This window comes from Sphaerodactylus townsendi, linkage group LG06 (genome assembly GCF_021028975.2).
Source record: "Sphaerodactylus townsendi isolate TG3544 linkage group LG06, MPM_Stown_v2.3, whole genome shotgun sequence".
Lineage (NCBI taxonomy): Eukaryota > Metazoa > Chordata > Lepidosauria > Squamata > Sphaerodactylidae > Sphaerodactylus > Sphaerodactylus townsendi.
In genome coordinates this window covers 133,414,619-133,555,759 of record NC_059430.1, presented here as the reverse complement: position 1 = coordinate 133,555,759, position 141,141 = coordinate 133,414,619, and the positions used below count along the sequence as shown (strand labels likewise).

Genomic DNA, 141,141 nt, shown 5'->3' with positions numbered 1-141,141 from the left:
CCCTCTGTTTACTAGGAATAGGCACTCTGCTGGGAAGTAGTGAGAATAGACAACTAAGCCAAATATTTGATTTAAGCTTAAATGTGTTTGTGTCACAACACGAGGCATGATCCAATTTTTAAAAAGGCAATTTATTATCAAACATTAATGGATACAAAAACAAAATGCCAGCCAGCAAACGTTTGATGCAAAAGTTAAAATATGGCTTTAAAAGATATATCCTGCAAACTTTCCAGAAGCTGAATGAAGTTGCCAGCCTAAGTGGTATGGAAGTTCAGCTAGATCTGAGTCCATCAGTACCTTGGATACCAACCTAGTTGGGGGGGCAGGAAGAGCTTTCTAGAGTCAAAGCTCCTTACACCAGATATGGACATGGATTCCCTAAATAAGGTCTTTGTGACATTTCATATCTGATCTGATGCCAGGAAACCACCCATACAGATTGTGGAGCATATTGTGAAAGGCGGAAGGGCAGGTTTAGACTCCAACATTCTTAAGCTGAACCCCAGAGCCAGGGTAGCTGTGGTAATTTAGGCTAAATATGAACCTCGTATTCTGACCCACATAGGACAGCATTTGAAACTCCCATCCTCAAGGAGAACCCCGTGTAGAGCTCATTGCAGTAGTCAAGTCAGGAAGTTACTGCTTTGCATCAGCATGGCATGGTCAGCTACATTAAGGAAAAGAGCTTTAAGAAGAATACTCTCATATTGAAATGCTGTTAAGGTAGCACAATTCCAGCTAGCAGCTGACATGCATTCAGCTCCATTGCTGCCTTTCCGGCATCCCCCCTGCCCTCTTCTTTCTTCCCTAGTCCTCTACTTTCAACATCCTCTTCGTCCTCCATGGCTTGACCCAGAGTTTGTTTACTTACCTAAACTGATCTGTCTTTTTCCTTACAAAAGCTGTTCTGTCAATGTATTATCATAGAGTTGGAAGAGACCTCAAGGACCATCAAGTCCAACCCCCACCCAGGCAGGAACACATAATCAAAGCACTCCTGACAGATGGCCATCCAGCCTCTCTTTAAAAACCTCCACAAAAGGAGACTCTGCCACACTCCAAGGTACTGCATTCCACTGTCAAACAGTCCTTACTGTCAGGAAGTTCTTCCTAATGTTTAGGTGGAATCTTTTTTCATGCACCTTGAACCCATTACTCTGTGTCCTAGTCTCTGAGACAGCAGAAAACAAGCTTGCTCCCTCTTCAAGACAACATCCCTTCAAATATTTAAACATAGCTATTATGTCCACCCTCAATCTTCGCTTCTCCAGACTAAGCATCCCCAGCTTCCCAAGTCTCTCCTCGTAGGGCATGGATTCCAGTCCTTTTACCATTTTGGTTGCCCTCTTCTGGACCTGTTCCAGCTTGTCAATATCCTTCTTAAATTTCGGTCCCCAGAACTGAACACAGTACTCTAGGTGATGTCTGAACAATGCAGAATAGAGTAGTACAATTACTTCCCTTGATCAAACGCCTTCACGGCCAGAATCAACTGGCTGTTATGGGTTTTCTGAGCTGTGTGCCTGGGGTCTGGTAGTTTTAACTCCTAATGTTTCACGTGCTTGTGGGCAAAATGTTAGGAGCTAAATCTACCAGACCATGGCCCAGAAAATCCACAACAGCCGGTTTGCTGTCAATGTTTTATTATTTGCAGTTTCTCCTTTGAGTAAACAGTGTGTTCCTAAGCGTAGTCTGATGTCAGCTGTTGTGATTTCCTTTTGACAGATAAGAAACATCTTGAGACAGGTTGAGACAAGCATGCAGTTCTGGTGGTTGAGGAAAGTGCCACCTAGTTGTAGCCCATTTAGGGCAATCATGCAGGGTTTTCAAGGCAAGAGATGTTCAGAGGTGGTTTGCCATTCCTAGCTTGCTCATGTACAGTCTGCCCCACCCCCAAAACAGAAAGTATCTGGACACGACAGGGTCATAGTCAGAAGATGCCAGTAGGTTCCAGCCCTAGTGTCTTCCAGTTAAAGTACAGCAGCTTTTTGACAAACACATTTCCCTGCCTAAGACCCTACAGAGCCATTCCTAGTCAGAACAGACAGTCCTGAGCTAGAGGAACTGAGGGTCCAACTCAAAGTAAGGTAACTTTATATGGCTGGCACAGAGTCACATGCAGTTATCCCACAGCTGTGGGGAGCAAGATGTTCTGAGACATTTCTTCTTGGCAATTTCCAGGAGCTGTAGAGATGGAGCCCCTGGCAGCTGGGACCACCTCTGGAGGGAGGAAGAAGTTCACTGTGAAGACCCAGGATGAAGATGACAATGTGGCCCTGGTATAAGGGGCAGGGGGAGTTGGGATGATGTCAGTCTGGGGTCCTTTGCTCTGAGCTCTTACTGGTGCAGCCAACATGGCAGGACTCTGCATTCAAACACCCTTCACATTCTGTTCTCCCATTTCCAGGCACAGCTGCTTTTCAAGCCCTCCTGCACTTCAAGCCCCTCCCCAGCTCCCGAGCCTCCTGCAGGGCCAGAAGGGGCCACCTATGCTGACTACATTGTGGGGCAAGCTACTGACTCCTTGGTTCCCCTTGCAAAGCCAGCAGCAGCTGTGACTGTGGCAGTAACCAGACTTCAGAGCTCCCAGGCTATGCAGACCAACTCCAAAGACAAAGAACTGCCCTTGAACCTTGCACCCAAACCAGGAGCCAAGCACAACTCCATCATTGTTAGTCCTCGCCAGGTGAGAGAAGACAGGGCAGAACAGGAGTGCCCGGCCAGCCTCCTGGTGAGCCAAGTGGTCACTAGTGCTGAGAGGTGTCAAAGTTGAAATCTAGTGGGTGCTGAACTGCACGAGTTCATGACAGGGCTGAGCTTTGACTCCTGGGGTTACAGTTGCTTGGAAATCATTCCTCCTTTCACATGGCTATATTTGAGTCTGGTAGCCCCTAAGAGACCAACAAGATTTTTTTGTTGGGGGGGGGGGCAAGCTTTTGCGAGTCAAAGCCGTTTTTGCCTCATGAAGATACTGTTGCAAGGTAACAGGTACGTCATGACTCTTGAAAGCTCATACCCCAAGAATCTTGTTAGCCTCTTGGACTTGAATTTGGCTGTTCTACTGCAGACCAACATGGCTGCCTCTGAAACTCTCCCTAAGCATTTATGCCTTTTGGCTTCTTGACAATGAGTGGAAAGCATGCTGTATGTGATCAGAGGCCATCTTAATGCTCCATTTGGGCCAGGCGAAGGTTGGGGGTTTCAAGGTCTCCTGATTGTGGAGGGACTATTGAAACTATTCCAGCAGGTCCTGATGAAAGTGTCACCAGGCCAAGCACCAATCATGAGGCTATGCTTTGGCTTCCTCTCCTGTGGGTGGGGGTCTCCTTGCGTGATGCCAGTCCGGTGGCCATGTGTGTTCGTGCTAGGTGGTCTCCCCCATCTTCCTTGTTCCCTGTCAGACCCTGCCGGCCCTTCCTTTCTATCCTCAGAGGGGGAACCCCATCCTGAAGTTTATCTGCAACGTGCCATGGGAGTTTGGTGAGATCGTCCCAGATTACGTCCTGGGCCAGAGCACCTGTGCCCTTTTCCTCAGGTGAGAATCCACACTTAAGTCTCTCTCACACACAGCAGCTGTCCCTGTTCCAGAGTTATTTGGCTGCCTCTCTAGATTAAGGCTGTGTGCTTTCCATTCAAATAATGTGAAATCCAACTCTGCTGCTTGCCTCTGTGGCCAACAACCTTCACCACTCTTTCTTGATGCCTCCCAACGAGTTAGGATCACAGTGGTTTTCCCCTGGCTGGTAGAATTTACAGCTGGGCAAGTGACAATTGCATCTTGGGCCCACCATCAACATAACATAGATTCCCAGTTCTAAGAAATCGGAGTTTAAACCATTAGCTCTTAAAGCCCTAATAGATACACTCAGGTTGAAGAGTTTTTCTGAGGCGGGGGATCACTATTCTGATGACTTTTCATGTGGGGCACGCTGAAGGTCCTTCTCGTGAAGGAGCTGGGTCTTTGGCTTGAACCATCAGCCTGCCCCCGCCCCCCGTGGCTGCTGTATTGGGGGGGCAGGGCATGGGTCCCCAGTCTGATTCAGCAGCTGGCATCGTCGCATGGCATTTCAGGGGGTGGGGGTGCTTGAGCAATGGGAAGCCCCATTAGGAAGATTGATTGACAATCTGTTGAGAAGAACAAAGCCATTCCCTAAAACCTAGGCTCATTCCGCACATGCAGAATAATGCACTTTCAAACTGCTTTCAGTGCTCTTTGAAGCTGTGTGGAACAGCAAAATCCACTTGCAAGCAGTTGTGAAAGTGGTTTGAAAACGCATTATTTTGCGTGTGCGGAAGGGGCCCTAGTCAGTTTGCTTTGGCAAAAGCCCCAAACAAAACCAGACTCTTGTGGCACCTTAACAGGTGCCCTGTTCACCTGAAAGGAAGACTAGGACTCCCCCTGCCCCCAAAAATAAGGGACAGTCGTTCATTTGCATAGTAATAAAAACATCTCCTGTATAACTTTTTTTTGAGGGGGGTGGTCAAAATGGAATTATGCTTGTAGAATCTTTTGGGGCCTAGAGACCCATGGAGCTGGTCCTCATTGGGCAGAAGCGCTATTCTGACACACCCACGCGTTTTTTTCCTGCTTATGCTCTGACTGGTATCCATCTCGCTCTGCCTCCCATAGCCTCCGCTACCACCACCTGAAGCCCAACTACATCCACGAACGCCTCCAGTCGCTGGGCAAAACCTACATGCTGCAGGTGCTACTGATTCAGGTTGATGTGGTGAGAGACGGGGAGCCTCTAACTGCTCACTCCTGCCCTGTGCAGATGTCCTCAGTCCTGGGGGGCTTCTGCATTCTTGGTGCTGCTGCTGGAATCTCTTCTCCCCTCCCCTGCTTGCTCCTCCAGACCTGGCTGGCTCAGTTTGCCCCCTTGCTTTCTTTAGAAAGACCCACACCAGGCACTGAAGGAACTGGCAAAGATCTGCATCCTGGCAGACTGCACCCTGGTCCTGGCATGGAGGTGAGGGCAAAAACTCTGGCAGGAGCTGGTGATGGGAGACATTCGCTGCACAACCAATAGAAGACCTACACTGACCAGTGGGTGGGAGAGGGGCAGAACTGTACCGTAACCATCTCATCCTGCTTGCTGGGCCCCCGAGAACTGCCATTCAGGGCGTAGCAACACAGGATGCTGTCCTCACATCCTTCCAGGTTTGTGCAGTCAGGCTCACTTGATGAGTTCTGTGCTTAATTAATCAACTCACTTTCCTGGCAAGCACAAGCCCTGCTCCGATTGGGACTATGGGGTATAGGGAGAGGGATCTAATCCCTCGCATACACTTTCCCCTGCCTGGAAGGGCTCCGGGGAGCTGTGCTTTCCCTCACAAGGGAATCCTTTACTTTGAAGAGTGACGCAGCCGACAGCAGCACATCCTTGGCTTTTTCTTTTCTCTTTTTCTACCATCTGCAGCGCAGAGGAAGCTGGTCGCTACCTTGAAACATACAAGGCTTACGAACAGAAGCCAGCAGATCTGCTGAAGGAGAAAGTGGACCAGAATTACTTGTCTCGAGTAAGAACCCCCTTAGATCCTTTGGCTTTCCTCATGGCTCAAAGCAGCTTACAAGGATAGTTAAAAACATTTCCAACTCAACAGACCCCAGATCTTTGTGGCGAGACAGCTGGGGGCCCAGGCCCAGGGTCATTGGGACCTTAGAATCATGGAGACCAGAAGGGCTATCCAGTCCAACCTCCTGCCATGCAGGAAGACACAATCAAAGCACTCCTGACAGAAAGGCACCCGGCCTCTTTAAACATCTCCAAAGACTTCAGTTGTACCTTGTCTGGCATCTGACTCCATTTCCCACAAGATGGGCCTACATGGCTTCTCCTGACTGGACAGAGGAAGGACAGTCATTGATGGGCCCAGTGCTCCCTGCACCCCCTGGCCCCGACACCTGTTCCCTAGTTCTGCTCCTTTGTGGTGTCACTGGCCCACAAAATCCAGTGTAGCTTTTCTGCCTCTCTGAGGCCTCAGAGTTCTTGCCAGGGATTTGGCAGGGAGATAAAGCTTTGCCAGAGGTCAGGTGCTGAGGCAGTTCTGCTCTCTTTCCAGGTGACTGACTGCCTGACCAGTGTGAAGTCAGTGAACAAAACAGACACACTGACCCTCCTCTCCACTTTTGCAGTAAGCAGCTTCTCTTTCTTCTGGGGGGCCACGCAGAGGGGAGACCCACGAATTGCCTTGCAGAAAAGGACAGATTCACATCGCACTCCTTTCAGACTCATCCCTTCTCCTCCCTGCTACTTCATTCCCAAAGAAATTTCTGGATCCCATCCCCGCCACCCTCTGAAGCCCAGAATGGAACAGGGGAGTGCACCAAGTCAACTCAGAGGATTAAGTTGTCACCCTTGAAATAGGTTCTGGAGCTGAGCCTTGTCTGTGGTGGGAAGGGCCATCAAGGCGCGGCTGACTCACGCGATCCCTCGTGGGGTTTTCAAGGCAAGTGACACACTCAGGGTGTTTGCCTTGTGTGCCTCTGTATCGCAACCCTGGTCTCTCACTAAGCACTAACCATAGCTAACTGTGCTTAGCTTACCAGATCTGACAAGATCAAGCCAGCCTGAACAGTCGTCAAAAGATGAGCAGAGGTGGCTGACCATCGCCTGCCTCTGCAAAGCAACCCCAGACTCTCTTGGTGGTCTCCAGTCTAAATAGTAACCAAGGCTGGCCTGACTTGACCTCTAAGAGTTTACACAATCAGGTAGTCTGGGCCATCCAGATCAGGACTAGGCCCTGGGGTACACTCAATCCTGGCTTAGCCCTCTACCCCACCTCTCAGTATCCACATTCCTTTTACCATCCAGAACCCTTGACCTGTGCTAGGTTCTGTCCTCCTTGCCCTGTTTAATTTCAAAGTCTTCTCTTGCCTTGCAGTCCCTGGCCAGTTTAGGTGATGCCTCCAGGGAAGAGCTGTCCCTCTGCCCAGGGATTGGACCCCTGAAGGTAATGTGGGAATCTGGGCCCCACCCCCAAATGCATCTCCCTGTCTTCTCAGGGGCTTTTCAGAGCTTCCTAGGAATTGGGGTCCTCCCGCTCCCATGACTCAGCAATAGGCCGGAGTATTTGTGAGTGGAATGAGGGGGCTCCAGAGCAGCAGCATCATTGGAGGCCCCTGTTCAGCCCATGCAGCCCAGTAGGGTTCTCCCCTTGGAGCCAAGGGAATTTGGGGGTAAAAAAAACCTGGACAGAATATGGTAGAATGTTGAGGGGGAGGGCTTCTCTGTGGGTGGAAAACAAGCTGGGGAGTGGGTAGGAGGTACCCCCCACTCCAGGCCAAATGCAGTGACACCCCTCCCCTACCCCCAAAAAAGATCCACTGCTGGATTTCCAGTCCACTTTCTCTGTGTAGAATCAGCTGTTCTTTGCACCCACACTCCTACCCAAGCTGGGGGAAACGCAAAGGCCTCCCCTCTTGAGTCTGCAGGTTGTCACCATGGAGGCAGAGATCAGCTGGGGGATCCCTGAGAAGCAGAGAAGGGCATGAAGGAATTTAAACACCACCCTTGTGCACACACATTCGTGTGTGCAGGTGTGTGTGTCTCTTGCAGCTTCTACAAACGGGGGGGAGGGGGGTCGCAAAGATGCAGTCCTGCCTGCGAAGGCGGCCTGCAGGAACGCTGCTCCTTCCATCCTTCCTTTTCTCTGCTGCTTCTACTTTCCTTCCAGGCCAAGAGGCTCTTTGATATCCTTCACGAACCGTTTCTCAAAGTCCCCAAATGAGCAGAGGACTCCCTGACCAGGCAAGTGGCAAACGAAAGGCACATGCGCTTTGGGGCAGGTCTGGTTCCCCCTCCCTGCCCAAGCAGCCCCTCACCAGCAAAGTCTTCTGGAAAGCGAACAGGCTGGGCTGAAGCCAGTTCCTGAAGGGGAAGCCATCTTCTGCCTGTGGCCAGCAGGAATTAAATGAGCACATCACACCATGCAATAAAAGGACTACAATTGGCAAAATCTCTGAAACAGCTGGTTGTGGTTGTTGTTGGGGGGTGGCGTGGGGGGCAAAGCAAGTACAGCCTGTCAGGGGAAGGCACTTACCCCTAAGAGGCAGAGTGGCTCCCAGCCCTGAACCCTTCAGCTGCAAACTGCAGAAGTAACTCACCTTCCCTCTCTGCCATGCAGGCCTGCAGATAAATTTCCAACCAAGTGCCAAAGTGCTTCATGCAAATCCCAGCAGCGCCCCCAACAAATAAGCAGCTGTTCTTGAATGGAGACAGGAAGCAGTTTAGAGCAGGTGGCAGGGAGTGGGCTCACAGTGCCACAGACTGGCCTGGGGTCCCCTGAAAACTCCAGCGAGACACAACCGACCAGGCGGCTTTAGAAATTGATGTTTTATGGGCAAGAACTTCAGTATAGTCAGTAGTAATAGTCAGCGTCCAGCACAAGCCAGCTCTGAGCAATCTGCTTGATGGCACCACAGAAACCAGCAGGATTAGCCCCCTTCTCCCCCACTCAAAACTCCCCCTAAAAAAACAGGCAAGTTGGCCAGACAGTTCTCCCAGGAAGGGCTTTTGTTCTCTTTTAAAATACAAGGGCCATTCCATTAGCAGCAATGCAGTCTATGAAGAGTCTCTTACTAGCACCAGAGGACAGGCCCTGTTCAGCAGAACAGCTGCATGAGATCAAAGGCCAGACGGGGGGGGGGGATGTCTGCCCCTCAGCAAGGGGGCTGGCTCCAGTCACGCTCTGGCAAGTGGCACCCCACCCCCTCAGCCCTACTCAACAGCCTCTTGCCTGGGACGCTTTTTCTTCTTGGGCTTGCGGCTCAGCAGCTCCATAGCTGGCTTAGTCGCCTGCCCTCCTCCTCCCCCCCAGAGGGGGGTGCCCAGCTGAGCCCAGCTCTCTACCTCCAGCAGGGCAGGCTGCTCTCCCAGCTCCAGGGCACCCTCCTCTGGGTTCTCCTTTTTCTTGGCTTTATGATCTGAGCTACCCACTCCAGGTTCCTCCTGGACCAACACCAGGCAGCCCTCATGGGAGGCCCCCAGGCCGCTGAGGTCCCACTGCGCCCCAGCAGCTTCTTCCTTGTTGGAGGCGGGCTCAATTGGCACTGCCTTCTCATTCCTTTTCCCCTTGTTTGTGAGCTGAGTCATTTCTTCCATCCCTAGGAGACTGCCCGCTCCTGCCTGGGGCTCAAAATCCCCTCCCACACAGGGGCTTACATCTAGCAGTCCCCCTTCCACTTCCCCCATTTTGTCCTTCACTTCTCGGTCCCTTTTCTTCTTCTTGCTTCTGGGATCCAGATTTTCTGGCTCACTAGAGAGGAAACTGTGCAGGGCAGCAGGGCCAGAACTTGGCTGGGAGCTGACTGCCCAAGGGATTGTCACGTTCTGGAGTGGGTGTGCGGCCTCTGCCTCTTCCCTGCTCTTGTCCTTCAGTTCTCCGGCCTTCTTCCTTTTCTTCCTTCTTCTGGGACCTGCAGCCTCCACCTTACTGGAGAGGAGGCCGTCCTGGGCAAAGGCTGCAGAGTTTGGCTGAGCCTCTGGGAAGGAGGTGGCTGCCCCCTCCTGCTCGTGCCAGTGCCATTGCCTGGCCTCTGCCTCCATCTCCTTCAGTTCTCCCTCCTTCCTTTTCTTCTTCTTCTTCTTCTTTCTGGGACCAGCAACTTCCACCTCACCAGAGAGGAGGCCGTTCTGGGCAAAGGCTGCAGAACTTGGCTGTGAGCCATTTGCCAGTGGGGCTGCCACATGCTGCTGACGGGCCTCTGCCTTGCCAGCCCCTGAGGCTACCTCCAAAGGCATCCCGAAGAGAGCCAGATCTTCCTCATAGTCCTCCTTTCCAAGCCGGTGCTTCTTTTTCGTCTTCTTCTTCTTCCTGGGTGGTTCCTCCGCTGCTCTGGCCAGCAAAGATCCCTCTGTGCGGTTCCCAAAAGGCAGGAAACGCTGCCGGAGCCCTCCTGGGATCTGCGGGGCTGGTCTGGCCACCACCGGGAAAAGGGACTGGCTGTTGCTGGAACCCCCATATTTCTCACAGATGCTCAGTGAGCTGCTGAAAGGGATGGAGCAGGTGAGGTGGTCCCCATGGCCCAAAGGAAGCAGCAACTGGGCACCGCCAAGATGCTCCAGAGTTGTTTGAATATGGAAGGTCTTCTTTGCGCTGTCCGGCTGCGATGCCTTCAGAGTTTGGAAGCCCAGCAAAGGCACAGAGTGACCACTGAGGCTGGGGAGAAACAGTTTAAAGTTACCAACACCGCGTGAAGCAACAGCTGCTGCCCCTTCCTCCAGGCCACTGGATTGGCTCCGCCTTACAATCCCCAAGCATGTCACGTACACCCCCCACCCCACTGCCTATTACAAGTAGCAGCACACTGTCCCACTTGGAGTCCTGCCCTTCTACAGAACACCCCCCATTGCCCCCATCCCCTGCCCCTCCCCAGTCAAAGGTCCAGTGCACACCAAAACCCACCTTTCCGGACTGAAGCTGGCAGGGGCTCGGATCAGCCACAATTCTTTGGAAGAGCCCTCCAGCATCTCTTGGGCAAGAGGCAGCCCAGAGCAGAACGGACTGGCTGAGAAATCTGCGGGGCGCTTAAAGCGTGGAGGACCTGTGGACAGAGGAAATGGGAGGAATAGGAGACACGCACACACCCGCAAGAGAACCGAGTCCCCCCCTCCCCCGATCCCTAGTGAGGAAGCAGAGAGCCACAGACATGCAATTTCACTCGTTGCCGGCTAGTCGTGCCGTGTTGGAGCAACAACAAACGCCCCTCCCAACCCCATCACTGAACCCCAGCAACGAGTGTTGGGGACTCCTCTCTAATGGGGTCTCTGCCTCCTCCCACCACCAGATCGAAACATGGCTTTGCCTACCGACTGCAGACCCACTTCAAGCTGGGGCGGACGAGAGAGCTGAGCTAGGCCAGCTCTCGGTTTCGCCGGCAACAGTAGTGGCCTTGCGGGGCTGTGGGGCGCGTCTCTCAGAAATGGCCTCATTCCAAGCCTCCCGCCTCGAGGGAGCAAAGGGACACCTTACCCAACCCCCCTCCGGAGCCGCTTCAGTAGCTGGCTGTCCAAGGCGAGAGCATGTCTGCCTCCCCTCCTCCCTCTTCCGCAACCCCCCACAGCAGCGGTCTGCTGCAAATGTTTGTACCCAGAGGTACACTGCCTCCGCAGCTGGAGGCTCCATAAAGCCAGCAGCCTGGGGAAGCGCGACCTCCCCGGTGCCTCCTCGTCGCACAGGCCCGGCACGCTCACCTTTCGAAACCTCCATGCTCACGTGCGCCGCCGTTTCCGGCTTCTCCTGGGCGCGCCCATTCCACACACGGGAAGGGGGGCGCCGCCGCCTCGTGCTCACGCTGGGAGATCTTGCGTGGTGACGTCATCGGCTCCCCCCGCACTGCTGGAGTGGGCCAGGCTCGCTTCTTAAAGAGGAAGCGGGCCCTTTCTATGCCGTCCACGCCCCTTGGGCTGCCCGTGACTCTGAGCAGTTGGAGGGAGGCGGGGGTGGAACCCTTGACCCCACGGCCCTCGTGGTGCTCCTCCGGAGGACCTGTGGCTGGCCATTGGGCGAAGCCGGACACTGTCCGTGGTGGATGCCCAGCCCAGGGACGTCCGGCTCAGATGTGGGTTGTGGGAGTTTTTGTTGTTTTAAACCGTCTATTTCAGACGGCAAAACAATCATCCTGGTTATACTACAAAAATGCCCCACTAGAACATACCAAACTGCAAGACATTCTAATGGAAAACCTAAAATGGGTGGATTCCACTCAACACATGCAAATCCCGCAAATTGCACTCTGAACACTTCACCAGTGCAAATGGTTCTTTCTCCCACCATGGACATTCCACAGGTATACTCCACTTGCTTTACTGCCATCAGATCCTCTGAAGATGCCGGCCACAGATGCAGGCGCAACGTCAGGAGAAAATGCTACTGGAACACGGCCAGACAGCCCGGAAACCACACAGCACCCTGGGAAACCTACATCATTTACCAAATAACCAGTTGGTGAAATTAAACTTCAGGCTTCTCAGGCTGTAAATATTGATGAGGTCTGCCACTGCAAAGGACCCTCTTCCCCACTGCAGTGCAGTCCTCCAAGGAACTCTCCATCTCCCCCCCCCCCCAAGTTCCTAGTATCACAGGGGGAGTCAAGAAAAAAGGGGGAGGGAAGGAAAAGAAAGGAAGGGTGGGTAAGGTTTCTCTGTTCATCCAGCTACCATTTGGGGGAAAGGTCCATAATTTGTTCACTAGGGCACTTGATTGTGTTTCACTCCCCAAGGGGACTCAAAGCAGCAGGCCAAATGGTCTGAAGTGCAAAACAACCCATTTTGGCCACGTGAGTGGTGGGCCATTGAGCCATAGCTGTGACCCCCTGATAGGGTTTCCAGGCAAGCCAGGTACAGAGGTAGTTTGCCATTGTCTGCCTTTGCATAGGCTGAGGGGGTTCAGAATGAGCTGTGACTCACTCAGAGACATCCAGTGGGAGACTGGGAAATCGAACCCAGTTCTCCAGACTAGAATCTGCCACTCTTAACCACTATACCAGGCTGGTTGTATTTAAAAAACACATTTTTTAAAAAATTTATCAACAATACTGTTAAAATAAATGCAAAAATGTTCTAGGCAGGCCCAGGTCACTGGCTGTAAGTCACTGGCTAACAGCTGGCCAGATCTTCCCAACTTCCACCGCTCCCAGAAATGCCTCTGGCCACGGGAAAGGTGGAAAGATGTGGAGGGGCGGGGGAGGATGTCATGGGACCATGCTTTGGGTACAAGGGGCAGCACAGGAGACTTGGCTCGGGTTTAAGGGAATAGGAAGCTTTTTGCCACTGCAAAGGAGGGAACTGCAGGGCCAGGGTAGCATTGGGGGAGAAGATGTGCAAATGAGAGCCAACATGGTGTAGTGGTTGGGAGACCCAGGTCCAAATTCCCTTCTGCTGAAGATGTGTGATTTTGGGACACTCACACATTCTCAGCCTAATCTACCTTGTAAGGTTGTTGTGAGGATAAACGAGAGAACAATGTCAGCTTGACACTTTGAGGACTGAGGAGGGCTGCTGTCTTTCCTTAGCCTGGAGAAAGCCTCTCCTTAGCCTGGAGAAAGCCTGGAGAAAGCCTGTCTTTCCTTAGCCTGGAGAAAGCCTCTTCGGCTAGAAACAGGCCACGGTGCTGTGTGGTTTCTGAGTTGTATGGCTGTGTTCCTGTAGCATTTTCTTCTGATGTTTCGCCTGCATCTGTGGGTGGCATCTTCAGAGGATCTGATGGCAGTAAAGCAAGTGGAGTACATATACCTGTGGAATGTCCAGGGTTGGAGAAAGAACCATTTGCCTACTACTTACTGCCTGGAGATATCCTTTATCAGGGTGGTGTTCATTAGTCACTGTCTTGAGTAGTCGGCCATTGTGCTTCCCAGGGCGATGCTGATCAAAGGGTAGCTGACCCCAGCTGGAGTGGACCACCAGGTAAGGCGGTCATGCCTTGTATCTTCGCTAGTAGCCACTGGGTGTCGCTGATGTGTCGGCTGGCTCTCTACCCCCGGCCCCTTTCTGGTCGATTTGGCATGAAGCAGGGCTTGTTTGTAGGTGTTTTGTCGCTTTGGTGGAGCCAGACCAGTCAGGAAAAAACCCACGATGAAGATGTAGGCAGCTGCTCCTCCCCCAAAACTGCAACCCCTGGCCATGGGGGCTGATTGACTTTTCCTCCTCTGCTGTGCATTTGCCTAAATCTCCTTTCTAAATCTCCTAAATCTTGGGATTTCACAAATATCTATAGCCAGTGTGGACTTCTTTCTTCAGTCTCTGACTTTTTCAACAACTGCCAATACTCTTCTTTGCTCAACCTTGTGTGCTGCTAGAAAAGTTTTCTCTGCCAGTTTGCTGGGAGATGAGAGAGAGAGAGTGTGTGTGTGTGTGCGTGAGAGAGAGAGAGAGAGAGAGAGAGAGAGAGACTCGTGGGATGTCTGCAGTTCTTTCATATTCCAGTCACTGGATCTATTTATTTACGCTTTAGTTGAAGTGAATTCTTTGCCAAGCAGCTTTTTATAAAGACCATTGTTACTGCATTCAGACACAGACAATATCACTTTTTCTGGCAGTATCTGTGAGCTTTCCTGTCATCTTCTCCCACAAAAATATTTGTCCTGGCACTCCTTGCTAGTTTTAGGAGGGCAGTGAGTGCCTCCCAAATGACCTGTCTTCTTGGAGAGGGGGCTGGCAGGCCACCACATTTGCTTTGGCACCATGTCCCTCTGACCCTTCCCTGGAATTCTATCCTGGGTCTTTGGGACTTCTACGGCGTCTGGAGACAGCCAGCCCTCCCAGCCAAGGAGAGGGCCATTTATGGGGCTGGAGAGATTTGCAGCAAAAGGCTTCGTTTCTGTCCTGTGCGTTTCTTTCTCGTCATACTGACTATAGCACCATCCACCAAAAGCCTTGGAGTGACTCTTGATGCCTCCTTGATGCTGGAGGCTCAACTCACGCAGGTGTCTCACCTGGCCTCTTACCATCTTTGCCCGGCAAGACAATTGGCACCTTACCTGTCCCAAACCAACCTTGCCACAGCGATCCATACAATGGTCACCCCCAGACTGGACTATCGCAACTCACTCTACTCAGGGCTCCCCTTGGGTCTGCTCTGGAAACTTCAGCTGGTGCAAAAAGCAGTAGTGCAAGTCCTCACCGGGACCCCATGGCAACCAGACATCCAACCAGTGCTCCACAAGCTGCATTGGCTCCAGGTGGACTACTGGATTAGGTTCAAAGCCCTAAACACCCCCTGAAGAGCACACTGATCTGCGAATAGCAACTTACTGGTAATCCCTGGTCTGAAAGTGGCCTGCCTGCCTAGCCTCAATTGGGGCCAGCACATTTTGGGCTCTGGCCCCAGCCTGGTGGAACACCCTGCCAGAGGAGACTTGATATGGGATTTGATGCAATTCTGCAGGGCCTACCAGATGGAGCTATTCTACCAGGGCTACGGTTGAGGCAGGGTAGGGCCCAGAAGGGACCCCTGAAATATTTTGGATTCCCTCTGCTCTCCGCCCCTCCCGCCACACAATTAACATCTCTTTTTAAGACATTTTATCACCATTTTCTTGAAATTTCAATTGCTGTTTTAAACTATGTTGAATTTTATTTTTCTAGTATACTGTAAAATGTTTGTGTATTTATTGGATGGAAGTCACCCTGAGCCCAGAAGGGGAAGGGCGACCTAGAAATACAGCCATCATCACCACCACCATCACCATCCCCATCCCCAAGCTGCTTGAGCCTCTGGGCACTTCCTCACCCCCAAAAGTGCACATGGGAAAGGAAATGGAAACGCACGGATTCTGACCCTCTTGCCACATAACCCAGTAGATTAGTTTGCCTGTTGGGTTTGCTTTCAAACTCATCAGTAGATTCCACACAAGCCAAGTATAACATATGCAGGATGTTACACAGAAGCAGAGCTGGGGAAAACCACGCTCGGGGCGTGCGCACACCCTGCGCCCCTGCCACAGCTTTCCCCGCCCCTGGAACGCCATGCCATGCCCCCTTGACCACACCTCCGCCGCTGCTCCACCCGGGGCGTCATGCCCCCCCCCCCCGCCCCGTGAGTGCTATGCCACTGATGTTATAAAAGCTGGGCTTCACACAGGTCCCGTTCCTTATGATTCTTGCACACAATCCTGGGTTGGAGGCACTTCTGTGTGAACAGGCTGGAGAAGCTTTATTTCCTTCACTTCCATTTGTTCACTTTAGGTTTTGTGCCACCCACTGTCAGGAAGAATCCACCCGCCTGCCATTCTGTGCAGGTCGTCTGGCAGGTTGTGGGCAGATTCTCTGAGTGCTCCACAGTGTACAAAGTCCCCAAGCATGTTTTCTCCCTGCAGCCGTGTGACCTGCTGTATAGATCTGCAGCAACACCTCCATTTTTGCCCAGCCATTGCAAGGAGGTCCCTTTTTCTTTTTCTTTTCTTCTCTGTGTTGCAGCTGATCGGATTGGGGGCCAATCGGCAGGGCTGCAGGGGTTCATTTCTGTATACCTGCACAGCTACACTTATGTTGCAGGAAATTAAAAAAAGAGAAGCATCTCCATTCAAAGGCGCGAAATGCAACCTGGATTATTTCCACGGACTCCAATCACTGCCTGAACAGGTGAAGAAGGGCACACGTGCGAACGAGAAATGGGGAAACGTATTCCTTTATAATGACAGGACCCCTGTGATGCGTGTGCAGTGTGGAATCCACCATACACTCGTGGGTGAGATTAAACAAACAGGATGAAGAGTGGGAAGATTTCTGGGCACAGTCTCTCTGGATGCTGGTTGTATCAACTTCTGGGGGATTGGGGCAGATCTTAGTATTAGGGCCTTGTTGGAGCATGGAAGGAAGTGTGCAAACCAGCAGTTGATCAGCCAGAAATCTCTTGTGTGGCTTGAAGGAGGAGCTGTCTAGAAATGCTCCTTTTGGTTCCCTCTGAAGACCCACAAACTCCCACCAATTTTTTCCCCCTGGATCAATACAGGAGCTCATGATTGAGAGATCACAGCCCTGCTAATAACTCCACAACTAATCCCAACACAGATGCATTATGTCTCCTCTCCCCACTCCACCTGTCCAACTAATATGGTTCAGCTTCAGGACTGACCCCCTGGCTGTTACTTTCCTCCTCCAAAGAGCTATTGTGTGTCCCCCCCACCCACCCCACCACAGAGCAGCCTGTCCATCTGAAAGCTGTTTTGCCGCAAACCTCTGCAGGTCATGGCTGCACTTAGGAACCAGAGACAACAAAACAAGGAAACAGGAACAGCCCCGCACTATTTTGAGACACATCCCCAGCGTGAGAAGCCTGTTCTGGCGGAAGCTCCGTGCGTCCCTGTGGCTGTGAGGTGAGCCAAGGACAGAGTAGCCCAAATGCCATTTTTAAACATGACCCTTCAAAATCCTCTTCCCCAGTTCCCAGGTCCGCTCCCAGCTCACTGGTGACTGTTCCCTTCCGCTAGGCCAGACGAGCCAGGGGAGGGGAAGTGGGCGAGGGGGTTTTTTGGAGAAGGAAGAGGGTAAAGCAAGGGGGGCTTCTTTGGCCTCTCTCCCACTTGCCCAGTTCAGATGGAAATGTTGTCAAATGTTGCTGCAAAGGAGCTGCAAAGGCCAAACGACAGCCCAGGACTGGGTTGGCAAGTCCAGCTCCTCCTCATGAGCCTGCCCGTTCCACCCAAGTGCCTGCTAGTGGCTCCCATGTGTTTGCTTGTTTGGTGCCATTTTTTACATAAAATCATAGAGTTGGAAGAAACGCATCAAGTCCAACCCCTTGCCATGCAGGAACACACAGTCAAAGCACTCCCAACAGATGGCCATCCAGTCTCTGGTTAAAAACCTCCAAAAAAGGAGACTCCACCACATTCCAAGGGAGCACATTCCGCTGTCGAACAGCCCTGATGGTCAGGAAGTTCTTCCTGATGTTTAGGTGGAACCTCTTTTCCTTCACCTTGAACCCATGACTCTTGGTCCTTGTCTCTGGAGCAGCAGAAAACAAGCTTGCTCCCTCTTCAACATTCAGAGGCGTATTTGCCTAGGGACAAGGGCGCCACTCTTCTGGCCATGTGGGGGGCGCAAAATCGGCCCTCCACATGACCAGGAAATCCTGCTGTCTCCTCGTTTTTGACGAGGCAGCAGGACTTTTTGCTGCCTCCAAGTGCCCTCAACCCCGCCCTGGACTCCCCCCCCCTCCCTTCCGGCTGGGCTCCCAGTCAGCAGCCTGCAGTCTCTTTTGACCTCCCCTCTGGGCAGGCCAGAAGAGACTGCAGTCCCGGCCTCGGAGACTTGCTTTTATAAGCATTGACGCCGGGGGTGGGGCTTGGGGAGCATGAAGTCCCACCCCTTCTTTCTCCCCAAGCCCCACCCCCTGGCCTTAGTGCTTATAAAAGAAGGTCTCAGAGGCCAGGACTGCAGTCTCTTCTGGCCTGCCCAGAGGGGAGGTCAAAAGAGACTGCAGGCTGCCGACTGGGAGTCCAACCGGCAGGGGGAGTCTGGGGGGGAGGTGGGCTCCCTCGACCTTGCCCATGACCATAATGACATGGGCAGGGTTGAGGGCAGTGAGGGGTGGAGCCTGGGGGCATCAGGGGGCCGAGTCTGGGTGGTGGGGGGCAGAGCCTGGGGGCAGGGCAGGGGGGCAGAGCCTGGGGGGTGTCATTTACCCCTGGTACGCCTCTGTCGACATGACATCCCTTCAAATATCTAAACATGGCTATCATGTCACCTCTTAACCTTCTCTTCTCCACACTAAACATCCCCATCTCCCTAAGTCTCTCCTGGTAGGGCATGGACTCCAGACCTTTGACCATTTTGGTTGCCCTCCTCTGGACCTGCTCCAGCTTGTCAATATTTTTCTTGAATTGCAGTGCCCAGAACTATACACAATATTCCAGGTGAGGTGCAACCAATGCAGAATAGAGAGGTACAATTACATCCCTCGATCTAGACACTATAATCCTATTGATACAGCCCAAAATTGCATTTGCTTTCTTGGCCGCCACATCACGCTGCTGACTTGTGTTCAGTTTGTGGTCTACTAAGACTCCCAGATCCTTTTTGCATGTAGTGTTGTCAAGCCAGGTGTCACCCATCCCATATCTGTGCATTTCACTTTTTCTGCCTAAGTGTAGTATCTTAAGTGTAGTATTGATGCCAGACCAAATATTTTGCCCCAGATGTAATTAATATGACCGGAGGCAGAGGAGGCCAGCGCAGCTTCCTCCTGACCAGCCAAGGGAAGTGTCTCCCAGCCGGGACTGTTGCATGGTGTGTTCACAGCACCCAGCAGAAGTGTCCCCAGGGAAGAGCTTTCCATCAGAGGCACAGAATGCTGGAAGGGGGCTGCTTCACTAGCATTTATGGGTGGCGGCTATTGTTCCCCTTTCCCACACAAGAGCTGACAGAAGCAGTAGGCAGGGAAAGCACAGACTGCCTGTTTGGCCTGCTGTTCTTTGCGGTGGAGGGGGGCTTTAAGAACTGCTGCTTTAAGAACTGACTTGGGTGGCGGCGGGGGGTTGTGTTTTTTTCTGTGCTCAGTCTCCAATGTTTGCTTTGTACAAGGAAATGAGCCCTCTCAAAAACTACCTCTGGAACTTCCTGACACTTGATAAAATACAGAGCCAGTAGGATGACCCCCCCACACACACACGCACACGCACTTCTAACCTGCGCCATCATCTGCCACGCCTGGCTGTCCCATCAGTTCCCAACATCAGCAGCACCCGCATTCCGATGAAGCATTTCCTGCCTCCTTGTCAGACTGCCTTTCCCTGTTTGGCCAGAAAACTGTATTTCTTTCCCCCAGGTTGCGCTCTGGGGTTGGAGATGTGTCACCCCAACTCTTTTGGAAGGGGAGCCCTGGGGCAGGCTGCTTAAAATAGCCCTTTCTCAATGAGATGTGCAGGAAAGGGGGCTGGAGCTGCCGCCTGTGCCACAGACTCCCTGTGGGGTGCTAGTCAAGACCCTCGTGCTTTCTCATCCGATGATCACCCAAACATTGCCCTGTATTCAGCTTAATTACTCTACCTTTAAACAGAGATTCCTCCATGAAACAAGGTCAGATAGGAGGAGCACCCCCCACTGCCCCGCCCCCACTGCTGCCTGTATGTTGGTCTATCTCTGCCTGGCATCATTTTTACCCAGCCCTTCCTACAAAGAATTAAGGGTGACTGGTGTGGGTCTCCTCCCCTCCTTGGCAGTTTTTGGCAACCATCTTCCTTTTGCAGAGATGTCAACAGAATTTGCTATCCCCTAAACAATTTCTGCTGGCCACTCTGTTGATGCATATTTGGGCTAGTTGGGCGCATTAGAAGAGGGGACCATATGGAGCTCTTTCTGGCACTGCTTCCCCCAAGTCAAGCCCATAGTCTCTCTGCCTCAATATTGCTCCCTCTGTCTGGCAGCTGCTCTTCAGAGATCTTCACAACATTCAGCTCCCTGAGATATCCTTTAGCAGGAAAACCTGGGCTCTGAAGCAGCTGTCCTATGAAGCATATTCTCAGGATTTCAGATTAACCTTCTTGTAAGCCTGACACCAGGCCTGTAAAGTAGGCCAGTTTTATTTGTCCTGTATCACAGAGGGAGTGTCTGTCCCAAGAGAGTCTGTGTGGATGACCTAAAATAGGAATCGGTCACATTCTGGGTCACTGTATTGCTGAAGACTTTCACGGCTGCAATCACTAGGATGTTGTGGGTTTTCCATGTTCCAAGAGTATTGTCTCCTGCATCTGAAGGTGAAACAGTCAGGCCTGTGCCATTCTCGGCCTGGCATCTCACACGTCCACACCAAGGTCACAGATGGCTTTTTCTATTATCACTGCCCAAGGCTAAGGAGGCCTCCCCCTGCTTGCATGTAACTAGTGAAGAGAGCTTGATCCTTCATTCTTATCTGCCTTTCTCTGAGTGAACTGTCTGAGGGAACTGTCTGTCCTAAACAATGACTCTGTTCCCACCGTCCTTTCAAATGCTGATATTATGGGAATGCAAGGGTGGGGGGATTATGGGTTGAACCTTTCTGCGATTAACAGGTATATACCGAGGCCAGAGAGCCAAACTTCAGTTGCGGCTATCTGAGCCTTGGGCTGGCACGGTTCCAATAAAGCTCTTGAAATCTTCTTGAGTCTCGTTTGATGACCAGACCCTTACAGGAACACAGCCATACAACCCGGAAAATCCACAACACTTCTGAATCACCGCTCATGCTCAGCCATTAGGGGAGATTCCCCACTTAAAAAAAAAAAAAGCTGAGGCAAACCGGTCTTGTTGGAATCACTGTTTTTGAGCGCGAGGTCATACTCCCCACTGCAGCTTCTGCCCCTCAGATGACCCTCAGGCCGCAGCCACCGGGATTCCCCACTCTGAAGCTGTGGAATGTGCGTTGAGCTCAGGGGCTATCCTGATTGGCTGCTGCTGCTGATGGGCGGGACTTTTAAAAACTTCTCCCCTGTCGTATCCACGTCTGTGCGAGCATGTGCACAACCATACCCAGAAACAGGGAAACAGGCGATTAAGGGCAACCTGCATGCCTTCGTGTTTTCATATCTATCCCACCTGAAGCATTCACATGAAACACTCTCCCATTACTAGCACTTCCTGCTGGGGTGAAAGTACATAGCACTGGAATTGGCCCTTCTGTTAGATGTTCTTCTCCATGCCACCAGCTGCTTAGTTCTGTGAAATAAAAAAAAAACATCCCTGGGTGGGCTCAAACTGGCAAGTTCTTACACACCAACACAAACATTTAACCAATTCAACCACAGCTCCCCTTCTGGATGAAGGTGGGGAAAAAGGCATGTCAAGGCAGAACTGACTAACACAGTGAAACGGCGAAATGAAGCTCCGTTTTAAAATGAAGCCACGTTTCCACGTCCTGTTGTGTTTAATGCTGCCTCAGTAATGCATTCTGCTGCCTCTTCATTCACAAATTCATTCCCTGCTGCGAGTAGCGCGCTTCAAAAAGTGAGTGGGGAAATGGCCTAAGTCTTATACTGACCCTGGAACTGGCTCAGGTTCATACAACACTAGCATTTTGTTTCCCAGAGTGGCCAACAGGGTTCCTGTGAAGAAGGGATGGAAATGCTGGAGGTTAGTTTTTGCACCTGTTATTTTGTCTTATCTTTGCTTGACGTTTTTCCCAGACTGGCCTGGCTAGTGTGTGAACTAGGCTGTATAGGCTGGGCAAAAGTTCTCCTGATATCTGTCTGTACTTTTCAACTCAGTTCTCGCAAGGACTCTGATGAAGCTTGCCATCTTATATGTATAAAAATGGAACCATGCGTTTGTTGCTTCGAGAATAACCCTGCACCTGCTGGCCCAAACGCTCTGAAAATTTCGCAGACACTTACTCATTCCACTGACTGTGTTCTTACGTACCTCCCACTGTCAGACGACACACCTAAGCCAGGTAAAACACATACACACATTGCCGTGTGAGACGTCAGGTGGGGTTGAGTGAGCTCTGATTTTCTTTTCAGAGGGCTTTTCTCAAAGCCACATCTTTTAAACAGTGTATTTTTAACAGAGGTTTTCTCTTTTTTTCTCCTTGTCCTGGGGCTGCTGATTGGTGGGGGCTGCTGAGGCTGCTGATTGGTGGGGCTGCTGAGAAGTGGGGCTTTTCAAATTTTTAAATCTTTTCAGTTAGTCTCTGGAACCAGCGGCACGCGCCTAATGACGGGCGCAGGTGTTTTACTAAATAAGAACATATTTTAAGGGATAGTAGAATGTATAGAAACCTTAAGAGGGAGGCACTAATTAAAATCAGTATTTGAATATCTAAACAAAATTAGATATGAAGGCAGGAAGCCAGCAGGGTTGGTGGGAGCTTTCCAGTGTTTTGCACTGAGTGTCACATGTATGACTATCTGCCACTAGGACAGAAGTCGTGGGTGTGCCCTCGCTGCAATGAGCTCCTGGCACTCAGGAAATGTGTCCGTTCTCTTGAAGCCAAGGTGGCAGACCTGGAGAAGCTGAGAGAGCCAGAGAGGGCGACAGACGTGGATTTCAGGGACCTAACAGATGGGTCCCACTCCCAAGGTGACATCTCTTCAGATGTCATGGAGAATGAGAGTCTGTGGGATGGAGGGTGCCAGTCTGAGGTGGTGGAAGATGCTCCCTTAGATGGGACCCCTTCCTTAGCTGGTGATCAGATATCCTTTCGCACTGAGGATATCCCTCGGCGAGGTGGGGGGCTCCTTGTAGTAGGTGATTCGATCATTAGGAATATAGAGAGTTGGGTTTGTGAGAGGTGTGATGACCGCTTGATGACTTGCCTGCCTGGTGCAAAGGTTGCGGATGTCACGCTTCGTCTAGATAGACTGTTAGACGGTGCTGGGGTGGAATCAGCAGTTGTGGTCCACATTGGCATCAATAACATTGGGAAATGTAGCCGGGAGGTTCTGGAAGCTAAATTTAGGCTGCTAGGAAACAGGTTAAAATCCAGGACCCCCGAGGTGGTATTGTCCAAAATGCGACCTGTTCCATACGCAGGGTGAGCTTGGCAAGCGGAGATACAGGGTCTCAATGCGTGGATGAGAAGGTGGCGTAAGGCAGAGGGTTTCAGATTTGTCAGGAACTGGGGAACCTTTTGGGATAAGGCAGGCCCGTACAAAAGGGACGGGCTTCATCTTAACCAAAGAGGAACCAGGCTGCTGGTGCTCAACGTTAAAAAGGTGGCAGAACAGCTTTTAAACTGATCCATGGGGGAAAGCCGACAGGAGCTGAGGTGACTTCGGTTCGGAATACAGTGTCCATGGGGATGCAGACAGAGAGGGAGGTTTTTCTAAATCAACCACATACAAGTGAGGAGCATAGCAATGTGATAAGTGATAGTGTCTACAAAAGGCTAGAGGGCAAAACACATAAATCCTAGGTTAGGGACAGAGACAGAGTCTATGCTAATAGTAGAAGCCTTCGACCTAAAATGGGGGAGCTGGAGTACAGAGTTTTGAAGGAGGACATTGATATAGTGGACATCACAGAGACATGGTGGAATGAGGAGAACCAGTGGGATGTTGTTAACCCAGGTTACAGGCTCTACAGGAAGGATAGGATAGGGCATATTGGGGATGGGCTGGCCCTCTACATCAAAGAGAGCATAGTGTCACATAAAATGGACAATGCAGGGGGAGCTGATCCCTTTACAGAAGCACTGTGGATATCAGTACCAGGGGTGAAGCATAGTTTAACCTTAGGACTATATTATCGTCCCCCTGACCAAAGTGCACAAGAGGATTCTGAGATGGAAAAAGAAATTAGAGAGGCCAACAAAAGCAAAAATGTAGTGGTAATAGGTAAAAGCAAAAATGTAGTGGTAATTTTAACTATCCCCATATAAGCTGGAAAAATGCATGTTCAGGTCATAGGAAGGAGAGAGCTTTCCTGGATATGCTAAATAACTGCGACTTAGAGCAGATGGTTGTAGAACCAACCAGGGGAGAGGTGATCCTAGATCTAATTCTACGTGGGACCCAGGACCTGGGGCATGAAGTCAGTGTTGTTGAGCCGATAGGGAACAGCGACCACAATTCTGTCAGATTCAGTATCTCTGCATGTGAACAAATGACAACTACTAATGTAGTTACATTTGCCTTCAGAAAGGGAAATTTCTCAAAGATGAGGGGGATAGTGTGCAGGAAGCTGAAAGGGAAAATCAAGAGAGACCAAACTGTCCAAGATGCTTGGAGATTATTTAAAAACACAGTTATAAAAGCTCAGCTGGAATGTGTTCCGCAGGTTAGGAAAGGCAGCACCCAGTCCAAAAGAAAGCCACCATGGCTAAAAAGAGAGGTTGAGGAAATTATTAGGAAAAAAAGATGTCTTTTAGAAAATGGAAGTCCAACTTAACTGATGAAAAATACCAAAGAGAACACAAATGGTGGCAAAAGAGAAGCAAGTTAGCTGTAAGGGAGGCAAAAAAGGATTATGAGGAACGCATGGCTGTGAACATCAAGACCAGCAACAAACAGTTCTTCAAGAACATCAAAAGCAGGAAGCCAGCTAGGGAAGCGGTAGGCCCATTAGATGACGTAAGGAACAAAAAAGGTGTGATAAAATATGATAGGGAGATAACAGAAAAGCTAAATGAATTCTTTTCATCTGTCATCACCCAAGCGAGGAGTGAAGGAAAATTCCTGTGCCTGGAACCAAGCTTCTTAGGAGGCTTAATCTGAGGAACTAGCTTGAAGATAGCGTGGTAGACAAAGAGAAGAAGTTCCTTGGCAGCCATTGATAAACTAAATGCTACCAAACTCCCCGGGCCCACGGATTGTATTCACACCAAGAGAGTTCTTAAAGAGCTCAAGCATGAAATTGCTGATGTTCTCACTTTACTATGCAACTTATCCCTGAAATCTGCCTCCATCCCTGAAGACTGGAAGATGGCTAATGTCACACCAATCTTTAAGAAAGGATCTAGGGGGGACCCAGGAAATTACAGGCCAGTCAGTTTGACATCTGTTCCTGGTAAATTAGTAGAATCTATCATTAAAGATAAAATTATAAAACATGTAGAAAAGCAAGACCTGCTGAGGAAAAGTCAGCATGGCTTTTGCAGAGGCAAGTCCTGTCTTACAAACTTACTAGAGATCTTTGAGGGTGTAAACAGGCATGTGGATAAGGGGACATTGGACATTGTCTACTTGAATTTCCAAAAGGCTTTTGACAAAGTTTTTCACCAGAGACTATTCCACTCCCACAACAAAGTTATTCTGGAAAACTCAGCAATGAAGGAATAAGAGGGGAAGTCCTCCTATGGATTAAAAACTGGTTGAGAAACAGGAAACAAAGAGTGGGTGTAAATGGGAAGTTCTCACAATGGAGAGATGTAGGGAGTGTTGTCCCCCAAGGATCCGTTTTGGGACCAATGCTCTTTAACCTATTCATAAATGACCTGGAAGTAGGGGTGAGTAGCGTGGTGGCTAAGTTTGCAGATGATACCAAATTATGTAGGGTGGTGAGAACCACAAAGGATTGCGAAGAGCTCCAAGCAGACCTTGATAAATTAGGTGAGTGGGCTAAGAAATGACAAATGCAGTTCAGTGTAGCAAAATGCAAAGCGATGCACATAGGGGCAAAAAAATCCAAACTTCAGCATAACATCGCTACAGTGGGTCCAGTAAAGCTATCAGTCAAAGCAGACCAGGAAAGGGATTTGGGCGTCTTAGTTGATAGTTCCATGGGAAATTGTCAACTCAATGCATGGCAGCTGTGAAAAAAGGCAAACTCTATGCTGGGGATAATTAGGAAAGGAGTTGGATAATAAAACTGCAAGGATATGTCATGCCCTTTTTATAAAGCCGTGGTCAGCGACTTGCACTTGAGTACTGTGTTCAGTTCTGGTCGCCACATCTCAAAAAGGATATCGAAGAGATAGAAAAAGTGCAGAGAAGGGCAACAAGGATGATTGAGGGATTGGAGCGCCTTCCTTATGATGAGAGGCTGCAGCGTTTGGGACTCTTTAGTTTGGAGAGGAGACGTCTGAGGGGGGATATGATTGAAGTCTACAAAATTATGCATGGGGTAGAAAATGTTGACAGAGAGAAATTTTCTCTCTTTCTCACAGTACTAGAACCAGGGGGGATTAATTGAAAATGCTGGGGGAAAGAATTAGAACTAATAAAAGGAAACACTTCTTCACACAACGTGTGATTGGTGTTTGGAATATGCTGCCACAGGAGGTGGTGATGGCCACTAACCTGGATAGCTTTAAAAAGAGCTTGGACAGATTTATGGAGGAGAAGCTACCAATCTTGATCCTCCTTGATCTGAGGTACAAATGCCTTAGCAGACCAGGTGCTCAGGAGCTGCAGCAGCAGAAGGCCATTGCTTTCACATCCTGCATATGAGCTCCCAAAGGCACCTGGTGGGCCACTGCGAGTAGCAGAGTGCTGGACTAGATGGACTCTGGTCTGATCCAGCAGGCTAGTTCTTATGTTCTTATGCTCTTAAGTGAGGGAGGGGACAGAGAGTGAGGGGTGGCTTGCAAGGGAGGGGTGGGAGTGGGCCCAGCATCTGGATATCACCCACCCACCCTAGCAGAGGGAGACGGAAGGGAGGGGGTAGGGTGGGAGAGGGAAGGAACGGAGGGTGTGGCATGCAAGTGAAGAGAAGTTAGGGAGGGAAGAGAGTGAGGGTGTGGCATGCAAGGGAGGGGAAGCAGGGGTCCCAGCATCTGGATATGACCCACCCACTCTAGCAAAGGGAAAGGGGAGGGAGGTAGGGGGACGGGTGCCATACAAGGGAAGAGAAGTAAGGGAGGGGAGAGAGTGAGGGGTGGCATGCAAGGGAGGGGAGGGAGGGCCCAGCCAGCCTTGATTCCCTGAATACTGAGGTTACAGTTCGGACTTCCGGTGAGCATACAGAGGGGTCAGAAGCAGCTGCCACAATGGGCAGAAACCTCATCTAAATTTATTTGTCTAGAGCATATCCGAGACAGAAACCCTTTCCAAAAAAGGGGATATAGCTCTAAAGACGCAAGACTGGGGCACGGATCCATTACCCTGAGCACCAGTGCGGTGTGGATGGGACTGGATACCGGCACGGCCTCCATTGATTTGATGACTCGAAAATCTCACCGTGGCTCTAACTACTCCAGGCTCTAAAGATCAGAACCTGGAGACAAGACCTTAAGATATAGAGCCAACTTTCATTAGAAGAACGATCTGGTATTAAACCTGGAGAATTTTTAAGACACGCAAAGAACTACCTCGCCTGCTTGGTGAAGAACCGGAGAAGGAGAGTTCTGGACGAAAGCGACCGTCACAAGGTAAGGTCCTGCGGACTCATTTCCGGTTGTTTACAAGTGCAAATTGATGAAAACAAATAAAACTATATAAGTAAGAAATAGACTTAGTGTAAAAATAACACTTGAGGTGAAGAAACAGTGGGACGACGAGCCCTTTAAGAACCCCAGCCTTTCGACTGCAATAGGGAACAAAAACACAACCCAGAAGGGAAGCAAGTGAATACTTCCGGTTTCTGAATACAAGAGAGTTTTGATTCCTAGCAAAGGAGGAAGTGCTGGGATAAAATGAGATAGAAACCTAAACAGAACACACTGATGACATATATTTTACTGGCGGGGATAAAAGTGGAACGACCTTGACAACACAAAGAGACTTTGATTAATAGATTAAACGACAAAATATATGGCAACTGTAAGGAATTCCATAGAAGCAGAAATAAAAGGCTTTTTGGGTGTAAAAGACCGTTTATTCAGACATCCTAGAAAGCTCACGTACACGCAGTGGCAGGAATAAGATCTCCCGCCAGAAGCACAGGTTATAACACTGTCCATCCCATCCCCCCTCCCGGATTCCCATGGGAACGGAGGTCTCATCTCCCTCGCAGAGATAAGGTCTCCGCCGGAGAAGCTGGCCCATCCGCCCGGGCTGTGGAATGTAGTCAAGGCTGTATACAGCGCTGACCCGTTCATCAACACCATTGAATCCTTTACACTCTTGCCTCCTTAAAAGACCTCTCCCCCCCAGGTTTATGCGCGGAAAGAGTCGCGAGGGTGGAAAGCAGAAATGAGGGCGGAGCGCGTCAATATTTTCGAGATAAACCCATTGATTATACCCAGAGGAATAATTCCCACCCAAGAGACTGGGCCAGACTAAATATTGTAAGCGCTATGCGATTAAAAGCTTGAAGTCCAGGATGAAGCGTCAATTTCGTAATGCTTGTGGCCATCAATAATAGTCGGTTAGGGGAGTCTCTCCGGCCGAGTGCGTACCAGGCATCGGAAACGGGAGCCTCCTTGAGTAAACTGGAATGGAAGACAGGGATGGATATATTACTAAGAGAGTTAAAGGGCAAAATCCAATCGGGCAGTGACATCATTAATCACTCTTAGTAATCTGAAAAGGTCCTACCTAATCTTTTGCCTAGTTTTGAAAATTTATGCACGTCTCTGAGATTTTTGGTAGACAAATACACCCAGCCCACACGCAGAGGGAACTGAAGCGGTGCTTATCCGCTTGCAGCTTTTGGGAGTCTTTAGCCTGTTGTAAGGCAGTCTGGACCATTTTCCACCCCTCGGCCAGAGATGAAATCCACTGCTGAAACCCGGAGGATCCAAAGCATCCGCAGTGTAGTTGCGGCAACGGCGGGAAGGAGCGACGGACACAATTTCGAAGGGGTTTTGTACTGCTGTGAACCGTGATTATTATAGGCGTATTCTGCAAACGGAATTAGCTCGCACCAATTGTCTTGGTGGTAGTTGGTGTAACAACGTAAATACTGCTCTAGGGTTCTGTTCGCTCTCTGTCTCAATCGGGCCACTTTGAACGTGGTAGGGCGGCAACCGCCGGGGCGCCCCCTAACAACCCTAGAAAAGCTTTCCAGAACTTTGAAATGAATTGGGGGCAGCGATTGGAGACCACCTTAACGGGGGCGGAGTGTAGACGGTAAACATGCTGAATGAACAGACGCAGCTAACTTAGGAGCGGAGGGATGGAAGCATGGGATGAAATGGGCTTGTTTAGAAAATAAGTCCACCACCACCCACAAGACTGTGTTGCCATGACTTTCTGGTAAATCTGTAATAAAATCCATGGAGATGACTTCCCAGGGCTGAGGAGGCCACCGGGAGAGGTTTCAACAGACCATGGGGTTTTCCCGGAACGGTCTTGGCTTCTGCACAAACAGAGCAACCTTTAATACACGTCTCAATGTCCTTGCGCGATCGTGCGCCACCAGAACTGACGGCGGGCCAAATGCAGAGTTTTTAGAAAGCCAAAATGTCCAGCCGAAGCGGGCATCATGACAGGCCTCGAGGAACCTGCTTCACGGAGGGGGGAGGCACGTACCAACAATCCCCGCCAAACGCCATTCTCCAAAGCGCAATTGGGAGTCACCTTCCTCCGCCCGGGAGGCTCGCGCAGCCCCGCCTCCTCGAGTTCCAGTAGGAAAGGAGAGACCAGGCTGGGAATGGGCGGAGGAAGGAGGAGCGGATGTCTGAGATCGGGTGACAGCCAGCCCCAATTGGGAGGGGAGAGAACAGTGCGCGGAATGTCCCGTAAGGCAGCTCCACCCCCCTCCCCGGGTAGGCGCAAAAGCGCATCAGCCAGTTTATTGGTTTTTCCGGGGGAAAAATGGACCGTGAAAGAGAAACGAGAAAAGAAATCGGCCCAACGAAGTTGCTTCGCGGACATCTTGAGGGGGGTGGAGAGGGCGGCTAAGTTTTTGTGATCCGACCAAACTTGAAAGGGGTGTTTAGCCCCCTCCAGCCAGTGGCGCCAAGTGGAGAGTGCTACTTTGATGGCCGCAGTTTCTTTATCCCCTACAGTCCAGTTAAGTTCAGCACCGGAGAATTTCTTTGATAAATAAGCACACGGAACCAGCCTACCATCTTTATTTCTCTGCAACAGGGCTGCCCCAAGCGCTTTGTCCGAGGCATCCACGTGAACCACAAACGGGAGATCTGGGTCAGGGTGCTTCAGGATAGGTTCGGTAGTAAAAGCAGATTTTAAAAGCTGAAAGGCTGTCTGACATTCTTCAGACCAGGAAAGGGGGGCCCCGGGCTTGGCAGTCAGTGGATCTTTACCCTTAGTGCGTAAGAGGTCTGTGAGGGGGAGAGTCAGTTCAGCGAATTGGGGTATAAAGTCACGATAGAAATTAGCAAAACCTAGAAAAGATTGGAGTTCTTTTCGGCTGGTAGGGCAGGCCATTGGAGGACTGCATCAATTTTAGCGGATCCATTTTGAGGCCCTCGAGTGAGATCTGGTAACCCAAAGCGTCAATAGAGGTTTGGTGGAAACAGCATTTGGAAAGTTTGGCAAAGAGGGAGTTGTTGAGCAAACGTTTCAATACTTCCCGAACCAATGCTTCATGCTCCTCCATGGTTTGTGAATAAATTAAAACGTCATCTAAGTACACCACTACTCCCTTGTACAATAAATCATGGAGAACTTCGTTGATAAGGGCCATAAAAGCTCCGGGGGCCCCACTTAACCCGAATGGCATTATTAAGTATTCAAACTGTCCAAACTTTGTGTTAAATGCAGTCAAGTGTTCATAGCCTTCAGCAATTCTGACCCTGTAGTAAGCTTCTCTCAAGTCCAACTTAGTAAAGATGCGTCCCTTGCCCAATGCGTCTAAAAGATCCTTGATTAATGGCAAAGGGTATTTATTGGACAGGGAGACTGCATTGAGTCCTCGGTAATCTGTGCAGAGCCGTAAGGACCCATCTTTTTTTTTACAAACAATACAGGAGCAGCATGCGTGTGTTTGGTAGCCCGCCGTATGAACCCGCGGGCGAGGTTCTTGTCTAAGAAGGCACGAAGTTCCTTCTCCTCATTGGGACTCATGCGGTAGATTCTCCCTTTGGGCAGTTGCGCCCCTGGCTGTATTACAATTTTGCAGTCAGTGTCTCTATGGGGTGGCAACTGATCGCATTCTTGCTCCTGAAATACTCTGGCTAAATCTTGGTAAGCCGGTGGAATGCCGGTAGAATCGGGAGCAATCGCTGATGAAGCCGGGGGGGGGGTGTGTGTGTGTCAGGAGAAGCCGAGTTTTCCCCCCAATTCATGTGTTCACCGCAGGGAGGGTCAGTGAATTCTAAGATCCTTTCTTTCCAAATGAATTTTGGTTCATGTAACAACAACCATGGCATGCCCAGAACTATGGAGTGTTTAGCCACTGGCGCCAGAATAAAACTAATTTTCTCCCAATGGTCGGGCGAGCGAGAGGAGAACCGGTTGCGTTTTGAACTGGGCCGGTCCTTCGCTCCCGAGAGGACTGCCGTCCATTTGGGTGAATGGTATGGGCTTAGCCAGGGGAACTTGGTCTAGACCTAGCTCCTCCGCCACCTGGGGCCGCATTAAGCAATGGGAGCAGCCCGAATCCACAAGGGCTGAGGCTATAATACGAGTATGCTTAGCGGGGTTGGCCAGAAACGCTTGGATTGTAATGGGAGCGCTGCCTTCACTCACCGCTGCCTGGAGTCGAACCCATGTCCATGGGGCTGAAGAAAGGCAAACAGCTGCTTCCCCTCCTCTGGGTCAGCTTTCGACAACTGCCTTAGACGAGCCTGTTGGGGCGGCCCGGATTCTGCGTGGTGGCTTGGCAGATGGGGTGCTGCGGCCGGAGCGGTTGGCTTCTGTTTTTTCGGCAGTTGGCTGCCAGATGACCTGGTCCTCCGCAGTAAAGACACAATCCCAGTCGGCTACGGCGCTCGGAGGTGGTCTCGGTAGCGGGCGGCTGGGCTTGGCTTGGTGGTCGCAGTGGTGGTCGTAGTGGCGGGTTTTGGCGTATGCGGCCTCCGGCACGAAGCGTACTCCAAACGAGACGCCACCTGGGATCCCAATGTGATCCAATCAGCAATAGTCGCGGGGATCCGAATTAAAACACTGTTTCACGCAGCTTGCCGTCAACAGCATCCGAGAAGTATTCACATTTCATGCGCTCAGGCCACTCAGGAGGGAGTCGGGCAGCCGCCGCGACGAAATTCACGGGCAAATTCTGCAAATGAGCGGTTGCCTTGCTGAATAGATTTGATGGTGCGGGATAGCTTCATTTTCAGCACTTGGATCTTGGAAGCGAAGCTCTTAAGGCTTGGAGGAATGCGGGCACTGTCGCGAGTATCTTCATCTCTTTGCAGGTTCAAAAGAGTCACAAACCAGTCGGCTGCTGCCCCACCCCGGACTGAGCCGAGGTCCCGTGGTTTTTCGGGCTCAGACCGGTATAGATCGTCATAGTCCTCCATGTGGGCATCGAGTTGCAAGATGAAGTAGGGAAGTTTGGAAGCGGTCCCATCGAAACGGGCAGGTATTGGAGGTCTGTAATATCCCCTCTCCACGGCCCTCGGCGCCAGGGGCGGCTCCTGCGCAGGTTAGCAGGTTGAGGCAGCGAGTTGCGCAGGGGCCGGAATCGGTGGAGGTGGAGGTACCAACGCTGGTGCCGCTGGCGTTCTGGTGGGATCTGGTCCTTGGAAGGTGGCAGGACCCAGCAGCGCCGCCTCTGGCGCCCGGCTGTACCAGTGACAGCGTAGACTCCAACTTGGGTTGTCCTGTTCTGCTGCTTCTTCAGTTCCCTCTCCAAGGCAGCCAGCTCTCTCTCCTTGCGTGTCAGCGCATCCTGGTGCGCATGCAAAGCTGCTTTCTCCCGTTCCAATTTGTCCAGGTCATCTCGTTTAACAGCGGCAGTTGGTTCGCTTTGGCGCACGTAAGGCCTGAACGGCTTTGGCGTTTACGCTGTAAGTCCAGTTTGGAGTGTTCCAGGACTTTATCATGGACTGATAGGTTCTGCACATATTGCCGTTGCAGCGCGTCTTTGCACGGTCCACTTCGAGTTGGATTTCTTTTGGCGCTGCTGTTCCCGGTGTCATTGCAGGTTTTCACGCTCTTGCTGCAGCTGTTCCCGTTCCTCTTCCCATAGCTGGCGTTCACGGGCCCATGCTTCTTGGGCATCTCGCAGTCGGCCCACTTCCTCATCCCAGCTCTCTTCGATGGGAGAGGGAATAGATCCGCTGGGAGTGCAGGCTTTCTCCGACTCCTCTTCATTTGAACGCAGGGACGTCGTGCTCCACCGGTGGCTCCACGGGGCATCTCAGGTGCAGCCGCTGGTCCGGGATCTGGGGGGTCCGATCGGAAGATGGTACGGATACCCCTCCCCATCCCTGGTATAGTCCCAGTTTCACGGTGGTCTTCGGACGGGCCCCAGTGCTATGCCACGGTGGATCTTTGGGAGCATCACCAAAATACGAGTCCAGGAATCGTTCAATGGACTCCTGTGTTGCCGCATGAAAGGTGGTCAGGCCCGTCTCCTCCGTGACAGGTTGCATCTGAGGTTTGTAATCCATACGAAAACGGGTAGATACCCGATCCACAGGAGCTCGATCCATAGACAGCGCCCCAAACGACTCATGTAAGTCCCCATGGTCGTCCTCTCGTTCCTCGTTCCAACGGAGTAAGGGAAGACTCGTGCTGATACGAGGACGGGAAAGAGTCACCAGCGAGACCCGCTCTCCCGCCGGTTCCTCTAAATCCAGAAGGGAGAGCTCGGAGCCCTCTTTGGGGGCTACCGAACCTTCCACAGGAACATTCAACCTCTCCATGCCGAGACACCAGAGGTCCACTGCACTAAGAAAATAGATGAACGATAGATTCCTGCCACAATGTAAGGAATTCCATAGAAGCAGAAATAAAAGGCTTTTTGGGTGTAAAAGACCGTTTATTCAGACATCCTAGAAAGCTCACGTACACGCAGTGGCAGGAATAAGATCTCCCGCCAGAAGCACAGGTTATAACACTGTCCATCCCATCCCCCCTCCCGGATTCCCATGGGAACGGAGGTCTCATCTCCCTCGCAGAGATAAGGTCTCCGCCGGAGAAGTTGGCCCATCGCCCGGGCTGTGGAATGTAGTCAAGGCCAGGCGGCTGACCCGTTCATCAACACCATTGAATCCTTTACAGCAACAGCTACCAGAAAAACAAAGCAGAACGGTAACGGAAACGGAAACGGAGGAGGAGACATCAAAACTCCAGAGAAAATGTCAATAGAAATGAATCAAAGATTTGAACAATTGATTGCAATGACCACTACATTTCAAACTGATACTACAGAAACTGATACTACAGAAAAGCTGAACAGATTGGATTACAATTCGAAAGAAGGATTCAACAAGTTAGACAAAGATCTACAAGATATGAAGAAAGAAATTAATCAAATTAAGAAAACGGAAAATTCAATACTCCAAATAAAAGAAACAATTAAAACAACTAAAAACCAATTAGAATCCTTGGAGGTTAAATATGAGGTGTTACAAAAACAATGTGAACTTCAGCAAGACAACATGGCACTAATGGAACTTAAGCAAAAAGAAACTATGGTTCAGATTAGAGGAGTGAAGGAGGAAAAAAATGAAAATCTTAAACAGAAAATAGCCCCAGTTCTTGCAGAAATCTGGGACATTAAAGAAGAAGAAACATACGCGGAATATGACAAAATTTATAGAACCAATACAAGGTTCACGAAAGATCAAAAGGTTCCACGGGACATTGTTATAAACTGTCTGAAAAAGACCAGAAGAGACGAGATCCTTTATTTCCACTCCCACAACAAAGTTATTCTGGATAACGACAAACTAATCATCTTGAAAGAAATTCCAAGACGAATTTTGGGGAAAAGGAAAGAGTACTACCCACTAACGGACATATTGAGGAAAAATAACATCTCCTTTAGGTGGGGACTCTTAGAGGGAGTATCATTCATTTATAAGGACAGAAAGTATAATTTAAACAATGTGGAAAAGCTTCAGGATTTCATGACCCACATCAAAAAAGAAATGAGTTAATTAAATGGAGTCAGTGGTCTGGGTAAGAATACCATATTAACTGAATTAAGATCATATTGTTAAGGGGAGTATATTGGAGGGGGGGGGGAAGTAAATCATGACTTGTACAATTTTTACCAATAACATCAATGGTTTAAACAACCCGAGGAAGCGAAAGGAGATTTTCCACCATCTCAGAAAATCAAATTATGATATAATATGTCTACAAGAATCTCATATAAAAGAAAAAGATCAACACCTGATTCAAAATAACAGATTAGGGATGGTATTCCATACTTCTTGTAAAAAAAGAGGGGTGTTTTAATGTATATAAAGGAGAAATTAAACCCGAGAGGGATGGAAGAACACTAGGTGTGGAAATAAAAGTACAAGGAGAAAAAATTATCTTGATAAGAATATATGCTCCAAATGAAGTAAAGAAAAAAGCAAATTACTAAAGTATGTTATTAAACAAAATGTTAGACTACCCAGAGGAAAATGTTATTTTGTTAGGAGACTTAATAATAATAATAATAAATGCAGAGTTAGATTGAAAAGAGACTAAAAGTAACAAAATATACTCAAGAAAAAATTTAATAGACTACCACAAATGTTCTTTCAATTGACAGAAAAATTAAAATTAAGAGATTCATGGAGATACAAATAGGGGGATGCTGTTGATTTCACCTTTTTCTCCCATAGGCATAGACTCCACACTAGGATAGATATGATATGGATGACAAAAAGACTGAACCAATTTATCAAAGACATTAACATTTTACCAAAGTTTTTGTCAGACCATAATGCCATTCAACTTAAATTAGAAATTACTAAACATCTAAGGATATGGAAGGTAAAAGACTGGCTAATTAAAAAAAAGATTCCCTTCAATTAATAAAATATGAGATTAAGAAATTTTGGGAGTTAAATAAAAATACAGCGGACAATTTATGTACAAAATGGGATGCCAGTAAGGCAACAATGAGGGGATTCCTAGTGGGACAAGAAATAGTATATAATAAACAGAAGAAAAAAAGGAACAGTTATTATTAAAAGAATTAAGAGATCTAGAAATTAAATTACAAAAAAACCCACAAAGTAAAAAATTAATCAAGAAAATCAAATTATTAAGAGCTCAATCTGAACAAAAAAACAGGAAAGAATTAAAACAAAGACTAAATTATTTAAAACAAAGAGAATATACAGAGGCGAATAAACCAGGTAAATGGCTATCAGCTAAAATAAAAGAGTTTAAAGATAACAGATACATAAATGCAATAGAAAAAGATGGGAAACATATAGTTGACCCAGAGGAGATAGCCAGTGAATTATTCAAACCTCTATGGGAGAAAAAATAGTTTATCAAAAGAGATAGATGAATACTTAAAAAACCAAGAATTTATCCAGATAACAGAAAAGGAATTAATGAAACTAAATGAACCTTTTACTATTGACGAAGTAAAAAATGCAATAAATAATTCGAAACCAAACAAGGCTCCAGGCCCGGATGGGTATACATCTTTTTATTATAAACAGTTTGGAGAAGAACATACTATATTACTAACAGAATTATTTAATAAAATAACAGAAATACAGAGAATTCCAAATTCTTGGAAAGAAAACCACATTATACTGATCCCAAAAATAGAATCAGAATTTTTAAAAGTGGACAAATTCAGACCAATAGCACTGTTGAATGTTGACTACAAAATGTTGACTCAAATTCTATCTGAAAGACAAAAAAAAATTTCAGAGAAATATATAAATGATGATCAAGCGGGATTCTTACCTGAAAGACAAACAAAAGACAATGTAAGGATTATATTAGATACAATAGAAACACTAACAAATAAACCAGGGGGAAAATGGCCTTGATCTGCTTAGATGCAGACAAGGCATTTGATAGAATAAATTGTGAATTTATGCTAAAAATATTAGAAAAAATTGGAATCAAAGGTAAGTTCTATGAAATAATTAATATATGATGAACAAAAGGAGACTTTAAAAATTAATGGAGTCCCATCAAAACATTCAGTATTCATAACGGGACACGCCAGGGAAGGCCCTTGTCCCCACAATTATTTATTTGGGTCTTGGAATCACTAATGCATAAAATCAGACTAGATACAAATTTAAAAGGATTACAAATTGGGAAAATAAGTTATAAAGTGAGAGCTTTTGCTGATGACATTGTAATAATATTAGATGACCCAATCAATAAAATAGAATATCTTTGGAATATAATTGAGGAATATGGAAAATTGGCTGGATTTGTAATAAACAAAAATAAAACTAAAATACTAACATTCAACCTAAACAAAGCTGAGGATCAATTGCTGAATAATATCTCTGCATGTGAGATAGTAAAAGAAGTGAAATATTTAGGTGTAAATTTAACAAAAAAAAATCAGGATTTATATAGAAATAATTATGAAAGACTGTGGCAAAAAATCAAACAAGATTTGAAAAATTGGAATAATATTTTCTTGAACACTATGGGAAGAATTGCACTAGTTAAAATGTCGATTCTTCCCAAACTGCAATATCTGTTTCAAAATATACCCTTAATAGATAATCAGAAACCCTTTAAAATGTGGAAAAGAGAGATAACAAAATTTGTCCGGGGTGGCAGAAAGCCGAGAATTAAATACAAAATAATAATTGCTAATAAAGAGAAAGGGGGACTGGCTTTGCCAGATTTTCGTTTATATTACATAGCAAATGTACTGACATGGGTTAAAGAGTGGACAGACCTTGAAAAAGCCAAACTTTTGACATTAGAAGGATATGACCTCCCATATGGATGGGATGAAAGATTATGGCCAGGAAATGATAACAAAAAATATAAACTATTTAATAACCACTACATAAGAAAAACACTAATCAAAACCTGGGATAATTACAGAGGCTATTATATAGAAGGACCCCATTATGGATTTCAAGGCTAGAAGCTCTAAAAATAAAAGGAATCATGCTCAAAGACAAATGTGGCAAAATGTGGTCCTCCACATCAGGACCAGTGTGTTTGTGTGGGGGAGGGGTCTCACTGAAAGCATTACAGGTATGAGACTGGCTTCACTGGTGGGCTCCAGTGATCCTGCTGATTAGCCCAAGAGAGACCCGAGATCATGCGGAGTACGAGTGGGGCAAACCTTCCGCCTACTGGACTGAGCCAGCAAGTCCCACAAGGGGCTTCCAGTCTGTTCATGATGGAAAGGGAGCAGAGTGCTTCTGAGCTTAGGTACTGCCTTTCCTTGCAAAACTGACTGCCTGCAAACAGCCATACCCCTCTGAACAAGGAGGATGCTGGGCAGTGGTGGGATTCAAACAACTGGTTGTTTACAAGCACCATTTTAACAACCAGTTCTGCCGAAGTGGTGCGAACCTGCTGAATCCCACCACTGATGCTGGGTACAGGTAACGTTTGACTACCTGAAGCAGGCTGCCTGTAGCTCTGAAGCGCTGGCCAGGCCTCACCCCCACTCCACTCCCACCAGGGCCATATTTCATCTCTGTGGGAAGGCAGGCCTGTTTGGAAGGAAATGCACTTTTCACTTAGAGCATTTCCCTGCCTTTCCCAAAGAATAAACATCCCTCTGACCCCTCACCTCCTGGTCTCCATTGCACTGGCCATGGGGGCGGGGGATTCCTTTCCCCATGCTGGCGTCCTTCTACCCCAACACCGTTCTGCCAAGTGGCATTGGCTCCCACAAGGACTGCCAGGCATCCCTGCAACCTGCCCCGTTCTCATGCGCCAGAGCACCTTTCCAGCAATTCCTGCCACCCCCACCCAAATTTGTGCAGCCAGTTTCTCTGGGAGCCCCCTGGCTGACCAGAGGGCGTTGGCTGGACCATGCAGAGAGGCTGCTGGTGTGGAAGCTATTTATAGGGTCCTCTTCCTCCCTAGCGCTGGACAGACCGGTTATTTTCAAGCAGTATCACACACACACACACACACACACACACACACACACACACACACGAGTTGTGACCTATTCCTTTGCGCCCCCCCCCCCCGCCTTCTTGGGCAGTGCTATCTATTGAAATGTCAGAAAAAGTGAAGAGATGCGTTTCAGTTGTTTATTTTCAAGAATTAGCACAGGAAAAGCCTGTGGAACTTCCTTCCCCAGGAGATTTGTCCCAAGAGTCCCATGCTCCAGGACTAAACTGGCTGGGGGTGAGGCCGGGGCAGGGGGAGAGGCATTAATTGGGCGGCAGGTTCAGAATCACGGTTTCCTCTTGTTGGTCCAGGGTTTTCAGGCAGGTGCACTCAGTGGACTCAGCCAGCCTGATTAGCATGGGGCCCAATCCACTGGAAAGCCTCATGGACACAAACAGGTTCTTGGGCTGCTCCTTCTGGATCGAGCTTTATATCCACGACCCTAACAGTCCTGCTGAGTGTAGCCCAGGGGATGGGGAGAGTGTGACGGATTAGGCTCTTATGGGGTTAATTTGCAAAGATGCAGTTAGCCAGAGGAAAACACCACAGTAACAGACAGAGCGCAACTTGATCGGCTAGGCTGTAATGCTATAGCTGGTAGCCACAGATAGGATGTGCTCTGTCTGTTACTGTGGTGTTTTGCTCTGGTAACAGCACCTTTGCAAAAACTGCACCAACCCCCCTTCTCACTCTGAGGAGAAAACAGAGCCTTCAGGAAAAACAGAGGGAAACTCTGTTGGGGGATGGATTTTCAATCGCACAGGCGCTACCATGTCCCATCCCTCCAAGTCATTGCAAATGACGAGGTTTCTAACAAGCCTCGTTGGAGCAATGGTTGGGACTTGTGACCACGCACAGTAAAACATTTCATTTCCTTAACACTCTAAGCAGTTAATATTTATGCAAAACATCAAACACTGACCATTACCACAGTTAAAAACACATATCAATCAACATTACATCACAGTAAGCATGCTTCAAAATACTTAGTTCACAGTTGCAGTATTTACCTTCTAGTTTACAGGGGTTTTTTACCTTTACCTTTCAGTTTTTCTTAGTAAGTGCTTCAGCAATTACTTTACTGGTTGTGCTCCTCACCCAGCTTAGCTCTCTTACTGGTGAGTGCTCTGCGCAACGGGTAAACTTTCCTTTTATCCCTCCAGTAAGGCTTCAGTTTAGTGCTTGACCGATTACTACTGTAACCACCAGCCCCTATCCTGGTATTTTGGTCACAGAGCAGGTGACAGGACCTGATCAAAAATCATTTCCTGAAAATAACTCATGTCTGCCATAAAGCTGTAAGCTGTCAGCACGTAGCTAACGCTCAGCAGAATAGAAAAGAGAACTCCATTGTATTAAGTTATAGAAGAAACATAACAAAGGTATTTCTCTAACCAGCTTCTTTGGCAACATTAGTTTGCAAGATAGGAGCCTGTCAGAAGTGTGTTCCCTTTGTTCACTATACCAACTGTGTGAGAATAATGAAGAAGAATAATGTTGAAAGTATCCATAAATGTTCTTGCTTAGTACGCATTTTATTTTTGGCTTGCATCCTGAAAAATGCTTTAAGAAGCTCTGATACTTGTTATTCAGTGTGATTTTCTCGTGGTGCTGATCAGACCCTTTTGATTTGAATAAAATTAATTCTTTAATTTTAATTGGTTTTGATTTTTGCTTATTGTCTACGCCTTGATATCTTGGCTCTACCAAATTCCTGTCTTCTGTAGAGGCTGATTGGAACCTAGGTCCTGTCTCTCGTTAAGACTGATTGGGATCTGAAAACAGGTTTTAAATAAAAGGAAAGATTTCACTATCTTCCATTGAGACTGGGTGAAATCTGAATTGGGACATATTAAAAAGAAAGATTCCATTGTTTTCCGTCGAGACTGTGTGGAATCAGCGTCTGTGCTAACACTACTTAGATCATCACGTCCACTCATGGCAAGGTTAAGTTGCCCATTGAGTGCAGTGGTCAATTTGGATGGTGATACCTCTTTAGGCAAGGTACATTTCCTTTTAAACTTACCCCTACCTGCAAAATCAAAAGCTTGAGGTTTTGCACCTGTCACTTTCTTTACCACTTTGCCTCTTTTGTGGTAAGGCTTTATCATTTTAGTATACACACGCACATTTCTACTGTGCCCACCATCAGAAGACACATCAACCAAATAATGCATATCAGACACTTTATTTTTCACAGTAGACGGACCTCCCCAGGCCACCTGAAGTTTCTGTTTTGGTCTGGGATGCAAAAGTAAAACTTGGCCTCTTGCTTGGAAGATGCGACGTCGGGCTTTCAAGTCACTCTGCTGCTTCGGTCTCTGTTGTGCTTCTCTAAGGTTCGTGGCTTCTTTCCGTTCATTTCGATGTTGCTGTAAGTCCTGCACAACATCAACAATGTCCCGGCTCTCAATGGATTCTTGACCAGTCCAGGCCTCTTTAAGAATGTCCATCTGGCCTCTAGGTTTTATCCTGATCTGCTGTTCAAAAGGACTGAAGCTGGTGCTCTTCTGTGGCACTTCACGATCCGTTGCAAAGGAGTGTTGCTGTCTCTGGTCCCGATCCGTCTGGTTCTCCGGCACGCAGGTCTTTGCCTCCACATCTGGAACAGGAACCGCCTCTGGACATCTCGTGGTGCCGTTGACAGTAGTGAGGATGCCACAGTGTTTAAGTGGGACAACTAACTGCATTCTTTGTCCCCACAAAGCAGAGTTCTTTTCCATTCTGGCAGTGGCGTAACTAGGCAAACTGGAGCCCTGGGCAAAACCTGAGTTTGATGCCCCCCCCCCAGGCGTGTTCCCAATGCAACACACACCCTCCCCTTGTAGCTACGCCCAGTACGTATCTAGGCAAACTGGAGTTTGGCGCCCCCCATGGGCAGCCACCCTCCCCCACTGTGACCAAGCAATGATTTTTACACCAGGTTGTTTCAAAGTCACCATCACATTATAGAACACGCCCCAACTCACAAATCTGAGCACAGCAATAAGCCATGCCACACAGCAGAAATAATTTTTTGAAAACATTTTCAAAATGTTTTATTACTGCTATGAAAACATTTTATGGTGTTGTATCCAGTACCTCCAATTGGGGGAAACAGCATCACTTTCAATGTTTCAAAGGAGAATCTGGGCTCCCTAGTTTAAACAAGTGATGCTGGAATCCACCCCCAAACAGCATCATTTTCAATGGTGTTTAAACTAGGGAGCCCAGATTCTCCTTTTAAATCTATCTTAAAGGGAGAATATGGGGTTCCCAGTTTAAACAACATTGGAAGTGATGCTATTTTGGGGTTGATTCTGCACCACCCTGAAACAGCATCACTTGCAATGTTTAAACTGGGGACCTCAGATTCTCCCTTTAAATCCATGTCAAAGGCAGGGGGATTTAAAAGGAAAATCTGGGGAAATTTGGGAGGTGCCTGCTGGCAGGGGTGCAATTGTTAAGCTAGCAGCACCAAACTTTCAGGGTATCTTTAGGAGACTCCCCTAATGATACCACCCAGGTTTGGTGAATTTTGGTTCAGGGGGTCCAAAGTTATGGACCTTTAAAGGTGTAGCCCCCATCTTCTGTTAGCTCCCATTGGAAACAATGGATGATGGGGCACCCCCTTTGGGAGCCCATAGCTTTGGACCCCCTGGACCAAACTTCACAAAACCTGGGTGGTATCAGTAAAAGATTCTCCTGATGATACATCTCAGGTTTGGTGAAGTTTGGTTCAGGGGGTCCAAAGTTATCGACCCTCAAAGTGTAGCCTCATCTCCTATTAACTCCCATTGGAAACAATGGGGGATGGGGCACCCCCTTTGGGAGACCATAACTTTGGACTCCCTGAACCAAACCTCACCAAACCCGGGTGATAGCATCAGGAGAGTCTCCCAAAACATCCCTGAAATTTTGGTGCTGCTAGCCTAAAAACTGCACCCCCTGCAGGCCAAAAATGGAAAAACACTGAAAATACAAAAAATCCCCCAAACAAACCTGCCCCCCACCCCAGGGCTGCGCCCAGGGCAACTGCCCACTTTGCCCAATGGGAGGAACGCCTTCTGGTATCTCTGTTCAGCTCACTTTCCACAATGTTGGGAACACAAGGACTGCAGTTCTTTCAGGAACTCATTCTGCCTCTGGTCTTCTTGGTACCGCTCAACATAAGCAAAGTCCATCTGCAGTCCTGAATCTGCTGCAGTCTCAGCCTGGTTCCCACATTATGCTCTGAGGCGGTTTCTGTGCCTCCTGCAACTGGTGCCCTGCTCCTAGTAACAATGTTAATTGTGTTACAGTGTTTCGGCCAGATCATTGCCAATAAGAACAGACACTTCTAAATCCTCTAAAACTCCCACCTGCCACTTCCCTACATAGTGTTGGTACACAATGGGGATCTCTGCCATAGGCACCTCGAACTGGCGTCCATGTATGCCCCTGATTTGATACTGCCTGTTGGGCACAGCTTTGCCTGGATGAGGGTGATCTTTGCACCAGTATCCCTCAATTCCATAACCGACCCTTCATTTATTGTGACTGCCTCCATAAAGTCACTGCTTATTTCTTCCTACACCTTCCAGACCTTCAGTATTTTGGCAGTGTTGTCTGTGGGGTTTCATCACAAGCAGGCTGTTCTGCCTGCTGGACAAGTTTAACAGATTTTGGAGGGGTGGCTGGTCTTTTTGGGTTTGCCAATTTAGGGCACATCGATTGGACGTGACCCTCTTCCTGGCAATGGAAACAGGTAATGCCTCTCGGGCTTCTTAAAGTAGGGGAGGCCTGCCTCACTGGATTGGCATTAGCACTCCCAACTTTCTCTTTTGGGTGCCACTCTCAGGGTTTCTTATAAGGAACAAGGAACTGATTCCCCTCAAAGTCTCCCTCCAGTTCATCTAATAAGCTGGCCACCCCAGGAACAATTTTTATCTTTTTGTCTTTCACAAACCAGCGCCTTTGGTGGGGGATTAGCCTACAAAATTGTTCTAGGCTAAACAGTTGTTTTAAGTTCCTCAAATGTGGTCACTTTACTTCCTTCCACCCACCTGTCCAATGCTTTATCTAAGCGACTGCCCAACTGTGAGTACGTTTCACCTGGCTTTCGCTTGATCTCTCTGAATGCTTTCGGGATCTGCTCTGCCGTTAAGCCAAACCTGACTTTAACACGCTCTTTAAAGAGCTTATAATCAGAGGTTTCTTCATCCCTCATGTCAGCATAAACCTCACTCAAGACTCCACACAGTAATGGATGTAAATGAGCCATTTTCCTCTCTTCAGGAATATCTAAATCAGTGATGGTGAACCTATGGCACGGGTGCCTGAGGTGGCACTCAGAGCCCTCTCTGTGGGCACGTGCAAACAGAGTCGCCCCCCCCCCTCCACACATCTAGGCTGGCCTGGGCCTCTGGGCTTGATTATTAGCATTAAACCTAAGACCTAGTTTTGGGGAAGCTAAGCGCTGCTAAACCCCACTGATTTTCATGCAAAGAACTAAAGCACGATCCTTTACCTGGGAGTAAGCTCAGTTGCTGGCAGTGGGCCTTGCTTCTGAGTAAACCCTCCTAGGGTCATGATTCACCCGTTGAAAGAGTTGCACGGTTGCTTCAAAACAAAGCCACCGACTACCACCAAGCTTACTCCAGAGTAATGCACGCCTCGGAGCCAACTGTTTTTTTCTAAACTAAAATCTCAGTATTCAGATTAAATTGCCATGTTGGCACTTTGCAATAAATAAGCGGTTTTGGGTTGCAATTTGGGCACTCGGTCTCGAAAAGGTTCGCCATCACTGATCTAAATCCGGGCAAGTTCTCTCAAAACTAGCCAGATACACCTCCACACCATCTCCCTTCTGATACTTGGGAAAGCGTTTTGCATCCCCGGAGGTAAAATCTGCTTGGGGATGGGCAGCCCTGCTCTCAGCTCCATTTCCCTCATTTTCAACTGAAACGTGTCCTTCTCGTGGATCATGTTTGCTTCATCATGTTTGCTTCACGTTCTCTTTCTCTTCGTCCCGCCTCGCATTCTTTGCCTCTCTGTCCTGCCTGGGGCCCAGCCAGCTTAGCTCTGCCTCTATCCTGGCTTTTTCCTTCCTCTTTTCAGAAGCAGTGCTAGCTTTTTTAATTTCCAATTTTTCCATTTCTAGCTTTAGTTTCATCATTTCCAATTCCCGACAGGGATCTTCTTCAGGTGTTCCCATAGCCCCTGTCTCTAGGGCTCTCCCCTCACCAGCTGCTTTCGGGGTGCCGTTGTGTGAGGAAATTTATTTGGTTTTACCTCACAAAACCTGAGAAATATTTTCTTCTGCTATTAGGATACTGGAGTTGGGTATTTCTCGTATCCCAGCACCCCCCCCCCCCCCCCCCGCCCGCCTCACTCTGAGGAGAAAGTGGAGCCTTCCGGAAAAACGGAGGGAAACTCTGTTTATGGGGGATGGATTCCAGCCGCGCAGGCTCTGCCCCTTTCTGTGGATCAGTCACACGGCGGCGGCACTCGTTGAAGTTCAAACCAAAACTACATTTTATTTACAGGCTGGTTGAACTACTCAGATGGAACAGAGAGGTTCCAAAAGCATTTTAGGTTTCACGGGCACTTGTTTCTTTCTCAGACGTGACAGCACAGTTTTCAGAGCAGACTTGTCCACCCACAGGTGCCTCTTGAGGGAAAACTTCCCCCCCGCACCCAAGCACCCTCCTAGCTCACCCGCCCTTCTTCATCACCAGAAGGGAACGGTCACTGACTCCAGGAGGACCCCCACGTGAAGTTTCCCTATTCCAGAGATCCAGACTATTTACCAGGGGTCTGGAACCTGCAGCTCTCCAGATGTTCGTGGACTACAATTCCCATCAGCCCCTGCCAACATGCTGTAGTAGTCCATGGACATCTGGAGAGCCACAGGCTGCAGACCCCACTCTAGCCTATGGCAAGCACTGTTCCTCCCTGGCAGCCTGAGATCAGAGGAGCCTGGCCACCTGGCCTCCTTCCTCCTCTCCCTGCCTCCCTGCCACTAGACAGGACCTGCAGGCGGAGGGAACTGTGGGCTGACCCCATCTGCGTCTGACCCCTGGATCTGCCTGCCTCTCCCCTCAGACTCCACTCCTCAACCAGCCACACTGACAGGCTCTTCCTGCTTTTATAGCAGACAGCGCACCCTATCTGTGGCTGCCAGCTATAGCATTACAGCCCAGCCAATCAGGTTGCGCTCTGCCTGTTACTGTGGTGTTTTGCTCGGGCTAACTGCGCCTTTGCAAATTAACCCCATATGAGCATAATCAGTCACAGAGAGCATTACAGGCAAATAAAGTTTAAAGCAGGTTTCTAGTCCCCAGGAAAGTGGAGCGGAACATGAGCAACACCCACTCTCAAGTCAGGGTGTCATAGGGCGGCATCACGAAGTCTGCTGCACTACACAATCCAACAGGTCAGTGTGTCTGGGCATCTCTGTCTGGGCGCATCTCTCAGTTTCTTTCCTCTTGGGGTGGGGGAGAACTTACTGCTGCCTATGCTGTTTCCTGCTGCTTTAGCACTCCCTCCCTCCCTCATACAGCAAGGCAGAATACATTATGGGCAACAGAACACGCACCAGAAACTGCCCTGTATTTTGCGCTCTCCATTAACCTGCCTGCCAAACACAGTTTTGAAGGAACACCAAAAGAGCGCAGACATGAAGCTTTCTAAAAAGTACAGCTTGGAAAAAAAAAATTCTAGCCCTTCGGGTTATAAGATGTGCTTGGATGAGGAAGGGCCATTTCAGCTGAAATCTCCCATGTCTATGTGGCTCCAGCCTCCAGGAAGAACCTGGCGATCGCTCAGAATTCCTGCTGATCACCAAACAGACATCAGTTCCCCTGGAGAAAACAGCAGCTTTGGTGGATGGACTTGATGGCATTGGAACCCACTGGGGTCACTTTCCAGGCTCCACCTCCAAATCTCCTAGAATTTCCCCACCTGGGGATGGCGACTGTAGCCTTGAGTTTCCCAGAGAGAAACAGAATTGCATTCCCCCCAAAAGACCTCCCGGCTTCCCCTCTGAACCTTCCCAACTAGACGTTGGGCTAAAATGGTGCAGAGGCTGATCCCGTTTGCTCTATTCCTCACAGTTTATGCAAGTTGCAGAATCTGGGTAGTTTTGGTGCATCCTGGAGTCCCTGAATGGAGAATTTTTATTATTATCGTTTTAAAAATGGTTTGATTCTGGACATATCCAAGTCAGGGTACCGTTCTCCCAAAGATCTGTTTGCAGATATGATGCCATCTGATTGTTGGGTTCTGGGGCTTTTTTCAACAGGGCTTGCACGAGGCAATGGATACAGCTCAGGAGGCCCCACCTAATATCTATTTACTTCCTTACTTCATGTACTGCCTTTCTCCCCATTTGGGTTCCCAAGTAGCTTACACTGCTCTTCTTTTCACTGTTCCACAACAACTTTGTCCTGCTTAATGGCCTCAAAAATCGCAGCTGTTGGCTCCACTGAAGGTGTCCAAGAGTTCAGCTTTTGTCCTTTCAGGGAAGGGAGAGGGAAGCTGTTCTTGGAAATGTATGGAGGCCAAGTGAGGCTTCCCTTCTGCAAAGGTCCTGGGAGGGGCTGACTTGGCAGGGAGGCTGGCTGGGACTGCAGCTATTCTTCAGGCTTCAGGAGAGTTTACTTGTTGCAAGATAAATGGCCTGTCCCTTTCCCGCCAGTGTTTACTTCTGAAGGGTCTATTGGACAGGTTGGACGTGCAAAGGAGTGATGGGTGTGAGGCGTGATTGGCAGGAGGGGGCGGGGTGTGTGTGCAGCAGAATCTTTCCCTTGTGCAGCTGGATCCTGACAACTTCTGGGAAGAGAGCAGGTAAAAGGGCCCAGAGAGGCCATTTGTGTGCCCATCTTCCAGGTATGTGTGGCTGCCAGTGCAGAGCTTTGGATTTCTCCCTGGAGCCTGGCCCCCTCTCCATTGGAGACCCCCGCCCCCGTCCCTTTGAAAAGCTGGGCCAACGGTAACCTGCCAGTGGCTTGCTAGTAGGTTGGTTGGGCCAGGCAAGCGCATCAAGGACCCCAGTGGGCCTCACTTGGGTGTTCAGCATGATTGGCACAAAGCGTGGCACAGGGGCTGAAAGGGGGGGGGGTCCAAGCCCTTTACCCATCACAGTCTGTTCCAAATAGGTTTCCCAGCTATTGACGGGATGCCTTGAGCTGGGTGCCTCTGATCTTGAGTAGAGTATCCCTCCTCTCTCAAGGTTGTCAGAGGCTGTTCTGCAAAGTACAGCCACATACTGGGTGCTTATGAGGAAACCCACTTCTGTCTCTCCTCTCTCTTAAAGGACTCATTGCCTCTGAGGATGTGCAGAGTGGCCCCATCTTTGAGGGGAGAGTGGTTTTATATTTTGAGTCTTTGGGGAGGGCGTGTATTGTGAGAAACTCACTTCGTAGGAAGAAAGGAAATAAGAAATAAGAAAATGTTGAATGCCAGCCCCCACCCCTCCAATTGCATGGCATTCTCCACATGCTTCTGGGGATGCCAGCCTCCAGGTGGGACCCAAGGACCCCCCCCCCTGGAATGACAGCTCCGTTCCAGATGACCACGGCCAGTCTGCCTGGAGAAAATGGCCACGTCAGAGTGTGTGCCTGTGGGAGGCGAGGGGTGGACTCCACGGCACTATGTCCCACTCAGGTCCCTCCCCTCCCCCAGCTCGAACCCCCAAATATCCAGGGGTTTCCCAGCCTGGATCTCATACCCCTAACCCCCCATTTCCTGCCAGTTGCCGGGGGGTGGGTGGGGCTGGCAGCCCTACATACTCACAGCCCCCTCTTCTGTAGAGTTATTCCAGCATTACCCCTGACTTGAGTCCCAGGGCACTTCCTCAGCTCAGGCGCGCTCCTGTTTCCCTCTCCACCCAGCCTACTTACCACTAGGCTGTCAGGCTCTGCCTTCTGCACATGACCAGAGGTGCTTGATTTCTTGCTGCATAAGGTCTCGGCTCACAGGGAACCCAGCCAGTCACATGCATGCCTCCATCTTGGGTGCAACCTTTTGTGCCGGTTTCCACCAGCTACCATGTTCTCCATCCACCTGGCCGCTTCCCACTGCCCCTCGTGACAAGCAACACAGGGCTGTTCTGCCTGCCGTGGACCTGGCCTTCTGTGGCTGTGTTACTTTGGGGGAGTGGGAGAGACCCTCGGGAAGGGTGAAGCAATCTGCCTCAGTTGGCCCGTTTGGGGGTACCCCACAGCCTGTGGCCGGTTATTCCAGTTGAAGCCTTCAGATGTTGTGGCTGGGGCACCAGGACTTCTTGGGCTTTCTCTAGAGGGGAAGCCTTATAGCTGCCCCCCCCCACCTCCTCTCCACTTAAAGTCTGACCGCACTGCCTGGCCTTGGGAAGCTATGGGGCCCAGCTGAGCCCACAGGAAGGAATCTGCTCAACAAGAGCCATTAAAATGCTGGGCTAGGGAAGTCATGATGATACACTTGGCTTAATGGGCTCCCCACTCCTTGTTTGAAGTGAGGGCGGGGGGGGGGCAGATCCCAGCAACCTGGTGGCGGGGAGCATCCTGCTCAGATTCCCATTCTACACACTTCACCTCCCTCATGGATTCCCACAAAATAAGAGCTACTTGTTTACTTCCCAGGGCTGCCCCCCAAATCCCAGGTGTATGCAGATACTTGTTTGTGAGATTTGTGCTCTGTTTGTGCTCAAAGATACTCTTCTGGGTCATTTGTTCACATCTCAAAGGCGGTTCTGGGGCTGTTGGAGGCCTGATGTAAAGATGATTTTGCTTGTGGGAAAGCCTATGAGACTTTTCCTGCATCTTATTTAAATGCAGGGCCCCCACAGGTGACCAGCAGAGCTGCTCTGAGGGGATGAATTACCCTTCTCAGCAAGACGGAGGAATGCGCTCCTTCTGGAGATGGCTTTCATTCCAAGAAAGAAGAGCAAATGACACATCTGAGAAAAGATGAAGAGCAAATGTTATTAACTACCTGGTGGGGGGAGGGGGGGGCAGAGGAAGGCAAATCTCCTTAGTGACCAGATGGGGGCATTCTCAACACAAGAGCCGGCAGGATGAGTCTTCTCAGCCCACAGAAAGACTTGACAAAGTCAAATTGCCTGGCCCCTCCCCAAATGGGCATCATTTATACTGCAAAGCTCACAGGGGACCATGGATGTGTGTGTGTGGGGGGTGGGGGGAGAGAACCATGCAGAGTTCAGATGTTTCCACCCAACCTTTTCCAAGCTTTTCCCTGGAGCCCCGGGGGCTAGAGGACGACGGCCCTGTTCCTTCAGCACAGCCTGTCCAGAGAGCCTGAGTGCTTGGAAGAAAAGTGGGTGTGTAAAAATAGCAAAGAGCTAAAACTCCACACACACACACACACACACACACACGCACACACACACACACACACACACACACACACACACAGAGAGAGAGAGAGAGAGAGAGAGAGAGAGAGAGAGAGAGAGAGAGAGAGAGATATTCTACCTGCAAACCAGGCTTCAGAGCTTGTGGGCAGCAGCAACCGCTGTCTTCTATCACCTCCCACTCCCTACCTCTCCATGCATAGGATGGATGAAATAATACAGGGAAGATGGTATAAATTAATATGCATTTATTTGTCCTCTATACATCAGAAATAGTTTCTCTTGGCTCCCTCCCTTCCTGCCAGGCTTCAGCTGAACCCTGCCTTCTGTCCCCTTCTGTCCCCCAAACAATAGGACTGGACAACCCCACCCAATCACCCCTTTCATGCTGTCTGTAGAACTGGATATGGGGCAACTTGATGGCTGGGGGGTTAGGAAGCAGGGTGGCAGTGGTGGTCCTGGGTTTGGTTCCAGAAATACGTCCCATTCTCATTCGGCTACTAAATAGGAGATTCCACTCTTTCTTCTCTAACAAGGTCAGGCCTGGCTGGAGCTGCAGAGTTATGCCCAAAGGAGGGACCCCCCAAGCCTCTTCCCCACCAGCGAAGTGCCACAAAAGGACTGCAGCACATTCCTGCGGCCATCCCAAGGCTGGATATTTTGCTGCGGTCATTCTTGGCCAAAAAAAGATGCTCTGTGGAGTGGACAGCAGGAAAGCAACCAAGGCCAGCCTGGCAAGAGCATTCAAATGCCCCACTCTGAGTAGCACAGAGTTCTTTGGAAGCAGAAAGAAACAGGGGAGCTCTAGGCCTGGCCCGGCCACCCCCCAGAGGTTACATGGAAGGCTTTGGGTGGGCAGGCCACAGTTCTTACACCTGTGATTCAGCCTCACGCTCTTTGGGCTGCTGCTGCTGCCGCCGCTGCCATTGTTGCCTGGGCCTCCAGCGCAGCCGGGAGAGGCAGGCATGTCCCACGTGTGAAAGGTGCTGCAGTTTGACTCGGATGCAGGAAACCTCGCTGGTGGGGATCCTGGAGAAGAAGACCTGATTCTGGCGGGGTGAGTCCTCCTCTGTCTTCTCCAGGCTATCCATCACAGCCAGAATGTCATGGCGCTGGACTTGGTTCCGCAAGCCTCGAACATCCAGGATGGCTGAGATGTGCTTCTTCCTGGAGAGGGCGAGAATCGCTTGACAGCTTTGTTTTGGGCTGCAGGCTGTTTTGAAAACATCACGAGGAAAGAAACTGTGGGCTTCAAGGCCTGAGAAGCTCAGCCACCTAATCTCAGAGAGCCCATGTCGAAGAAGGTGCTGTAGTACTCGAAGGGCAGATTCAGACATGGCCAGTATAAAATAATGATTAAAGAAGCCCATGCAACAATAGCCTTGGGCTGGAAGGAAAAGAAAAAATGGACACTTCAGAGATGGCTAGAATATATCTGGGAACAAGTGACACTTGATATTTTCGATATACTAACCAAAAATAAGACGTGGCAAGATAAACAGAATGAAAATTTGAAGATATGGATAATATACGTGGACTGGATGAAAGAAGCTCGAGTCAATGAAGAAATATGGGAGAAGAGGCTACAGAGAATGAACTTACTGCTGCTTGTGTGACAAAACTATGAAGAAGAAGTAATGGGGGGAGGGAGAAATGGGGGAAAAAGGATTGTTTGAAAATGTATGAAGAAGGAAATTACTATAAACTGTAAAATTCAAATGATACAATAAAAATGTTAAAAAAAGATTCAGACATGGCCACTGGTGTCACGACTGCGGTCAGTGGCTGCCGCACCTCTGCAGTAAGTTCACCGACACAAATTGGAGCCTTTTGTTCCTGCGCTCCTTCATGACACAGTGTGGTGAAAATAATCCAAATCTGGGGGAGGGGTCCATGTGGACAAAAACTGCTCATGAGGAATGGCAGCCTTCAACCTACACCTGGCCTGAACCACTTCAGATATAGCAGGGGGAGCAATGGTGTGAACACTTCCGGCACCACATTTGGAAAACAGCAGACTCCCCAAATGTACCAGATTCCCACCCCCACTGGCCAAGAGCCACTCCCAGCCAGGACTCTCTCTTCAAAGGAGGGGCCAGGCTTCAGTGGGGGCAGGGAGACTCCCTGAAAGACCATTGCTTGGGGGCACATCTGGTCCTCCAATTCAAGCCGACCCTCCTGTGGCCAGTGGACCAAGCCACTCAAGCCACGAGAGACTGTGATCACAGCAGACCGTGACCCTTTGGACAGGAGGGGGAATGGGCTCTGATACCTGGTCAGGGATGACTTCCCAGAATTACAACTGATCTCCAGGCAACAGGGATTGTTCTTCCCGGACAAAACTACTCCTGTGGAGGGTGGAATATATGGCAATATATATCTATCATGGGGAGGTTTCACCCGCCCCAAATTTCCAGAAACTGACCAACCCTCAGCCTGCCACCCACAGGCTGCTGCCTCCAGCATGGCTCACCTCAGGCCGCTGCCAAGCGCTCCACAGAGGAAGGGGGCTTGAACCCACATGAAAGAGGCATCCCCCTCCTTGAAAAATGAGTTCTGAGGTTGAGCCTGCCCCCCCCCGTGCCCCCTTCCCTCTCCCCCTCATGTCTACCATGCACTCCCCTGTTCTCAGGCACCAGGCAAGAGAGCAAGGAGGCTGCCTCTGCATCCCTCCGGCAAAAGAGTTTATTTAAAGCCCCGCTGTTTCGGATGTCTCGTTAACTTCAGGAAATTGGCATGGGGCCCACCTAATCAGCAAGGCCCTGTTTTGCTGGCTGCCCAATGGGCGGGGGGAGGGCGCTGAGAGCTGACACAGGGCTGGTCTCGGGGTTAATGACTCCTCTGGGGTGTTTTTTCCCAGCAGTGGGGGCTGCGGCGTGCAGGGGAAGCCACCCGCTTTTGGAGAAAGGCGACGCTAATCAGCCTCTTGCATCCGCCTGCAGAGCTCCCGTCTCCCACCTCCCCTGGCGTGGCCTAACCTTGCCTCCTCCGAGCAGTGCCCCCAATTTCCTAGGAGGACTTGCCTGGCAAATCTCCCTCCTTCTGAGAAGTTTCCTGTGGAGGAACAGGAAGCAATCAGAAAAGGGGGTTGGGGGGCATCTGCAGCTCCCCCCCCCCCCACAGATCTTGCCTGTGCCAGGAGAGTGAGATGCCCTCTGATGGAGAGGGAGCCCGCCAATGGGCAGCCACGGAAGGCCTACTGATGAAGGGGGCTGAAGGACAAGACGTCCTTCCCACCTTCAAGCAGCCGTTGGGGGCTTCTGGGGAGGGTGGCTTTCTGCTTGGTTTAAGGACGGCTTTGGCTTGTTGGTCCAACTCCCTCCCCACACCCATCCAGCTCCAGCTGGCACAGCCAGCATTTCCCCAGGGCCATCACTGTCTATTGGCCTCTCTTCAATATTTGCCCTGCCTTCCCCAATGGAGCTCAAAGTAGTGGTAGAACAAGACCATCAGAATGGCAGCCCGAGAATAAAAATCCACGGTCAATCCAAAACATCAAGATCCAATAATCTGATGGCAGCAGTGGAAAAGGCAATCAAGTTGCAGCAAACTTAGATCCGTCATAGGGTTTTCACAGCAAGAAACATTCAGAGGTGCACTGGCATAATGCCCATTGGGCAAGGTGGGCAGCTGCCCAGGGCATCACCTTGTGGGGGGCATCAAAATGCTGGGTTCGTTTTTGGGTATTTTAGTGGTTTTCCATTTTTGGCCTGCAGGGGGTGCAGTTTTTAGGCTAGCGGCACCAAAATTTCAGCGTATCATCAGGAGACTGTCCTTATGCTACCCCCCAAGTTTGGTGAGGTTTGGTTCAGGGGGTCCAAAGTTATGGACTCTCAAAGGGGGTGCCCCTATCCCCCATTGTTTCCAATGGGAGCTAATAGGAGAGGGGGGCTACAGTTTTGAGGGTCCATAACTTTGGCCCCCCTGAACCAAACTGCACCAAACTTGGGGGGTATCATTAGGGCAGTCTCCTGATGAGACCCTGAAAGTTTTGACACTGTGCCTTCAGAAATGTGCCCCCCCAGCCTGCAACCCCCATGGCAGCAATGCAGAAAACTCAATGCAGAACAAAGATTCTTGGGCAAATTTCTAGGATGTTCGTGCAGGGGGTGCATTTTGGATGTATCGGCACCAAAATTTCAGGGTATCATCTGGAGATGATGGCACCCTTTGGGAGTCCATAACTTTGGACTCCTTGAACCAAGCCTCACCAAACTTGGGGAGTAGCATAAGGACAGTCTCCTGATGATATGCTGAAATATTGGTGCTGATATGTCTAAAAATGCACCCCCTGCAGGCACCAATGTCCTGGTGCAAAATAAATTTGGCCCATGGGGGGGCATCCAACTCAGGTTTTGCCCAGGGCTACAGTTTGCCCAGGGCTGCCTCGTTACGCCCCTGCAGAGGTGGTTTGCCACTTGGCTACCCTGGATTTTCCTGGTGGTCCACCATCCAAGTACTAACCAGGGCTTTCATAGAATCATAGAGTTGGAAGAGACCCCAAGGGCCATCAAGTCCAACCCCCTGCAATGCAGGAACACACAGTCAAAGCACTCCTGTCAGATGGCCATCCAGCCTCTCTTTAAAAACCTCCAAAGAAGGAGACTCCACCAACCTCTGAGGTAGTGTATTCCACTGTCAAACAACTCTGACGGTCAGGAACTTTTTCCTGATGTTTAGGTGGAATCTCTTTTCCTGCACATCGAACCCATTACTCCTGGTCCTAGTCTCTGAGGCAGCAGAAAACAAGCTTGCTCCCTCTTCAACATGGCATCCCTTCAAATATTTGGACATGGCTATCATGTCACCTCTTCACCTTCTCTTCTCCAAACTCAACATCCCCAGCTCCCTAAGTCTCTCCTTGTAGGGCATGGATTCCAGACCTTTGACCATTTTGGTCGCCCTCCTCTGGACATATTCCAGCTGACCCTGCTTAGCTTCTGAAATTTGACAAGATCAGTCCAGCCATCCAGGTCTGGGAAATGCCTGGAGATTTTGTTGGTGGAGCCTGAGGAGGGGAGGGACTTCAATGCCAGAGAATGTACTTTCCAAAGTGCCTGTTTTCTCCAGGTGATCTGTGTCACTTGGAGATCAGTTCTAATTCCGAGAGATCTCCAGCCACCCATTACCTAAAGGTTGGTAACAACTATTTCTGACCTGCCTGTGAGTATGGGCCAGGAGCGTGCCCCAAATGGACAACCAGGCCTGGGCAAACCAGACTGGGAGTAGGAGCTCTTTTTCTTCAAGCTGTTGGAACGCCACCAGAGGATCTTGACAGGGATCCCAGGGCCCTCTACATCACATTTTCTTTTAGAAAATGGAAGTCCAACTTGACTGATGAAGAATACCAGAGCGAACACAAATGGTGGCAAAAGAGAATCAAGTTAGCTGTAAGGGAGGCAAAAAAAGATTATGAGGAATGCATGGCTGCGAACATCAAGACCAGGAACAAACAGTTCTTCATCAAAAGTAGGAAGCCAGCGAGGGAAGCGGTAGGCCCGTTAGATGACGAAGGAACAAAAGGTGTGCTAAAGGATGACAGGGAGATTGCAGAGAAGCTGAATGAATTCTTTGCATCTGTCTTCACCCAAGAGGAGGTGAGGAAAATTCCTGCACCTGAACCATGCTTCTTAGGAGGCGAATCCGAGGAACTAGCGAAGATAGTGGTAGACAAGGAAGAAGTTCTGGTAGCCACTGATAAACTAAATGCTACCAAACCCCCGGGCCCAGATTGCATTCACCCAAGAGTTCTTAAAGAGCTCAAGCATGAAATTGCTGATGTTCTCACTTTACTATGCAACTTATCCCTGAAATCAGCCTCCATCCCTGAAGACTGGAAGATGGCTAATGTCACACCAATCTTTAAGAAAGGATCTAGGGGGGACCCAGGAAATTACAGGCCAGTCAGTTTGACATCTGTTCCTGGTAAATTAGTAGAATCTGTCATTAAAGATAAAATTATTAAACATGTAGAAAAGCAAGACCTGCTGAGGAAAAGTCAGCATGGCTTTTGCAGTGGCAAGTCCTGTCTTACAAACTTACTAGAGTTCTTTGAGGGTGTACACAGGCATGTGGATAAGGGGGAACCAGTGGACATTGTCTGCTTGAATTTCCAAAAGGCTTTTGACGAAGTTCTTCACAAGAGACTATTGAGAAAACTCAGCAATCAAGGAATAAGAGGGGAAGTCCTCCTATGGATTAAAAACTGGTTGAGGAACAGGAAGCAAAGAGTGGGTGTAAATGGGAAGTTCTCACAATGGAGAGATGTAGGGAGTGGTGTCCCCCAAGGATCTGTTTTGGGACCAGTGCTCTTTAACCTATTCATAAATGACCTGGAAGTAGGTGTGGGTAGCGTGGTGGCCAAGTTTGCGGATGATACCAAATTATGTAGGGTGGTGAGAATCGCAAAGGATTGCGAAGAGCTCCAAGCGGACCTTGACAAATTAGGTGAGTGGGCTAAGAAATGGCAAATGCAGTTCAGTGTAGCAAAATGCAAAGCGATGCACATAGGGGCAAAAATTCCAAACTTCACATACACACTATAAGGGTCAGTGCTATCAGTCACAGACCAGGAAAGGGATTTGGGCGTCTTAGTTGATAGTTCCATGGGAATGTCAACTCAATGCATGGCAGCTATGAAAAAGGCAAACTCTATGCTGGGGATAATTAGGAAAGGAATTGAGAATAAAACTGCAAAGATTGTCATGCCCTTATATAAAGCAGTGGTGCGACCGCACTTGGAGTACTGTGTTCAGTTCTGGTCGCCACATCTCAAAAAGGATATCGAAGAGATAGAAAAAGTGCAGAGAAGGGCAACAAGGATGGGTGCTGTGTGGTTTCCGGGCTGTATGGCCGTGTTCTAGCAAACCGGAAACCACACAGCACCCAAGTGATTCCGGCCGTGAAAGCCTTCGACAATACATGGCAACAAGGATGATTGAGGGATTGGAGCGCCTTCCTTATGAGGAGAGGCTGCAGCGTTTGGGACTCTTTAGTTTGGAGAGGAGACATCAGAGGGGGGATATGATTGAAGTCTATAAAATTATGCATGGGATAGAAAATGTTGACAGAGAGAAATTTTTCTCTCTTTCTCACAATACTAGAACCAGGGGGCATACATTGAAAATGCTGGGGGGAAGAATAAGGACTAATAAAAGGAACCTTCATGCAACGTGTGATTGGTGTTTGGAATATGCTGCCACAGGAGGTGGTGATGGCCACTAACCTGGATAGCTTTAAAAAGGGCTTGGACCACTGGTGGGATCCAAACATTTTAGTGTTCCCATGGTGGTAGGATTCAAACTGTGGCGTAGCGCCAATGGGGCTGTGCGGGGCACGATGGGGGTGTGGCCGGGCATTCCAGGGGTGGGGCATTCCTGGGCGGGCCTGTGGCAAGCACGCAGCCGCTGCGCCGGGGCTTGGGCGGGAAACGAATGCACGCAGGCGCAGGCTGCCACGCACGCCGGTGCACCTCCTGCTAGACTGCCTCAAGTTCTGTGCGCTACTGTTGAGAGGAGGGGCGTAACTAAGGCAAAAATCACGTGGCAAAATCACCCATTAGTAATCCCCTCTCGGCACACACACATAATTAGTAACCTACTCTCGGGAACCTGTGAGAACCTGCTGGATCCCACCTGTGGCTTGGACACATTTATGGAGGAGAAGTCTATGTCTACCAATCTTGATCCTCCTTGATCTGAGATTGCAAAAGCCTTAGCAGACCAGGTGCTCGGGAGCAGCAGCAGCAGAAGGCCATTGCTTTCACATCCTGCACGTGAGCTCCCAAAGGCACCTAGTGGGCCACTGCAAGTAGCAGAGTGCTGGACTAGATGGACTCTGGTCTGATCCAGCAGGCTTGTTCTTATGTTCTTAAGTTCTTATGGACAGCCACTACAATCTTTCTCCGTCACCCACGCAAAATGGCCCCCATCAGGAAGCTTCTGCCAAGCCCACTTCCTGTCTGAAGTCCAGCCACTTATTTTCCTTTGGCTGCACGTCTGCCTGCCTGCCTGCCTGCCTTTCGTTTCTTTCTTTTCTTGTAAAAAAACAACAAGCCCAAGAGGGTCCAGATAAAACAGGAAACGCCCGTCAGCCACACTTAACGGGCAATCTGCCGCCTCCAAACAATTCCTGAGGATGCACAAGGAGGAAGATGGAAAGATAAACAAACAGCAGACATACGATAAGGTTCAGCTTCATCTCCCTGAGTGACGCAATTGGCTGGCAGCAGAATGGGCAACGTGGAAGGGCAGGTATTTATAACCCACCAGCCACCTCTTTCCTGGAAAAATGGTGGTGACATTTCAGTTCCGAGAACCCACTGCCATGATACCACCATGGGAGGAAAGGGATCACTTCATCCACTCCCCAGAGCCTCTCTGGAGCAGGGTGCCCCAGAACACCTTCCAAGAGCTCTAGAGGAATGACAGAGAAGTCGTGGCAGGGCTGGGTTCAAGCAAGGGAAACATGACTTCCTCCTGGGCCACTTCCATGGCTCCATGCAGATCAGGCTGGGGGCAGGATGGACCCAGGATATTAGCTCAACATTGCCTGTGCCACCGATGACCAGGTGCCAGCTCAGGAAGGGCACTGCCATGTTTCTTGGGCCACTCCCCCTAACTCATCAGCCTTGTAGCCCAAAACAGCCACATCTTCTCACATGGGTCAATGGATGTGCCACCAAGCCGTAGTATCTACACTCGCATGCAACTTCAGGAATGTCCAACTCCACGTTGGGAATTATTAGGAAAGGGATTGAAAATAAACCAGCCAATATTGTAGAGCCCTTGTGTGAAGCCATAGAATACTCATTTGGAATACTGCATGTAGTTCTGGTGGCCATATCTCAGAAAGGACAGAGCCAAGCAAAGGAAAGTATGGAAGAGGGCAGCCAAAACGATCCAGAAGGAGGAACACCTTCCGTTTGAGGAAAGGCTGGAGAGTCTAGGACTTTTTTCATCTTGAAGAAAGATGGCTAAGAGAGACATGAAAGAGGTTTATAAAATTATGTATGGAGTGGAGAAAGGGGGTAGAGAAATCTCCCATAATGCTAGAACTTGAGGTACCCAACAAAATTGTGTTCAGGACAAAAGAAAATACTACTTTAGTCAAGAATTGTGGAATTTACTGCCAGTAAATGCAGTGATGGCCAGGAAAGGGGGATGAAGCAGATTCACAGCAACAGTTGCTAGCCATGCGTAATAAAGAGAACGTCTATGTGCAGCAGCAGTTGAGCCTTGAAAGCCAGTGCTGGGAGGCAGAATTGGGGAAGGCCTCAGCTTTTATGTGCCCTGTTTTTGGCCCTCCAGAGGAACCGGTTGGTCACTGTGTGAGATAGGATGCTGGACTAGATGGACCATTGATCTGATCCAGCAGGTTCTGATATTCATATGATTCCAATAAAGAGGCTGTTCTGAGAAGCTGGCTTTAACTCTCAATTTTTTGGGTTGGGGGCAGCCCTTGGTGAAATCTGGACACCTCTCTGGAACTCTCTGCCTTGAAGATCAAGCAGCATCCTCACTGACTTTGCACCTGGACCTCAGGTCGCATGCACATCCTTACCTGACAGGCCTTCTCCACTGACGGGAGAGTCAGCTCTAATTAATGCTCCCACTTAAACTTTGACCTTGTGTTTGTTCTCTTGCATGGAGCAGACCCACTGTGGCTTTCCATAGCTGTGGCAACCAAGCCATGGCTTGGAGCTTGGCCAACTGGCTTGGCTGAGCACCAGGTTGTATCAATCCAGAGGGAAATGAGCCAGGCTGGCTATCCAGCCTGCCACTAAAAATCCTCCTGGTCTGCTCTCAGTGCCCTTGTTTGTGATGACCGGAAGCAGGGTCTTTTCAGCAGAGGCACTCTACCTGTGCTATTCAATATTTTTATCAACGACTTGGACGATAGAATAGAGGGCATGCAAATAAAATTTGCAGATGACACCAAAGGGGGGGGGGGTAGCTAGAGGACAGAGTCAGAATTCAAAATGACCTGGACAGATTAGAGAGCTGGGCCAAAACAAATGAAATGAATTTCAATAGAGATAAATGTAAGATACTACACCTTTGGCAGAAAAAATGAAATGCAGATATAGGATGGGTGACACCTGGCTTGACAACACTATATGTGAAAGGGATCTGAGAGTCTTAGTAGACCAAAAACTGAGCATGAGTTAGCAATGTGATGCAGCAGCCAAGAAAGCCAATGCGATTCTGGGCTGTATCAATAGAGTATAGTGTCTAGATCTAGGGATATAATTTTACCTCTTCATTCTGCATTGGTTAGACCTCGCCTGGAATATTGTGTACAGTTCTGGGTACACAGTTCAAGAAGGATATTGACAAGCTGGAAAGGGTCCAGAGGAGGGCAACCAAAAGGGGAAAAGGTCTGGAATCCATGCCCTGCGAGGAGATAGGGAGATGGGGATGTTTAGTTTGATGAAGAGAAGGTGAAGAGGTGACATGGTAGCCATGTTTAGATATCTGAAGGGATGTCATGTTGGTTAGGGAGCAAGCTTGTTTTCTGCTGCTCCAGAGACTAAGACAGGATTAATGGGTTCAAGGTGAAGGAAAAGAGATTCCATCTAAACATCAGGAAAAACTTCCTGACGGAAAGGGCTGATCGACAGTGGAGTGCATGACCTCAGAGTGTTGTGGGGTCTCTGTTTTTGGAGGTTTTTAAAGAGAGCTTGGATGGCCATCTGTCGGGCGTGCTTTGATTGTGTGTTCCTTCATTGAAATGGTTGGACTTGATGGCCCTTGGGGCCTCCTCCAACTCTATGAGTCTATGACTCTGTGCAGGGCCCTCTCCACCTGGCATCCCTCCCCGGCATCTTTTGCGTACTACAGTAAAATACTGTAAAATACAGGCTTCCAACTTAGGGGGTTTGATTCTTTAAAAATTGTTTTTACAATCTGTGTAGACTCTTCCTAGTCTGCAAAATGCTTTAAAGCTCTGACCAGAATGGCCTACACTAGCCCGATCAGATCAGATCTTGACTTCTAAGTAAGGGGGGCCTTGGTTAGTGTCTGGATGGAAGACCACCAAGAAAGTCCAGGGTCTCTATGTAGAGGCAGGCCTTGGCAAACACCTCTTGCCTTGTCAACCCTGAAAAGGGTCATCATAAGACCAATGCAGTTTGATGACATTTCATTATTTGCCCTGGCCTGGATGGCCCAGGCAAGCCCCGCCTTGTCAGCAAAGTCTGGGGGGGGGGGGGAGATGGCCAAGGAGGTCCAGGGTTGCTACTCAGAGGCAGGCATTGGCAAACCACCTCTGCGCATCTTTTGCCCTGGCCTGGATGGCCCAGGCTAGGCCAGTCTGACCACACCTTGGAAGCCAAGCAGCACCAGCCCTGGTTAGCACCTGGGTGAGAGACCATCAAGGAAGTCCAGAGTCACCGTGCAGAGGCAGGCAGTGGCCCTCGCCTTGAAAACCCTGCGGGCCGACCAAAAGGGGGCTGCAGCTTCTCAGCACTTAAAGCCAAATGTTTGGGGCTATTTTTAATGCCCTGGCTGGGTTTTCCACATTAATGTGTTTTATGCCGTGTTACAATTTTGGCAGGACTCTGTGAGCCACCTCAAGGCTGTTGGGATGCAAGGCTGTTGGGACAGCAAGGGGGTCGCAGTAATCCAAGCCCCCCCCCCCCCCATCACTCCCCACCCTGCAACTCTGCTTCCGTACTCACTGCACATCAGGAAAGTCCTTGGCAAAGAAGCCCACTTCTATCTGAATGGCCGGCATATCTTCCAGCTCGATCATCTCAGCCAGGTGTGGTATGGCAGCATCCAGCCAGGAGGAGGTGGATTTCTGCAAGGGAGGGACAGGTGAGGGCAATCAGCAGCTGTCAGGGCAAGGAGTTAATTATAGTTCACCCTGGGGGGGCAGTGGTAGCTGAGCTGCCCTGGCAGCCAAACAAACCAAAGGAAGTGACCTTTCAAACAAATCGCACACAGCCAGTGGAACTCCCAGCTGGGGAATGCAAGGAGGTGAGCCAGAAGGATCAGATAAACATCAGGATCCACCCGCCTGTCAGAAAGACAAATGCACCTCAGCTCAGAGGAGCGAAGTGCAGGAAAGGAGAGCCATGACAGAAAGGAGGGGCAGGCCCCTTCCTGCCCCCCACCCATTAAATTCCCACAGCCCTCCTCCTCAGATACTTTTCTCCAGAGGGCTCCAGACCTGGAAGCTGGGAGAGCAGTGATTAGAGAGGGAGAAAGGGGGTGGGGTGGGGTGGGGTGGGGTGGGGGGCACACAGCAAGACCAGTCCAGTACTTCTCTGCTGTAACTTGTTCCGCCTTGCAGCCTCTGGTGCAGGGCCATGGAGGTAGGTAAGGGGGGGTTCTCGGGTTTGAAACCCCCCCCCCCATTCATGTCCGAAGCTCCGCCCCTCTGTTTGTGGGTTTTTAAAACATTTTAGTTCTTTTTCAGTTTTTGGCCTGCAGGGGGCGCATTGTTTGGGATAGCAGCACCAAACTTTCAGGTCCTGATGATACTACCCGGGTTTGGTTCAGGGGGTCCAAAGTTATGGACTCCCAAAGGGGGTGCCTCCATCCTCCATTGTTTCCAATGGGAGCTAATAGAAGATGGGCTACACTTTTGAGGGTCCATAACTTTGGACTCCCTGAACCAAACTTCACCAAACCTGGGATGTATTATCAGGAGAGTCTCTTATTGATACCACCCAGGTTTTGTGAAGTTTGGTCCAGGGGGTCCAAAGCTATAGACTCTCAAAAGGAGTGCCCCATCCTCCACTGTTTTCAATGGGAGCTAAGTCCATAACTTTGGACATCCTGAACCAAACTTCACCAAACCTGGGATGTACTATCAGGAGAGTCTCTTATTGATACCAACCAGGTTTTGTGAAGTTTGGTCCAGGGAGTCCAAAGCTATGGACTCCCAAAGGGGGTGCCCCATCCCCCATTGTTTCCAGTGGGAGCTAATAGGAGATGGGGGCTACACCTTTGAGGGTCCATAACTTTGGACCCCCTGAACCAAAATTCACCAACCCTGGGTTGTATCATTAGGAGAGACTCCTAAAAGATACCCAGAAAGTTTGGTGCTTCTAAGCTTAAATCCATTTGCACTCCCCTGGACAGCAGGCACCCCCAAAATTTCACCAATTACTCTCCTTTTAAATCCACCCCCTTCGGCATGGATTTAAAGGGGAGAATCTTGAGGTCTCAGTTTCAGAAGAAGAATACCAAGAGTTTGGATTCCTGTAAGAGACTCAAAGGGGCTTACAATCTCCTTGCCCTTGCTCCCTCACAACAAGCACCCTGTGAGGTGGGTGAAGCTGAGAGAGCTCTGAAAAGCTGTGACTAGCCCAAGATCACCCAGCTGGTGTGTGTGGGGGTGCAATTAGGCTGAAATCTGAATTCCCCAGATAAGCCTCCCACAGCTCAAGTGGCAGAGCAGAGGAATCAAACCCGGTTCCTCCAGATTAGAATAACAATGCACCTGCTCTTAACCACTACGCCACATTGAAAGTGATGCTGTTTCAGGGTGGGGGATAATCCACCCCAAAACAGCATCACTTTCAATGTTGTTTAACTAGGGACCCCAGATTCTCCTTTTAAGATGGATTTAAAAGGATAATTTGGGCTCTCTAGTTTAAACACCATTGAAAGTGATGCTGTTTGGGGGTGGATTCCAGCATCACAGCGGCTGCTGGGGGAGCACGCAAAACTCAGATTTTGCACCAGGCTCCATTTTCCCTCTGTAAGGAATTCCATAGAAGCAGAAATAAAAGGCTTTTGGGAGTAAAAGTCCATTTATTAAGACATCTTAGAAAGCTCAAGTACACGCAGTGGCAGGAATGGCACTTCCCGCCAGAAGCACAGGTTATAACACCATTCACCCCATCCCCCCTTCCTTGCTTTCCCATGGGAGACGGAGTGCTTCATCTCCACAGCGCAAGAAAGATAAAGTCTTCCGGCCGATGCATTCTGGCCCCATCGCCCGGGCTGTGGAAATGCACTCAAGGTTACTTCACCATCAACACCTGTATTGAATCCTTTACACTCTGCCTCCCCTAAAAAGAAGACCCCTTCCCCCCAGGTTTACGGAGAAAGGCGCAGTGGAAAGCAGAAATAAGGGTAGGGGGGCTTCAATATTTTCGAATAAAACCCATTGATTATACCCAGAGGAAGATATCCCACCCAAGAGACTAAATATTGCAAGCTGCGTTTGCGGTCAAAGCGAGGAGTCTCAGGATAGCTGCCACTTCGTGAGTGCTTGTGGCCACTGGTCAATAATAGTCGGTGGGGGAAGCACCTGGCCACCTCTCTCGGCATTTGGGTCGTAAGCATCAGGCATCGGAAGCCGGAGCCTCCTTGGAGCAAAGCTTTTTTCGGAATGGAAGACAGGATGGATCGTTACTAAGAGAGTTAGGCAAATCTAAGCCGGCAGTGACATCATTAATCACTCTTTAGTAATTCCTCTGAAAAGGTCCCACCAAATCACTACTTGCCAAGTTTGGAATATTTATGCACGTCTCTGAGATTTTTTTGTAGATAAATACACCCAGGGAGCCCACATGCAGAGAGGAGAAAAATAACCGAGCGGTGTTTATCCGCTTTGCCCAGTTTTGTGGGAGTCCTTTGCTTGTTGTAAGGCGTGTCTGGACCGACTTCCATCCCTCGGCTAGGGATGAAATCCATTGTTGAAATTCTAAAGGGGGGTCCAAAGCTGCTGCGGTAGTTGTGGCAACGGGCGGAAGGAGCCAGCCAGACACAATTTCAAAGGGGTTTTCTTTGTACCTACTATGAGAAGACACGCATTGTTGTAGGGCGTACTCCGCAAACGGAATAAGCTCGCACTTAATTGTCTTGGTGGTAGTTGGTGTAACAACGTGAAATACTGCTCTCAGAGGTTCTGTTCGTTCTTCTCCATCTCGCCGTCCACTTTGAACGTGGTAGGTGCGAGCGACTGGTCGTGGGCGGCCCCAACAACCCCAAAACGCCTTTCCAGAACTTTGAGATGAATTCGTTGGGGCCGCGGATCGGAGACCACCTTTAACGGGGCGGAAATGGAGACGGTAAACATGTAGTGAATAAACAGCCGTGCCTAACTCTAGGAGGCCGGAGGGGATGGAAGCACATGGAATAAAATGGAGCTTGCTTAAGAGAATAAGTCTACCACCACCCATAAAAAACCGATGTTTGCCATGACTTTCGAGCAAAATCTGTAATAAAATCCCATGGAGAAAGTGACTTCCCAAGGGCGGGAGGCTACCGGGAGAGAGTTTCAATAGTCCATGGGGCTTTCCCGGGATGGTTTTGGCTTCTGCACAAAACCGAAAGCAGCCTTTTAATGTATGCCTCAATGTCTTTTGCGCGATTGCGCGCCACCAGAACTGCCGGCGGGCTAAAATGCAGAGTTTTCAAAAGCCAAAATGTCCAGCCGAATCGAGGCATCGTGGGCAAGCTTCAAGAACCTGCTTCGCGGAGGGGGGGGGAGGCACGCATCAACATTCCCCTCCGCCAAACTCCGGCATTCCCTCCAAACGAATTGGAGAGTCTCCTTCGTCAGCTGGAGGCTTCGGTGGCAGCCCCGCAGCTTCCTCCAGTTCCACCGCAGGAAAGGAGAGAGAGCGCAGACTGGGAATGGGGGGTGGAGGAGAAGTGGACGCTTGAGATCGGGTGACAGCCAACCCCAACTGGGAGGGGAAAGAACAGTGCGTGGAATGTCTCAGAAGAGGCAGCTCCACCCCTCCCCGGGTAGGCTTGAGAGCGCGTCAGCCAGTTTGTTGGTTTTCCCAGGGAAAAAATGGACTGTAAAAGAGAAACGAAAAGAAATCGGCCCAACGAAGTTGTTTTGGCGGAACATCTTGAGGGGTGGAAAGAGCTGCCAGGGGAGAGGGCGTTTTATGATCCGACCAAACTGTCTGAAAGGGGTGCTTAGCCCCTCCCTTGCCAGTGGCTACTAAGTGAGAGTGCTACTTTGATGGCGCGCAGTCTCTTTGTCTCCCACAGTCCAGTTGGAGTTCGGCACCAGAGGAATTTTTTTTAGACAAATAAGGCTACCAACGGAACCAGCCTACCACTGCTTCCTATTTTTCTGCAACAGGGCTTGCCCTGGGGCAAGTGCTTTGTCCGGAGGGGCATCCACGTGAACCACAAACGGGAGATCTGGGTCAGGGTGCTTTAGGATAGGATTCCGGTGGTAAACGAGATTTTAATAGTTGAAAGGCTGTTTGACATTCCTCAGACCAGGAAAGGGGGGCCCCGGGCTTGGCGGACCAGTGGATCCTTCTTACCCTTAGTGCGTAAGAGGTCTGCTGAGAGGGAGAGTCAGTTCAGCTAATTGGGGTATAAAAGTCCACCTGATAGAAATTAGCAAAACTCAAGAAACGACTGGAGTTCTTATGCGGTTGGTGGGGGCAGGCCATTGGAGGACCAAGGCCAATTTTAGCAGGATCCATTTTAAAGTTTTCCCTCGGCTGAGATCCGGTAACCCAAATAGTCAAATGGAGAGTCTGATGAAAACAGCATTTGGAGAGTTTGGCAAAGAGAGAGTTGTCAAGCAAAGTGCCGTTTCAAATACCTCTCGAACCAATATTTCATGCTCTTCTATGGTTTTGTGAGTAAATTAAAGACGCCATCTAAGTATATACAACAACTCCCTTTGTACAGGTAAATCATGGAGAACTTCGCTGATAAGGGCCATAAAAGCTCCAGGGGCCCCACTTAACCCGAATGGCATTATTAAATATTCAAACTGTCCAAACTTTGTGTTAAACGCAGATCAGGTGTTACTTGCCTTCAAAGGCAATTCTGACTCTGTAGTAAAGCTTCTCTCAAGTCCAATTTAGTAAAAATGCGTCCTTTGCCCAGTGCATCTAAAAGGTCCTGTGATCAAAGGAAACCAAAGGATTATTTATGATGAACAGGAGAAACCGCATTGAGACTCCTCGACATAATCTGTTACCAAAGCCGTAAAGACTCCATCTTTCTTTTTGACAAACAAACGCGAGCACTGGCGCAGTGTGTGTGTTTGGTAGCTCCGCCGTGATGAACCCGCAAAAGCAAAGGTTCTTGTCCAAGAAGAGCCACGAAGTTCCTTCTCCTCATTGGGACTCATGCGGTAGATTCTACCTTTGGAGTAGTTGTGCCCCTGGTTGTATGACATTGATTTACAGTCAGGTGTCTCTGTGGGGTGGCAACTGATCGCGATTCCCTGCTCTTCTGAAAAAACTCCTGGCTAGATCATGATATGCAGGTGGGATGCCAATAGAATCGAGCAATAATCACTGAGGAAGCCAGCAGGAGGGGTGTGTGTCAGGAAGACGTTGGGTTTTCTTTCCCCAATTCATGTATGTGTTCACCGCAGGGAGGGTCAGGCCGAATTCTAGTGATCCGTTTCTTTCCCAAATGAACTTTGGTTTCATGTAACAATAACCAAAGCGCATGCCCAAAACTATGCGAGTCTGTTTATGGCCACTGGCGCCAAAATAAAACTAATTTTCTCCCAATGAAGTCCGGTGCAACGGAGGAGAACCGGCTGTGTTTATGTACTGGGCCGGTCCTTCGTTCCCAGAGGGGGGCTGCCGCCCATTTGGGTGAATGGTATGGAAGCTTAGCCAGGGGAATTTGGTCCAGACCTAAGCTCCTCTGCCACCTGGGGCCGTGGCGATTAAGCAGTGGGAGCAGCCGGAATCCACAAGGGCCGCAGTGCTAGTAATGCTTAGAACAGTGTGTTTAGCGGGGTTGGCCAGGAGTAATGCTTTGAACAGTAATGGAGCTGCTTGCCTTCACCTCACCGCGTCAGGAGTCGGGCCCATGTCCATGGGAGCTGAAGAAAGGCAAACAGCTGCTTCGCCACCTCCTCTGGGTGCAGCCTTCGGTAACCGCTTGCAAGACGAAGCCTGTATGGGGAGGCGGCCCTGACCTGCGTGGTGGTTTGGCAGACGGAGTGCCGCGGAGCTGGAGCGGTTGGTTTTGTTTCTGGGACAGTTGGCGGCTAGGATGACCTGGCCCCCTCCGCAGTAAAGAAGACACAATCCCAGTCGGGCTGACCGAAGCGTTCAGAAGTGTGGTTTCGGTAGGGCTGCTGGGCTTGGAGCTTGGGTGGACACAGTAGTGGTTTTTTTAGGCATTGGGCGGCCCTCCTTGACGAGTTTAATTCCAAACGAGCATACGCCACTCTGGGGACCCCAACTGGATCCAATCTGCAATAGTACGAGGAACCCGAATTAAAAACACCGTTTTCACGTAGCTTACCGGCCCACAGCATCCGAGAAGTATTCGTGATTTCAGCCTGCGTTCAGGCCACTTCAGGAGGAAGTCGAAAGCAGCGCAGCCGCGACCGTAAATTCACGTGGCAAATTTCTGCAAACGGGCGAAGTTGCCTTGCTGGATGGTTTTGATGGTCGCGGATAAGCTTCATTCATTCGGTATGCCTGGATCTTGAAAGCGCAGGGCCTCTTAAGGCTTCCAGGAGGAATCGCGGGCATCTGTCGCGCAGAGAGTCCTCGATCCTGCAAATCCAAAAGAGTCACGAACCAGGTCGGCTTGCTGCCCCATCCAGGACTGAGCCGATGTCCCGTGATTTTTTCGGCGGCTCAGACCGGTATAAATCATCATAGTCTTCCAAGTGGGCATTGAGTTGCAAGATGAAGTAGGGAAGTTTGGAAAGCGGTCCCATCAAAACAGGGGCTGGTATCGGGAGCCGCATATTAGCCCTACGCTCGACGGCTCTTGGCGCCTGCTGGGGAGGTGGTTGCGCCGGGTTGAGCAGGTTGGGCAGGCAGCTGTTGTAACGGGGGGCCGGAATCGGGCTGGCGGTGCCAGCTGGCGCTTTGGAGTGGCAGTGACCAGCGGGCACGCGGCCCCTGGCACCGGCATGATCAGTAACAGCATAGACTCCAACTTGGGGCTTCCCGGTCTGTTGCCTCCTCCTTAGTTCCTCTCCAACGCAGCTACAGCATCCCTCTCCTTGCGAGTCAATGCCATCCCTGGTGCGCATGCAAAGGCAGCTTTTTCTCGCTCCAATTTAGCCAGATTCGTCTCCGTTTAAGGGCTTCAGTGAGCTCACTTTATGCGTATGCGCAGAGCCAAATTGAACGCTTTCGCGTTGCCGCTTGTAAATCCAGTCTGGAATGTTTCCAGGACTTTATCATGGACTGACAGATTCTGGGGCATATTGTCGATTGGAAGGCGCGCCTTTGGCACGCGGGTCCAACTTCGAAGCCTGGACTTCTTTGCCGTTCGCATGTTCCCGGTCCCTCTGCAAAGGTTTTCGCGCTCTTGCCTGCTTCTGTGATCGCTCCTCCTCCCATAGCTGGCGCTCACGGTTCCATTAACCGTCTTGGGCATCTCGGGAGTCGTCTCCACTTCCTCATCCCAGTCCTCTCGTCGATGGGAGAGGAAAACCGGGTCCGCTGGGGAATGCGAGGCTTTCTTCGGACTCTTAAACCGCCTGGAAGCTTAGGCAGACATCGGAGACAACCGTCAGACCGCCAGAGGCCACCGAGGTGGCTCCCTCGAGGCACTCCTCAGGTGCGCGTCGCTGGCTCGGGATTAGGGGTCCGATTGGGGAAGCGAATGCACGAGATACCCCTCCCAAATTCCAGAGTTTAGTCCCGGTGTCCTTTGGACGGGTTCCCCAGTGCTGCTGCCACGGGTGGTTCCCTTGGGGAGCATCACCAAAATACGAAGTCCAGGAATCGATTCAATGGATCTCACTGGGTTGCCGCGATGAAAAGGTGGTCAAGCCACGCCTCCTCCACATGACAGTAGGTTGCATCTGAGGTTTTGTAATCCACACGAAAACGGGTAGAGATCCGATCCACAGGCGCCGATCCATAGACAAGCGCCCCAAACCACTCATGGAAGTCCCTTATGGTCGCTCGCCACGCCCCTCGCGTTCCAACGGGAGGTAAAGCGAAGGCTTCACTGCGTGGCTGATACGAGGATCGGAAAGAGCACACCAGCTGCAGGCCCATTCTCCTGCCGGTTCCTCCAGATCCAGAAGGGAAAGGTCCGGAGCTCCCTCTTTGGGGGCCTACCGCACCTTCCTCGCAGTAACATTCAACCTCTCCATCGCAAGGAACAAGAGGTCCACTGCACAGGAATATAGATGAATTATAGGATTCCTGCACCTTACAATGTAAGGAATTCCATAGAAGCAGAAATAAAAGGAAGGCTTTTTGGGAGTAAAAGTCCATTTATTAAGACATCTTAGAAAGCTCGGGTTACACGCGAAGTGGCAGGAATGGCACTTCCCCGGCCAGAAGACACAGGTTATAACACCATTCACCCCATCCCCCCCCTTCCTAAGCTTCCCCGCTGGGAAGGCAACGTGGAGCTCTTCATCTCCCGCGCCAAGAAGAAGAGGCAAAAGTGTCTTCCGCCGATGCATCCTGGCCCATCAGCCCGGCTGCTGTGGAATGCACCTCTGCTAAGGTTACTTCACCATCAACACCATTGAATCCTTTACACCCTCTATGCCTCTGCCCAGAGGGGAGGGCAGTGAAAGCTGAACCTCGCCGACTGCCGGGCTGGGAGGGCCAGGGAGCAGGGGCAGGGGGGGAACCTAGGAGCAGGAGCAGGGCAGGAGGCAGTCTGCCCGTCGCCCCAGCACCTCGGAGAGCTGCTTTTATAAGCGCTAGGCCAGGGGCGGGGCTTGGGGAGGTGTGGCCATGCCCTAGGGGCGGGTGGGGGTGTGCCCCCCCGAACCCACCCTAAAAATCTATACCTATGTCCCTGGGCAGGGCCCTCTCCACGCCAACCCCTAAAAGTTGGGAAAGGAGAATCCTGTCTTTGCTAGTCAGAACCAAGTGGGATCATCCCTGCCTCAAAGGAACGATGGCCCTTTTCTCTGCAAATGACAGCTTCAGAGCAGGGACCCTCCAAGCAATGACAGCCCTGCCTTCTGTTGCCAGGAGACGGGAGCCGAAAGGAAAGGCTCGGAAAAGAGGAAGAGCAGCCCAGAGGGGCGGGGGCGGGGGGCAGTGTCATTTTGTCTCTGCTCAACCTCATCTGGACCATGATGACAGGCAACACTGAGCACCGTGGATGGGATCTCTATGTTATTTTTAGGCAGCTAATTTGAGCTGCGTCAACTCTTTGCCCTCCATTTTCACAATACCATCAAGTATTGTTGAAGGCTTTCATGGCTGTAATAACGATAGTGGGTTTTCTGGGTTATATGGCTGTGTTCCAGTAGCATTTTCTCCTGATGTTTTGCCTGCACCTATAGCTTCTCAAGATCTGAAACGTCAGGAGAAAATGCTACTGGAACATGGCAATACAACCTGGAAAACCCACAACACCATCAAAGTTCAGTGGCACAACGTTGCTGCCTGAGTCACTGAAGCCGTTCACGTGAGCCCCCAAAGTCTGCTGCTGGTAACACTGGGAGGAGGGAAGCTCCCCTTCAGAAGAATCCTGAGTTGTGAAAAGCTCTGGGAAGGTGACGACACTTCTAAGACAGCCCGTGGCTTCTGCTCGCATAACCAAGATTGAAGCCCATCCATCAGCCCAAGCACCCTATTTCTGTCAGAGACTTTAGAAGTGGTAGAGCTGAGTTAAATAGGATGATATGAGAAGGCAGTAGGCTCACATGTGGTGATTCAGTGTGGGAGGATCAGGTGCATGCTTAGGTCCAAATCAGGAGGCCCAAACATGACTGCAAATGGATGCTTTTGTGTGGCCTTAAGTTGATTCAGAATACCATTATGAGCACACTGGAAACTACATTTCTGGTTTCCCTGTGTAACCCCTCTGTTCAGAATGGGATGACTCAGAAAGGGGTGGAGACTGAAAGCAGCAGGAGGCTCCAAAGCTCATGAAGTTGGAGAAAGCTATTAGGCTACCAGACTGGGACCTTGACTGGTTTCTATAAGCCCTTAACACCTTGTTTAAGGTAACGGCAATGTTGTTTATTTTTGTTTGTTGTTTATTTTTGCTATATTGTAAATGCTAGAATTTATTGTTTCGGGGGTTTTGTGTATGTTAATGGTGAGAGTTCTTTTGGGGACCTTCATCATCTTGAATTCAGTTCACCAAGCCTCTGGAGTCCTCATGAGCCAACCACCAGCAGGAAGAATGGACGGCATTATCAGACTGTAATTAGAAGGACTTGGAATAGAACAGGAGCTTGGAGTGTTAAGTTAAATGTTAATTTTTGATAATTGTCATATATTAAAGAAAGTAAACCATTTTGTTTAAAATTTAGTTGTTGCAAACTCCTTCCAAGTTCTGCCCCACAGAACCCACAAGCTGAGGTTACACCTGCATTGACAACTTTGGCCATTTTCCCACTGAAAATCAGATGTAGATTAATTCAAGTTTCAAAATAAACTTTACCTTTTCATTGCGGTTTCATTGTCCTCACTGCGTCATGTTTCAATTGAAGACATCTGTGCATGCCTCGGATTCCAGAAAAGTGACAAACCCCACTACCACGCAATCAGCTTGCCGGGACTGTCCTGAGTGGCTGTCATGCCGTGTTGGGGCAGAAACTTTCCATCACGTAATCACGTGATCACATCATGGCGCCACAACGTCATTAAGTTATAACGAGAATACAGCACCCCCTGCCTTCTAATTGGCTATCGTCTTCTTGTGTTCTCGCAAGCATGATTACTTTAGCGCCACAATTTAAACAACTAAACCATAACTTTCCTTTTAGGGTCAGGAGTGCTTATCTGTGCTTAGGCAGTGTGAGGTTTGTTCAGAGGGCTGCTCCTGCACAATAAATCCCCGTTCTGTTGTTCCCTCTTTATAGTGGTGCACGTTCTATTGAGTACGCGTTATCTCCGTCAGACGTTAGTAAAAAAAACAGGGGAGCCCAAGCGTTCCCGTTCTCTCGTTTTCTCGTCAGAGCAGGTAAACGGGAGACCAAATCAGAGGAACAGAGGAAGCCAAGTGGAATTAAAATGAAACTTAAAGGAAAACCTGCGCGCACATTGTGCAGTGGCCGCCGCAGTCTGATTGGCTGGGAACATTTGCATCACTATGTAAGGCGGGAAACTGAAACTGAAATCAGACACCCGAACCTCCCCACCAATCTAGATTGGAAACGTGTTCTGGCAAAAAGTTGCACAAGCAACCAGGTACAGGAGAGACACGGGATAAGGGAGTGGGGGGGCGACAGAGCCAGGATTTATCTGCGTTCCAATGTTTGGCAGTGGGGAGAAATGCAACAAAACCTCGATATTACAAGTGACTATCCTGGGATTAATCGCCAGCGAGGAAATCGCCTTTAAGTTGGGGGTTAGGGTGGAGCCTGGGGAGGACCTTAGCAGGATATAATGCCATAATGTCCACCCTCCAAAGCAACCGCTTGCTCAAGAGCCAGCGTGGTGCAGTGGTTATGAGCAGGTGCACTCAAATCGGGAGAACTGGGTTTGATTCCCCGTTCTGCCACTTGAGCTGTGCAGGCTTATCTTGTGCACTCTAACACATGCCAGCTGGGTGATCTTGGGCAAGTCACAGTTCTTTGGAGCTCTCTCAGCCCGATAAGCCTCCACAGCTCTCTCAGCCAATTGGCCATGGTGGCAGGGGCTCTTGGGAATTGTAGTCCATGAACTGCAAGAGAGCTGCAGGTTGCAGACCCCTGGGCTAGCCCGTGCCCCAGATGGGTCTTCAGAACATGCTGTAGTGTGCTCCCCCTTTCCCCCTGCATGAGACCTTTATTCGTATGCCCTACCCATTTGGAAATTGGTGATAAAAGCTGACCCCCCACCACGCACGCACGCACGCACACTTCTCACCAGCTGGGCAAAGAATTCCTGGAGCTGTTGGGCCTCACTGCGTAGCTTGCCAGCCATTTTGACTCTCATTTTTGAGGATGTGCAGATGATCCGAACTCGCATCAAGGGGCGAACATATTCAGTGAGGACCGCGTGGTGCACATCTTTCACCAGCATCTGGTTTGTCAAAACAGAGCGGGGTGGGGGGGGGGGGAGAACAGAATGGGCAACAAGGCATGATTTCAGGGGCATGAAGGAGAAAGGGACTGGCTCGGACCCAGTTCAGGGGGCTGGTCCTCTGCTGCCTTTGGAGATGTCTGCCAAAGGCTGGGTTGCCACATTCTTTTCCTGGCACTGCTTCCCTGCACACAAGAGGAGCCTGGCAGGCCGGAAGGTCCATCCACTTCCTGGCTGCATTTCAGGCAGAATCACAGAGCCAAGGAAATGGGGGTGACCCTAAATGCGGTGGGTGTTCCCATGCTCTCAGGGCTGTGCCAGCCTTCAATGGTGGCTTTTTCAGGAGGGTGGGATGAAATATATCCTCCTCCCCAGGGAAAGTGTTCCCACTGTCTCCAAGTGTCCCCAGTGTCCAAGTGTCCCCAGAATGTCTCCAAGATTTGGCTGGTCTGACAAAGGGAGCGTTAACTCTGGAAAGCTCCCACCCCAAGAGCCTCGTTGGTCTCTAAGGTGCCTCTGGATTCAAATCCAGCTCTGCCAAAGTGTCCTGTGCTTTCCAGGCAGATCCCTCACCTCGTATGGCTCCGGTTTCATCTTCCTCAGCTTCTGGGTGTGCTCCGAGAGAAGAGCCATGATGGTGGAAAAGGCCTCAGAGCTGTTCAGCCATTTCCTCTTCATCAGTTTGTGGAAGTAAGGCTGTGGGGGCAGGGAGGAGGTCAGAAGGAGCAAAGGGCAGCATCCTCTGCAAGTGGCGCAATGGGGACTAGGGAACAATGCGTCCTTCTGGGGGGGAGGGGGGGTCTAGGCTGAGCTTCTGCACAGAAGGTCTGGCCTGAGCAGGAGATGTGGGGTCAGGACTGGAGCTGTGCCTTCCAGCTCACCCACATGACCAGAATTCTTTGCTCCCAGTGGCCATGATGGAGTGAGCTAGAGCTGGGGAGGGGCCCTCCCACTCCCCAGAGCCACTGGCCACTGAAGCTGGGGCCTGCTTCTGGCCACATCCCCCACCCCCCACCTGGAAGTCAGGATGTAACAACACCTTTGACTCCACATCCCCTTAGAGAATCTGAACTAATCAGTTCTGTAAGAATTAATCTATTAAAAAGTTTAGCCAGGGACGTACCGCTAGGGGGACATGGGGCATTAGAGGCAGCCATGCCCTCGAATGCCATTTAGGCCTGGTACGCCACTGCATTTAGCCTCAGATATTTCCAGGATCTATCTGAGAAAAGTTGTTTTGCCATCTTTAATTTCTGATAGGAATACCTTCAGGTTTTGAAAGAGTTGGTTGGCCAGTACGCGGTTGCAGAGTTGAGTCACCTGGTCCAGAGAGGCATTGGCCTGGTCCTCTGCTTTCTTACTCTCAAGGTGACCAAACCTCACCAAGTCCCTGATGTATTGCCTGTAATTTGAGTTGCAAGGAATGAGTGCAAATGGCAGGTCTTTGGGTACCGGTTCCTCTCTGTGCACAAAATACCTGGCTGACTCAGGATCCATGCCACAGCTTCCATTAGAGCTCATGAAAAGCTGTCCTAGGGGACTCCTGTTTTGGTTGCCACATTTGGACACAACCATCCCACCAGAGCAGGGATGGCCAACCTGTAGCCATTGGCCATGCTGGCAGGGCTGATGGGAATTGTAGTCCATGAACATCTGAAGCACCACAGGTTGGCCACCCCTGCACTAGAGCATGCACATCAGAACAGGGAGGGTGCAATTCCCTGCTCACCCAAAGGAGTATGTAGAGTGCCACGGAAAAAGGAGCAGGCCGCTTTTCAGCCTGAACTTTTCCAGCCTGAACTAAGGTAAGTGGAGGAGCGATCCCCCCCCCCGCGCACGCCCAGAGCGACGCCCCCCCCCTTGTAGCTCTGCTACTGGCTGCCCCTGCTGGACATTTAACCTGGACAGGGAGAGCAGACACTCACCGGAAGGGTGGGCAGCAGTTGACCAGCGCGATGGTCCGGCTTGTGTAGCTGTCAGCCATTAAGCTGTTCTCTGCTTGCCCCTCGTGAAACTTTTCCACCTTCCTCTGAAAACTAGGTGGGGAGGGGGGGGGATAAAGACAAGGGTGATGGGGAAACAAAATTGAAGGAAGGATGTGGGGGAGGGGAATAGGTGCCCCCTGCAGAGTTCAAAGCACAATTTCATTCCCATGTGCCCACTGTGGTGGCCACAGGGCCTGATCGCCCAATCTGTCCCTCCCTTGCAAACCCAGCAAGTTTCCTCCTGACCTTCAGATCCACTTTAGCCCCAGTGCCAGCCAAGAGACCACAGAGGTCCCCCCCACATCTTGAGAGTCCAGTTTGGCCCTACAAAACCCACCACTCTGGCGCCTTCCAGGCTCCCTCGAGCCCCCCACCATCTGCGCTCCCCCCCTTCCTGTCCAGGCTCCCAATGAGCTGCGGAAAGGGCAGCCTCTCTTGATCCCGCCTCTTTAGAGACTTTGCATGTAAGTTTTCACACACTGGCTCCAGGAGGGGGGTGGGTAACCTGTGCTCGCTCTCTCACACCTGCCAGCCACAATCGCACTGCTGCCATCGAGAAATGCCCACTCTCCTGTGACGCCAGGGGGGACGGGCCGTGGCTCAGAAGCAGAGTTCTGGGTTGCCTACAGAAGGCCCCGGGTCCAGTCCCAGCATCTCTCATTAAAATAAGAAGAAGAGTTTGGATGTATATCCCACTCCCTTTCTCTCCTGTAAGGAGACTCAAAGGGGCTGACAATCTCCTTTCCCTTTCCCCATCAGAACAAACATTCTGTGAGGGGGGTGGGGCTGAGAGAGCTCTGAAAAACTGTGACTAGCCCAAGGTCACCCAGCTGGCATGTGTTGGAGTGCACAGGTTAATCGAGTTCCCCAGATAAGCCTCCACAGCTCTAGCGGCAGAGTGGGGAATCAAACCCGGTTCCTCCAGATTAGAGTGCACCTGCTCTTAACCACTAGGCCACTGCTGCTCCCAGGTAGGCTGTGCTCTGAGGAGCAGCTGCCAGTCGGAGTGCAGAAGCCTCACCTGGAGACCAAGGACCCGACTCATGAGAAGGCTGCTTCACATGTCCACACAGCCTTGAGCCGCCTCTCCGGGCTGTGACCCCTGGCCTCCGCTCAAAGGGGGCTGTGATGTACCTTCCACTGGGCTCAGGGCAGCCCCACAGGCACCTGCGGTGACTCACTGCCTGTATGGGTTGCATCCATTCTGACCCACATGTATTCCTGCCCCAGTTCACTGAAACAAGCACTTGGTGGCCGGTGTGTGTGTGTGTGTGTTTCCAGGTAAAATTAGCCTCTGGCAGACTGTGGCTTCTCCTGCCGGCCCCACTGGGCCCTCACTCTACTGCGCACCAGTTCCTCAATAAGGTGGGAGCAGAGCAGCTATTTAGGAACCCTGAACTTGCCAACCAGTTGGGACTGCAAGTTGTGCACCACTCTCCCGACCCCCACATGCACATAATCCTGCTCAGCCCCCCCAGTGTGCCTCCCTCCCACCGGAAGCCCTTGCAGGACATGTGTTCAGAGTAGACACCTGGAGAATGGAAGCCACTGAGGGGCTAGCCATGACAGTCTCCCCCCCACATGTGCCCCCTCCCCAAAACTGTGCTTCCCCACACTATGCAGAGTGCAAATGGGTGGTAAACAAGACAGTCAACCCTTCAGTATTTCCCTGATGCATACCATTCAGGCCGTGGGGCCTCTTGGCTTCACCTGCCCACTGTGGCATAAATAGAATGGAGGTGCCTCACCTGGTTGCAGGGAGGGTGGCCTATGGGATCTGCATGAGTTTCTGAACTGAGGCGGCAAGAGAAGGCTAGCCTTCAAGATAGAGCTGGGTGTCCAAGTCCTGAGTCCATTCATGGCGTCTGTGTCTGTTTCAGGGGCCCCAATTTTCTTTGGACCTAACCATCTCATGCGCTTCAATATTACAAAACTGGAGCAGCAGGGGGCATTATTTGTTCCAGCTCAGGACTAAAATGCTGCTGCCTCCCTGCACCCCTCCCCCCCAGTGACTGTAGAAGGTGTCCCCACGTGCCCGGGCTCCGAGGTACCATACCTCTGCAAGAATTCTACCAGGCAGCTGAGGCAGCACTGAGCCATTCTCCTCCCAAAGTCTGCCGTGATCTGGGGGGCTCGGTCTGTGTGACCTTTTAACACCTGTGAAGAGAGAGAAAGGTGAGGTGCTGGCCAGGGCTGAGGGAGCCTTTGGGAGTCTTGTTCTCCTCTGCTCCAAACAAGGACAGGTCGGGCAAGGGGGGGGGCAGCTTGGAGGGGACCAAGAGGGGGCTGTAAGGGATCATCTCTGTCAGACCCTCTGCTTGCCTCTTCTGTTCCAGAAACAGCTGTGCAAGCACACATGGGTCAAATGCAAGCACAGAGCATGCCAGCAAAACGGAGGGAGAAGTGGGTATGAGAGGGAGAATCCATAGCACCTGTCAGGACTTCGCATTAGTCCTGGGGATGTGCCCAGGGGTGCAAGAGGCTGGCTGCAAGGCACCTAATGTGATCCCCAAGCAGAAGGAGCGGGATCCACCAAATGCTCTCAAAGCCCAAAGCCCCTTCTGGCTTGGCTTTAAAGTAAGGGCTAGGTGGGCCAGTGCACAGCCAGAGACAGACGTGGAAGGACTGGGAAGGGCAGAACATGCGGGCTGCAACTCAACATGCAAGAAGACCCTGGAGCCTGACGTACGGGGATGATTCTGCTGGACAGGCAGAGCTGGGTGTCGCCAGTCTCCTTGTGGGACCACTTCTCTTCCTTCTGCAGCTCTTGGCTCATGTTCTCCATGATCTTCACCTACAAGCAGCAAAGGAGGATGGAGGCAGAGGGAGGTGGAGGGAGGGAGGGAGGGGGGGGGAGGAGAGGCAGTTTCCTGTGAGGTGGGGCCTACATGCCACGGAGCATTTCTTCCCAATGAGGAGGAGCCACGGGGTGCCTTCAAGCATCCCTAGCATTGCCTGTCAGCCACTAGTTCCACATGACGGGCAATCAAATGAATGCCACGTGATTTATTTCAATGTATTGTCAAAGGCCAGAATCACTAGGGTATTGTGGGTTTTCCATGGTGCCCCCCCCCCCGCCTCCCTGCAGGCTGGCTTCTGCACTCCCCAGGGGACAGGAGCAAGCCTGCAGATGCAGCCACAGATGCAGGCGAAAGTGCTACTGGAACACGGCCATACAACCCAGAAAACCCACAACACCCTAGAGATTTGTTTCACTTTGTCATTGCATTTCCACAAACACCACTCTTCTCCCATGAGCTCCAGGCACTGTGAGTGGCCCACTATCCCACACCCTTCATCCTCCTGTGAGAACACCCAGGTTGCCCAGTAGGGTTGCCAGCCTCCAGGTAGAGCCTGGAGACCTCTCAGAATTACAACTAATCTTACAACTACAGAGATCAGCTCCCCCAGAGGACATGCTTTGGAGGGTGGACTCCATACCCTGCTGAGCTCCAGCCCCTTCCCTCAGGCTCCACCCCCAAATCTCCAGCACTTTGCCAGCCAGCCAGTTTCGGAGCTAGGCTTGCCAGTTCTGGGTTCAGAAACTCCCGGAGATTTGGCGGTGCAGCCAGGGGAGGGAGGAGCGGCCTCCGCAGGGCACGAAGCCCCAGAGCCTTCCCTCCAAAGCAGCTATTTCCTCCAGTGGACTTGATCTGTGACATCTGGAGATAAGTTATGATTTCAGAACATCTCCAGGCCTCCCAGGGAGGTTGGCAATCCATATCTTCCGTAAGTCCACCATTCTGACCACTACACCACTCTGTTGTAACAGTGTTCTTTAGACAGTGCTCAAGAGGAAGAGGCCTCAGCTGTTGGGCCCATGAACAATGAATTCCCGGGAAACCGTTGGATTGAGGGGGGCAGATACCCCAGGCAGCAGGCAGGAGATGGGGGAGGCCCAACTGCCCAGAAGAGACGCTCATCCCATAGCACACGAGCCCACTCCCTTATGAGGCTGCGGCTGGGGAGGGGGGAAGGGAGAGGGAGCCCTCCGGCCTCAGAGGGGGGTCATATTCCTTGATAAGACAGATCATGGCAGAGCCAACGGTTCCTGAGGAGATGCTCAAAGATGTCACGTTCTATGCAGTGGGAGACACAGACCCTCAAGGGTTGTCATGTTGGTGAGGGAGCAAGATTTTTTTCTGCTGCTGCAGAGACCAGGACCAGGAGTGATCATACAGCAAATCATACAGGGTTCGAGGTGAAGGAAAAGAGATTCCAACTAAACATCAGGAAAAACTTCCTGACAGTCAGGGCTGTTCGACAGTGGAATGCACTCCCTCGGAGTGTGGTGGAGTCTGGAGGTTTTTAAGGAGAGGCTGGATTGCCATCTGTCAGGAGTTCATGGCAGGGGGTTGGACTTGATGGCCCTTGGGGTCTCTTTCGATGCTATGATTCTAAGTGGCCTTCCTTGGCCTTACTAATCTCCCTCCTTCCCAGCACCCTCTCATCTTCCCCCTGCAGGCCCTTCCCATTTCTGTCTCTGACCGTGGCCATGGTAGGTTTAAGGGCAAGCGAGACTTCGGGGGGGGGGGGGGGGAAGAGTTTGGGGGACTGACTGAAGACATTAGTTTAAAATGCCTGATGTGCCTCTCTTTCCCACCCTTTACCTTGAAACTGCAAGCCCTGGCGCACCCTGCAGTTGAATGAGTCAGAAGGAAAGAGAAGGGGCTGGGAACGATGTTATTTTTGGCTTTGCCTGTCCCCTCATCTGAGAGGCTTGGCCTTCCCCAAAGAGCAGGATTCTACACCTCTGGTGGCAGGTGGGGGTGGGGTGGGGTGGGGAGGGCAGTGTACTAAATAGTGTACTAAATGACATCTGGGGGCATGACTACCTCCCCGTTCCCCCCCTCCACCCAGCACCTTGCGCCCCTTACAGCCCCCCTCTTGGTCCCCTCCAAGCTGCCCCCCCCCTTGCCCGACCTGTCCTTGTTTGCGCTCCACTTGTCACCGGGGACTGCTATGTCAATGATGCTCACTTTCTTGTCCTCGATCACAGTGATGTCTGGTGTATTGTGTTTCAACACTTTGTCCGTTTGGATTCGAAAGTGCCACAGGATCTTGACCTTCTCATTTTCCATTACTTTCTCTGGACAATGTTTCCACCAGTTCTTAGCTGTTCTTATGTTGTAATTCTTGCATAAATTCCAGTGGATCATCTTGGCCACTGAGTTGTGTCTCTGTTTATACTCGGTCTGGGCAATCTTTTTTGCAGCAGCTGAGGACATGATCTACAGTTTCATCAGCTTCTTTGCACAATCTGCATTTTGCATCATCTGAGGATTTTTCGATTTTGGCTTTGATCGAATTTGTTCTAAATGGCTTGCTCTTGGGCATGGCTAAAAATCAGGATTCAGTTTCCTTTTTTTCAGAGTTCCAGTTGTTAACCACAGCCAGGTCTTTTCGTTGTCCACCTTGTCTTTGATTTTCTCCAGAAATTGGCCATGCAGTGCTTTGTTGTGCCAGCTTTCAGTCCTCATTTTAATCACATTTTTTCTGTATTCTTGTTTGGCTTTCTGGGATTATTATTATTATTATTATTATTATTATTATTATTATTATTATTATTATTATTATTATTATTATTATTATTATTATTGGTTCATTAACAGTTCATAGAGATCAGCATAATTCTATCAGAGCTGTTGATTATATATGTATATAAAAAGAATAGTGTACATATCTATATAACTGAGAAATAGAATCATTTTGTATTTTTGCCCCCTTCAAAAAAATGTAGCACGCAGAGGGCTTCCTCCCCACCCCCCACCCCATAAACCAACCCGTTTCTGGGGTGCAGTCCTGGCTCTGCCAGCATTCCCAGCAGGCAGCATAGCCAAGATCCAATGGATCCAGAGCCACACAGAGCATGGACAACTATATTTGTTCTTGTTCTTTGCCTCCTATGAGCCACAGAAGGATGAAATAGTGTTTTTTTAAATTAAACCCCCCCCCCACGAATGCTGCACCTCCATCATGTCTCCTGATGTTACCTTGGCAGCTGAGATGAGGTCCTCTTCCAGGCTCAGCTGAGTCTCAGGGGACAGGAGGGGCCCCAACTCCAGGGCCTTGTTGACCAGGGGAGCGATCTCACCTCTGCCCAGCACCTCTCTATGTAGAACAAAGAGCGTTAGAGAGGGGGTCCCCAACATGGCTCTCAGCACCCGCCAAGTGTTTCTAGAAAGCGGGCTGAACCAGGGGCAGGTTGTGCCCTGCAGGCTCCTGAGTGGCCACTGGAGATTTGATGGGCTGTGCCAATTTTTAAAAACAGCGCTTTGGCAAAGCTGCCATCACAGCACAAGGATCTTCACTGTGTGCCTGCAGGAAAGCTACAGCAGTCATTTTGTGGCTGGTTTACCTCTTGCAACAGCCATTTTGCTGTAGCCTGGGAGCGCCCTAGATGTTCATGGACTACAATTTCCATCAGCCAACTGGCCATGCTGGCAGGGAATGATGGGAATCGTAATCCATGAACATCTGGGGCACCACAGATGGACACCCTTTTGAGGCCGATCCCCTGCGCTGTGTCAGAGTCCCAAAGGCATCCACAGGCTCAAAAAGGCTAGAGGCAGGGTTGCCATCTCTAAATTGGGAAATACCTGGAGATTTGGGGGGGGGGAGCCTGAGGAGGGCAGGGTGAGACTGCAGTTGCTTATGATGCCAGAGAGGGCACTATACAAAGCAGCCTTTGTCTCCAGGGGGCTTATCTCTTGCCTGGAGATTGTTTGTAATAGTGGGAGATCTCCAGCCACCGCCTGGAGCCTGGCAACCCTGTTAAAGGGATATTTCTAGCCAGCCCCTGAGTAGAGCTGAGCCAAGCCAGGCCATGGTTGGGTTAGCCAGCTGAGTTCTCACCTGTCATTTTTTACAGGGCCTTGTAAGCCACACAATTCTTGGGGTACAAAACCCAAATAGCACCTCCCACCCTATCCCAGTTATCAGCATGGGAGGGAAGTTTTTCTGCACACCCCTCAAAATTGCCCAACAAGAATACCACCACCCCTTACCCAGTTCTCCCTTATTTCCAGTGGCATACCTGCCTAGGGACAGGGGGTACCCCATGTCCCCAGGCGCCCCCATTTGGTCACGTGGGGGGGCGCCAACATTTCAGGGTCGTTTGTGTGTTTTAAATTTTTTAGTGTTTTTTTACGTTTCGGCCAGCAGGGGATGGATTTTTAGGGTTAGTGGCACCAAAATTTCAGGGTACCATCCAGAGACTGTCCTGATGATACCACCCAAGTTTGGTGATGTTTGGTTCAGGGGAAGCAAAGTTATGGACTCCCAAAGGGGGGTCCTAATCCCAATTGTTTTCAATGGGATTTCAATGGGAGCTAACAGGAGATGGGGGTACCCATTTGAGGGACCATAACTTTGGTCCCCCTGAATCTAACTTCACCAAACTTGGGTGGCATAATAAGAATAGTTACCAAATGATTGGTGTCACTAGCTTTAAAAATATTCCCCTTACAGGCATCCCAAGAAATTTGCCCAAGATTCTTTGTTTTGCAGTGACTTTGCTCCATTGTAGCCAATGGGGAATTTCTGAGTGTGTAGGCAGGCTGCACATTTCTGAAGATAAAGGCACCAGACTTTCAAGGAACCAGCCAAATTTGCTAAAATGTGTGTGGAAGAGGAAAATGCTGTGGGCACCAAGTTGAAGGTGAACCTGATGCCCACAGCATTTGGCCATCCCAGGCAAACTTTAGCAAAGTTGGCTGGTTCCTTTCAGGAGACTCACACCAGCAGCCCTGCAGGAAATAAGTGCCCCCACCCAGAGCAAGACCACTACCACATTGCCTCCTGTTGAAACCTCTACCACAGAGCCAGCTGGGCATAACAGAAAGCCCCATTGAAGTCTATGGTGGGAAAAATAATTTTTCCCACCACAGAACTTGCTGAAGAGCCTGGCAGATTCTGGGGAATTTCTGAGTGTGTAAGCACTGACCACACATTTTTGAAGATAGAGTCGCCAGACTTTCAAGGTGGCTCCAAGAGGCTTTGGGTAATAGCATCCAAGCTTGTTGAGCTTTGTTTTGGGGGGTGGGTGGGGGCGTGAGTTGAGAAGTTCTGAGAGAACTCAGCCAGCAGGCTTCATGTGCAGGAGCATGGAAACAAAATAAGCCTTTTGGGGGCCCATAAAATTGAACCCTCAGAAGCAAAGGTCTCTAAGCCTGGATGCTATTACCAGGAGGGCTTCCTGGAGCCACCTTAAAAGTCTGGTGCCTCTATCTTCAAAAAATTGCAGCCTGCCTCAGGAATTCCCCATTGGCTACAATGGAGCAAAGTCACTGCAAAACAAAGAATCTTGGGCAAATTTCTTGGGATGCCTGTAAGGGGTGTATTTTTAAAGCTAGTGACACCAAAATTTCAGGGTATCATCTGGTAACTATTCTTATGGTGCCACCCAAGTTTGGTGAAGTTAGATTCAGGGGGACCAAAGTTATGGTCCCTCAAATGGGTACCCCCATCTCCTGTTAGCTCCTATTGAAAACAATGGGGATGGGGGCATTCCATTTGGGCGTCCACAACTTTGCTTCCCCTGAACCAAACATCACCAAACTCGGGTGGTATCATCAGGGCAGTCTCTGGATGATGCCCTGAAATCATGGTGCCACTAGTTTTAAAAATGCACTCCCTGCAGGCTGAAAAAAACACCAAAAATACCCCCCCAAAGCCCAAATACCTTGTATTTGCATTTGTTCATATTTGGGCAGGACATAATCGGACAATTTTTGTCCGAATGTGCCCAAATTTGCCCAGATTCCAGCTGAATCTGCTATTTGTTTCATTTGAATCTCCAACCCTCAAAAGTGATGCTGTTTCAGGGTGGGGGAGAATCCACCCCCAAACAGCATCACTTTCAATTTTGTTTTAACCGGGGACCCCAGATTCTCCCTTTAAGGTGGATTTAAAAGAAAAATCTGAGCTCCCTAGTTTAAACACCATTGAAAATGATGCTGTTTGGGGGTGGATTCCACTGGAGGTGTTTTGTGAGAGATGATGCTGACATTTGTTTGGTAAATGTTTTGCTGGGGGTGATTTGTGAGAGATCTACATGCTTAATACCCACTTGCACTGGCTTGGAGTTGTTTCTCAGGCTAACAACCTACCTCATAGGGTTGTTGTGATTAGGAAATTAGGAAAAGAGTTGGTGGGGAGAGAGCCATGTATGTTTTGCTGGGAGTGGGAGGTTTTTTGTGAGCTGGTGCAAAAAATAATTGTTTGGTCATTGTGGGGGAAGGTGGCTGCCCATATGCTGGGGGTGGGGGGGCGTCAAACTCAGGTTTTGTCCCCGGGCTCCAGTTTGCCTAGGTACACCCCTGCTTATTTCCCAAGTGGAAGAATGTCCCAGCAGATCAGCAGATCTACCGGCCTAGAACTCCACTGCCTTTCTTTGCCTTTCTGCAGCAGCCATGCAGAGAGGGTCGGGTGGTCAGTGGGGGTCTCCCAGAGCCTGCGGTTCTACAGGGCGAGTGGAGAAGGGTTTCTGGCTGTTGCCCACGGCCAGTACTTGCAACTGACCTCTTATTTTCTTACCTTTGGTAGATGTTGCAGTTCCAGTCCAAGACAAAGTACAGCTCAGAGACGGTCATGCTCTTCTGGACCACCTCAGCCAAACGCTGGGCCAGTCCCTGGTGGTAGCTGCATAGATAGATGTTGAAGGCCTCATATTCCTTTGGATAAGCATGCAGCAAGTGACATTTTACCGTGCATAAGTCCTCCTGGGCACGCTTGGCCAGCCTGTCCATCAGTGTGGCAACAGAACCGGCCCTGCCTTCCGAGCACTGGCACAGTCTCTGGTTGACTAGCTGCTGCACTGCTTCCACCCACTGGCTCTTCATGGCTCGGGGCCGGGGCCTGGATCCCTCTGCCGCAGCCCCCTCCATCCACTTGCGGTCGGTCTCCTCCTCCTGCTCTATCACTTGTACCATGAGCTCCAGCTCTGGGTGGTGAGTCTTGGTGGTCAGTGCCTCTGCCAGGACTGCCCAGAGCTCCTTCAGCAGGGCTTCATAGAGGAGAGCCACGTCCTTGGCCTTCCGGCTCCCGTCCTTCCGCATCTCACTGTTCTTCTGGCTCTGCTGGCCATTCCACTCACACTCGGCTTCCAGTTCAATGATGTGTTCATCAGCAGTCACGAGGTCCCTCTGGTGGATGAGGCTCAGGATCTCCAGGACTAGGAGGGGACAAGGAGACACCACACTTGTGGAGATCACTGGAGGAACTGCCAGAGGTACATGGGGGTGAACTGACCCTGGGTGCCCCCCATTACATCATGTGGGTGGCTAAGTGGGGCACGGGGGCGGTGTGGGGTAGGCACCCGGAGCAGGTGTTGCCCCGGGTGTCATTTCCCCCCAGTACACCTCTGGGAACCGCCTCTCTGCCTACTGAGATCACAATGAACCAGGGACTGTCAGGGCAGGGTGGCAACCGTGGTGGCTGAAGGGAGGAGGGACCACCAGCTTTGGACTCCCCCTTGGGGAGCAGTTGTGGCTCAGTGGGGAAGCATCCGCTGGCTATGCAGGAGGTCCCAGGCAGCATCTCCAGTGAAAAGGATCATCTGCATGCCAAGGAGATGCTCTGTCATATGCAGGCCACTCCAAGTGTGTTCCCCCACAGACAATCTATTGTTCTTCCTAGATCTGCCCACATGATCAGTGCTTGCAGAGCAAGATTGGCCCTTTGCCTGGGTCACAATAAACTTCAGCCTCTCTCTGACTTTTTCCTTGGCCCACCTTGCGAATGTCCTTGCCTGTCTGCCAGCCAGCTTTTCCTTCTCTGCATTGTTAACGGCCTCAAGACCGAAATGGGGAGGGGCAGTCTGGACATTTAAAAAATGAAATGAAACTTTGATTGTGTGTTCCTGTATTGCAGGGGGTTGGACTTGGTGGCCCCTGGGGGTCTCTTCCAACTCGATGATTCTATGAAACTCCACGGTCTGTGAACACAGCCAGATTTGCACCAGCTGATGAACTGTCGGCCCTCAAATTTAGGCCTCAAACAAAGATGAGTGAGGCTAGACATGATACAATTATGCACGGCATGGAGAGAGGGGCTTTTCTCCATCTCCCATAATACTAAAAGCCAGGGTGGCGGATGGGAGACTCAGGACAGCCACAAGTATTTCTTCACACAGCACATAGGTCGATTCCCCACTGAGGATTAGATGTGCACTCGTCACTCCAAATATCCAGTTTTCCTGCAGAACTCCCCACTTCACCAGCGCCGAATGCGCATTCATCCCCTTTCTGGTGCCCCCCCCCCCCTTAAGCACGTGTTATTTTAGAACCTGGAAGAAAGTAGACCTTTTCGAAAAACGTGGGGGCAATCTGGAGCGGTGGGGAAGTTTGGGGGCGGGGGGTGAATCCAGATTCGTTTTACCTGCCCTTGCGAGTGACGTGGCGCCTCCCATCCAATCAGGACGCAGTGGGTTGTGTGCTATGTGTGTGCAGCCTTTTTTTTTTTTTTGCAGACCGGAGGTCCACAGGGATACGAAGCAACATGGGGCTGGTTTTGACTGACTGACTGAGTAGAATGCAATACAAAGTAGGCCATACACGTCATATCAACGTGAATCCGACTACATGGAGGCGCGGAAACAGGGCTTTGTTTTAATCGCCTGTTTCTTTGTCTCCATGTAGAGTTGTTCCGTGCATGCTCAGGCAGACGTGGATCCGTCAGTTTGAAAGTGAAAAAAATTCCCGCCCCAGCACAACGCAGCAGCCAATCAGGAGAGTCCCTGAGCGGATTGCGCGTTTGATCTGCTGCCAGTGGGGACTCCTGCACGACTGCTGCGTTTCTGGGAACGAGGGGGCAGAAGCTGCAGTGGGGACCATGAAACCGTGCTCAAAAGGTCCCGAATCTTACCAAACTGGTTTTATATGCCAATAAAGGCTTGTGTTGTTGTCCAAACTGGTTTGTATCTACTTTCATTTTTGAAGTGGGGAATCAACCATAGTTAATTTGTGGCATTCACTGCCACAGGATGTGGTGATGGCTGCCAAACTGGAAGGGAATGGAGTTATCAGTGGCCCCTAGTCCTGATGGACATCTCGCCCCTGCAGTATCAAGGGCAGCAGGCTTCTTTATATCAGTCGCTGGGGTGGGAGCCCAGGCGGGAAGGGGCGGCTTGCAGTCTTCCTGCCTGTGGGCTTCCGAGAGGTGGCTGGCCGTGAACAGAGTGCTGGGCTTGATGGTGGGCTTCATTCTGCTCCAGAGGGCTCTTCTTGCGCCCTTGTGTCAGGTCAGCACAGCTCCTGCACCCTTCTTCCTGACTCTGTGCAGGGACGACGCAGACTCCCTCCTTGCCCCCGCAGCTCCTGTTGTCCGAAAGTGCTCTGAGCAGTTTCCACAGGCCACTGCACCGACATATATGCTGACCATTCCCAGCTCAGGTTCAGTATTTCCCTCCCTTTTCTCTGGCTAATCCTTAACAGGATAGATGCCAACAGGGTCACACTTGCTGAAGAGAGTCTTGGGACTAGGTTGAAAAGCTGGGCCTGTGGAAACGACCTTGGGATAACTGTGTGGTAAGAAGTACTGCCCTGGCCATCCTGGAATCTGACCCCCAGAGACGTCCCTCAAGGGGGTGGAGACACCCAGGAGCAGCAGATGTCAAGGGCCAGCCCCGCCAGCTGCAGGGGGGAACCTCCCCTGGAGAAAACGGCACATTCACCAGCCAAGGGAACAATTGTGACCCTGCCTTGCCAGCACTGGAGGAGGGGGGTGAATGGGGCAAGGGGCTGATTTTCTCAGTTCTCAGCCAACATGTTAAATGACAGAAAAAGGAGTGGGTTTACCTGGTGGCCACATGAAAAACACGCTTGAACACACATGGAAGTGGCCTTACCCTGAATCAGGTCCACATTGTCTACTCTGATGGGCAGCCGCTCTGCAGGGCCTCTCCCAGTACTCCCCACCTGGCCTTTCCGCAGGAGATGCAGTGGGGACTGAACCAGGGGCCTCCACGTGCCAAGCAGATGCTTTGCCCCTGTGCCACGGCCCCTCCTCAGTGAGCCACAGGCAGGCACAGATCTGCCCCAGTCCTCAGGCAAGGCGCTCCAGGGCTCCTGCTCCAGCCCCCCTGGGAAGCCAGCAAGCAGGAAGGCTCTACAGCGGCACTCCTGAGGCCCTGCTCTTGGCTCCTGACGTCCCTTCTCTTCCAAGCAACCAGCCAAGAACCTTTCATAGCCTTGGGAGGACTCCAAACTCACTGAGCTCCCTGCCTGCTTGTCTCCAGCTCCAGTTTCTATGGAGCTCCAATAAGAACTGCCTGGCCTGGTGGAGTGATGAGAAACATGGTGGGTTCACCGATCACTGGTGAGCACCCTGGACCAGAATGGCAGCAGCAGGGCTGAACTCCAGATGAGTTCTTCTCACCCGGTGCTGTGATCCCTGGAGTTGAACGAGAAGAGAGGCCTGTGATGTCCACCCAACCCCGAATCCAACTGCTTCTGCTGAGGGTTACCGGCTCTGGAGTGTGAAAGTCTGAGAGAGTTTGGAGGTGGAGCCTGGGGAGGGCAGGATTTTGGGGGGGGGGTGCAGTGGGAGGTGGAATATAATGCCATAGAGCCACCTGGAGCCTGGCAACCCTACTTCTACTGGTTGCCTTGAATGCAAGGGGAAAGGGGGGCAGCTTGGTTAAATGCGTGTTAGAGTTTCTTGGGGACACTTCATTTTTATCCCTGCTCTAATCAAAGCACAGAAGGACCACAATCTGAGCTGCAGAAAAAATAAACAAACAAAAACTATAGGGAAGGCCAGCCTGAAGATGCAGAGATGAAGCACGCAGGGGTCCTTTCAGTGGCGTATCGCCAAGAGGGCGGGGGTGTGCACGAAGCAACGGGTGTGCACCAGTGTGGGGACATGGCAGGCATGCAGGGAGCACACGTGCCCCAGGTGCCATTCCCCCTTGATCCGGCCCTGGGTCTCTTCAGATTTGCTTTCTAAATACCCCAAACCCAGGAGTTTTCATCTGTAACTCTGTAAGAGAGAAACAAAACAATACAAAGGGAAGGAGGTCTTAGAAAAGAAATGTGACCCAGTTTTGCCTTGGAAAAAATAACAGCTTTTCTGTACTGCAAAGGGCAAAATTTCAGCACTCAGGCCCCAGCCCTAGAGCTTGTGCTACAGTAGTAGTAGTAAGTTGCCTTTGAATGTGTGCAGAGCTGCTTTTAGCCATTGTAGTGCAACAGCAGCAGAAGCCGTTGAAGAACATGCAGGGAAAGGAGAAGAAGAAGAAGAGTTTGGATTTATATCCCCCCTTTCTCTCCTGCAGGAGACTCAAAGGGGCTTACTTCCTTGCCCTTGCCCCCTCACAACAAACACCCTGTGAGGTAGGTGGGGCTAAGAGAGCTCCGAGAAGCTGTGACTAGACCAAGGTCACCCAGCTGGCGTGTGTGGGAGTGCATAGGCTAATCTGAATTCCCCAGATCAGCCTCCACAGCTCAGGCGGCAGAGCTGGGAATCAAACCCGGTTCCTCCAGATTAGATACACGGGCTCTTAACCTCCTACGCCACTGCTGCTCACTGCAGCCCCGCCCGCACCTCTTTACCATTTCAGGACTTGCTGTGTACTTTGTGCTGCTAGGCCTCATTTGATAGGACTTGCCTTTGTTTGGAGTGCCGTGTCTGAAAAGCACCAAGGAGCCTGTCTCTGCAAACGTTGCAGCCTTCATAGCAATTGCGAATCAATTATACCTGTGGCTGTAAAGATTATCTTGAATTTCCTTCTGAAGCAATTTAACAATTGCTTCAAAGCAACAAAGGTGCAATCATTTATTGACTTGACACCATTCATCACCTCCACAAAAACCTCTGGGGAGGGGAAGAAAATTTAGATAGGGGTCTGTGCCGTTTGGGTTCTGCTGGGTCACATAGGGATCCAGGGTCAGGCTTCCAAACGAGTTTAGCTGCTGATGCTATAGAGGGAAAAGCAGGCTGGCAGGGTGTGGGCCAGATCTTCACATGTGGGTTCTGTGGTTCCAGTGGCACGTGCAACCAGCTTCTTAGCTGAAGCCCTTGTTCCTTGTGATTTAACGTATTGCCCCTACTAAAAGCCTCCACTGCTGCAGCCTGGAAGTTCTCTGCACAGATTGGCAGAGGCAGGAAAGAGAGACGGCTGCATCCTAATCCCTTTTTAAAGCCACCTGTGCTTGTGGCATCACTGTCTTCTCTGGAAGCAAATGCCACGTTTTAATCATGGCGTTTTAATCAACCCACTTTCTCGGTCTGGTGCATCACTTTATAGTCATGTCTCCCCCCGCCCTCGCCCCCTTCGTTTTCTCTTTTCTAAACTGAACAGTCCCAGACTTTTCAGCCAGTCCTCATCGGAAATGAGCAGGGTAGCCCTCTGCGGTACTTTTTTCACCATTGTGATGCCCTTTTTGAGACACAATCACCAGCACTGCACAAAGAGCTCCAACTGAGGCCACGCCATAGATGTGTACAGGAACATCATAATTAAGTTTGACAGCTCTGGGTTGGGAAATACCTGGAGATTTGGGGGTGAAGCCAGGGGAGGGCAGGGTTTGGGGAGGGGAGGGGAGGGGAGGGGAGAGACCTCCGTGGGGTACAATGGCATGAAGAGTCCACCCTCCATTTGCTCCAGGACAACTGATCTTGGTTATCTGGAGATCACCTGGATGTTGGAAACCTTAACTACAATATTGGTGGTTTGGTTTCCAACCTCTGTTGTTCACCGCCCAGAGCCCTTCGGGGGTGGGGCGGTATAGAAAACTCATAAATAAATAAACAAACAAACAAACCCGCCTCCCAGGAGCAGGGCTGCTGGTTCCCCGAATCTCTGTCCCGTCCCTTCCACACAGTTCCCGGTTGACCCTTTTCCTGCCCGCCCCAAGCCACAAATCAGCTCAGCAGAGGCAGCTGATGCAAGACTCCTCTCGTTGTTTAGGCCAAGGTGAGCTGGCTGTCATGAACAGATTGTTCCGGGCAAAGAAGGAAGGTTCTCTCCAGGCTTGAGAACCAAAGTTGAATTGAGTTTGTGTATTTCCCAGCCTGCTTTGCTCCCCTCTAGAACTCTCTGAGGTTTTTTCCTTCCCTCTGGGCACATTCACCAGCAAGGTCACCTTTTGCAGACACTCTGGCGAGGCAATCAGAAGGAGTAATCAGGCTGGATCAATGAGCCCAGACCATGGAGAAGAAAACAACCCACCCTCATCAGCCTCCCTCCAGTTGGAGCCTGAGTAAGCCGGCTGGCCCCAGCAGTCAGTGGGAATCAGGCTTGCTGGGGAGGACCCGCGGGAAGGGCTTGCAGGCAGTGAAGGAACAACAGCATCAGCACACCCACGTCCAAGCACAGAAGTGGGAAAGCTGCTGTCAAGTCTACCTGGAGGCAGTAGAGCAAACATACCTTTTGTTGGTTCCGTTGAAGCACTTTGGGGATTGTCAGTGTGGAATTCCAGAGGAACCCCCTCCCCCCACATATCTGCAAGCCACTTGCAACAAAGCCAAAAACATGGGAGGGGGGAGGGGGGATTGTGGCTCTCATGCAAGACCTCTCATTAGGACCAAGGAATGACAGACTCAGCCTGCACAAAAGCCATTGTGTTGGCCTGAGCACACCTGAAGCTGCCCTTCGACTGAATCAAGCCCTTCAAAATCAGTATTGCCTACGCAGACTGGTGGCAGCTCTCCAGGGCCTTTCCCATCACCTCCTACCTGGTCCTTTTAACCAGCGATGTCGGGGATTGAGCCTGCCTGAGGCCTTCTGTGCTGCATGTTTTCCTCCATAAAAGAATCTCACGACTTAGCTGCAAAACTCTTCTTTGTTAAGTTAAAGCCAAACATTCCCTCACTCAACTAGAAAGGGCATTTTTAACAACACAGATGCCAGAATCCTCCAGCAGAGCATTGGTAGCCGGTGGTTGCTGCTACCCTGGGATTCTTGGAAGCCTCATGCAACTGCCCAGGGTCAAAGGGCACGCTCCTTGCGGTCAGAACAGCCCCTGCCCTGCTTCTATGAAGAGAACAAGAGATGGCCCTGAGTCTTCTTACCACTCTGGGGACAAAGCAGGCAAATGACTGGGTGGGACCTCCCTGCATAAACTTCGTTCATGTATCAAGGGAGCCTTCCTTCCCCTGAGCACTGGCTCAAGGCTGGTAATGGGATTTGAACATGGATTCCTGCCTTCTTGGCTGGAACTGGAGAGGCCAGACCAAGTGGCCCTAGTCTGACCCAGTAAAGCCATTTGCAGTGTCCCCTTGAGAGGAGTTTGGATTTATATCCCCGTCCTGAGGAGACTCAAAGGGGCTTACAATCTCCTTGCCCTTCCCCCGCCCCCGCAACAAACACCCTGTGAGATAGGTGGGGCTGAGAGAGCTCCAAAGAACTGTGACTAGCCCAAGGTCACCCAGCTGTGTTGGAGTGCACAAGCTAATCTAGTTCACCAGATAAGCCTCCACAGCTCAAGTGGCAGAGCAGGGAATCAAACCCAGTTCCCCAGATTAGAGTGTACCTGCTGTTACCACTACACCACGCTGGTGCTTTGGAGGACCAATGGCCATTCACACTCCACCCAAGTGCAAACAGAAATGAAGTATTTCAGCACTGAAGCTGATATGTAGAAAGCAGATTGTAAAGGTGTAGTCGCTAGAATGTCATAGGCAAGAATAGTGGGGGCAGGGACAAGACCCCCAACAGGGAGAAGGGGCCCTGTAAAGGTGCTAGTATGTCATAGCAAAATTAAGCAAAACTCCAGCGGAATCTTAAAGACTAACAATATTCATTTCACTATGACCTTTCACAAGTTTCAGCAAGTGTGGTACAGTGAATGGAGTGGTAGACGTACTCTGGGCAACCTGGGTTTGAATTCCTACTTCCACCGTGGAAGCTCAGCTGCCCACCACAAACTCTCTTCTTGGGAGAGAAGAATGATGTTATAAAGGCACTTTAAGTGGGGGGAAAGTGGGATACAAATAAATGAATACATTATCAAATACATCCTCACTTCTTCAGGTAGATTCATGAAGGGGAAATCGTACTGGGAAATCTTGTGGGGAAGGTTTGAGTTGGATTCCATCATGAGGCTTTCAGGTATAAATTCTCTGTGGAAGGAGGAAAAGCAGGAGCTGATATAGAATGGTCAGTAGTCCTACTGGTGACCACTTGGGGTTGGGAAGGCAGGTGGAAATGTACCTGGTGCTTCACTATTGCAACCTGCTTACCCGGAAGGCTCCTGCTGCAGCCCCATTCCAGACTCACCTGAGAGCGGCTCCTTGGCCTTCACTGGCTCTGCTTCTTTGGTGACCGGTCCCGCCTCCAGCGTCTCGGTCTGGTTGAGCTTCTCCACCAGTGAAGCCCTGCGCACCTTCCCCCCCAGCCCGATCTTGAGGAAGGACATGCGCTTGATGGTGTCTCCCCCACCGTTCTCCTTCTCGGCCTGGCCACAGTCCAAACTGCTCAGACTCTCCTTGCACCGCCCATTGAAGCGCTGAAGGAGGCTGAAGTCCTCTGAGCTGCGGCGCATCTTCTTCTTCTCTGGAGTTCTTTGGTTTGGGTTGCCCTCCAGCAAGGGAAGCATCATGCGGCCCAGCAGGGACCTCTGCTCGGGCCCTTTCTCCCTGTTGGGGGTCTTGTCCCTGCCCCCACTATTCTTGCCTTTGCCCAGGCGGAAGGGGGACAAGCCCACCAGCCTCTCCAGGGTCGCCCGACGCCTGTAGCATCCTTCTGGGCTGTTGTGGAACAGATCCCCGGGAAAGTTGCTCCTGCCCTCTGGGGAAGGGTCTCCACTCTCAAGGGTCACGTCCCCAAGGAAGGGGTCTCGGTCATTCTCGTCAAGGTCTTCCTCAAAGGGATTGGTGCCCCTGCTTTCTTGGTCCAGGATAAGCATCCCTGCACTGCACTCTTCCCTGCTGGCCATTTTGAGATTGTAAGGATTCTTAAGGAATGGCATGGCAGCTGCAGCGCCCAATGACCTGGGGAATGGAAAAGATGAAGGGTCACGTGACCAGAGTTTAAGGAAGTGGGCAGAGAAAGGCATTTTGGTCTCTTCCCCCAGCTGCTTAGCTGTAAGGTCACACATCTGTGGCAGATGGTTGAGTTAGGGGAATGTGAACAGATCCAGACAACAAAAGCTGTGGTGTGTTTTTTTTTGGGGGGGGGGGGGTTGGATGGAGAGGAGAACAGCAGCTGAATGGCAGGCAGAGGAGAAGCAAAAGAGAGAAGGAGAAAACTCTGAGCCACGTGAGACAAAATAGCTGCCAGGGACAGGGGAGAGATCTGATGTGGCCATCTTCATTCTGCCTTTAGAAGGGCCACCAGGGCAGTTAACAATTAAAAACAAATATAATAAAATGACATTTTAAAACCATTTAAAAACACAGGGTTCAATTCAATTCAATACTTTTATTGGCATAAACAAGTAAGTTAATAAAAATATAAATAAATAGATTAAAAGACAAAAATAGATTAAGGTTTTTAAAAAGCAAGGTAGTCAATAAAAGGGTAGTTGGGGTGCTGTGTGGTTTCCGGGTTGTATGGCCGTGTTCTAGCAGCATTCTCTCCTGACGTTTCGCCTGCATCTGTGGCTGGCATCTTCAGAGGATCTTCAACTCATCTTCAGGGGAACACGGCCATACAGCCCGGAAACCACACAACACCCCAGTGATTCTGGCCACGAAAGCCTTCGACAATACAAAAGGGTAGTTAACTGGAGCGGGTCTGCTGAGCCAACATCAAAAAAATTGTCACATTCACAGTCCTATCAAGATTATTGGTGTATATTCTTTTGGGGGGAAATAGGACTTGGAAGGTGTTGGGGCATCAGGGAAGTTGCTAGTCCATAAGAGTTATTGCTTTTATGCTTTCTTTGTTGGCATGGAATTCTGAACTCTCAGATCAGTAAAACAGATTGTGAATAATATTTGAACTCTGGCATGGAAAAATCAGTCAACATGTCTAAGCAGGAAAATCTCAAGGAATCCCAAAATGTACCCCCAACTCGAATAATGAAGTTCTATAACCTTAACTCTTTTGGAATCTCTGCGCATAAAGGTGGGGAGGGATGAAACGCCATCTGACACTATATGGTTCCTGGTTTTATTATTGATAATCAGTTGTTTTATGTTGTGTTTTTAAGCTGTTTTTATTACTGTTGTTCACTGCCCTGAGCCCCTAGGGCCATGGTGGCGAATCTATGGCACCTTTTGTAGTCCATTAACATCTGGAGTGCCATAGGTTCGCCACCACAGCCCTAGGGGGAGGGTGATCTAGACATTTAATGAATAAATAAATAAATAATAAAAACAAATGTTCAAAATAAAGAACGTGCCCCACACGTCATCAGTCCTGCTCTTGAAAATATCCGCAAGGATTTCTCCCTCCCAAATAACTGACGCCTAACGTACCCTCTCCCTTCCCTCCCCAGAGATTCATTTTCTCCTTAAGAGAGGAACCATACATCCTCCTGTGGGAGTGACTGTAGGAGACCCAAAAGCAAATGGAGATGAAATCAGCTGAACTGCCAGTGGGGAGCTGAGAAGGCCCAGCCCCAGCTTAGGGGAGGGGGCCACAGGGGGACCCAGGAACCATCAAATCCACCCTCACATCAGTAGCTGCCCTACCTCTTGCCTGAGACCGTAGCCTGGTGCAAGAAGCAATTAGAGGCCGGGCCCTGCTGGAAGGTCCTTCTCCCAGAGGGGATGGTAGCCAGTTAACTGAGCACACAGGAGTATCAGGTTACCACTGTTTAATGGGAACAGGCAGTGCAGAGTAATTCCCATGCTATAGACTTCATTGTTATTCCCATGCTATAGACTTCATTGTTACTCATACTTCTATTCAGATGCCCTCAACTATTGATCTGGTTGCCTTCTTTGTTACTCACAAATGTTTCTTCACCCACCCTGGACACTCCAACAGATATATATACTCCACTTGCTTTCCCAACATCAGATCCTCTGAAGATGCCAGCCACAGATGCAGGCGAAACGTCAGGAGAGAATGCTGCTAGAACACGGCCAGACAGCCTGGAAACCACACAGCACCCAAGTGATTCCGGCCGTGAAAGCCTTCGACAATACAGTGCAGAGTAAGCTTACTTTCAGTTCTGGGGAAAAGCAGTCCAGAGCCAGTTGTACATCTGGGGTCCCCAGTTTAAATCACATTGAAAGTGATGCTGTTTTGGGGTGGATTATCCCCCACTCTGAAGCATCCCCCCCCCCCGATTTCAACACTTGCATTCGTGTCCAGGTGACAAGGTAGAGAAACAGCTCCCTTGGGCTGGCAAGGAACACCAGGTTGGCACTATTCCTTGGATCCTAGTAAAAAAATTAATTTCATAATGACATCATTTTGGATCTCATTAATTTTGCCTCCCGTCTTTGCCCCTGAAATAACTGCAGACAGTTCCACTAAAGCCACTCCTATAGTATGTAGATTGCTTCTTCATCAACTCTTTACTGACTGCACACTTTCTTCCATTCTGCACCCTGCTAAATGGTCCTTCAATACCTGCTGAATGCGATCAGGATGAGTCTCTGATCAAGGCACAGCAGCCGGCTGCATCTCCCCAGGAAGATGGAAGTAGGTTTAGGGCTCTCTCCATTGACTGCCTTGCCCCTTATGAAGGCCAGTCAGTCCAGAATATTTGGCTGCACCAATGGTCTTCCCACATGCACAAGAAGTGCAGTCTATGGTCCTTTTCAGTGACAAGGGATGTCAGGATGTAGGACTCACATGAAGCGCTGCTTGGTTGGCACCTTGAAAACTTCTGTTCTGTTCCCCAAGCAATCTCAGGTGCCTTGCACTTGGCCAGAACAGAATGTGAGACTGTAGACTAATGAGTAATAGTTAAAAAATGGTTTAATAGTATTGAAAGCTTAGGACTCCTCCCATGAAGTCTAACTAATAAAGGATACTGGAGATGCTGGAAACGATTGGAGATTATTGAAGAGCTTGCAGACACCAACTCTTCCTTGCTTGCTTCCAAGAAAGTCTGCTCTGCTTCTTGCTGCTTCTGAGTTCTGCACAGCGTCCTCTAACTGGACTCTGTTTTCCTGAAATCCTGTTGAAACTTGCTTACTCTAAGTTCTATGGATCTCTAACACCTTATATGTAATATCTTAAACTTCTGGGATATTGCTGTCTGGGATATTGCTGAACAAACTGAAAAAAGGGACTGACTAACAAGAAATGCTGTAGTGCTTTTGCCTATAGGTAGCTTCTTAAAGGGACAGGGTCTAACTAAGGTTCTTTCCCACAGAATACTGTACAAAAACAATTAAGCCCATTCTATCTAAAGCTACAACTGAGGCTTAAATAAAGAAAATGGGGAGGGTGTGTCTAGGGCCATGGTGGTGAACCTATGGCACTCCAGATGTTCATGGACTACAAATCCCATCACCCCCTGCCAGCATGGCCAATTGGCCAACTAAACTAGACTATAAACAGTCAAAAGATAAATACTGTCACAGCCTGCCCATGTTACAAAATGACAGCAGTGTCCAATGAGAAACATTTCCTGCATTTCTTGGGGTTTCAGTGCCCCACAGCTGGGAATTTCTTGGGGGGGGCGGGGTTCAGCAGAACTGCTTAGCCTGGGGACATGCAAAGCAGTCAGGAAGAAGGTGACACCCTGCAGCCTGGGGCCAAATGCCCCCCTTGGGCAGGCAAGCGTCTCTCTCCGTTCCCAGGGCATAAAAGCAACTAAGTCAAATTGTGCTTGAAATGAGGCTGAGGTTGAGTTTTCATGAACTTTTAAAGCTGCTTGCCGGGGCATCTGTGCTTTTCTCTACCCCTGACTGGTTAAAACCAAGTCCCCAAACATTTGGAGCAAGGAGAAATGGCCTCCCAAGTAGAGGATGCATAACCCCATCCCCTGCTCATCTTTGCAGGAGACAAGAGATGAGGAGGGCAAAGTCTTTATATAACCTATTCATAGAGGGGCTGTGCTGGAGAAACCGTACCTTCATGCTGCCTTCTCCACCTTCCCCAGCTGAGCTCATCTATCCCTTCCTTTAAGGACTGACAGAGAGTACTTTACTTGCTGACTTGACTTCTCTTTAACCTGCCCATTTTCCAGGTGGGGAGCGTGGGGGTGGGGAGAGAGAAACTCTTAGAAATAAATTGCTGCCGCAGAAGGCCAAGCTGCAAAGGACCCCTTCGATCCACTCACCCATGCAGGTCATGCCAACAAAATACAACAGACCTGACATTTGAAAAGAACCTACCATGGTTTGCAACTGCCTTCTAGATGAAGCCGGATATATTCTACCGGGAGGAACCAGCCAGGTACTGATAAGGCAGGGCAGACTCCCCGGCTTCCCAAAGCACTGAAAACATGGTTGGAGTTGCAGGGAAATTTAAAAACTATCCTGCTTCTCAGTCTCCATCCTGCAGGCACATCTCAAAGTTCACACCGGAAATCACACCCTGTGGTGTTTGACAGAACAAGGAAGTGCCTTGCATGATATGAACTAAACACAGAGCCAACCCCCCCCCCCCGCCCCCTCTTCCTGAGAGCAGCTTAGTTATTTGCCAGACAAGCAGGCTGAGAGGTTGCTCGTGTACCAGTTTGAAACAAAATTCTCTCTGCACTTATAGCCTTTTTTCTGGACCAGTTTGGAGTGGGGAAAACAGCATGTGAGTTTTGAAAAGTTTCTCAACAAAACTGACTAATCACCCCATAAAGACGTGTGATTTGATATACCACAGATAACAGCCACAGAATGCAATGGCTGGTCTCCCTCACTGAGGTGCTGGCGATGTAGGCACAGAAGGAAAAGAGTGAAAGTAAGAAGGAAATAGAAAGTGGTAGAAAGTGAGAGAAAGAGAGAGAAAGAGAAAAAGGAAATGATTTTAGATTTACCAGAAGGTTATTTCTTCCTTCTCCCCATTATTTAGGAAAATAATGGAGAGAAAAAGATTCTGGCAGAAAAATACAACTTAAAGGTCATTTCACAGAATCATGAAAAGAGATGTCTTTGTTAAGAAAAAAAAGCATTCAATGTTCCTGCATTCCAGAAAAAGATACTTTTAATGCTTGTGTGCAAGTAAAAGGCTCATGAAAATAATATCTTCAACTAAAGCACAGACATAGAAAATAGAAATAAAGCATTTTAAATGATTATTTCAACGCTGAAGTATACTTATATGTAACTTAAGCAAGTTTTTCTTGAAGACATTTTAGATGTTAAGAATTATATGGCTCAGAAATAGCAAAGGGTACTGCTTTCCAAAACAGCCTATTGTTACTCTTCCCACACATTCCCAAAAGAGAAAGATACTTTTACTTAGCAATGAGCTGAGGAAAGTGTGTGTGTAGAAAATAACTGACAAAGCGGAATTAAAAGCAAAGAAAGAGAGTCAAGCCATGCTGAGGAAACTATATTCTTAAGAATGCTATTTAACAATGTATCGCCATGATGGGAATATTGAAACGTCATGAATTGACAGGGTTTGGCTTTGCAACATTTATGATGCATCAGCTGTCTTTATCCTATAAGAACTGTGACTTTTGTATACTCAGGGCGACTCCTCTGATTCTATAACAGACCCTCTGAGGGTTTGGAATAAAAATTATTTATTTAATTAGCCCTTGTCGGCTCAAGCTTATTAGCTAACTATTAGTAAACACGTTACTCTGTGGTAACAGAGAGAGAGCGTGGGACCGACACACCACCAGCTGAACCGGTTGCCAGTGGAATTCTGCATCAGGTTCAAGGTTTTGGTTTTAACCTTTAAGGCCCCGAGCGGTCTGGGACCGTCGTATCTGTGGCATTGCATCACCCCAAATTGCTCGCAAAAGATGCTCGGGTCCTCCAATAAAAATCTCCTGGCAGTCCCTGGGCCCAAGGACATGTGATTGGCCTTTCTGCCTTGCCAGTCTGGTGGAACTCTGTCAGCTGCCATGAGTGCCCCTGGGCCTGTAAGACAGAGATGTTCAACCGGGCCTTTGGTTGAGACCATGTCCCAGAGTCATCTGCCGGCCTCCCTACACGACCATCAACGCAACTGCCACTCTGCGTTACCCCCATCTGATTTTACCCATACTTTGACTGCTTAATAAGGGCCCATGTTTTGAGCTGGGCTGGGTGGTCCTTCATGGGCTCCAAAATTTTTTGCCATCTTAAGTTTATAATGATATGTATACATACTGAGTTTTTATGTATCGGTATAATTCTTTTAGAGATGACTGTATGTATAACGCCCTGAGCCTGGCCAGGAGGGCGAGATATAAATCCATATATATAAACGCGAAATACCACTCACTGACTCATCAACAGAACTCAAAAACCACTGAAGCAACACACATGAAATTTGGCACACCTGTTCCTTACGTACTCCAGGTGCTCACTAAGAAAGGATTTCCCAAAATATTCACTTTCACTCGATTTATTACCTATTTACTGTTTTCACTGCTCATCTCTGGCCATCTGCACGAACATTCTAAGGGCAAGCCAACCGCTCAGTCCACAGACATGCTGCACGAACATTCTAAGGGTGACAGTTACACACCACCAGCTTCATGTCCTTCACTAACTGCACTCTACCACTGCCCTCCACAATGCAGGTGAACCTATTTGAAAACAAACCCATCAGTCCACAGACAGGCAGTGAGGAAATATGCTGCATTTCACCCCAAAATTCACAAACAGGCTGCAAAAAAGTATGCTGAATGTCACCCCAATGTTAACAGACAGGCTGTGAAAAAGTACTCCTCCCTACCCTCACGTTAACAACACCGCTACAGACAAATACTATCAACATACATTACAAACCACACTATCACCTTGGACTACTAAACATTTGTCGGCTTTTGCATATGGACATCAGATTGCTTACTGTGGAGACAAGTTTATTGCTCTCGGCCTCTGATCACTCTGTGCTTGGTGTCGTGCTCTGAAGTGGCAGGATGAGTTCCCAGGAATGTGCTGCAGTGGCGGTACAGGCCAGCTCCCTGCCCTTCAACCCTACCCTGAACCTCTTCACAGCCTTCTCACTCATCAACATCCAATGGCAGAACACTTCCTTTCTGCATCCCGAAAAGACAACGGCTGCTTCCAAATGACGTCTTTTGGAGCCCGCCAGGTGAAAGAGAGCAATAACACATTGCATTAGAAAAAGACAACTACAGGAAGCTGCTGCAACATATGCAAAAACAAACCCATCAGTCCACAGACAGGCTGTGAGGAAATATGCTGCATGTCACCCCAAAGTTCACAAACGCCCTCCACAACGCATGTGAACCTATCCCTTCTGCTGAAACCGCTACAGGGAGAAGAGGAATTAAACCCAGAAAATGCTTTACACACTGCATTATAAAAAGACAACTACAGAAAGATGCTGCAAAATATGTGAAAACAAACCCATCAGTCCACAGAAAGGCTGTGAGGAAACATGCTGCATGTCACCCCAAAGTTCACAGGCTGTAAAGTAGTATGTTGAATGTCACCCCGAAATTCATAGAGAGCCTGTGATGAAGTATGTGTACACGGGTGCCCTGCTAGTAAAATAAATAAAAATAACTTGTATGTGGCCTGAAACATCTTTTTAAAATTTCCCTTCCTGTTTGCCGTTCAGCCAGATGAAAAGTTGTGGGCAACTCAAAAGTTTGCACATTTTTTGTGATGTTTAAATTTATCTTAATTTAAAAAAAGTTATAAAGAACTTTTGTTTGGAATGTTTTTCTGTAGACCAGGGGTAGGGAACCTTTAACACTCAAAGAGCCATTTGGACCCGTTTTCCACGGGAAAAGAAAACACTTGGAGCCGCAAATAATTTTTAACATTTAAAATAAAGATAACACTATATACATAGGGTTTTTTTTAACCTTTTACTCTGCTCATTCTGAGAAGCGCCTGCCCTGCTGCCTGCAGGGCAGGCAAGGATAAAGCCGGCGGCTCGGCCTTGCCAGCTGCCAGGAAAACGCCTGCCCCGCTCCAACAGGGCGGGCAAGAGGGGAAGCCAGCAGCGCAGCCCAGCCAACCGTGGGCAGTTGGTGCGCCCGCCCTGCTGCCCGCAGGGCGGGCAAGGATGGGGCTGGCGGCTCGGCTCGTGGAGCCACAGTGCAGGGGCAGAAGAGCCGCATGTGGCTCTCGAGATGCAGGTTCCCTACCCCTGCTGTAGACCATCCAAGTTTCAGAGCATAGCCATGTTGGTCTGCAGTAGATCAGCTAGAATTGAGTTTAGTAGTACCTTAGAGACCAACAATATTTGCAGGGTATAAACTTTCATGAGTTAGATATCTAACTATCAGATTTCCAGCACCTACCAGGCATAATAATCGAAATGTACAACAGCCTGGTAGAGTAGATGAGTATTATCATCCCCAGAATTGAAATGAACTTAGCTGAGGCTCTTGTTACTCTTCATATTTTACAGTTTGGGAAGTAATCTTAAAAGCAAACTATGGGCATGAACGGGGTTTCTGCCAAATCAACCCAAAATTAAGCAATTTGCATCCATTCCATTTTAAGGAATGCTTTTCTGCTCTTCTGAGTTTGTGATAGTAGTGGATTACTGACACAGGCTAGAATCCAATTTAAGAACAGCTCCTTAACACAAGAACCACAAAGGTGCTTTCTGATAAGCCCCACTGGCTTGGCCTCTAAGCAGGGGTCCCAATGGCTCTTTCTGCTTCAGACAAACCAAGTCTGACCTTGAGGGTGCTGCCCCCTGGGAGCAGCCCCCACCTTCCTCTTTCTAACACAATTGTAGATTGCCTGAGAGCGCCGGGAGGAAATTACACACCAGGATGGGGATAGAGGAAGCAGCCCTTTCTCCGGGGGGTGTGTGTGTGTGTGTGTGTGTGTGTGTGTGTGTGTGTGTGTGTGTGTGTGTGTGTGTGTGTGTGTGTGTGTGTGTGTGTGTGTGTGTGTGTGTGTGTGTGTGTGTGTGTGTGTGTGTGTGTGTGTGTGTGTGTGTGTGTGTGGACATGCCTTGCAATTAAAGCAGTGCAGGAAGGGACCCTCATTGCATGAGTCACACAGACCTTACTCTCTTTGAGTGATAAATGAGTTTCAAAACAGAGGTCTGGGATGGCTGTTGTAGGTTTTCTGGGCTGCTGGGATGGTTGTTGTGGTAGTTTTTGCTTTTAATGTTTCACCTGCATCTATGGCTGGCACCTGCAGATCTGGGATGCCTGGCACGCCGACAGGTCACACTCACACCCCCTAATTTGGAAACTTTATACCTAACTTCTGTTGTAAGAGTTGGTTCTGGCTATTGAGGGGAGCACTCTGCACATGATCAAGAGAGCTCTCATTGCCGGATATTGCATCTGTGGCTGCGTCCTGGAGTGCCAAAAAGAAAAAAGGCTCCTCAACTGACTTTCTGTTGGGGGGGGGGGGAGCTGATCTCTGCCAGGGCCTTCCTCTGCCTTGGACAGCTGCAGAGCAGCACTCCCCACTTGCAGCCAACATGCGCCCACTGGGTGGCGGGGGATGGGGGGGAGGTGGGCAAATGGAGGGGAGGGCTCTGCGCAGACATGCATCTTGGAAGAGGGACCTGAAGAAAGGAAGGGCAACAGCAGGAAAAAAGCAGGAGGAAAATGTGTGACAACCAAACTTGTTAGAAGAGGGGCAGGCCAGGGAAGCAGGGGGCAGCAGAGCTGCTTTGCAGAGGGGACAAGTCCAGACAGGAGAGGATGTCCGAATGCAGGTTGCAAGATCCGGGGGGGGGGGGGGGCGGGGGAGCGGACAACCCCACAGGCCCCTTCTGAGATCCCTTGCAATGCTACAGCGGATGCCACAGAGCACAAGGGGGGGGGGGGGTTGGGCCGCAAAGCAGAGACGGGTCAGCAGAAGGGCTCCAGCAGCGTCTCAGCCGCCAGCAGGGTGCCAGGCTCCCTTCCGGAGATGCCACCTCTTCCACCGCGCACCCACCCACCCACCAGTTCCCCCCCTGCTGCCGCGGGGACCTCTGGGTAGGGGTGTTCCTGGGGGGCAGCTGGTCTCCCTCCGCTGTCACCACTGTGCGCTTGGCCAGTTGTGCGGGGTGAGGCATCAGGCACCCCCCCTCACCCGGCAACCCTGGCCGAGCCAGCACCCACCAGCACGCCACGGCTCGCCCCCCAGCCCTTCCCTCCGAGGCTCTCGTGCCCGCCTGTGGGCCGGGGGCTGCGCTGGCACTGGGACCAGGAATGCCCCCCCCCCCCGCGCAGTCGGCCTGCGCCGCGGGCGAGCGAAGCGGTGCGCTGGGGCAGCGGGGCTGGCTGGCTGGCTCAGAGGCGTGGCAGCGGCCGGACGGCAGAAGCCTCCTTGCAGACCGGTTCCCACGTGCCGCCGAAGAGACCCCCTGCCTCACTGCGCAGGCTTGGCCAGCCGGCCAAGGGCTCGGGCATCACCCGCCGCCTCTGCCGCTCCTCAGAAGCCCCGAGCCCCGCCGGCCCCCAGGAACTTTCGGCTGCAGAGAAGCCCGTCCGGCGGCCGAGTCAGGCGTGCAGGAGCGGAGCAAGAAGGGCGGCGGGGGGCGGGGGCGTCCCTACCTGGCCGGCTGCTCGAGGCCCGCGGGGTGCGGGTGCGGGGGTCTCAGTCCACGCTCCGCCGCCCCCGACACCGCGCTCCTTCTGCCGACCTTGCAGCGCCGGGGGAGGGGGGGGGTGAGCGGGGCCTGACTTCTGCGGCTGAAGCCCCGCCCAGCAGCTTGGGCTCGCCCCCCCCCCAGCGGGAGGCGGGGTCCCCTCCCCTCCTGCCTGCCCGCCCGCCTGCCCACGGGGCACCCTGGCCGGAGCACTTCTCCTGAGCCAGAGGCTGCAGTGCGGGCTGCCAACTCCAGGACCGCCCAGCTGACCCCTCCCGTCTTCAGGGAAACGGGGTCGTGGGGGGGGGCATCCGTTTTGACTCCCGGAGATTCCTGGAGCTTGGCAACTCGGCGCCACGCGGGGACCTGCTACGCAAGGCCGGCTGAATGATGCCGGCAACTCTCTTCTGTCCTGCCGAGCCTTTTGCGTTGGAAAAAAGAGAGAGAGGCCGAAAGGGAAGAAGAGTCGGGCCCGAGAGGGGGGTCGTTGGTGGAGCTTTAAAAGTGGTCGCAGCTGTTGCAATTGGGAGTCTTAGAACCGCGCGGTCGGCCGGACTGCTTCTCTGGCCTCTGCTGGGGCAGCCCTGCCTGCCTGCCTGCCTGCCTCACAGCCATCAGCTCCCCCTCGAGCCCCGTCGGGGAAAGAGGGGGGTGGCCTGTCCACTGCTCGGGTGTCTGCATTGGCTCAAGCTCCACACACACGCACACAACTCTGGGACTCCATCCCCGCAGAGGCGCAGACCACTGAGGAGGGGTGGATTGTGGCTGCTGCCAGAGCCCTCCTGACAAACCCTTTCCCCTCCCTCAAAGTTTCCACCAGAGGGACCCTCCCGTTGAGGGGGGTGAGGAGGGGTAAGGCTACAGTTTCTGCCATGGTTCTTGTGGGCATGAAGGACAGACCTGACCCCCCACCCCCACCCCCCGGTCTCAGGCTGTGCCCAGCTCAGGCCCACTGCTGCCGTGCCTCTGAGCAGGGTGCCTTGCAAGAGCCTCTCTCCCTGGGTTGTCATCCCTATGAAACGGGAAGAGGCTCGCCTGCCTGCCTGCCTGCCTGCCTGCCTCTCCCTGCCGCTGCTGGGTAAAGCCCTGCCTGCTGCCTGCTCTTCCGCCTGCCCAGGCCCGCCCGCCTCTCTGCAATTCGTGGCCTCCTCCTGCCACCCCCTGGTCATTCTTGTTCTTGAAAAAATTGAACACAAACAGTTGCCCCCAAAAGAGAGCACCTCGTAGCAGGAAAACCTTGGAGACATTTTCTTTGGGGGCCCCAAATTTGGCCCCAGATTGAAGAAACAAATGGCTAATTGCATAATTTCTCTTCTTGATTCCTTATTAAGGAAGTTTGTTTTGCACACTTGATGACACTGATGGCAAATGGAAGTGAATGCTGGAACCATAAAGTACCTTGGTAGTGTAAGGCGTGCCTTGTTTAGAGGAAGGGGATTCTTCTTGGTCTCCAGGCCACTCAGCACCTTCAGTGAAAAAGGCTTGGAGGTGTCTCTGGTGGATTCCGCACAAAAGGGAAGATGTGTCTCGGTGGATTCCACACAGCACATTAATACTGAGTTGCAGTTTTTCACCAAAGAAAACATACCCAGCTCCCCATGTCTCTCGTACGTCTGGAATCCGTGCCCGAAGAGGAGAGACTTTGGGAGCGTAGTGAAAAGAAGGTTAAGAGGTGACATGATAGCCATGTTTAGATATTTGAAGGGATGTCATGTTGGTGAGGGAGCAAGCTTGTTTTCTGCTGCTCCAGAGACCAGGACCAGGAGGCAGGGACGTAGGTATAGATTTTTTAGGGGGGAGGTTCGGGGGGGGGCCACACCCCACCCGCCCCTCGGGCATGGCCACGCCTACCCAAGCCCCGCCCCTGGCCTAGAGTTTATAAAAGCAGCTCTCCGAGGTTGGGGATGGCAGACTGCTCTGCCCTGCCCTGCCCCTCCCCTCTGGGCAGAGGCATAGAGGGAAAATGGAGCCTGGTACAAAATCTGAGTTTTGCACACACACACCCCCTCGGGACAGCTGCTGTGATGCTGGAATCCACCCCCAAACAGCATCACTTTCAATGGTGTTTAAACTAGAGAGCCCAATTTCTCTTTTTAAATCCACCTTAAAGGGAGAATCTGGGGGCCCTAGTTAAACAACATTGAAAGTGATGCTGTTTTGGGGTGGATTATCCCCCACCCTGAAACAGCATCACTTTCAATGTGGCGTAGTGGTTAAGAGCAGGTGCATTCTAATCTGGAGGAACCAAGTTTCCCTGCTCTGCCACTTGAGCTGTGAAGACTTATCTGGGGAATTCAGATTAGCCTGTGCACTCCCACACACGCCAGCTGGGTGACCTCGGGCTAGTCACAGCTTTTTAGAGCTCTCTCAGCCCCACCCACCTCACAGGGTGTTTGTTGTGAGGGAGCAAGGGCAAGGACATCATAAGCCCCTTTGAGTCTCCTACAGGAGAGAAAGGGAGGATATAAATCCAAACTCTTCTTCTTCTTCTAAAACTGGGGACCTCAGATTCTCCCTTTAAAATCCCATGCCGAAGGGGGTGGATTTAAAGAAGGAGGAAATCTCTAAGGAACAGGGGTGCCACCCACTACTGTCAGGGGGGTGCAATGGTTAAGCTAGAAGCACACCTGGGAAACTTTCCTGGGTATCTTTAGGAGTCTCTCCTAATGATACCACCAGGATTTAGTGAGAAGTTTGAAGGTTCAGGGGTCCAAAGATTATGGACCCTCAAAGAGTCTGTAGCCCCATCTTCTAGTAGCTCCCATTGGAAACAATGTGGAGGATGGGGCACCCCTTTGGGGAGTCCATAACTTTGGACCTCCTGAACCAAACCTCACCAAACCTGGGTGGTATCATTAGGAGAGTCCCCCAAACAATCCCCGAAAGTTTGGTGCTGCTGGCTCAAACAATGCGCCCCCTGCAGGCCAATAACCGAAAAACACTAAAATGTTTTAAAAACCCACAAACGGGTGGGCGGAGCTTCGGACATGAATGCGGGGGTTCAAACCCGAGGAAACCCCCCCCCCCTTACCTACATGCATGCCAGGAGGGATGGGTTCAAGGTGAAGGAAAAGAGATTCCACCTAAACAGCAGGAAAAACCTCCTGACCCTCAGGGCTGTTCAACAGGGGAATTCACTCCTTCAGAGTGTGGAGGAGTTTCCTTCTTTGGAGAGGCTGGAGGGCCACCTGTCTGTCAGGAGTGCTTTAATTGTGTGTTCCTGCATTGCAGGGGGTTGGGCCTGATGGCCCTTGGGGTCTCTTCCAACTCTATGATTCCATATGAACCCATTTTCCTTTTTTCCATTCACATGTGTCCCATTTATGCATTCTGGAAGCAATTTGAGCCCATGAAAACAATTTGGGTTGTTTTCACATCTTTGCCCAAAACGCTTCTCTCTCTCTCTCTCTCTCTCTCTCTCCCCGCCCCCCATGTGTAGCTGTGAAGGCATATAGAAATGAAACCTCACAGTCATACTAATTGTCCTGCAATCTGATTGGCTGCACCTTCACAGCTTTGTATGTTCAACACACAATTTAAAAAGGAAGGAAGGAAGGAAGGAAGGAAGGAAGGAAGGAAGGAAGGAAGGAAGGAAGGAAGGAAGGAAGGAAGGAAGGAAGGAAGGAAGGAAGGAAGGAAGGAAGGAAGGAAGGAAGGAAGGAAGGAAGGAAGGAAGGAAGGTAGGTAGGTAGGTAGGTAGGTAGGTAGGTAGGTAGGTAGGTAGGTCCGTCCAGCTGGTCTGCTCCTGCTGGGGCCGGGGAGCCGACCCGCTGTGGCACGATTGCCCACTTACCCTGCCCCTGGTCCAGCTGGTCTGCTTGCACCATGGTCGGGGCTGGGGAGCCAACCTGCTGCAACACAATTGGCCACTCGCCCCACCCCCGGCCCAGCTGGTCTGCTCTCGCTGCAGCCGGGGCTGGGGAGCTTGCTTCAGCTGGCATTTCCTTACAGTGTGGTGCGGCTGGGCTGCTAAGTCTGGGGCGGGGCCTTCTGGCTGCCCCTGGACAAGCGTTCTTCTGGCACAGGGGAGGGGAGGGGAGGGGAGGGGAGGGGAGGGGAAGAGCCGAATAGGGAGACCTGATCAGCGCTGAGATAAGCCTCGCTAGCCAAAGGGAGCTCGCAAGGCCCCAGGAAGGGGCAGCTACACCGGGAGCTGCACTACAAGGAGGAAGGAGCCACTTGCGGCTCGTGAGCTGCGGGTTGCCGACGCATTATAGAGCATGCCCCAACTCACATATTTGAACATACCCAGGGCTCCCTAGTCTAAACAACATTGAAAGTGATGCTGTTTTTTGGGGGGGGGGTCCACCCTGAATCAGCATCACTTTTAATTTTGTTTAGACTAGAGAGCCCAGATTCTCCTTTCAAATCCACCTTAATCTGGGCTCCCTAGTTTAAGCAACATTGAAAATGATGCTGTTTCAGGGTAGATTCCCCCACCCACCACCCAAACAGATCACTTTCAGTGTTGGTTGTTGTGGGTTTTCCGGGCTGCATGACCATGGTCTGGTACATCTTGTTCCTAATGTTTCACCTGCATCTGTAGCTGGCATCTTCAGAGGTGTATCACAGAGAGAAGTCTGTTATACACTGTGTCCAGACTTCTCTTGTAACAGACTTCTCTCTGTGATACACCTCTGAAGATGCCAGCCACAGATGCAGGTGAAAAATTAGGGACAAGATCTACCAGACCATGGTCACACAGCCCAGAAAACCCACAACAACCAGCTGAATCCATCTGTGAAAGCCTTCGACAATACTTTCAATGTTTTTTTAAAAATCTCAGGAGCCCAGATTCTCCCTTTAAATCCATGCAGAAGGGAGGGGGTGATTTATTTATTTATTCGATTTGGTAAACCGCCCTACCCCCAAAGGGCTCAGGGCGGTGCACAACAAACAACAATACAATAAAACAAATCGAATAACCCCAGTTAAAATGCAAAGCCTTAAAACTATAAAACTACGGGAGCAGTAGTAGCCTTCAATAAATAATTTGATTAATAATAGAAGACATCTGGCACCCAACCCCAGTGATCAAACCCTAGGAAGGGAGGGGTTTGGCAGATGGTCCAATAAATAGCCAGTGTGCAGGACAACATAAGGGGCGGGCTCAGCGGCCGGCCCCCTCAAAAACCCAGTGGAATAGCACTGTTTTGCAGGCCCTGCGGAACTCTCAAAGGTCCCGCCGGGCCCTAACTGCTGGAGGAAGGGCGTTCCACCAGGCAGGGGCCAGGGCAGTAAGAGACGATGCCCTAGCACAACAACCTGTGTGAAGGCCAACCACATCATGGAGGAGACCAGGGACCATCAGTAGATTCGCCTCCACTTGGAAGCGGAGAACCACGACATTCAAGGACGGCAGGGGTAGAGAACAGTCCGGTAGGTATGAGGGCCCCAGGCCGTAAAGGGCCTTAAAGGTCAGAACCAGCACCTTGAAGACGAGCTGGAATTCCACTGGGAGCCAATGCAGGAGGCACAACACGGGGGTGATATGATCTCTGACTGAGACCCCCACGATGAGAAGAAGGCAGAGCTACACCCGGCGTTTTGGACCAGCTTCAGTTTTCGGATCAACTGCAAGGAAGGAAGGCCCGTGTAAGCGAATTACAATGAGAAATCCAGTCTGGAGGTGACGTTGCATGGATCACCTTAGCCAGGTCCAGTCTCTAGGAGAGGTAGAGGGAGCCAGCCTTGCCCGGGACTTGTGACGGAGATGGAAGAAAGCAACCCAAGTTACATGTGCCACCTGGGTCTCCATATGGACAGGGATGAATCCAGGTGGACACCCAGGTAGCGGCTTGGAAGGGGAATTACCGATGTCAAAGAGACTTCCTCTCAGCACCGTGACGGCGCATGAAGCCCTCAGCCCCCCCCCTTCCGCGACCCAGCCAGAGGACCTCTGTCTTAGTTGGATTAAGAACCTTGCTCTGCTTCAACCAACCAGCAACGCCTCCAAACCAATGCTGTAAGAGAGCATAGGGGTGGCAGCCATCTCTGCCTCCATCAACAGAATGAGCTGAGTGTCATCAGCATATTGATGACAGATCAGCCCAAAGCTCCGCACCAGCCGGGCAAGGGGTCGCATATAGATATTAAATAACAGTGGGGACAACAAAGCTCCCTGAGGCACACCACAAGTGAGTGGGCACCGTTGGGAAGCCCGGTCCCCGCACCACACTTGCTGACTTCGTTCCCAGAGAAACGAGGCAAGCCACTGAAGGGCTGTTCCCCGCACTCCGGCAACAGCCAAGCGGTGGGTCAAAAGATTGTGATCGACCACATCAAACGCTGCAGTGAGATCTAAGAGCACCAGCAGCGCCGATCCGCCTTGGTCAAGCTGAGCGCAGAGTGTATCTGTGACAGCAACAAGGACGGTCTCCGTCCCATGCCCAGCACGGAAGCCGGACTGGAAGGGATCGAGGGCCGATGTGTCCTCCAGGAAGCCCTGAAGCTGCTCCAACACCACTCTCTCAATTACCTTCCCTCAATAACCATTTAAAGGGAGAATCTGGGGAAAATTGGAGGGTGCCTGTCAGGGGAGCAATGTTTAAGTTCAGGCTACTTTCAGGAGACTCTCCTGATGATACCACCCAGGTTTGGTGATGTTTGGTTCAGGGGGTCCATAGTTATGGACCCTCAAAAGAGTAGCCCCATCTACTATTAGCTCCCATTGTAAACAATGGGGGACAGGGCCCTCCCTTTGGGGGTCCATAACTTTGGATGCTCTAAACCAAACTTCACCACACCTGTCTGGTATCAGGAAGAGACCCTCCTGATGATACCACCCAGGTTTGGTAATGTTTGTTTCAGGGGGTCCATAGTTATGGACCCTCAAAAGGGTAGTCCCATCTACTATTAGCTCCCATTGAAAACAATGGGGAATGGGGCACCCCCTTTGGGGGTCCATAACTTTGGACCCCCTGAACCAAACTTCACCACACGTGGCTGATATCATCAGGAGTGTCGTCTGAGGGTAGCCTGAAATGTTGGTGCTGCTAGTCTTAAAACTGCACCCCCTGCCGGCCGGCAAAGTAAAAACACACCAAAAAGTTTTAAAATAGATTTTTGATTTTGGCGCCCCCTGCAGGTGTGCGCCCGGTGCATCGCGCACTCCCTGGTAGCTCCGCCTCTGGTTTGGAGAGGAGACGTCTGAGGGGGGATATGATTGAAGTCTTAAAATTATGCATGGGGTAGAAAATGTTGACAGAGAGACATTTTTCTCTCTTTCTCACAATACTAGAACCAGGGGGCATCCATTGAAAATGCTGGGGGGAAGAATTAGGACTAATAAAAGGAGACACTTTTCACGCAACGTGTGATTGGTGTTTGGAATATGCTGCCACAGGAGGTGGTGATGGCCACTAACCTGGATAGCTTTAAAAAGGGCTTGGACAGATTTATGGAGGAGAAGTCGATCTATGGGCTACCAATCTTGATCCTCCTTGATCTGAGATTGCAAATGCCTTAGCAGACCAGGTGCTCAGGAGCAGCAGCAGCAGAAGGCCATTGCTTTCACATCCTGCATGTGAACTTCCAAAGGCACCTGGTGGGCCACTGTGAGTAGCAGAGAGCTGGACTAGATGGACTCTGGTCTGAGCCAGCCGGCTAGTTCTTATGTTCTTACGTTCTTATAGGTCAGGGGTCTGTATCCTGCGGCTCCAGAACTGCATGCGGCTCTTTCAGCCTTATACTGCAGCTCCATTTGGCCTGGAGGTCGGAGAGCAGCGCTGGAAGGAAAGGTGAGTGGAGGGGCCGAACCCGAGGTGGCTCCGTGCGTGAGGGCGCTGCTTTTTGAGTTCCCTCCACTCACCTCTCTTTCCAGCACTGCTCTGAAGGGCTGGAGGGACACACCCACGCTGCCCTCCGACCCCTGCAGATTGTAGGGTTGTAAGGAATTCCATAGAAGCAGAAATAAAAGGCTCTTTGGTGTAAAAGACCGTTTATTCAGACATCTTAGAAAGCTCATGTACACGCAGTGGCAGGAATAAGATCTCCCGCCAGAAACACAGGTTATAACTCTGTCCATCCCATCCCCCCTCCCGGATTCCCATGGGAGCAGGAGGTCTTATCTCCCTACGCATGAGATAAGGTCTCCGCCCGATGAAGCTGTATCGCCGGGCTGTGGAGATATGGTCAAGAGCCAGGCGGCTGACCCACATCAACTTTACCATTCGAATCTTTACACTCTGCCTCCCCTTAAAAGACCCCTCCCCAGGTTTGATAATGCGGAAAAGAGCGGTGGAAGAGCTTAGAAATAAGAGCGGCGTCCACAATATTTTACCGGAATAAACCCATTGATTATACCCAGAGGAATACCCCACCCAAGAGACTAAATATTGCTTAAGCGATTTTGCGTTAGATTAAAGCGAGAGTCCAGGATGAGTCCAATTTACGTAAATGCTTGTGGCCATCAATAATAGTGATTGAGGGAAGTCTCTCCGTAGCGAATTCGTGCCACGGCTAAAAATGTCGGAAGCGGGAGCCTCCTTGAGTAAACTGGAATGGAAAGACAGGATGAATGTTACTAAAGAGGAGTTGGAAGAGCAAAATCCAATCGGGCAGACGTGCAAGCATCATTAAAATCACTTTAGTAATCCCTGAAAAGGTCCCACGAATCTTTTGCCTAGTTTTGAAAGAAGAAGATTTATGCTGCGTCTCTGAGATTTTTTGGTAGACAAAATACACCCAAGCCCCACACGCAGAGGGAAATCCGAAGGCGGTGCTTATCCGGCTTGCAGCTTTTGGGGAGTCTTTAGCCTGTTGTAAGGACTGGTCTGGACCGTTTTCCACCCCTCGACCCAGAGAACCGAAATCCATTAATTTGAAACTCACCAGGAGGATCCAATGCTTCCGCTTAGGTATAGTTTAAACAACATTGCTGGCGGGAAAAGGAAGGCGACCGGACACAATTTGAAGGGGTTTTGTACTGCTATAGAACCGCATTGTTATAGGCATTACTCTACAAAGCAGGAATTAGCTTCGCACCAATTGTCTTACCGTGGTAGTTAGGTGTAACAAGCATGTAAATACTGCTCCTAGGGTTCTGTTGGTTCTCTCCGACTCACCGTCGCACTTTGGTGAAGCGCGTGGTAGAGGCTGACGGCAACGCCCGAGACGGCCCCTAACAACCCTAGAAAAGCTTTCCCAGAACTTTGAAATGGGTAATTGGGGGACATGGTGCGGAGACCACCTTATGAAGCGAAGTGTAGAGCGGTAAACATGCTGAATGAACAGTGGCAGCTAACTTAGAATGGAGGGGATGGAAGCACATGGAATAAAATGGAGCTTGTTTAGAAAATAAGTCCACCACCACCCACAAGACCGTGTTGCCATGACTTTCCTGGCAAATCTGTAATAAAATCCATGGAATGGACTTCCCAGGGGCGGGAGGCCACCGGGGAGAAAGGTTTCAACAGAACCATGGGGCTTTCGAGCGTTCTTGACTTCTGCACAAACAGAGCAACCTTTAATATAAGTCTCTCCAGTAATGTCTTCGCGCATTGCGCGCCACCAGAACTGACAGCGGGCCAAATGCAGAGTTTTTAGAAAGCCAAAATGTCCAGCCCGGCGGAGCATCATGGCAGGCCTCGAGGAGCCTGCTTGCGGAGGCCGGGAGGCATTACCAACAATCCCCATGCCGCCATACGCCATTCTCCAAAGCGCAGTTGGGAGTCGCCTTCCTCCGCCCGAGGCTTCCGTAGCAACCCGCCTCCTCAAGTTCCCAGTAGGGAAAGGAGAGACCAGGCTGGGAATGGGCGGAGAAGGAGGAGTGGATGTCTGAGATCGGGTGACAGCCAGCCCCTAGTGGGAGGGAGAGGGAGCAGTGCAGCTGGCGGAGATGTCCCGTGAAGCTGGCTCCACCCCCCTCCCCCGGGTAGGCGCGAGTTTATTGGTTTTTCCGGGGGAAAAATGGACCGTGAAAGAGAAACGAGAAAAGTATTGTGCCCAGGGAAGTTGCTTGTGAGGACATCTTGAGAGGGGTGGAGAGGGCGGCAGCAAGTTCTTGTGATCCGACCAAACTTGAAAGGGGTGTTTAGCCCCCCCTCCAGCCAGTGGCGCCAAGTGGAGAGTGCTACTTTGATGGCATGCAGTCTCTTTATCCCCTACAGTCCAGTTGAGTTCAGCACCGGAGAATTTCTTTGATAAATAAGCACACGGAACCAACCTATCATCTTTATTTCTCTGCAACAGGGCTGCCCCAAAGCTGGCTTTGTCCGAGAGCATCCCGGCGTGAACCGCCACAAGCGGGAGATCTGGGTCAGGGGTGCTTCAGGATAGGGACCGGTGGTAAAAGCAGATTTAAAAGAGCTGTGAAAGGCCTTCTGACATTCCTCGGACCAGGAAAGGGGGGCCCCAGACTTGGCGGACCAGTGGATCTTCCACCCTTAAGATGCGTAAGAGGTCTGTGAGAGGAGGGATGGAAGTTCAGCGGGTTGGGGTATAAAGTCACGATAGAAATTAGCAAAGAACCTAGAAAAGATTGGAGTTCTTTTTAGGTTGGTAGGGAGCGAGCCATTGGAGGACCGCATCAATCTTAGCAGGATCCATCTTTTGGAGGCCCTCGGAAGAGATCCGGTAACCCAAATAGTCCAATAGAGGGTTTGGTGCAGGCAGCACTTGGAAAGTTTGGCAAAGAGGGAGTTTGTTGTTGAGCAAGCGTTTCCAATACTTCCCGAACCAATGCTTCATGCTCCTCCATGGTTTATTGAATAGAATTAAAACGTCATCTAAAGTACACTTTCTCCGTTATACAATGGAAATCATGGAGAACCGCCGTTGATAAGGGCCATAAAAGCTCAGGGGGCCCCACTTAACCAGAATGGCTTCATTAAGTATCCTAACTGGCCAAACCATGTGTTAAACGCAGTCGAGTGTTCATAGCCTTCAGCAATTCTGACCCTGTAGTAAGCTTCTCTCAAGTCCAACTTGGTAAAGATGCGTCCTTTGCCCAATGCGTCTAAAAGGTCCTTGATCAAAGGCAAAGATTATTTATTGGACAGGGAGACTGCATTGAGACCACCGAACAATCTGTGCAGAGCCGTAAAGACCCATCTTTCTTTTTTTACCAAAGAATAATGCAAGAGACAGCATGTGTGTGTTTGGTATTAGCCGTATGAACCAGCGAGCGAGGGTTTCTTGTCTAGAGAAGGCACGCAGTTCCTTCTCCTGTTGGAGACTCATCGCGGTAGATTCTACCTTTGGGCAGTTTAAGCCCTGGCTGTGTCACGATTTTGCAGTCGGAAGTGTCTCTATGGGGTGGCAACTGATCGCATTCTTAACTCCTGAAATACTCTGTTCTAGATCTTGGTACGCCGGTGGAATGCCGGTAGAATCGGGAGCAGTCGCTGATGAAGCCGGGGGGGGTGTGTGTGTCAGGAGAAGTCCGGTTGTCCCCCCAATTCATGTGTTCACCACTTGGAGGGTCAGTGAATTCTAGAATCCTTTCTTTTCCAAAGGAATTTTGGTTCAATACAGCAACAACCATGGCATACTTAAGAACTATGGAATTGTTTGGCCACTGGCGCAAGAATCAAACTAATTTTCTCTAATGGTCGGTATAGCGGAGGAGAACCGGTTTCTTGCGTTTTAGAACTAGGCAGGTCCCTTAGCTCCCGAGGGGACTACCGTCCATTTGGGTGAATGGTATGGAAGCTTAGCCAGGGGGACTTGAATTATAAGAACTAAGCTCCCTCCGCCACCTGGAATGACGCGGTAAGCAATGGGAGCAGCCAAGAATCCACACAGGGCCGAGGCTATAATACAAGTATGCTTAGCGAGGTTGGCCAGAAACGCATGGATTGTAATGGGGGCGCTGCCTTCACTCCGCAGCGTCTGGAGTCGAACCCATGTCCATGGGGGGGGGGGCTGAGAAAAGGCAAACAGCTGCTTCCCCCTCCTCTCACCGGTGCGCCTTCGATGACTGCGCTTAGGCGAGCCACGTTAGGGGCTGACCCACAATTTCGTGGTGGCTTGGCGAAGATGGGAGTGCGCGCAGCCGGAGCGGTTATTTCATTTTCGAGGGCAGTTGGCGGCTAGATGACACGGTCCTCCGCAGTAAAGACACCTGGTCAGTCGGCGACGGCAGCTCGGAGGTGGTCACCGTTGGGGCGGCTGGGCTTGGCTTGGTGGGCGCAGTGGCTTGAGCTTCGAGCGTGAAATGCGACCTCCGGCGCGAGCGTGCTGGCGAGCACGCCACCCTGGGATCCCAATTCAATCCAATCAGCAATAAGTGCGGGGGACCCGAATCAAAGCTGCACCGTTTCACGCATGGCTTGCCGTCGACAGCATCCGAGAAGTATTAAAACGCATTTCATGCACTCAGGCCACTCAGCGGGAGAATTGAGCAGCCGCCGCCTGAAATTCACGGGCAAATTCTGCAAGCGAGCAGTTCGCCTTGCTGAATGGTTTACGATGGTGCGGATATTTCATTTCCAGCACCCGGATCTTAGAAGCGAGCGCCTTAAGGCTTTGGAGGGAATCTCACGGGTACCGATGCGAGTATCTTCATCTTGCAAGGTTCAAAAGAGTCACAAACCAGTCGGCTGCCGCATTATTCAGGACTGAGCCGATGTCCCGTATTTACCCGGCGCTCAGACCGGTATAAATCGTCATAGTCCTCCATGTGGGCATGGGGTTGCAAGATGAAGTAGGGAAGTTTGGAAGCGGGTCCATGGAAACGGAGCAGGTATTGGAGGTCTGTAGTAACCCCTCTCCACGGCCAGCGAAGCCCGCGCCAGAAGCGGCGGTTGCATAGGTTGAAGGCAGGTTGAGGGCAGCGGTTGCGCAGGGGGGGCCGGAATCGGTCAGGTATCAACGCCGATTACGCTGGCGTTTCGGTGGGAAGCGGTCCTTGGAAATTAGCTGGATAGCAGGCGTCACCCCTCTGGCGCCCGGCTGTACCAGTGACAGCGTAGACTCCAACTTGGGTTGTCCTGGTCTGCTGCTTCTTCAGTTCCCTCTCCAAAGGCAGCCAGCTCTCTCTCCTTGCCGAGTCAACGCATCCTGGTGCGCATGCAAAGCTACTTTCTCTCGTTCCAATTTAGCCAGTTAGGTCCCGTTGAACAGCTGCGGTGAGTTCACTTTGTATGCATAAGGCCTGAACACTTCAGCGTTGGCGCTGTAAGTCCAGTTTGGAGTGTTCCAGGACTTTATCATGGATTCGATAGATTCTCGCGCATATTGCCGTTGGAAGCATGCTTTGGCATGGGGTCCAAAATTCGAGTTGGACTTCTTTGCACTGCTGTTCCCGGTCTCTCTGCAGGTTTTCCGCGCTCTTGCTGCAGCTGTTTCCGTTCCTCTTCCCATAGCTGGCGTTCCGCGGGCCCGTAATGCTTCCTGGGCATCTACGCGAATCGACCCACTTCCTCATCCCAGCTCTCTTTCGATGGGAGAGGGAACAGATCCGGCTGGGAGTGCAGGCTCCCTCCGGACTCCTCGTCGTCTGAATGCGAGACATCGATGCCCACCGGTGGCTCCACGGGGTATCTCGGGTGCCGCCAGCTGGTCCGGGATCAGAAGGGTCCGGTCGGAAGAGCGATTACGGATACCCCTCCCAATCCCTGGTATAGTCCCAGTGTCACTGTGGTGGTCTTGAGGCCGGGCCCCAGTGCTATGCCACGGTGGGTCTTTGAGAGCATCACCAAAATACGAGTCCAGGAATGGATTCAGTGGACTCCTGGAGTTGCACGCATGAAAGGTGGTCAGGCCCGACTCCTCCGTGACACCCAGGTTGCATCTGAGGTTTGTAATCCATGCGAAAGCGGGTAGATATCCGATCCACAGGCACTTTCGATCCATAGACAGCGCCCCAAAGCGACTCATGTAGAGTCCAGATTACCGTCTTCACGTCCCTCGTTCCAGCGGAGTAAAGGAAGACTTCGTGCTTTGATCTGAGGGGCCGGAAAGAGTCACCAGCGAGACCCGTTCTCCCGCCGGTTCCCTTACAGATCCAGAAGGGAAAGGTCGGAGCCCTCTTTGGGGGCTACCGCACCTTCCACAGAAACCTCCAACCTCTCCATGCGGAGACACCAGAGGTCCACTGTACTAGGAATATAGATGAATTAGGATTCCTGCCACGATGAAAGGAATTCCTTAGAAGCAGAAATAAAAGGCTCTTTGGTGTAAAAGACCGTTTATTCAGACATCTTAGAAAGCTCATGTACACGCAGTGGCAGGAATAAGATCTCCCACCAGAAACACAGGTTATAACTCTGTCCATCCCATCCCCCCTCCCGGATTCCCATGGGAACGGAGGTCTCATCTCCCTCGCAGAGATAAGGTCTCCGCCGGAGAAGCTGGCCCATCGCCCGGGCTGTGGAATGTAGTCAAGGCCAGGCGGCTGACCCGCACATCAACACCATTGAATCCTTTACAAGGGTACCGTGGGCGCGTCCCTCCAGAGCAGCCGCCATCCCCCTCTGCCCCATGGAGCAGGTGGCTGCCTGCTCTGTTGGACGGAGGGGATTTCCCTGTCTGGTGCCTCTGCGTCCCAGTGCTGGAAGGAAAGGTGGAGCCACCTCTCCGGCTCAGTAGATCTTCGAGGCCGTGGAAAATGGGTCCAAATGGCTCTTTGGGTGGTAAAGGTTGCCGATGCGTTATAGGTGATACTGGAACTGAAACTGTTGCAGACAATGTCATATACATTCCCGATTTGAAGGCAAATTCTGTCAGCGTTCCCACACTTTCAGAAAAAGGATTCGCTGCACACTTTGAGAATAACGTATGTATGTGTCATACCAAGGTGTGATATATTCCACAGGTGCTCTGAGAAATCGAGTCTTTGAGCTGGTCTGCCAGGAACCAAAGGCCTGTACAGCCAAGAAAGCCTTTGACAAGAAATCTGTGGAGATCTGCTGGTCCAGGACATTTGCTCATCGTGATGCACAAGCCATCTTTTAAAACTACAAACAAAAGACTTGATAGCAGGTATTAGTATCAAAGACTATTCCAATAACAACCATGTGAATGTTGTATAAAAGGAAAGGCAACATGGCCTTCAATTCCCAAGTCAGAGATGCTCTTAGCAACCCCTTAAATTAATTCCCACTGACTTATGTGAGCCTATCAAACCAGCATCAACTGGTAATAACATTTATCTGTTACCTTTTATTGATGATTTTTAAAGATATACAATGTGCTATTTAATGGAAAGAAAAATCACAAACTGAGCAGAAACTGAGAGTTACATTACCATGGTTTCTAACAAGTTTAACAGAAAACCCCAATTTATCCTGTCTGACCATGGTGGTGAGTACACATCAGTGCAGGAATTCCTAAGGGAACGTGGGATCCCACAGACTTACTGTACCCCACAAACCAGAAGACAATGGAATTGCGGAATGCAAAAATTGCTATATAATGGACATGGTCAGGTACATGCTAATTGGCTCAGGCCTTCCTTATAGGCACTGGGGAGAAGCAGCAATGACTGCAGCTTACTTGCCAAAGAGTTTGCCAACCAAAGCTCCAGAGAAAACTCCTTATCAGTTATGGCAAAACAGAAAGCCCAGGGTAGAACACATCAGGGTATTTGGATCCAAGGCCTATGCCCATATACCGAAAGAAAAGAGATCCAGATTAGAACCCACATCTCAAAAAGGCATATTTGTAGGCTACTCTCCAGAAAGTAAGGAATTCTAAACCCAAGTACTAACCAAATTACTACAAGCAGTGTGGTGCAGTTTGATGAGCAACCAAGGAACAGCCAGACTGCTGCAACAGATGACCATCCAGAGGAAGATGGTGACAACAACCAGCCACTGGTGTATTGCCCAGAGCTCATGGATGAAGTCTCTATGCAGACACAACAAGATGTTTAACTAGAAGAGGAAGTGAAGGTGGAAATTCCTGAACTGCCAGGTGAGCCAGAGGAGCTAGAGATGGCTGACGAGGCAGATGAGACTCTGGGCCTCAGGTGTTCATCATGGACCAACGAGGGAGTTCCAGCTGAGAAACTAACCTACCTCACAAGGATGTAATTACCACATGAACCAGCATCATGAGCAATCACAGCGCATGCCTGAAACAAAGGTAAACAAGTGGAGGAAAGCAGCACAAGGAGAGATGGAGGCGCTGCACAAAACCAGACATGGACTCTCACTGAACCGAGAGTAAAAATGCCATCAGTTGTAGGTGTGTCAAGAGCTGACTTTCTACGGAGTCTGACCTTCGGGTTTTCTGCAGCTGTGTTATCACTGTTGGCCGACGGCCCCATTTGAGCTTGAGAACAACTTTGTGTAACTAACATTTCTGCTATTACATTCTTTTGCTGCTCCTTTCTACTGATATCAGTGTGGCCTTGGGGGGTAGCTGGGAGGGGTGAACTGTCTATATGAATACTGTATTGTGCGTTTGAACGGTAGAATTTCCCTTGCTGCTGTTAAGAGATCACTAGTCTGCAAATAAAGGTTTCGTTTGATACTGTTTCCAATATTTGTCTGAACTGAGTTGGATTCCTTACAAGGTGTTTTTAAGGCTAAGCAGGATGCAAAAAGTGCAGTTGAGAGATACAAAGCCAGACTAGTGGCAAAAGGATTCTGCCTCATTCATGGATTGGACTATGATCAAACTTTTGCACCAGTTGTAAAATACCCACAATTAGGAGTGCAAACAAAACACTTAGACATTAAGACTGCCTTTTTACATGCTGAAATAGAGGAAGAACTATACATAAAGCAGCCACCAGGGTTTACAGATGAAAAAGAATGAACATCTAGTCTGTAAACTTCAAAAGGAACTTTATGGGCTTAAACAAGCTGTGAAAGTATGGCCAGACAAGCTGACCAAGATGCTACGCAATCAGGGCTTCAGACAAGGCAATGCTGACCCCTTTCTTTACCGTAGCCACAAAAATGGGAGATGGACGTTTATTCTGACATACGTTGATGAGCTGATTACTTGTCATGAAAATCAAAATGACCTGGCTTGAGATTATATCCCAACTAAACAAGGAAGTAGAAGTTAAACACCTAGGAAATGCTAACTTTTACTTTGGAATTCAAATTGAATGGGAATCAGATGGAAGTTATCTTCTTAGTCAAGGGCAGAAGATACTAGAACTATTGCAAAGCCTAGGTCTGGAAGGTGTCAACCCAATGCCTACCGAGGGAATCAGGTTTCTACCAAGAAAGTGTTGTTAGATCTTTCCACAGCGTTTGATGTGGTCGACCATGACCTTTTGACCCACCCCCTGGCCGCCTCCGGAGTCCGAGGCACTGTCCTTCAATGGATTGTCTCGTTCCTCCGGGGCCGGAGTCAGCAAGTGAGGTGCGGGGATCAAGCCTCCCGGAAGTGGCCGCTTCAATGCGGTGTACCCCAGGGGGTGCTACTATCCCCGCTGCTATTTAATATCTATATGTGACCCCTTGCTCAGCTGGTACGGAGTTTTGGGCTGATTTGTCATCAGTACGCAGATGACACACAGCTCATTCTGTTGATGGAGGGAGCAACCTTGCCCAGCCCCTGCGGCTCTACAGCACTGTTTGGAGGCGGTTGGCTGGTTGGTTGTTGCCAGAGCAGGTTAAAACTGAATCCATCTAAGGCCGGAGATCCTCTGGCTTTCCGGCCATTGTTGAGGATCTTTCAGCCGCCCGGTATGGGAGGGTCACGGTAGGCGCCCGACCCCCCTCTGTCCGCAGCCTGGGGGTCCACCTGGATCTGTCTCTTTCGATGGAGACCCAGGTGGCCCATACAACCCGGGCTGCTTTCTTCCATCTCCGCCAGGCCCGGCGGCTGGCTCCCTTCCTCTCCCAAGCGGACCTAGCCACTGTGATCCACGCAACGGTCTTCTCCAGATTAGACTATTGTAACTCGCTCTACGCGGGCCTTCCCTTGCGTTTGATCCAGAGATTAAAACTGGTTCGGCATGCAGCGGTGCGTTTGCTTGCAGGTAGCGCCACCTGGGCACATATCCAACCCATATTGCGTCAGCTGCACTGGCTCCCAGTAGAGTTCCGGATCATCTTCAAGGTGCTGGTGTTGACCTTTAAGGCCCTACGCGGCCTGGGACCATCGTATCTTCGGGACCGCATCACCCCATATGTCCCTACATGGCCTCTTCGATCAGTTGAGGCCAATTTACTAGTGGTCCCTGGCCCCTCGGTGATGCGGCTGGCCTCCACACAGCCCAGGGCCTTTACGGCTCTGGTCCCGGCCTGGTGGAACGCTCTTCCTCCAACTGTCCGGGCCCTGCGGGACCTTAGTGAGTTCCGCAGGGCCTGTAAGACAGAGCTGTTCCACCGGGCCTTCGGAGGATCCAGCTGCTGACGGTGCCCCCCTTCTTTGGCCCTATGACATCTGGGCCAACTGCCCATCTAATGAGACTTCGCCATTCCCTCCCCCTTTTGGGGTGGGGGAGGGAACTTATAATCAGAATGCTGGATGCCACCCCTCCCCTTTTACGGGAGGGGAGGGAGCTTTTAAAATTAGACTGTTGAACGCCATCTACTTTATTGGGTTTATAGTATATCTATTAGAAATAGTTTATGGTTTTATCGCTGCTTTTAAAATGTTTTAGTTATCTTGTATTGTTATTCCTATGTTGTACACCGCCCAGAGCCCCTCGGGGATGGGGCGGTATAAAAGCTTAAGGAAGGAAGGAAATAAATAAATAAATAAATAAATAAATAAATAAATAAATAAATAAATAAATAAATAAATAAATAAATAAATAAATAAATAAAGGGTCCCCACTGCCAGCCAACAATAACTACAGAGCTGCCATAGGAAAACTTCAGAATTTAGCAAATAAGATGCACCTGAATAACCAGGGGCAGCCATTGCTGCTGGGGTGAGCAGCGCAGCAAAATAAGGGGTTGCAAGGTAGGAATTGCATGCTGCAGAACCGGGTGCATTGATTGGCTCCCAGCCGCTTTGGCGGGAGGAGCCTGGGTATATATCAAGGCAGCCTCTCGGGTCAGCAGCCCTTCCCGGTGGCCCGAGGACCCAGCAAAGCGTGTGGTGAATTGTGGTTGGCGTCTAGCGCATGCCAGGCCTGGAAGAGGAGACTGGATTCGCGGCCTCTAAACTTGCCTTTTCTTTCCTTTTTTCCGACTTTTCCCTCACCTTGCTTGTTCTCACTTTTATTCAACCTTCTTTCTCACTTGCTGGTAAAACGTTGACCCGGTCTCTTCGCATGGGTCCCAAAGCGGGCCAAGAGCAAGAACCGAACGCTTCGACGGCAGAGCTCAAAGCCCTCTTAAATAGGGTTGGGCCCCAGAACCCGGCCGGGGGTCTCCGGAAGCCGGCCCGGTAGGCCGATTGGCCGAGGATTGGTGCCAGCAGCAGCGAGGCGGCTGCGGCTTTTTTTGAGTCTGTCCCCCATTGGCCGGGGCAGGCCCGCTGGCTGTCAGTGGAGCACCCCTTCCCGGCGGGGAGGGCTCTCCCGCCAGCCTCTACGAGGAGCCCGGCCCGGCGGCGGGCATGATCGCTTTCACTGAGTGCATGGCAACTTAAGCGGATGCGCTGATGCACCTCTCGCAGGCCCTGCGGCGGTGTGGCCAGCGATTCCGGTCCCCAGCTGGGTGCAGATTTTTTTAGGGAGCCGGAGCCCTCCCGCGTCAGCGGTTGCCGGCGTTGGCCCGGACGAGCACCGAGTGGGAAGCCGGAGGCCCTCCAGCTCCTACGCATGCGCCAGTCAGCACGTCCACATCAGTGGGCGCATCCGTTCAGCCCCTCCGTTCCGGAGGAGAGCAGGAGGAGGAAGCGGTCGTCGGCGTTCCGGTCCTCCCAAACCCCGGTCTCCCAGCTCTTCATCGCCGGGTGAGTCCCTCCGAGGGCAGGCGATGCCCAGGTTGGGGGAATTTTGGTTCCAGGGGGGAACCGTGCCCAGCTCTCCCATTTTGGATGTCGCATAAAAGCGCCAGGCAGCAGAGTGCGAGGCGGTACCCTTCCCAGCCCGGCTCAGGACGACCAGCGGCAACCCACGCCTGGATTCCCACCTCCTCCAGGAAGCTCGGGAGCGGGCACTCGGCGGAGTACTATGTCCGGTATATTCAAGTTTCCCCGGCGGGAGGCCGAATATAGCTTGTCCGAGAGAAGCGGACTGAAAGCTTGGCCGGGACCCGGCGGCAGCCAGCGTGCACTTTTAGCAACTGGCTGCAGGGTTTCCACTGGAATTCCCTGGCCCCTGCGTCGGGGCCTGCGCTACCCCCCTGCGGGCCTGGCACCCTGGCGGCCCACATGTCCCCGCGATGCCTCGCGAGCTTCGAGCTGGCCGGCGAGCCAGCATCCAGCCACCCTCTGATGGAAGCCATCGGAAGAAGCAGCGTCCCACAAGAGCCCGGTTCAGCTGGGATCTCATCCACGATAACCAAACCTGGATGGTGCGAGTCATCCAGCCGACCATGAAAGGGGCCGTGCGAGCCATCTGCCCCCCAAAATCCGTAAGAGCTTTCCAGGCGAGGCCCGGGCGGGGGCAAAAGAGGGTTTTGTTAGAGGAATTCAACGGGCGCTTGCCAGCGGCCAAGTGCAGGGTTTGAGCATGTTTGTTCCAACTGTTCTGGCAGTCTTGGCAGAGCGAGCTGCCCCAAGCGGCGGGGCTGGCTCCCCTTGCGGCAGGCCCGGTCTCCCGGCTGGGCCCACACAAAAAAAGTTTCCGGTGGTCAAAGCAGTGCCCCGCCCGCGCAAAGCGTGGCGACTTTTCCCAACTGCAGTCGCTGGCTCCCCACACCTGTTAAGCCTTCAGCGCTTTGCTGTGGTGTGGCTGCAAGCGTTACCCAGACAAGCGTGCAGCCCGTGCCTGCTGGGGTGCAGAGTTTCTCCTCTGGTTTTCGAATCCCCTACCAAGGCCCTCGCCCAGAGTCTTACCAGGCCGGACAACTTAAAAGTCGGTCCGAGGAACTTTCCCTATGGCGTGGTGGCTGACAAAACTTGCCAAGAAAAAAAATCCAGGGCGATTAAGCATAGCGGGCCCCTTCAGCCACCACGCCCCTCCTCAGCCTCGGGGGTCTCACCAATTGGCATGGTGCCCAAAAAAAAAGCCCCGGGGGAGTATCGTTTAATTCAACACCTCTCCCACCCCAAGAGGCGACTCGTTTATCATTTCACAGACCCCGAGGTCTGTTGATTGCGTTCATTATGCCACCTGGGTGAGGCCCATATCCTCCATTTGGCTTGGGCAGGCACTGGGTGCCCTTCTGGCAAAATGTGACATTCAATCTGCTTTCCGGCTCCTGCCCATTTCCCCCTGGATTTGAGCTGCTGGGCATCCATTTCCAAGGCAGCTGGTTTTGTGGACAAGGCCATGCCCATGGGCTGCTGCTCTTTTACCTGCGCAGCTTTGGAACTTTCAGCACTTTCCTTGAATGCAGGCGTTCAGCAGAGGAGTGCCACACTCAGGGCGGGTAACTCATTATCTGGGTGATTTTTTGTTCATCGGTGGAAGACTGGAGGCACCAGGGAATGTGATTTTTGCTTTGCTAGAGCTTTCCAGGCCCTGCAGGCTGAGGCCTGGGGGTCCCCTTGGCTCCCAACAAGACAGAGGGGCCCTCCACCTGCCCTCTGCTATTTGCCCAGGCATCCACCTGGACTCGGTTCAAGGCATCTCCTGCAGCTCCCTCGCGGTTAAGCTCCTGGCCCTCACCACCCTGCTGCAATCCGTGCTCCCATTTAAAAAAACATGCAGGGTTAGCCAGAGTCCAATCCTTACTGGGCCACCTTTATTCCGCTTACAGGGGTGGTGAAACACAGAGCCTGTGAAAGGCGTTCTGCTCTCGGCTGGCTAGGTCCTTGTCGGGCTGCAAGCCCCTGATCATCGCATCAGGGTATCCCGGGGTCTGAAGGAGGATCTGCAGGTCTGGCTGGAAGCGTTCCTTCCCGCCGGGCTTCAAGCGGCATTTCCCTGTGGCAGGCACCTCTGGAACCCGGCAGGTTGCAGGTGCACTCCTGGCAGCCTCCGGTGCCTTTGGTTTTGGGGTTTACTTTCAGGGCCGGTGGGCTCCAAGGTCTGGCCCCGGCCTGGCATTCACAGAGGTATCACCAGGGGATCTCACTTTTCTGGAGCTGTTTCACCATCTTGGTGGCGGTTGCCGCGTCTGGCAGCGACCTTTGGCAAAATTGAAGGGGTGCTTTTCTGGGTGTGATAACCAGGCTGTAGTTCATAGAGGTGAACAGGCAGTCCACTCCAAATTCGGCACCTGAGGTCATGCAGGCTTGGTTACCAATTTGGTTCTTACCTGCCTCTCTTTTTAACATTTCCCTTTAAAGCTGCTTTCGTTCCAGGTTTTGCAGAATGAGATTACTGGCCGCCTTATCTTGCCAGCAGGTGGATGCGTTTTGGCGCCCTGGCCCCAGAGGCGGAGCTGTTCAGGCGACAGTGCGGCGTCCCTCTGGAGACCTTGGCAGCGAGCAGTGCATCACAGGTGTTTTGAACTTCGTTGGCACCCGGCCACATGCAAACGGCAATGCTGACCGAGCCCGATGCGGGACTTACCGTGAAGCTTACCGCCCGATGACCACGGGAGGGATGTCCACGGCAGGAGGTGGATACGGGCCTCCTCCTCGCGAGTACCTTGTCCGGCTCCATGGGCAGGGATGCACCCCGCACCATGCAAGGGGAGTGCAGCTGGCGGGCGCATCAGCCTTCCTATTGCAGGAGTCTCGGGTTTTCCGGACGTTACCAAAGAGAGGCGTTAAGTAGATGCGCCCGGACTGAGTGGCTGGTTAGGCGCAGGGTCGGCCCTAGAGCAGAGGGATCCTGCTGGTAGCCCAGTCACCAGGGAGGTGCCCGGGGCAGTCACCGGGGTGCTGCGGCGGAGTGTGCAGCTTCACTGCGCTATGAGCGGCTTGCTCTTCACAGCCGCTTTCCACCTGGCACACCGCTTAGGGGGGACTTTCCAGGGCCCGGGGGTGAAATTGGTCGCCCCCACCAGGTTGATTGCGGCCTTCCAGCACCGGGCTGCAAGGGGAGCACCTAGTCCCTGTCTGGGGACATGGTCTATCGCGTGGCTGGCTCTTTCCAAAAACTGAGCCAGGGAGGGTCAGCGGTGCTTGGAGTCACCATGCCAGCCCTACCGGGCGAGCCTCCTGCCCCTCACTCCACTCATCAGCGTGGCTCCGGCACAGGCGCACTGCGGTTCCGAGTCGCGCATGCCTCTTAGTGCATGAGGATGGGTCCCCCTCACCAGGTTCCAGTTCCTGGCGGTTGTTCCGGGCATGCCTGGCCGGGCTGGGCTGCTGCGGCCCACTGAATTTGGCCTGCACTCGCTTCCAGGATAGGAGCCGCCACGGCGCTGTAACACCTGCCGGATGCGGTAGGGCCTTGGGAAGACATTTGCGCTTTGGGCAGGTGTCGGTCCGGGGCCTTTCGAGGCATTACGATGCCCACACCTGAGCTTGTTAATTCTTTCCACGAGTGCGCCTCAGGGGATGCCGCCCGGACATGTCTATGCGACCAGGTGTGGAGTGCGTGGGCGGCACAACCTGCGATAATCAACCCGTTGCTGGAAGAGAATCGCCTGCACTTCGGACTGGGGCCCGACATCACCGGACTCGGAGCAGTACGTGAGAGATTGTGTGTGGATGGGGGCAGGGGCACATGCTATGGCATGAGGCTGGAGCCCAAAATAGTTGAATATATTTTCCAGTCGTTACACGGACCTATTGGTCATTCATTTGGGGGGGAGGAGGACCTCCCTGCCAGAGTCGGACGCCTTGACCTGCAGGTGTCACGATAGCCACCACTTGGGAGACTGCCCAGGCATGCCGGCCTGGTATGACCTTGGTTTGGTCTGGATGCTGCAAGCGGGTCCACTGGAGGGGAGCTGTGGGATCCCACTGCCGTGGACAGGGCCTGCAGAAGAGGTCAACAAGGCCCGGCCGCCAAGGTGAGTCCCTCTCTCCCTTGGGGAGGCGGTGGCCGAGACCACTCCGAGATCTCCGGGGACAACAGAGACTTCGCCGAGGCGGATGGTGTCCATGAAGCCCAATGGGGTTTGGACATGCCAGGCTTCAGTCCATTCTGCCCACTCCTCCTCCGATGGTTGTGAGAATAGGGACGAGGCTCAGGCTTGAGGGAGCTTGGGCGGATTGAGCTGCGAGGAGAGGGGCAGCTTCGTGGCGGGTTTGCAACAGTGTACAGCACATCTGGGGAGAGAACGAGCCTTCGGACTAGGGCTCCCCAGGCCGTGCCTATTACTTGGGCCCGAGGGTGGAGTCTTGGCGAGGGCAGGCTGGCAGGCAAGGGCAGGCGGGCAGGCTGCCCGGTTGCAGGGGAGTCAGGGGAGTTGGAGTCCAGGCGGTGGCTGAAGCCATGGAAGCTTAGCCGGTGCCCGACACCCCAGCAAAGCAAGAGCAGGGAGGGGCCGAGGGCTGGTAGTCGCGGCTGGCAGGGGCTTAGCCGGTGCCACGTCCTCCTCAAGCATGGGCGGGAGGGAGGAAGAGGGTGGAAGCAAGGAGTGTTGTATCTCTGGGGCTTCCCTTCCCGCCAGTCCCATACTCGATGGGATGGGATGTCGCGACCCATGTTTGCAGCCCAGCTCTTTTGTATATAGTTATTGCTGTCATGTTTGATATTTCAACCTAAGCGGGCTCTTTTGACCCATTCCTTTTCAGCCTATGCGTAGATTAAGTGGTGTATTTATTGTGCGAAGTAAAGTCCTCACCATCTGCAGCCTTAAAAAATCAGATGCACCCTGAATAACCAGGGGCAGCCATTGGCTGTAGGGTGAGCAAGCGCCAATAAAATAAGGGTTACAGGTAGGAATTGCATGCTGCAGGGCCGGGTGCGATGATTAATCCCAGCTGCTTTGGCGGAAGGAGGAACCTGGGTATATATAGGCGCCTCTCCGGTCAGCGCCTTCCGGTGGCCGAGACCCAGCAGAAATGGCCCTACCCACCCTCCTGTAACTGGGTTGGCCCGAGGAGTTTCTTTTGAAGGGCCTTACTGTATGCCAGCCTGAAGCGGGTTTGCAGCGATTATACCGCGCATCTGGGAGAGAACGAGCCTTCGGCTAGAACTCCCCAGAAGCTTATTGCCCTGTTATGGGCGGGGGGGTGAATGCGGAGCAGGCTGGCAGGCAGGCAGGCCGGGCGGCTGCCGACACCCAGGGGAGTGGGGTTGGGTTCGAACCCGATGGCGAGCCATGGGCTTAGCGGTGCCCGACACCTGGCAAAGCAAGGCAGGAGGGGCCCGAGGCTGTGTGCTGGCCTTGGGGCTTAGCGGTGCCCGTCTCCCTCAGCATGGGCGGGGGAAGAGGGTGGAAGCAAGGAGTGTTATCTCTGGGGCTTCCACTTCCCGCCAGTCCCATATGATGGGATGGGATGTGCGACCCGTTTGCCGCCCAGCTCTTTTGTATATAGTTATTGCTGTCATGTTTGATATTTCAATAAACGGGCTGCGGCCCATTCCTTTTCCAGCCTGTCGTCGTGGTGTATTTATTGTGCAAGTAAGTCTCACCATCTGCAGCAATAAGACCTGACATTGCACAGCTATAAATATATTACCCAGGAGGGTTAGCATGTCAGCAGAGTTTCAAGCGGAATTACTCTGGTAAGATCAGAAGGTCTATAGTCTTCTTGCACTCACTGCAGCCTCCTAGCACCTATGGAAAAGAATACTCTCCACACAAATGGCTCTTTCCAAGCCGGAAGGTTTTACTTTAGCAGTTGCAAGGTTACACAGGACTATGCTATACAAGACTATACAGAACTCTTCAGCAAGAACAAAGTTGAACACACACTGAACTAAAACACTCAACTTAGACTCTCAGAACTTAGCATATACAATGCAATGGTTCTTATACATCCAACAGGGATACCCCCCCCCCCGCCCTGGCAACAGCCTCTCATTGGTCTAGAACAGGGGTAGGGAACCTTTAACACTCAAAGAGCCATTTGGACCCGTTTTCCACGGGAAAAGAAAACACTTAGACATAAATATTTTTGACATTTAAAATAAAGATAACACACTATATACTGGGTTTTAACCTTTACTCCACTCATTCACTGAGAAGCGCATGGATCGCCCGCCTACTTTTACCTGCAGAGGGCGGAACTTAGAACAAGACCAGCGGCTTAGCCTTGACCCGGCCGCGCGGGAAGCGCCCGCTTGCGAACAAAGGCGGGCGAGAGGAAAGCTCCCGTGGTAGGCGCTGTTGAGCGGACGCCCAGCCAATTGGTGCACTAAGCCTGCTGCCACGGGAGAGGCGGGCAGAGGATGAAGCCAGCCCGGCTTGGTCTGCGCCATCCGGCTGGAATCGCCCTTACTCCAGCGAGGCGGGCCGAGGAAGCCTGCTTGGCTGACCTTTAGCTGTCCATGGGCTATTGGTGCGCCAGCCCTGCTGCCTGCAGGGTGGGCAAAGGATGAGCCGGCTTGACTTCGACCTTGCTGTCCGCCCGGGGAAAGTACCCGCCCATCCCAGCGAGTGAGCTGAAGGCGGCAGCGTATTAGCCCAGTCGAATCGCGGGCAGTTAATGGACTCGCCTGCCCCTGCTACCTGCAGGGCGAGGCAAGGATAAGCTTGACAGCTCGGCTCATGGAACCGCCAGTGCAAAGGGGCAGAGAAGAGCAGCATCGGACTCTCGAGCCCGCGATTTCCCTACCCTGGTCTAAGTCTCAATTGAACTCACCAATCATGTTAAAGGTTAACTGTTGCTACTTCACCCCTAGACTTACTGTCTTCGGCTTGCTGCTGATTAGAAGATGAATCTTTTGTGAACCTTTATTTTTTATATCATCATAGCACACCCACCACAAAAGGTGATGAGATACTTAAAGGGTACTACACACTTTAATCTGAGACTGCCAGCAACTAATAATCCCCACACATTTGGAATATGCTGATGCAGACTGGGCTGGAGAAAGATCCGACCTAAGATCTACTAGTGACTACATATTTTTCTTTTGGGGAGGTGCCATAAGCTGGGCAAGTTGTAAACAAGAAATCATTACCCACTCATCTTCTGAAGCAGAATTTGTATCTGCTTCTGAAGCGTGCAGAAAATTACAGTGGCTTAAAGCGTTACCGAAAGATTTTGGTATCAAGGAACCTTTGCCAGTTCAGGTGCTAGAGAATAACCAGAGTTTTGTCTTTCAGAAAAGAACAGCACACAGGCAAAAAATATGGGAATCAAGAACCAGCACATGGGGGTCTTGCAGGTGGAAGGAGTTGTCAAGCTGCTGTCCCACTGAGAAAATGACAGCGAACGTATTTACCAAACCACTGCCAAGAGACAAGTACCAAGACTGGCGTCACAAACTGAATGTTGTGAGCCTTGATGGTCAAGAGTGTTGGAGGAGAGTGACTCAGCATGCCTGGACACTGGGGGTGGGGGTGGGGGGGGGGGTTTCTATATCTCTCTAAATGTATAAGTGTTATCTCTTGGTGGGATGTTCCCCTCTTTGTCTGCACCTGGGAGCTGCCCTCTGGCCCCTCTTCCTTCTCCCTCAGTAGCCATTGTTCATTGTCTCATTTTCCACATGGACCTGCATGGAGTAAGATGCTTCTATGGGTTCTCCTGTAGAATCAAATATTCCATATCCACAGTCAGCGCCAGTGATGAAGGGAGGGGAACTGTGCCCGGGGCATGAGCTGCCTGTGTGCCCCTGACACCCCCGCCCCCGACACGTGACGGCAATGGCGGCGCCTGGGACAAGCCGCCCCTGATGTCCCCATTGCCGCTATGCGTCTGGTCAGTCCTCACATGACGCTGGAAATAGCTGGCCACTTTTCTTCTCCCCTGTGGCTTGCGGGCAATGCCAGGCTTACATGAAGAGAAGCCCTTGGTGTATTGTCGAATACAACTGGTTGTGGTGGGTTTTCCGGGCTATGTGGCTGTGGTCTGGTGGATCTTGTTCCTAATGTTTCGCCTGCATCTGTGGCTGGCATCTTCAGAAGTGTATCACAGAGAGAAGTGTGTTACGCACTGTGTCCAAAGAGAAGGGAATGTTTTAGTGGGGTATAAATTGTCATGTCCCCAGGTGGCTATTTCACTTGTGAGAACCCTCCCAATCCCCCATCCTGACAACTAGAGGAAGACAGAGGAGTGTTTTAAACAAAACTGAGTAAAGTTGAGGATCTTAAGAGTCTTTAAAATATTCACAATTCCTCCTCTAAAGGTCAAAATATGTTATTGTTAAATACTGTAAAATGCATAAATGTTCAAATTAATGCTGTGAAAAATGTTTGCCATAATGGAACTTTGTAAACACTTTCAAATCTTGTGTTCATGCTCAGATGAGAATCTGAAAATAAAAAGTAAAATTAATCTTCAACGTTTATTAGAAAGAAAAACAAAGAGGGGCATTTCCACAAAAGGGGATCCATTTCAGTGAAGTCCTGGAAGGACAAAATCAACACAGAAATCAATGCAAGTATAGAGTTATCTTAAAACAGTATTATTCTGAAATGAAGTGCAAGGGAAATGACTGAAGTGTGTACAGTGCGTCCTGACAGCAGGTGTAAGAAAGACATGTGACGGAGTCAAAAATATTATCAACCTGGCCAAAGCCCCCCTAGATTTCGAGGCCCCTGGCCTCAGCCTGCCAAGCCTATTCAGCGCTGCTTGCAGGCTCTTTTTCTATGGGTCTTCCCCAGGGAGCCCTTCTGCATGATAAGTATGGGTGTCTTCTACAGAACCATTTCCATTTCTACTATTTTGTCACCTCTCCTACATGGAAATAGTGGTCCAAAGGACACCCAAGGAGAGGGGGGGAGGCAGATAACCAGTCCTAACAAGACAAAATTGCCCCTTCTTGCCCGGGCTGCCTATGAATGCAGCCGCCATCTCAGCAGCCAATGTGGTAGAAACTGTCAGAAAGGCTTCCCCACTGTGCTTGCCAGCTTATGTTGTGGGCATGCACAAAGGCACATCTGCCATGGAAGGAAGGGTTAATGCCAAGGAGGCTGGATGATAGGGATTGGCTGCAGCGGCAGCCAATGGGGAATGAGTGTGGAGGCTACAAGTCCCCCTTGGCAATGATTTGGGAGGGTGGAGCCAGAGAGATGCTGATGGGTGACAGACAGGCAGGCCTGTCTCCATGCCACCTTGCAGCCAATCACAGGCACCCGTGTCTGGCTCTCTCTCTCGCTGCACTGGCTGGAAATTGGCTGCTGTGTTTTGCAGGGTGGGCACTGACCCCTTAGTGCCCTGCAGGCAAGGCTGGGTCAGACTGCCCCCATTGTGCACTCCAGGCCAGAGAGGAAGGGTGCTTCTACCCCCACCCCCACCCCGCCCCTGCACAGCCTTGCCAGCCTCACCCAGAGTGTCCAGGCTAAAGCCAGGAATCATTGTCACATTGCATGCTGGTAATGCCCTGCAGGGTACCCACAGCCTCATTCTTGGTCAGCTGCACCTTTGATGCAAAGTGCATTGTTTGTATCCATGTGTGATACTCCTGGAGTGGCTGCCAGAAAGAGAGGCTAAAGGAAGCAAATACATGAATCTCTGGGAAGAGTCACTCCTGAGAAAGAGCGGTGGCTTCCAAAGGGCTGCAGGAATGCCCTGGTGTTCCCAAGAGCTACTGGATTGAGCACATAGACCCCAGGGAGAGCTGGAGACACCTCGGAGGAGTCATTTGCCTCACACGGCTCGCCGCGCATGGTTGTCATGAAGATTACCAAGGTCACAGAACCCTGGAGCTGGAAAGGGTCTTAAAAGTCACTCTACCCTGGTCAAAGCGGGAACTCCAAACCAGATCATATCTGGGGTGTTGTGGGGTTTTCAGGCTGTATGGCCGTGTTCTGGTAGCATTTTCTCCTGACATTTTGCCTGCATCTGTGGTTGGCACTTTCAGAGGATGCAGGCAAAACGTCAGGAAAGATACTACTGAAACTGTAACCATACAATAAATACCTTGATGATTCAGGCGATGAAAGCCTTCGACAATACAAGATCCCACATCTGTTACACCCTTAGGATTAAAAAAGGATTATGAGGAACGCATGGCTGCGAAAATCAAGACCAGCAACAAACAGTTCTTCAAGTACATCCAAAAGCTTGGGAAGCCAGCAAAAGGAAATTTGGAAGGCCTGTTAGATTGACAAAGGAACAAGGTGTGCTTCAAAGATGTGCAGGGAGATTGCAGGAAGCTGGATGAATTCTTTGCATCTGTGTCTTCACCCAAGAGGGAGGTGAGGAACATTCCTGCACCTGAACCAAGTTTCTTAGGAGGCCGAATCGAGGAACTAAAGCGAAGATGATGGTAGACAAGGAAGAAGTTCTGGCAGCCATTGATAAACTAAATGTTACCAAATCCCTGTAGATTGCATTCACTTAAGAGTTCTTAAAGGCTCAAGCATGAAATTGCTGATCTTACCTGCACTTTAATATACAACTTATCCGTGAAATCAGGCTCCATCCCTGAGAGACTGGAAGATGGCCAATGTCACACCAATCTTTAGAGAAAGGATCTAGGGGGGACCCGAGTACAGGCCAGTCAGTTTGACATCTGTTCCTGGTAAATTAGTAGAATCTATCATTAAAGATAAAATTATTAAACATGTAGAAAAGCAAGACCTGCTGAGAAAGAGTCAGCATGGCTTTTGCAGAGGCAAATCCTGTCTTACAAACTTGCTAGAGTTCTTTGAGGGTGTAAACAGGCATGTGGACAGGGGTGAACCGGTGGACATTGTCTACTTGGATTTCCAAAAGGCTTTTGACAAAGTTCCTCACCAGAGACTGTTGAGAAAACTCAGCAATGAAGGAATAAGAGGGGAAGTCCTCCTACGGATTCAAAACTGGTTGAGAAACAGGAAACAAAGAGTGAGTGTAAATGGGAAGTTCTCACAATGGAGAGATGTCGGGAGTGGTGTCCCCCAAGGATCCGTTTTGGGACCAGTGCTCTTTAACCTATTCATAAATGACCTGGAAGTAGGGGGGTGGGTAAGCGTGGTGGCCAAGTTCACTTAGATGATACCAAATGTATGTAGAGGTGGTAGAGAATCGCAAAAGGATTGCGAAGAGCTCCAAGCGGACCTTGATAAATTAGGTGAGTGGGCTCAGAAAGGGCAAATGCAGTTCAATGTAGCAAAATGCAAAGTGATGCACATAGGGGCAAAAAATCCAAACTTCACATACACGCTACAGGGGTCAGTGCTATCAGTCACAGACCAGGAAAAGGATTTGGGCGTCTTAGTTGATAGTTCCATGGGAATGTCAACTCAATGCGCATAGTAACAGCTGTGAAAAAGGCAAACTCTATGCTGGGGATAATTAGAAAAGGAGATTGATAATAAAACTGCAAGATTGTCATGCCCTTATATAAAGCAGTGAGATGCGACCGCACTTGGAGTACTGTGTCCAGTTCTGGTGGCCCGCATCTCAAAAGGATATTGAGGGAGATAGAAAAAGTGCAGAGAAAGGGCAACAAGGATGATTGAGGGACTGGAGCACACTTCCCTATGATGAGAGGCTGCAGCGTTTTGGGACTCTTTAGTTTGGAGAGGAGGCGGCTGAGGGGGGATATGCATTGAAGTCTACAAAATTATGCATGGGGTAGAAAATGTTGACAGAGAGACATTTTTCTCTCTTTCTCACAATACTAGAACCAGGGGGCATTCATTGAAAATGCTGGGGGGAAGAATTAGGACTAATAAAAGGAAACACTTCTTCACGCAACGTGTGATTGGTGTTTGGAATATGCTGCCACAGGAGGTGGTGATGGCCCACTAACCTGGATAGCTTTAAAAGGGGCTTGGACAGATTTTATGGAGGAGAAGTCGATTTATGGCTACCAATCTTGATCCTCTTTGATCTGAGATTGCAAATGCCTTAACAGACCAGGTGATCCGGAGCAACAGCCACCCAGAGAGAAGGCCATTTAGTTTCACATCCTACATGTGAGCTCCCAAAGGCACCTGGTGGGCCACTGCGAGTAGCAGAGAGCTGGACTAGATGGACTTTGGTCTGATCCAGCTGGCTTGTTCTTATGTTCTTATAATATCTGTATTTAAGCACCAGAAAAGGATGGTGCTCCAAGGCTCCCCAGGAGCAAAGTGTCCCCCCACACCAGGTCTTCTCTTCACAAAGTAAAAGGGGCCTCCAGGGAAGAACATCTGGGGATGGGTAGAAGGCTTTCAAGGCAAGACTCTGGAGTTCTGTGGTCTCCCATCCTGGTACTAACCAGGGCTGAGGCTTTTGAGATGGGGGGGGGGGGGTGCAGCCTGGGCCATCCTGGTGAAAGCAAGTACAAACCAGGGCCAACCCCACTTCTCTTCTGAGATCTTACAAGATTAAGATCTCATTCAGATCTGAGTTATACCTTCCTAAATCAGCAAAGTCAACAGGCTTCTATGGGTATATCTGTTCAGAGTTGCACTGTTAATCTGGGGCATTTCCAAGACACCTGATAATATGTGCATACTTACAAATGCCTCCCAAGGAAAGGGGGCAGGGGGTTCAAGATATGATACTGATCAGCCCCTTTGCATTTCATAGAAGCAATGCTGAAGGATCTCCTCTGAAGGATCCTCTGATGATGCCAGCCACAGATGCAGGCGAAAAGTCAGGAGAAAATGCTATTAGAACACGTTCATAAAACCTGGAAAACCCACAACACTCTAATGCTGTGTCTCCTGTAATCTTGACTTTAACAAACAAATCAACCCTTATCTAAGGTGAATTTGTTGTGAAACCAGACCAGGGTTTGCATCTGTACACAGAGGTAGTGTTTGATAGGGTTGCCAACTTTCCAGGTGGCGTCGGGAGATCTTTGATATTATAATGGCTCTCCAGATGACCAAGATCAGTTGCCCTGGAGGACGTGACTGCTTTGGAGGATGGACTCTATGGCACTGTATCCCACAGAGGTTCCTTCCCTCCCCAATCCTCCTCCACCCGGGCTCCACCCACAAAATCTCCAGGTGTTTCTCAACCCAGACCTGGCAGCCCTTGTCCAGGGGTGTCCAACTCTGGCACTCCAGATGTTCATGGACTATGATTCCTATCAGTCCCTGTCAGCCTGGCAGGGGCTGATGGGAATCGTAGTCTATGAACATCTGGGGTGCCAGAGTTGGACACCCCTGCCCTAGACCCTACGAACAGTCACCAAGGGTACATGTACTGCCCATTTTGTAGAGTCGGAGTAACCCAGGGACTAGGCCAGTAATTCTCAACCGGGGGGTCAGGACCCCTTTGAAGAAGAAGAAGAGTTTGGATTTATATCCCTCTTTCTCTCCTATTGGAGACTCAAAGGGGCTTACAATCTCCTTGCCCTTCCCCCCTCACAACAAACACCCTGTGAGGTGGGTGGAGCTGAGAGAGCTCCGAAAAGCTGTGACTAGCCCAAGGTCACCCAGCTGGCATGTGTGGAAGTGCATAGGCTAATCTGAATTCCCCAGATAAGCCTCCACAACTCAAGCGGCAGAGCTGGGAATCAAACCCGGTTCCTCCAGATCAGAGCGCACCTGCTCTTAACCTCCTATGTCACTGTTGCTCCTACGCCACTGCTGCTCGACTTTGGGGGTCGAATGACCCTTTCACAGGGGTCGCCTAAGACTCTCTGCATCAGAGTTCTCCATCTGTAAAATGGATAAATGTTAGGGTTGGGGGTGACCACAACATGAGGAACTGTATCAAAGGGTCGCAGCATTAGGAAGGCTGAGAACCACTGGACTAGGCTGATGAGTCCTGATCCGAGAGCCTGATGATGCTTCTCCTCACAAATTGACTCCATGGCCTTAGGCTGTTCTCCACACCAGCAGCCTCAGACCCAGGATTCTCTTGACCACGCCAGCAGTGCCAGGCATTAGCAGCCCTGACGCATCTCGCCACTTGAGCTTGTTTAGGGAAAGAGTTTCACGCTGTCCCCACTAAACATCCACCGGGGCTCAGTGGGGAGGGGTGAGCCACCCCAACACCCACAGAGCTCTGAAGGTAAAGCCACAGGCACGGGGAGCAGGGGGGCTGGGTGTGCAAATAATCCAGATTTTCTCTTCCCTTAGTGTGAACATTTTTTACAATGTCCCAAGTACAAATGTTGGGGGGCGGGGGTAGATTGTGGGGTAATTTATACATTGAATTGGTAAATTCACACTTACCACTATTGTCACGAGGTTGATTAACGCTGGCAGACTTTCCTTCTCCTCCTGCCAGTGGTGTAGCTTCCACGGGTTGGGGACAAATGCCCCAGGTGGACCCCTGTTCAGTCACATGGGGGCGGAAAATTGCCCCCCACACCCCTCCCCCCTCAGCCAGCCCCAGCCTCGCCTGGTTGCCCAGGACCACCACCACCAGTAAGTGGGGCGTGGGGGGCACCCCACGGGGTGGGAGGCGTGGGGGGGCACCATTTTCCCCTCTACGCCTCTGTCTCTTGGTCTTCTCTTCTGAGAAGAGTCCCTCGCAATCAAAATTTGGCATTTTAGAATCTGAATTCACATTTTGATTCAAATCCAGTGGCACCAAGGAGAACAAGAAGATTTTCAGAGGGTGAGCTTTTGAGAACCAGCCCCTCCTTCATCACAAACCTGAAGAAGGATCTTTTATCTGATGATGGGACCTTTGCCTTTCAAAAGCTCATACTCCAAAGATCTTGTCAGCATCCAGAGTGCTACTGGACACAAATCAAGCTGTGCTGCAGAGCAACAGGCCAATCTCTGAAACCACCTTCATGGTTTCCCAGTCTGTGTTGATTTCATTACAACCCAACACTCGGAGTGTCTTCCCGTTGTTTGTCCTGCACCGCCTGTCCTGCTGTCCACATGGCTTTTGCCCACGCACAACATTTCCCGGCCTGGGCCTTGGCGCCAGCAGGAGCCGGGCACCTTGCAACGGCATAAAGACAGCATCTCCAGCGGGTGCTCTCCTGCCACGGGGAGCTTCCAGGGCCCTGCTAGAATTTCACACCCAGATGCCGCCTTGCACTCGGCCACCTGGGATCAAATCTGCCTGCCCTCCTGGGTGCCACAAGAGCCGAAACCCTGTTTTCAATTCCAGCCTCCAGCCACGGAAGACTCATGAATGGTGCGGCTCTGAGCAAGCTCAACATATTTTTCCTTCCTCTGACAAAGGGCACTTTAATTCTACAAGGCTCATCCTCACCTGGGAATCTTCTTGGTCTCCAAGCTGCTCCTGGGCTCCAACTGAGCTTTCCTACCCACCGAGAAGTAGCCACAATGACCCAACAAAACTGGGCCTGGGGGGCAGGGCTTCTGGATCAAGGCCGCAGCTCTGATTCATTTTCACAACAGGGCCTGTGCAAAATTGTGCAGAACCAAACAATTGTGCAGAACCTTTGCAGGAGAGGCCAAACGGCGCCAGTCTTTCAGAAGAGGCACCTGCACCAAGGTCCAGATGGTGTCCCAGGCTGCTCTTGGGCGGCAGTCCTCCGCCTCCTGCCTTGGGTGTGCCCCACCCTCTGCCCCAAACACCCCGGGGCCTGTGCGGAGGCAGCTTTGCTTGGGCTGTCTGCATCTTCTCTTGTGGAAGAAACAGGGGGGAGCTGCCTGCCTGCTGTGGTCCCCCTGCAATGGGGCAATGGGGCAGGCGCCTTAGAACGGAAGGGGAGGTCTGGGTCCGCTGGGAGGCCAGCTTAAAATGTTGACTTGGTTTGAGCTCAGAGAGACCTCCAGGAAGGCCTTCAGGAGGACTAGAGGCACGCCCAGTTGCAAGTGCCCGGGGCTATTTTCAAAAGGGGCTGGTGACCCGCCCGCCCGCACGCACGCACGCCCCCTGCACTCGAGCGAGCCTGCCAGTGACCAATCAGCCCATCCAGGCCAACCTTCTCCACTCTGACCGGCTTTTCCCCAAGTGGCTTCCAGCCTGGCCCTTCCAGTGGCGGCGCCATTCAGGTGTTGCGCCAGGGAGGGACCTGCTGTGTGCCAAGCAGAGAAGGCCCCGCGACATAGCCCCCGCCCCGCCCCGCCCCGCCCCACCCGGAGAAGCCCT

General features: G+C 50.7%; 3 protein-coding genes across 11 annotated transcripts in view; 1 reads left to right on the top strand and 2 right to left on the bottom strand.

Moving 5' to 3' along the window:
• The window catches only part of ERCC1 (ERCC excision repair 1, endonuclease non-catalytic subunit), a 9,766-nt gene extending 1,795 nt beyond the window's left edge, over positions 1–7,971 (top strand). For 2 of the 6 annotated variants that reach the window (XM_048499352.1, XM_048499347.1), the window contains exons 2-10: positions 2,185–2,282; positions 2,411–2,689; positions 3,405–3,538; positions 4,634–4,733; positions 4,897–4,973; positions 5,424–5,523; positions 6,067–6,138; positions 6,889–6,957; positions 7,681–7,971. In XM_048499352.1, the coding sequence (XP_048355309.1) occupies positions 2,196–2,282; positions 2,411–2,689; positions 3,405–3,538; positions 4,634–4,733; positions 4,897–4,973; positions 5,424–5,523; positions 6,067–6,138; positions 6,889–6,957; positions 7,681–7,734 (972 nt within the window). In that variant the 5' untranslated portion in view covers positions 2,185–2,195 and the 3' untranslated portion in view covers positions 7,735–7,971. Of the gene's footprint in view, positions 1–2,184; positions 2,283–2,410; positions 2,690–3,404; positions 3,539–4,633; positions 4,734–4,896; positions 4,974–5,423; positions 5,524–6,066; positions 6,139–6,371; positions 6,454–6,888; positions 6,958–7,680 lie in introns of all 6 variants that reach the window. The other 4 variants (XM_048499349.1, XM_048499350.1, XM_048499348.1 and 1 more) reach the window with 4 other exon arrangements.
• Positions 7,972–8,324: 353 nt separating this feature from the next.
• On the bottom strand, positions 8,325–11,330 carry POLR1G (RNA polymerase I subunit G). Of its 2 annotated transcripts, none has more exons than XM_048499324.1 (3): positions 11,199–11,330; positions 10,411–10,549; positions 8,325–10,164 (listed from the first exon to the last, which is right to left on the bottom strand). In XM_048499324.1, the coding sequence occupies exons 1-3, from the start codon at positions 11,212–11,214 to the stop codon at positions 8,724–8,726; spliced, it is 1,596 nt and encodes a 531-aa protein (XP_048355281.1). In that variant the 5' UTR covers positions 11,215–11,330; the 3' UTR covers positions 8,325–8,723. The 2 variants fall into 2 exon arrangements, with proteins under 2 accessions (XP_048355281.1, XP_048355282.1); XM_048499325.1 differs by lacking the exon at positions 11,199–11,330 and adding an exon at positions 10,815–10,949.
• Positions 11,331–36,177: 24,847 nt separating this feature from the next.
• On the bottom strand, positions 36,178–105,385 carry EXOC3L2 (exocyst complex component 3 like 2). Of its 3 annotated transcripts, none has more exons than XM_048499286.1 (12): positions 105,287–105,385; positions 94,063–94,775; positions 85,380–86,016; positions 81,836–81,953; positions 78,532–78,636; positions 77,899–77,999; positions 75,783–75,893; positions 75,124–75,259; positions 74,431–74,553; positions 73,702–73,857; positions 61,669–61,790; positions 36,178–36,523 (listed from the first exon to the last, which is right to left on the bottom strand). In XM_048499286.1, exons 2-12 carry the CDS (start codon positions 94,751–94,753, stop codon positions 36,520–36,522), a joined length of 2,304 nt encoding a protein of 767 aa, XP_048355243.1. In that variant the 5' UTR covers positions 94,754–94,775; positions 105,287–105,385; the 3' UTR covers positions 36,178–36,519. The 3 variants fall into 3 exon arrangements, with proteins under 3 accessions (XP_048355243.1, XP_048355241.1, XP_048355242.1); XM_048499284.1 differs by lacking the exon at positions 36,178–36,523 and adding an exon at positions 50,222–51,155; XM_048499285.1 differs by lacking the exon at positions 36,178–36,523 and adding an exon at positions 51,162–51,375.
• Positions 105,386–141,141: the final 35,756 nt, after the last annotated feature.

Bases quoted from the DNA above. Each gene is read 5' to 3' on its own strand.
- POLR1G (XM_048499324.1), bottom strand. The intron at 10,165-10,410 runs GTGGGTTTTGGT...GTTTCTCCCCAG, and splicing joins GCCAGCTTCAGTCCGGAAAG to CCTCAGTGGTCACTCTGTGC.
- EXOC3L2 (XM_048499284.1), bottom strand. From the start codon at position 94,753: ATGCCATTCCTTAAGAATCCTTACAATCTCAAAATGGCCAGCAGGGAA. The intron at 78,637-81,835 runs GTAACATCAGGA...TGCTGCTTGTAG, and splicing joins ACCTCATCTCAGCTGCCAAG to GTGAAGATCATGGAGAACAT. The intron at 51,156-61,668 runs GTGAGTACGGAA...CGCCCTCTCCAG, and splicing joins AAGGACTTTCCTGATGTGCA to GAAGAAGCACATCTCAGCCA.